Below are 129,767 nucleotides of genomic sequence, written 5' to 3' on the forward strand. Positions count from 1 at the left end.
TCCAAATAGGGTACAAAGTTATGGTTTATCAACGCCAAGAACATTGCTGGTGCATTGCACAGCCCAAAGAGCATTACTAGGAACTCAAAACTTCTATACCTAGTTTGACAGGTTGTCTTCTTGACATCTTCTTTTACTACCTTGATCTGGTAGTATCCTGACGTTAGGTTGATCCTCGAGAAGTATTTCACCTTTCCCAACTTATCGAATAAGTCCTCAATCCTTGGTAAAGGGTATTTGTTCTCTTCTTTGTATACTTGTTGAGTAACCGATAGTCTATGCAAATATGTATAGATCCATCTTTTTTTTTTTCACAAATAACACCGGTGCACCATATGGTGACTTGCTCAACTTAATATACCATCTTTCCACCAACTCCTCAAGTTGGCGTTTGAGCTCCTTGAGTTCTTTTTCGTTCAACCGATAGGGGGAACGAACCACCTCCTTAGCACCCTCAACAAGCTCAATCTTGTGTTTTATTGGTCATTCAGGGGGTAACTCCACCGGTAGCTCCTCCGGCATGGTATCTTGGAATTAATCCAACACTCATTGGATCACTAAAGACACTTCTTTTGTTCCCGTCTTTTTGTCACTCCTCACCGAGAGTAAGCACAAAAATGCTGCCTTGGTTTCTTTAGTGAGTTGTCCTCTCGTGGACACCAGGTTCAAGCAAGAGTCTTATGCCTTACATTGCCCTACCTTTAGATCCTGGGCCTCCACCCTGGATCGTTCTCTTCGGGCATTTGCTAGTACCACAAGGTTCCTACCTTGTCCATACAAGGCTACCACGAACCGATTGAACCAATCCATCCCAAAGAGTACATCAAATCCTACCATGTCCAACACGGTGAAATCCATATCTACTTTCCAAGTCCTGACTTCAACTCTTGCTTGTCAAAGTACCTCATCGGTACTTTGGGTACCTTGAACAAACTCTATAGTCCTTGGTTCACCCAGCCATTGCACCGTTAGTCCAGCTTGCCGGATTATGTCTATAACCACAAAATTATCTGAGCACCTATGTCAATAAAGATCTTAACAAAGCTACCTTCAAGCTTCCCTTGGAGAGCTAATAGATGTTGTGAATGACTCTCTACCAAAGTTGCTCATGTAATGAATAACTTTGAGCTAGGGACTAGATCACGTACCTCAATTTAGATTTCACCCAACTTAATAGCCATATTGGCTTTGGTCTTTTTTGGGTAGGGACATTCCCTCGAAAAGTGTCCCACTTCACCACATATTGTTATTTCCCACGCTACTAGTAGACTTGACCTTCTTATTCACGGGTTTGTCTATTTTTGCTTAACTCCCCCATATACTTGCTCGCTGGCCACTGGATCTACCTTTTTTGGAACCCAGAAGACTCATTCTTAGAGAAATTCTTCTTGAATTTCCCTTTGCTATATGTCCCCCTTAGTTTGGCCCCTTTGCTAAATGTGGACCCCAACCTCGTCGTGTTCCCCTTTTGTAAGTTATCATTAAAATGCACCTTGATAACTGCATCTAACACTTCTTTGTAGTTTGTCAGGTTCCAACGCATCACCTCACTATGAGCCCAGGTTTGCAAGCCTGATATGAAGGTATGGAATGCATCCATATCACCCATATCTATGACAAGTATCCTCTTTGCCATAAACCCATTCACATACTCTTGAATGATTCTGGTCTGCTTCAGCCTACTCAGCTCATCCCTTTGGTGCATAGTAGCATTCAGAGGAAAGTAAGTCATGCGGATCCTCGCCTTCATCATTTCCCAAGTGGCCATCGGTCCTTTTTTGGCCTTTGTTGTTCTCCACCAAGACTTCACATTATCTGCTAAGTATGGTTTTGCACATGGAACCTTCTCCGAGCTTGGTAATCACAACGCTCAAAAGTAGTCCTTCATATCGTAAAACCAATCCTCCACCACCTTATAATCATTCACTCTATTAAAGATTGGTGGGGGCTTTGGTTTGTACTTAGGAACTGCTTGAGGGACTGATTCCAATTTAGTCTGTTCAACCTTGTTTGGTTCCGCCTCAGTCCCTACCAAAGGGTCCTCACCTTCTACATTGCCAGCATCTGCAGTCTTTCACTTTTTCTTCTACTTCTCATCACGTTTTAGCTTGTGTATGAGAGTCTCCAGTAGGGCATTAGTTTGTGCCAATTGTCTTTTTAGAACATCCAATCAAGCCTTTGATGACTAAACCTCACCACCGGACTCTTGTTTGGAAGTTTCCTTACTAGAGTCCTCCTCATGCAAGGATTCCTCATCCATAGCCTGTTGTTCGACTGAAGGCTTTAGCTCTGGAGGAGGTTCCATCTCTGCCTTGGTTTGCTTATGCCTTGCTTTTGCCATCTCCCAGCAATCTGCCTCTATCCTTCCCTAGAACTAAGGAAAACACTCCGATACAAAATTATAAGCCATAAATTTTTCCTTTCCAATTTGCTAGTTTACCTTGTCTATCTAACCACCATGACCTTGGCTTTTGCTAAGTTCCCTCGCCAAGGTTCTTGCCTATTTTACTAGCTCCTACTTGGTTCTACTTAGTTTCAGCAACTCACTGCACGAGCAATAGAGTGTTAGCCATCCTGCCACGGATTCCCAAATCTCTCCCAATCCCCCTCCCCAGGTTAAACTGAACTTAAGGTTCGGCTACACTCCTCGTAAGCACAAGCAACCAAGCACATCAAGCTTCCAGGTTCCTAACACCCCTTGGTACAACAAAACTTAATCATGGGACCTTCTAAATCCCAAGCCTTGGGTGCAACATGTGCTTCGGGACATTGGGGGGAAACACCATGGCCTAACGGCCTGGTATGGGTACCTCTACTCCCCCACTCCCATCCCAAAAGGAAGGCCCAAGCCCCTAGGAAGGGCAAGGACCAATGAGCCACCCCCCCCTGGGAGACACACGCTTTGGGCTTTCACCCCTCGACCTATATTAGTACTCGGACTTGGTCTCAAACTCAATCTTGGACTCGACCTCGGACTTGGTCTCAGACTCGATCTTAGACATGACCTCGAACCCAATCTTGGACTCGACCTCGGACTCAACCTCAAACTCAGTCTCGAACCCGATCTCGGATCTCGGATCTCAGACTTGAACTCGGTCTTGGAGTCAACCTCGGACTCGATCCCGGACTTTGTCTCGAACTCGGTCTCAGAGTCGGTCTTGGACTTGATCTTAGACTCGGTCCCATCTGATGAACTCTTTATCATTTTGGTCATGCTTTCGGGGATCCTTTAGCTTACGACACCTCGTGGAGTTGGTTCCTTACAATGATCCATATAAGCATTTGGCTTAGCAAATTATTTAATGTGGTTGTAGTAAATAACTACAGTTAGGATCACAAGAATGAGGGAAACTTTTAGATGATAAAGGAGTCATAAGGTTATCATATAGTTAAGGTTGGTGCTCATGAATTTAAGATTAAAATTAATGACCGTGGGAGGTTGAATACGGATGAGGACACAAGTCCTCAAAATGGTAACCATGGCCACCTTTAATAAATGCTGAAACAACCCAAGGAGTTGGAGGTGTATTTAGAGGATGAGTCGGTATTCTCATCATATGGATAGATAGTCTTAATGGGCAAAGCTAGCCCACAAGGAACGAAAAATAATCAAATATCAAAATAACATTTGTTAAGATGGTCCTTGTGAGTAGGACATGAATACAAAAAGTTGTATTCTAGTTAACTAACACCTCAAAATAGTTATAAAGCTAGGATCTTACGGATTGTTAAATTAACAAAAGTTCAAAAACTTGGATAACTTAAGTGGAGTCAAAGAATGGTCATAAAGGACTAGTGGAAACATTTGGACTGAGGTGTGTTGCACTCTATAAAAGATGGGGAAGATTACAAAATCCAAGTACGAGAATAGTGGGTATTTCATTAATGGCTAAATGTGCCATACTAAAGTTGTGGGAAAAATGTTCTCAGAAGAAAGAAACTTTGGTACAGAGTTATGTGTGAATACTATAGTGTAGTGTTAATTGATAGTTGGCATAAGAAATGACTACTTTGGTCTTGGAAAAGACTTAAACATAAGTGGAAAGTGTTATAAGAGTAGGTTTGTAGAGCCAATTGTATGAAGACACCAAATGTGTCAAGTTCATGAGAACCTTTTGCCAAAAGAAGCCTAATGGAAATAAGAATGGCATATCCTAAGTAAAGCCATTTGTAGATGCATATACAGAGGTTGGGTTTAAGTGTCAACCCTTTAATGTTTGGGTTTGAGTCTCAACTCACTAGGGCATAATGATGGTTTGGAATATAAGGACACTCATTTTTTGGTGGTCATGGACTCTCAGTAAAGAGACTAGCTTGGGCACAACACCAAATGGGGGATGCCCCAAAGTTGTGATGCAAGGTTAAATTACTTAATATGAAAGCTCAGTATATCTAACTTGAACACTTTGGTGCAAGTGGCACCAAGGACGTGATAAATGAGATAGAAACACCCAATATTAGTTGCTATGGACTCTCGGTCAGAAGAGCTGGCTTGGGTGCACCGCTAAGTGTGGGGGATGCCCCTGGGGTCATGGTCAACAACTTAAAGGTCTAGAAAACTTAATACCTATTAACAAACCTATTAAAGTGTCAAAGTTAGATCACTATGTGATCTTATAGATAAGCAAGGATAAAATTCTTATGAGGTTAAGGAATAATATTTTTAGTTCGAAGTATTGGCTTGGTCAAGGTGACCAAGTGAGAAGGACATCTAAAGGAAATGAACTACGACAATACAATGGTATTGTGAGTTCAAAAAAATAGTCTTTAAAAAAGGACCCATGAATAGGTGGTAAAGTTGGGCCATAGATAAAGCCCAGAATTGAAAATATTGGGAAAACTTACTAAGGATAAACACCCTTTAAACTTGGCAAAGCAAAGCCTTTATTATAGAACCAAAATAATATTTTGAGGGTGGAAGTAAATCCTATATTGATTGGTGTAACGATCAAAGGATAGGAGCAAAAAACTAGTGGCCAAGAATGGGCCATGAAAATCATTGAAAGGAATCCAAATGGCAATGTTACACAAGGAACACTCATGTATTGAATGCTAATAGATTGTGGGAAAGGAAATATATTTCTAAGGTATTTCTAAGTATCCCAAAACCCTTAACCGATTGAAAAAAGAGGTGTTATAAGCCTTTTCCCTCTATATTTGAACCCTAACAAATTGTTTCTCAAATTGTTCTCCTTGGTTATTTACAATGATATTGTTAATTCTCTTTATTACTCTTTATTAGTCTCCACCCAAGTTAGTTGAGAAAATAATCATTATGTATGTACTTATGTTAGATAATTATAAGTAAGAATGTCTATATATTTCATACTCAACCCAATATAAAAACTCGTATGTTGGCTTGCACTTGTGTAAGCTCTTGTGTTTGGACTTCCCGGGAGGTCACCCAACCCAGTACTATTCAAACCCAAAGACGCTTAACTCCAACTATCCCAAAACCCTTAACCAATTGGAAAAGGGGGTGCACTCTTGTTCATGGGCCCTTTCCCTCTATATTTGAACCCCATGGATCGTCTCTCGAGCCGTTCCCTTTGGTTGCTTACAATCCACCACGCTTCCCTGCAAGTTCACGCCCTCGTGAACGGAAGTTGAGAGCCGCAACTCTCCTGAGAGCCTCGCTCTCTTGACACCCTACCCCTCGGGTCGAGCCCAGTGGGAGCAAACTGGACTAGCCAGATGTCAATCAATATGTGGTGTGATTCCCCTAGCCAACCAATAGAGTCGGACCCGAGACCTCTCTGATACCAAATGTAAGCTCCTGTGTTTGGACTTCCCGGGAGGTCACCCAGCCCAGTACTATTCAAACCCAAAGACGCTTAACTCCAACTATCCCAAAACCCTTAACCAATTGGAAAAGGGGGTGCACTCTTGTTCATAGGCCCTTTCCCTCTATATTTGAACCCCATGGATTGTCTCTCGAGCTGTTCCCTTTGGTTGCTTACAACTTGTTAGTGTTAAGAACCTTTATAATATTGAGCTTGGTCCTTCAATATTCACTAGGTGATAGCTTACCGTATTTGCCAAAACACTCTCGCTATCCCTCATGTATTAGATCTATTTAGTCCCATTGGTTATTATGGGAAGTGTCTAGGTTTGCTAATTAGCATATCTATGGAATATAGAGATTGTTTTGAATATAATAGTGTTATTCTCTTATCAAAATTCATAGTTTAATATCATTCTATATTTAGTAAGTTTTCGTGATTGTTCTAGAGACTAACTGCTAGGACCAAGTGAAAGCCTAAAGTGCGCATTCCTCTCAAGGGAGGGGCAAATTCCAAATGTATAATAGGGATAATAGGTAAGTCAGGAATGGCTGACCAACCTGAGGCATAGTCTAACTCCTTACTTAAGTGCCTATCTTTATTATGTGTTCGGCTTGGGTTTAAACCCAAGCTCTATACCATATTAGTTGGTGGAGTACCTATATTCTTACATTATACCATTAATATGCTAAAATAGTGCCAAACTCTATTTTATATGTTGCTTTTTGCATTAAGATTCTAGAAGCTCTATAACTATTCTAATGCTCCTTGGTTTTATAAGACACAAATCTTTAACCCCCAATGTGGAGCCAAAAGGGTGCCACGTGGTAATGGCCAAAATTGAAGTTCAATAAGTGTAATACATTTGGACTAAAAGCTTTGACTCAAAAAGTCAAGAGTGGGAGTGGAACTCTCAATGAAATACTCAAGGAACAAGTACAAAGCAATAATAAACAAGTCTCTAGAAAGGGACACAAAAGAGACCAACACATGATAAATATTAGGACCGAACCCAAATCCAAGATGGAGTTTGAGAAGGAGCTTGTGATAAAGTCTAAAAAAGAATCCAAGAAAAAGGCTAAAAAAGAGTCCAAGATGAAGTCTAAAATGGAGTCTGAAAAGAAGTCAAAGATGGAGTTTGAGATGGAGTTTAAGATGGAATCTAAAAAGGAGTCTGAGATGGAGTCTAAGATCAATCTAAGATGGAGTCCAAAATGGGAGTTTGAGGCTAGGACCAAGGCTGAGATTGAGACCGAGATTGAGACTGAGACTAGGTCCGACACCAAGTCCGAGTTCAAGTTTGAGTCCGAGTTTGAGTCTGAGTTCAAGTTTGAGTCCGAGTTTGAGTCTGAGTTCAAGTCTAAGAGTGAAAGCCTAAAACAATTGTCTCCCAAACCCTAAGAGGTTTAATAAGTCCCTATGGGATAATAAGAGTGGAATTAGTTTGGCCAAGAAAAGCTAATGTGACTAATGAAGGTTATACTCATATGATAAGTGATAATAAAGCTATTAAGGAGTCCAAGATTAGAGTGAATATATATTGATAAGTGAGGTAACTTAATGAAGTGTTCAAGAGGTAACTCTAGCTCCCCAAGAAGATCAAATAGTCAATGTTCCCAATCTAAGTGTGGGTGGCACTATCTACTTGGATACCATATATGCCTCCTCAGGGTTGGGGCACTATAATAGCAGAGGGTGGGGGAGTACCCATGAGGTTTATGTTAAGCTGCAATCTTTCAAAATATTGTTTTAAAGTCTTGGACCATAAAAAGAAAGAGGAGTGGTCCTTTGGCTTAATGACCAAGCATATGTTACATAGTGAGGAAGTCTCAAAGGTTAGTGGGGTTTAATGGATGGGCATTTAGGCCTTGGATCAATAGTGGTGTTGGCAACTGTAATGCATGTGATCATGGGATGAGATTTGGATATACTGTCACCGTGGATCCTTGGAACATTGGGAGATAAATGGGGATAAAATAGCCACTAAAGGCTCTCTCATCAAGCAATTGCCCCTTTTCCAGTTGGCTTAAGGGGAGAGAGATAAGGTGCGCTACAGTTGGTATCGGAGCAAATGGCACGGGTTCGATTCCCATTGATTAGTGGCTACTTAAAAGTATAATATACCCTTGAGCAAGGTATATTCCTACCCCTAAATTTGAAATCGTACGTATTGGGCATCCATGCGTACGTCCTTCCTCTTGTGTGGAGTATCTACGGACGAAGGTATCCACTATGGGACTGCGGTACGGGTGGATGACTAGTTGCCTCACATGGAATAGCTAGTCTACACTAGTCAATAGTCAATGAGGACATTGACATCTCTTAAGGGGGGGTGAGTGTAGCGCATGTGATCATGGGATGAGATTTGGATATACTGTCACCGTGGATCCACTCAGCGCATGTGATCATGGGATGAGATTTGGATATACTGCCACCGTGGATCCACTCAGCGCATGTGATCATGGGATGAGATTTGGATATACTGTCACCGTGGATCCTTGGAACCTTGGGAGATAAATGGGGATAAAATAGCCATTAAGGGCTCTCTCATCAAGCAATTGCCCCTTTTCCAGTTGGCTTAAGGGGAGAGAGATAAGGTACGCTACAACAAGCACTACCATGGACAAAAACAGACTTAGTAGGGACTAAATAATGGATATTGAAAAATTGTGTTCCCCATATTTTGGGGCATTCTAAGGATGTTAAAATGAGGTTATGGGATAACCACTTATAGATGAATGGCTCAATCTCAAAAAGATAGAACCGTGTTGCAAATGGTCTTGGATTATTAATGAATCAAGGGTAAATGGATATAACCTTAGTGTAACAGGTTAAGATGTCAATAGTTCCTTTGGATGTTAGAAGTGAGATTGGACATATGGAGCATTTATACTAAATGTGAAGCTAATATGGTCTTGAGATCACATATAGGGAAAAGCAAGTACCCCAATGCAAATAAAGACCTTTAGAGTTTATGAGTAAGATTCCTCCAAATGGTCATAGGTATGGTTAAGTGAGTAAAATAGAATGGAAAACTTAATCATTTATAAGTTATATGTTTAGGAATTTGACTTTATACCTTCATTCAGTGCCCAAAGCCTTGAACCTCGGGATCCACTCTATTGCCCTTGACGCACGTGTCTAAAGGTTTAGTTCCACTCTATGGTTATTCTATGGCAAATCACCATAGGGTATGGTGAAAACCATGTACATTACACTCATAACTTTTTCTTAGATTACATTGAAAGCAATGCAAACGTAAATTTAAGATTTAGTGAAGTTAAGTCTAAGAAAAGAGTTATTAAAGATGAAGGATCAAGCACATAAATCATCTTTTCTCCTCTAAGAAACACATAATTTATCTTCTTTCTTACAGAAAATGATTTATAATGAGATGTGATTGTATTACTTATATTTACATCATGCAATCAAAAGTCCCTATTTCAATGCATATAGGTTATGGCGATTTTACAAGTGGTATGTTCTAAGGTGGATAACCTAAAACTCTTAACTGATTAAAAAAAAAGGTGCATTCTTATTCATGGACTTTTTCCTTTTATATTTCCTTAGCATATATATTCACAGGTTAAGTTCTACTACATGGTTATGCTAGTAAAGTATTATAAGATATTTAGTGTCATAATAGTTTGATTTTCATCTTCTCTCATTTCAAGTTTCTTTTGAAATAATCTTGTTCTATTTTTTTCATTTTATCTTGCTTAGTATGTATCATAACATAATTCTAAATGCTCCTTAGTGGCACAAAGATAACTTAACCTATCTTTAAATTATATATTGACTATAGGAAATAGAAATACCATATTCAGAAATAGGATTCTTGATACCTAAAATAAATATCTTATATATATACATATATATAAAATAATTAAATAAAATGTTATTTTTATTTTGAAAGAGAAATATATATTAGATATTAGATACAATAAATAAAATATATTAATAATTAATTAATATTATATAAAATTTGAATACAAATACATACATATAAAGCTTATAGAAAGGATAAAAGTATTTGAGTCCCCAAACTTAAAGTCCTTAAGAAACTGAAGCAAAATATTATTAATTTATTTTATGCTTGAAGACTATTTATGGTATTTTTATTTTAAAGAAAATGTTAAAGTAAGAATTTCCAGTATGACTTTAATCTCTTTATTAAATAATATTCAGAAAGACATTTTATATACTGGTAAATTAGATTTTTAAAATTTTATTATTGACACAATATATAAATTGAAATATATTTTCATTAACTACTGCCTAGATAGAAAAAAGAGAACTCAAGAATTATGTTGTGGGTCTTTTTAATAATTCTTTGAAATATCAATTATACTTGTCAAATATCTATATCATCAAATGATAAAAATAATTTATATAATCTCAAAAATCAGACTACAGTTTATCATGATTTTCATATGAAATCATTCAATAAAACTAGAGATAATAAATTAGATGATTATGATTGGAAGCCTGATATGATTTCAGGTGTGAGAACATGTAATACATATGGAAATGCTATAGTATGGCGCTATAGCTATGATTTCAAAAGTAAAGATTTTGATCATACATTTTATCAAGAATGCCATTTTTATTTACATAACACTTATTTTATTGGTGTAACATTTAATGGCGAGGGATTATTTGAAACAACAGGTTGGTATGGATGGCAAAATTGGGCTTTTACAGGACATTGGGAGAGAAGAAACACACAAACTGTGAAATTTCTTGCTGGATATTAAAGAACATTTAACTCTAAATAAAAAATATATAATACTTAACAATAAAAGTTCTTAAATGAATATTTGAATAATATTATAAATTATTTATGTAAAATACCATTTTTATTTAAAAATGAATATGAATAAAAGAAAATTTAACTTTTACACACATTACTATTTCTACATAATTCTCTGTGGCAGCAAAAAATGTATTAAAAGACTAAAACACCCTTTTACCACTTCAAGAAGAAGCACTAGAAAAAGGTACCACTTCAGTACCACTAATTATCTTACAACAAGGCACCTTAGGGATTACAAATTTTCATATTACACCTAAAGGCTTGTATCCTCTACTTTACTTAGAAGCATTAGTAGAGTGGCCAAATGCCATCATCCCCAAGGTAAACCCACCCTCAGCTCAAGCTTCCTTCCTGTGTTTGTTCCTGTAGTATGTACCTCTTTCTCTCCATGTATATATAGTATATAACACTCTTCAAATTTATACCAGCGTCATCTCTCCTAGTAATCCAATAATATTATACTTATATTTATATGTATATGTATGTATGTATGTATATGTATGTATATATATGTATATGTATATGTATATGTATATGTATATGTATGTATATGTGTATGTATATATATATGTATGTATATATATATATATATGATTAAGAATTTTCTAAAAAATAAATTTCCTTCTTTATATAATTAGAGATTAAGTTTGCCTTTATTTTTTGATGATTTAACAATTACCAATTTATTTTTTATATTACTTAATCAGTACAAAATATCTTTACTTTTTCTTAAGGATTTGTGTTATGGTGCCATATAAGTTCATATGGTGATTAATATGGCTAAATTGTGTCAATAAGGGCTCTCCACTTTCCAATTTACTTAAGTGAAGACAGATAAAGTCCATTACATATATTAAGGAGAAAAATTCAACTTATTAGTAACAAAAATGTTTCTTTCACCAAACTCCAATTGGGCAGTAAAACAGCCTAGAGTGAGTTACAGCTCAAAGTTTTAGCTAGGAAAAGATATTAATAAGAAAACCTAATTATGAGCATCTACTTTGGTATATGGTATATTACTATGCCCTAATATCATAAAAACCTTAGCTTGAGAGATTTATCTAAACTCATGACATCAATTTTAAATTTGATTTTTGTGTGGCCAACACCCTGATAACATGGATGCTTGGAAGTATAGGGCATAAGAAGGCTCCATGCCAACAGTTTGAGAACAGAAATTTCTCTAAATTAAATGCTACTTCTCTTGTTTCTCTCCTCTTGGCATTGCTATGGATTCACAATCTAGTGATTTTTTTAATAGTGTAAAGTTTAACCAGATATACTACTCATTATTTTTACTAATCTTGCACTGCAACTTTGCATCTTTTTATTCTTCATTAGTTCAGCAAGCCTGTCGTAAGTTTTCTGGCCCTTTCTTGTGTTAAAGGCTTTTTAGGCAGCAACTTTGGAGAGCTTATGAACTAGCTTGATTTAATCAGACAAGCTGGCCAAGCCATGAGCAATAATTCAGGTTTTGTGAAATAGAGATATTGAATGCTTTATGATGCCTTGGCTTTGCAATTAATACAATAAGTTCTTGAACTAGACTACAAATATTAGTCCCTTAAACTTCCTTTTGATGTATAGGAGCATCTTACAAAATTGTTAATATTATTATTGTAAAACTGTTTTTTTAGTGTATATAAGACTAGTAATAAATCAGTAAATCAATCAAGCTACGGTGCTCAATAATTATTCTATTTGTATATGACTTCAATAGATATAAACAAACACTAGTGCTAAATGCAAGGGCAGTCAAAATTGCTTCACTAATAATAGATGACTTCAAAATCCAGTAGCAAAAGATCATCAAGCCCTTGAACCCACTATCACATCCAGTGATGAAAATGTAGCTGATCTTAGTTCTTACTTGACTTTCAAGACAAATGCAAACTTGACTTAGCCATTTTCCCAAGAGTTTTCCCTCAATGGTGACCATCATTCGTCACACCTCTATATCTATACGATACAACCTTTTTGTCAACGAAACCGTGTCTTTCATACAGTGCCTTTGTCGGTCTACAACCCAAAAGAGTAGATTAATATTATTTGATCAAATAGTAGATCAATCACTCTGAATGATTGTTTCGTGTATAACGAGTTGACTTCACTCTATGTATCGAAATCGCTGCCTGCATGTATACGTTGAGGCTACCGCCATACGCCATGTAGGTGCTGAAAGCAAGACTAGGACATAAAGCATTCGAACAGACAGCCTGATTGTCGTTGAATCCTGATATCAAGATTAAAGATGGATCTTCAAATGATCCGTAGATCTTTTGCTTTAAAATTGCTCTTCTCTCTCCATCAGACTATAGCCAGGCTATGGAGTTGCAAGAGACGCATAAAAACCATATAAAAAAGCATACATATTGAGGCAGATGTTGCGTCCTGCGTGCATGGACAAAAGACCATAGAGAAGTACTTTTGCGTTCCAATTCAAATACCGCAAATGTTGAAATCAAAACTTGACTGGTTCCGTCTTGACGAACACTCCATTGATTCGGTGCAAGCGCGTGGACCTGACCCAAAGGCTTGATCAACTGTGAGGATCTCACAATCACCGAGGACTTTGCGAGCAACATGGATGAACTTTTTTGTCTAATATGCCGTATGTGTAGTCGCCGTACGGGGACTAAGTTTCTTATGAAGAAACCGTAACATAGGTAATAAGGAGATTGACATAGAGCTAGAGGTTGCAGGCAGCTCATTGTTGAATCAATCAGGATCAAGCAATCCAATCAATCAACATTTCAGCAGGTTGCAGCATAGCACCACCACCCAAGGCGCAACCAGTTTTGCAGAAAAAACTCTATATTCCAGCAACTTACAAGCCAAAAGACAGGCATTGAATGCACAACCTCTAAAAGAAGTCCCTAGCCTTTAAATTCAATGCTCCCGGGAATATCCCCCACACGTTACGTAGGGCATATTCGTGACTTGAAGAGCCCTAAAAAATAAGTTTAAACAGAGCACGGGAAGTCGCGGGAAGCGGAAATTGATGACAAAAACCACCCATAACGCGAAGGATTGATTGATCACATCCCCTGGCTGCAGCGTTGCATTGTCGTTTCGATCGATCGATTGAATTGAATTGATTGTGAGGAGATGAAACGAAATGGAAATGAATTTCATCCGGCTGGCGAGCGCGAGACTGGCGATCGACACGTCGGGTCGGGTGTTAGTTTTTTTCTTTCTTTCTTGTCTCGGTCTTGATTAAGATGTTCATGGAAGCATGAAGAGAATCAACTCTGTGCTTGATCAGCACGCTAATCGGCAAGAACAAGTCACAGATTCTCCAAAGTTTTCGACAATCCGCAAACAAATAAAATACGGACAAAAGAAATGTACGTGAATGTATTGTATGGTGTCAAAGACTTGCTATGTACAGCCTACGTTGTTGTAGTTCTTCTGGCAATCAATCAACATCATCTGCGCTCTTGTCGCAAATTCGAAGTTTTCCTTCGCTTGATGCCTTGCTTGCGACTGTGAGCCGAATGATCCATCCACGAAGAAGCGAATCGAAACGATATCAGTCTCATATCATAAGATCGCGTGCTGGGCGGAGAGGAGAAATCACAGCCCAGAAGAACAGAGAAGAGGAGAGCCGAGAGAGCTGAGAGAAGAGATCACGATCATGATGAGAGGAATCAGAGATAAGGGATGGAAATTTTTCCCTCGCTCTCTCTCTTTCTCTCGATTAAATGCCTGTGCTGCTGTTGCAGCTGCCGTTCTCACGTCGCGATCAATCAACGAATGTGATATCAGAGATGGCTCCCCTTCGATTTCTTTCTTTCTTTCTTTCTTTTTTTTTTCTTTTTTGGCTCCTCTGGAGAGCACAAGAAGCTCAAAAACCCTGCCCTGCCCTGTTCCTGCCGCTCAGATTGTGTGTGGCTGCCTCTTCCCAAAACAGCTCCCTTTCTCACTTTGACCGATGTCTTCTTTCAAATTTGCGAAGCTCTGGATCAATCCCAGCCTTGATTGGCTGATTTGATTGACACTGGGATGGAGTGAATGATTCGATTGAGCCCCATTATCCTCAATTCCAGGCCGCCTTGAAGATCTCTCCAGAAAATTCCCCTGTTCTTCCACTACTCCCTCTCAGAAACCACCAAACCAAGAAACAAAAAAAGCGAAAATGGATGAATCAATCCCCTCCCAGCCTCGATCTGGACAATTCGCCTCACTCTATTCCCACATTCCTAGCCTTTCCCCAAGGATCAAGCAAAAAATCTGTGACTCTATCGCGCTTTTCATCTATTGTGGAGAGGATTTGGACCTGTGGGAACGAGCCTCTTGTTGGACGTGAAGGAGCTGTCCGAGGGAGGGCTACACTCCGCGCCTATGCTGCCCTGATCGCAATCCTCAGCTGGATGATTCGAATCGGGGCTCTGTGCCGGCGGCAGCGCCACTTCCAAGAGATCCATCCGATTTTGGTGGTGGTGGCTCTGGAGGAGATTGGAAGAAGATGGCAACAATCTTGGAGCTTCTCGCGCGTGGCTGCTGTGACTCGAGAGGAGAAGAACGAATAGAGTGACGAGGAGGAGGAGGAAGCTCCTCCTCCAGTGGAGCAGGACGAGGATCATACTGTTGTCGTTAATGGTCTTTTTTGTTGCGTTGCGGCGAGGGGATGCGATGCGATGCTCTGCTCCACGGCTGATCTGGGCTGTCGGCTGGCTGCTGAGATTTCCAAATCCAGATCTGTCGGCTGGGGCGATTCGCCCTCCGGCGACGTGGGCGCTGCTCGATTTGGAGAATTGGGGTGGAAATTCTCGAGCTCTGCGTCGAAAGAAGGTAGCCTAGAGATCTCGAGAGCCGCAATTGCAAAGAGAGAAAAGAAGAGGAAAGTATAGAGAATGGCTCCTAGGAGGAGGAGGAGGAGGAGGAGAGGAGAGCTCTATCTCTCTCTCTCTCTCTCTCGCTCTCTATCTCTCTCTTTCTCTCTCTCGACAAGAGAGAGATTGCTTACAAGCTCACCAAAGCAGCCATCGCTGTTGTGGGTGCGCAGTGGACCAAAGGATGCAATGCAAGTAAGCAAGAGCAGCACACGCAGCTAGCGCTGAGCATCACATCCAAAAGAGAAAACGCACTCCTGCCGCGACTGCTGCTACTGCTACTGCTGCTGCTGCTGTTTCCTCTGCCACTGCTGTTCCTCGGCGAGACCATGACCACCATTCCCAGAGATTATAAACAAAACAAGCCCACGCCCGCAGCTTCCACCCCTCCCCTCCCTCTCGACTTTTCCTTTTCAAAGTCAGACCGAAGGAGATCGATCGATCGAGCCGGATATGTACAAAAGCGCGAGAGGGAAAGAAGATTTGCTGGATGGACGACTCCAAGTTATATATCCCTGGACAAAACACGAATCGCTCGCTCGCTTTTGATTCCTGCGCTGGCTCGTTTTGTCTCCCTGCTGAAAATCTCTCCCCCCCTTTTCTTCCCTGGCTTTTCCTTGCAGAGCACTTCTCCCTCTCGCTACAAAGGTTTATATTTTAAAAACCCGTGATTATCAGCCACGAAAACCGCGATTCCGTACGAGCGCCCGCGTAGAGATTAAAAAGTATTGCCTTGTATGATCGTGGGTGGTTGACGGAACCCGTCTAGCAAACCGCAAACACTAAGCACGACCTCCATAAATGCAAAGACTTCCAAATACACGAATCGGTAAGAATTTCTCACGCTTACTCCATTTTAACATAATCTAACCAGACTTTTCTTCCACGACACTTACAACTGTTTCCACGATGGATATTCTTTGCGAGTAACTCAAGCCCGTGAGTAAACAATGCCAAGTTAGAAATACCACCCCATACCTGTGATTCTCTGTGAACATATAGTAATTAGCAGTCGTATGTATCTCATAGACGTACACGGGGCTAGAATAGAACCCTAATAATAATGCCTTAATGATCCACAGGAGAGCACAACAACAGTGACACCCACGCCGTAAGAGAATGTGCCAAAGTAAAAGTACATATCAGTTTACTTCACCCCCCTGGCATGGTCCCGTGAAAGCTCATAGAAAGTCGAACCTCCTAGAGTTTCTAGCCTGAAATCCTGTGAGGAAAATTCAGGAGAAATGGTTAAAAAAATGGCAATGAAAAATGGCTAGAGATACGAACCTGTACGTGAAATCTTCACGTAAATCACCCTTGAGTCGTCAAAGCCTGAGCAAAGCAATAAGAATAAGTGAGATGAGATGAGACGAGGCGAGAGCGAGCGAAAGACTCGCGATCGCTCGCTCGCCCGCTCGAAAAAGAGTTAGAAAACGAGTAAAAAACGAGTAAAATTTCGTCTGGAAAGATGCTGGTCTGGACGGCTGCAGCCTCTAGCCGGCATTAGGCAGCTGAGAGGGGTGATTGTTCTAAAAGGGAGCCTGATAGTTTAGAGCGGAGTACCTCATAGACGTATATGTTAATAATGGGACTGGCTCACTGGAGTGGACTGGAGCGCGTTAATAAGCTGGAGAGCCCCTGGAATGCGCAGAATTTAGGGGACACAAGTTGCTGCCATGTTTGTAGCCTCTCTAGAAACTAGGGACACCCTCGCAAAAGATACTACTATATGCTACACTCACCTCGCCTCACTCACAAAGGAAAAAGCTTAAAAAAAAGAGGGACGTTCACGTACCTCGCAGATGAGCAAGCACGTTGCACGTTGCCAAGAGTACGCCTCAAGTTATCGCGTGTGTGTGATGTTCTTTGCTTCGTTGTAGCGGTAGCGAAAAAGAGAGCTTTTTATGGCTGGCCCAGTTCTGCTTCCACCAGTTCCAAGCACCGGGATCTTGTCATCTGTAATGCGTCGACGTGAAGGGCGATCTCTGGATCATCCGGAGGGATTGCAGAGATGGCTGCACGCAATGGCTCCAGCCACTGAGACTTAGCCTTTACGAGCTCCGCTCTCGAGAGTATCCCCGTATAGTTTGTTCCTCCTGTTCCAAGGTCGAAACGAGTTAAAACTTTTGACATGATGGTTCTTCCGAGAGCTCTAGTCTAGTGCTCTACCTGATTTCTCTCTCAGCAATAGGAAGCGGTACAAGTTCAGGGCACCAACAACCTGCAGTATTAATTATTGTACATTAGTCAACAATCTGGATTCACGGGCCAGCTTACCGCATCCAAGTTCTGCGGCAAGTTTGGCGGGGCACCCTCCTTGGGACGGAGAACTATTTCCACGAGTTCTAGAACTCTCTCGCTTACGAATGGATTGAGCTCACGACCTTCAGATCGCCACGCACTGTCTACCTCATCCTTCGCAAAAGTCAGCAGCAGCGAAACCTGGAAGAGCGACGCGGGAGGCAATCAGAAAATCAAAAGAACAAAACAGTTGTTTTACCACTGCGGAATGACATCCATCGCCGACAAGAGAAACCAAGCACAGGAACCTAGCATCAGCACTTGTCCTCCTCAAAACCTGCACATTGACCATTTTAAGCATAAAAATACAAAAAGAGAGGCTTGCAAACAACTCACCTTCAGCAAAACGTCATAGGCTGAGTTTCTCAACGATGGGTAAGGAGAACGAATCACCACGTCGTGAAGAATCTGAAACAACAATCATAGAATCATCAACTTGGATTAAACAAGTGAACCTTCAAAAGAGAGCATATCTTCGTGGCTGTTGTCACATGATCGTCCTCCGTGAAGCATGCGTCCCCCTTGACAGCCAGTACCGACTGTATAAGTTTCAGGCCTTTCTCTGCAAGTTTCCATGAACCATTTCTCTCGAGCACAAAACCGAACAGCCATGTTGATACATCCAAAGCTTCCAGTGGGGTACAGAGCGGCTCAGTTTTGTCCTTTAATAAAAGTGACGCTGCACCTCTACTTGTTAGTTAAAACATACGCAAGCACGCACAAAGAATAAGCTAAAAAATAGATACAGACCTGCCAGTGCCGCCCCACAATCTGCTTCTGAATCGTATAAAAGATGAGCGTCTGCGTCAAGGAAAGATTCAAGTTACTATTATAGACATAATTGTTTTTCCTTTTATTACCTTCCTTGTGTTGCACAGCCGTGTATGATGAAATCACGCTTCTATCCAGCAACTTAGACACCGTAAGGCCGCAGGACTTCAAGATTTCAAGAAGCTGCGAGACTGAGTTTGAAGTGTCTGAAGTGTCAGCTGACACTACGGCCGTCTGAATGAGATGAAAAGTTAGAAAGAGCGAAAAGGAGCCTTGGACAAAAGTACCATAAGAACAAGCGCGAAGTAAGAAAGAATTCCGCGAAGCATTTCCTTCTGATTGTCTGCCTATGCATGAAAAGAAACACGTTAAGACGTTAAAGAGAATAAGTGTACACCACCTTTTCGACAGCAAACATTTCTTGCAAAACTTGGCATAGCTGCAGAAGCTTGTGAAGAATCTGGAGCCGCAGAACTTCATCGTCGTCAAGATACTGAGAGACAACAGCAACAGGTAAAAGAACATCGACAGTTTCCTTGGCAAACTCTGCTCGGCGCCTCTGAATCCGTGGAAGAACTAAAAGAAAACATTTAGCGAAATCTCTAAGAAATAAGTCGCAGCGTACCAGACGATAATCCCTCCAACAGGAGAAGGCAAAGGTCTAAAGCCTCAAGCTTGATGGAGATATGAAGAGCCTACAAGGTTACGTATGAAGATGCTGGATTCACAACAAAAAGGTAGATTACCTCCAGGAGAGTAGCGAGAATTTCTCGGGGAGAGCACGACTCCGCCAAGAGCACAATGAGATCCAGAGAAACCTCTCGACAAGCCTCTGAAACTCTAGCATAATTCACGATCGCACCAGGCAAATCCCATCCCACAGCCTCGAGAAGCATCTAACGCAAACGAGAAAAGTGACGAGTCCAAAATGATAGAAACGATCAATCACTTACTCGACCCTTCTCCGTGCTAGGATCGAGCATCGCCTTGACATCAAGCAACAGCCGCTGACACACGCCTTCCCACTCACCAGTGGACTCCTGCGCACCATCCAAAACCGCGGACTCAAGAACACGCTTGAAATCCCCGATCGCATCGCCTTCGCACTGCGACAATCGAGGAAAAGAAAAAGCAAAAAATCCAGTGATTTCAGCGCTACTCCATCGCCATCGCCGACAGCGACTCGTTCTTACCTGACAGCACCGATCGCCGGCCTCCCGGAGCCGCTCCACCAAAGCCATGGTTGCCGAAAACCCTATCCCTGGCCAAGCGTTTTAAACATCAAACCTGGGCGCGTTTCTCATTCCCTCCAGTATATAAAGGCCTCCCTTTATAGATTTCCCCATAGCCTCTAGAACTAGAACTAGAAAGAGCGCTTGGATCGATGGAACTCTCCCACATTGTCTTCTTTCTTTCCTTCTTCTTCGTGGGATCACTCCTCGCAGTGGAAATCACTGCTCGCGAGGAATCTCTCGTTCACTTGCCAGATAACTTCAACAGGGATCGAACGATCGAGTTCTACCAGCACATCATCCGCGCAAATGGATCAACCTCCACTCTCAGCGAGACTCCCATCGGTGGCGGCACTCCGGGACGATTTGGCTACGCGGTCGTGTTTGATCACAAGTTGACGCAAGGGAGTGACTACTTCTCCCAGGAAGTTGGGAGGGTCCGTGGAGCCGCCGTGGTTTCTTCGCTGGATGGATCCCAAGCTCACGAAACTTTCACGGTGAGCTTGGCCGGGAGGAATGGTGCTTTGAGCTGCGCTGGAAGTTTTGAGCTTCGTCAACCCGTGACAAGAGTTCCAATTGTGGGTGGAACTGGAGAGTTTTACCGTATGGAGGGAGTTTATACGTCTCAAGTTGTTCATACCAGCGGAGCCAATGTTATTGCTCGTGTCCAGCTGACAATCCGTCGCGACTAAGAAATAAAATTGATCTTCGAGCTTGGCATTCGCGTTTGCTTGATTGGTTTTTTTATGAAGTTCTTCGTGCCAGCCCAGGAAACCTTTCAAACAACCACGTAACAGCCCCTATTGCTTTCTGCGAGATCACGCTGATTGGTATACCATACTTCTGAGATATCATTCTTTACCAGAGCGACACTGTTGATTTTAAACGCTGGCTCCACAATATCCCTCCCATAGCTGCAAGGTTCTTCCGAAATTCACACACTGCTGTGTCAACACGGTGATATCACTTACACAATCTTGTAATCTCCAGAGACATCTTCACAGCGATAGAAGCTGCACCCCTTGCTAAACGGGAAAACATTCCCTCTCCAATCTGTTTAGAACAGCAAAACGTTCATACTTTCCTACATGCATCCCAAGATGAAATGGTTTGTATAGTCACCCAAATGCCAAGTTACTCCAACGCTCAGGTTGCCATCACTGATCTCGTCTATCACAAAACTCACCTCGGGACCAACGGAACTGGTAAATGTCTCGAACAATTCGATGATAGCCTGCTTGCTCACATTGAAAAGACAATTCATCAGACCATTTGGAAGGAAAAGTTCCAGGCAGAGCACCTTTCTACCAACGAATGGCTTGGAGAACACAAGATCTTCGTAGACACAGTCGCTAGCAATCAAATCACCGGCGATTTCTAGCTGCCTGTGATTGATCGCGCTGTAAAACTGTCTAACAGTGTCTTTGGCAGCGCCCAGCCGCCCGCAATGTAGAGAGCTCCTGCTATACCGTATCGATCTGGGAATGCAGCTGGACAGAGGAGCAATTGCCACGCCCCAATCCATGGATCCTCTTTTTTGCGACTTATCCTTAAAGATTTATATAAACGTTGCTCAGAGCATGGTTAATAAACTATTTACAGTCATAATCTACTTTATATCAACTGCACTTAGAAGTGTTCTATTTACTAATTGATATTGGTTTTCCACATGACATTGCCAATTTTTTATTATTATTAAATTGCCATTAATTCTTGCAAATCTATATATATATATATAAAAGACCACCACAATTCTATATAAAGTTTACATTTATATAGAAAAGCAAGCTTAATATTAAAAATAAAACTTATAAGTTTTACATTCTTTACTTATTGGAAAACCACAATAAGAAACAATGAATTCTAATCAGCTTTTGTTAGTTTTTATTTTTTTGTTAAAATGAACTTAAATTGAAATTAATGCCTTTCCAATTTTATAGATGATTTGCCAAAGTGAATTTAGGTATGTGAAATTTTATAATTATTTAGTATATAATTTTTTTTTTTGTTTAACACTTAGTGTGCAATAATGTATACTAGATTTGTTTCTTTATTGTTAAAATAATAAAATGAAAACTTATTAGACACAATAAAAATAATTTATTTCTATAATAATTTACTTCAATTGCATAAAACATCCTTAACATGGGGAGAAACACATGAATCCATTCATCTCATTCAAGTGCTTCAAAATCTTTTGTGTTTAAAAATTGTTATTTAAATCTATAATTTATAAAAAAAAAACTAAAGATTATCCTCAAACCTGTCAAAGAGTGTTGAATCAAGCATTCCATCCCCCAGTAATTTTCTAAAACTCACGTAATGAGATAATGAAGAAACTGCAATGCTAAAAAGCTAACACATTTGACTAAATAACTAGGCAAATTGTGATTTTACTTCACATATTCATGATAATTTGTTTCTTTTTACATCCTTTTAATGAAATTATCATTGTTAATTATTTTTTGGATTGTTCAGAAAGAAGAAGGAAATACCAAATTTTTTATGATCATTTCTTTATTACCTTGATAATATTAAAATATTAGCTATAGTGAAATAGTAATATTAAAATCAAGTTAAAGTAGTGATTTTGAAGTTACTATAAACTAAGTATATATATTCCAATCATTAATTATTAAATTTTATTTTTAGATCATTTAATAGATGATATGAAAACTTACCAAAAATATTTAATATATAAACATTCAAGTATTATGTATTTGGGATTGGTTATACAAATTAAAATCTAAACTATTTAAATTTATTATATAATATCTTTATATTATATTATGATATACCCTTCTAGTTATTCTATCACTCATGTATTTTTTTTAGTAAAACTCAAATTTAAATAAAGATCATATATATCATTTTCAATAAATTTAGCAATAGAAAATAGCTTTTTCTTTTAAAAATATATTTTAAATCACTAATTGTTTATAAATTTAGAACTTTATTTCATTTACTTGTACTTAATGAAATTAAAATAATTTTTAAAAATTATATAAGAACATCATCTTACTTAGGGAGGATGAGTATTCAATTTAATGAGAGCAGCTTGGACATAATGTTTTTATAACTTAATATTATAACAAATTTATATTTTATTATAATAATTATTATGTGATTGCACATGCTTGCATTATATATTTACACATGTGTGAAAGTTTTTTGTAGTTGTATACAAAAATTTAATGAGATACCGGAGTATCAAAACTTTAATAAGATATTAGTCTAATTATTAAATTTTTTGACATATAAACTTTCAAAATTAAATCAAATTGATGATTTTGAAACAGCAACAAAGTCATTTGAATAAGAAACTCCTTGATGAGAGCATTGCCTTCCCCAATAGCTACACAATGGACAATTCTAGTGGCATCAACTGGCTCAGTTCTCTTTCAGCTGCTTTGAATACTAATCGATATGTTATCACAAGTTAACTGCGTTTTAGACAATTACCCAGTTTTACTGCCGGCAGGGGTTCTTCTTGAGCAGAAAATAAAGATCACGCTGGCAAGATTTAGATATTCCAACTTTCTGGATGATGCCTGGAGTAGAATTTACGCATGGAAAAAGAGGAAAAGAACAAATGCAATATGCGGCATGGTTGGAGTCTCTCGCATTTCACGAAAACGACATCCCGCAAACCTTGACACACATTTTTAAGAGCGTCTCCCACTACCAAAGTGGAGAAGGGAATTTTTCCTAGACACCTCTAAACCATGCAGCACAAGAAGAGCCAAGAGAATCCACGTCTGTATAAACTCGTATTCATTCTATTCTTTTGACGTTTTAGATCTTGTTTACAAGTTTAGAACGACCACCTTTCCGGTGCCTCAATTCCACCACCTTTCATTGTTCCTATTCCTTTTGTGCGTGTGTTGTAAAGCTGCAAGGAAAAGTCGATGCAAGGACGAACGATTTCTCTCTAGCTTTGTTTCTTGCTTTTGTTCTTGAAGGGACCGCTTTGCCTAGCTAGGATCTCTAATGGAACCAAGAACAAAAAGAAATGTGAGAGAAAGAGAGAAGGAAATAAAAAAGTTTAGCATATAGTAATAGACCTATGGTGAAAGCACCACCAAATCTTGCGTGATTTTAATCAACCGATAAATATTTCTACCCCCCAAACAGTGAAACACTTGTGCCTTCCAAGCCACTCGCCAAAAAAGAAACAAGCAAAAAGGGAGAAAACAGAGGAATTTCGAGAATGGAGAATGCCTTTGCAGTGATGGCGATTCTTGCGTCAGTCTTCTGGAGCACAGCGGTCTCCAAGTTCTACATCGAATCGTGCTCGGGCGAGGACAAGTGTAAATCGCTGCTGGGCTATCGAATTGTTGCCGACACGAGGATCTCAAACGTGGTGGCCATGTTTGGAGTCACCACCGATGAAATCCTGGGATCAAACAACTACGAGGTCGCGATTCCAGAGCCCGACGACGTGATCATCCAGGCCCAGGAGCTCCTCCGGATCCCAGTCTCGTGCGCTTGCTCCAATGGCATCCGGCGCACCGATTCCATCGTCTACTCTGTCCGCCAGGAAGGCGAGACGCTCTTCTCGATCTCCAATGAAGTCTTCGGAGGGATGGTCACTCCCTTGCAAATCTTCCAGGCCAACAGCAACGATCCAGGCGGGGATTTGAGCGAGAGGGGGCTGAATTCCAGCACGGAGGTTGCAATTGGGAAGAGATTGCTGATCCCCTTCCCCTGCGCTTGCAACGCGGGGAATTTCAAGGGGATCCCTGCGATGTTCGTGTCTTACATGGTCCAGAGAGGGGAATCCACGTTTGAGATCGCGAGCTTGTTTGATTCCAGCGTTTCCAGCGTCGTGGAGCTCAATGGGATGCAAAAGGGATCATCCCTCGCGGCTGGAGACGTGCTCGAAGTTCCAATCCCAGGCAAGTTTTTTGAGAATTCAATGATCTCTCATCTTCCAAAAAAAAATGGAAAATCCAGCCTGTGAGTCATCCTTTGATTCGAGAGCTGTGGACTATGGATTGATGGTTCCAAACGGGACTTATACCATCACTGCCGATCGATGCGTCCAGTGTTCTTGCAACTATCCAAGGTAAACCCATGATGAGATCTTGGATCATGGAAAGATCATCTATGTTTTTCCAGGCTAGATTGCACTCCTGCTCCATCCAGCTCCGGATTTCCATGTCCAGCTCCTCGCTGCGCCGGGAGCAATCTCAAAATTGGTGAATTCACCACCAAAGCTTCGCTCCAAGGCTGTCAAGTTACGTCTTGCTCGTACAATGGTTTCCACGACTCGGTCATCTTCACTGGGTATATAAAGCGTTCCTCTTTAAACATAGATCTATAAACCTTGTAACTCTTCCATTTGCTCTTTCTTTCTCAGCTTGGAAAACACGAATCAATCAACATGTCCTGGTAAGTTTCATGGTTTCGAGATCGTTGATAATCGTTTTTTTTCTCTGGCAGTTTCATCACCACCTCCAACATACAGGCAGTACATGCCTGCCTCGACACCTGATTCATCGCCCATCATAGAACCGCAGAACATTATTTCGAACCAAGTCACGCCGATCAATGCTGGAACAGCTCAACAATCCTCTTCTTCGTTTTCCTCGTTTCATCACATCGAGAAGCGTTTGCTAGTACTCACATCTCTCACACTACTACTACTCTAGATCCAGGTGTATATGCATACTCTCCTTTAAGAAAAGAAGCGTCTTTGTGTATATATATATACTCAAAAGCTTCTTCTTTGGTAGAAAAGAAAGAAGAGCCTTTTTTTTTCTATAGTTTTGAATCTACTTTTGTATCTCACATTCGAGGACGTAGCTCTAGCAATAATGCAGGGTCATGGGACCTTGTGGCTGATTACAAATCCAACAAAAGGCGAGAACAACGCACTTGTTTGATCATAGTTTGCCGAGAAAGGCAAGCTTTTCCACGGTGTTCTTTTGCCAACTTTGCAGCTTTCAAGGCACGAAACAAGTTTTAGTCAAGACGCAAAGATTAGATCGGCCAATCCCACGAACGCTGCTGAGTTACTTGGATCGACCCCTTGCAAGAGCTGCGTGGCTGCTTGCCTTCCACAACTTGTATCAAAGTGGAGCCTCGACGCACCAAGGAGAGTTCCCAGCTCCGCGGCATTTGGAACGAACGAGAAACTCTCCACCATTTGCTGTGCTTGGTTGATCTTCCCTGCCCGGCCAAGTATGTCAATCACACAACAAAGCTGCTCTCTCGACGGCTCTATTCCAAAGTCATCTCGCATCGACACAAACAAGTTCCAGCCTTCCTGGAGGAGTCCGATGTGGCTACACGCCGAGAGAACTGTTCTAACACAGCCCTTCTCGGGCTCCACTCCTTCCAAAACCATGAGCTTGAAGAGCTTGATAGAATCTTGGATATGGCCAAACTGTGCAAAAGCAGCTATTATAGAGCTCCAGGCAATCTGGTCTCTCTCCTCCGGCATTGTGTAGAACAAGCTTCCTACCTCGCGCAGATGCCCGTTTTGGGCATATGACGAGAGCATAGAGCTCCATGCAACCACGTCCTTTTGAGGCATGCCAAAAAAGACTAACTTAGCTTCCTCAAAGAGATCGTTTCTAAAGTATGCTAGCATTAGAGCATTCCATGACAGAATGTTATGCTCTCTTGTTTTGACAAACACGTCCACTGCTTCTTCCAGATAGCCATGTCGGGCATAGAGATCCAGCATTGCGGTGGATGAGACTACGTTGTGCTCGGGCATCATATCAAACAAAGTCTTTGCTCGATCAAGGCTGTGGTGTGATCCTGTCATCAGGCTCGTGTATGAAGTCACGTCTCTCACTGGCATTTCTTCAAACAATCTCTCTGCCTCGTCGATATGCCCATTTCGGGCATAGGCTTGAAGAGCTGCGTTCCAAGTCACGAGGTCTCTCTCCGCCATCTCTTCAAATATCTCTTTTGCTTCTAACACTTTTCCAGCTTGACCATAGGCCGAAACCATCGTATTCCAAGTCACCACAGTTCTCCCACTCATCCTGTCAAACAAATCTCTAGCTTTTTCTACGTATCCATTGATTGTGTATGACGAGAGCATCGCATTCCACGAGAAAACGTTTGAATCTGGCAAAGCTCGAAAGATTCTTTCAGATTCGTCAATATGCCCAGATCGGGCATATGCAAGCATCATCGCGATTCCAGCTACAGAGTTTAGCTTCGGCATCCTTTTCAGAATATCGCTTCCTTCCATCAGAAATCCTTCCTGAGCATAAGCCGCAACCATTGCATTCCATGAAACTTCGGTGGGTTTTGATATTCTGTCAAAAACCCTCTTCGCTTTATAGACATGCCCAGCTTGGGCATATGCTGTGATCATGATGTTAAACGATGCAACGTTTGGATTTGGGATTTTTTCAAAAACACTCTCTGCTTGATCCAAATTCCCATTCCTTGCGCAATCCATTAAGGTTTTGTTCCACGAAACCACGCTGGGTTTTGAGACCTTTCGAGAGCTCTCCATCGTTTTACCCAATTGCCCGCCTTGGCAAAGTGAGCTCTCCGATTCCTTCCCGGGAAATTCCAAAATGCTCCCATTCCACTGCGTGGGCGATCCATCCGGTGCAAGGAATTCGCTGGGCTTGCGATAAAGCCCACCAGACGAAAGAGCTCTCTCCACCATCGCGGTCGTGGATCATCTTATCTTCTCCGGATTTCCCCTAAAAACAGAGCATGCCATGGCAACTCTGTTCCACTGCCGCATTCCCACTCCAAGATCGCGAATTCTCACGCGCAGGAGGCGCATTCTCTGTGAACTGGAAGAGCAACAGCAGCAGCAATCCCCAAAGAAGCAAGATCCAGGCACCAAAATCCAGCTCGATTCCTCCACAGACTGGATCGCTTCGTTGCTGACAAGAAGATTTGGACTGGGGGCAGGCCTGGGATACGTGGGCTTCCTCGCATTCGGTGTAATCTCCGAGCAGATCAAAACGAGAACGGAGGTTGCCCTCGAGGAGCAAGGCTCCAGGTCAGAAATCCTCGCTTAGATTCGTCCTTTCGCTTAGATCTTGCGAGATTCTTGCAGGGAAATCCAAGATGGAAAAGAGACCGTGCTTCCGAATGGAGTGAGATTCACAGACCTGGTAATCGGAGGAGGGGCTTCTCCCAGGCGCGGGGATTTGGTGGTCGTGGATCTTGTGGGGAGAGTGACAAGCACTGGAGAGAAATTCGTTGACACGATCGGGAACAAGAGGCCACTGGTGTTCGTGTATGGCGCGAAGCCATACTCTGGTGGGATGTGCGATGGATTGGAGTTTGCGCTGGCATCGATGAACGCCGGTGGCGAGAGGAGGGTGATCGTGCCTCCTGCGCTAGGGTTTGGCGAGCGAGGGGAAGATTTTGGAGCTCAAGGAAGAGTCGATCCAGACCAAGAGCTTGAATTCGTTGTCCAGCTTAGAAAGGTATCGATCTCGCCCACATAGATCCTCCCAGGAACTCTAGAGAATGGATGTTTCCATTCAACCGGAAGGGCGTCTTGCTTTCTAGTGGAAGGCTCATTCGCAGCGTGAATTTGCAAGCGAGCAACACATCTCTGGAGCAATCAATTCTTGCCCTGATCGCCCAAGAGCAGCAGCAAGCTCCTGATCCAGCAGAGTGCGCGCGATTGATCATCGCCTGCAAGAACGCCAAAGCCCACGAGCAAGGAAAATCCATCCATGGCTTCCTCGCACGGCACGGCCTCCTCCATCACAATCGTATCCTCGCGGAGCTCCTGCTCGAGATGTACATCCGCTGTGGCAACCTGGATGACGCCACCCAGATCTTCGATTCCATGCCGGAGAGAGATCTCAAGTCCTGGTCCAGGATGATCACCGCAAATGCCCAGAGTGGGAACTACACGCAGGCATTTGCGCTTTTCCAGAAACTCCACGTCCACGGTGTTCTTCCCAACCAGATCGCGCTGGTTGCCACTCTCAACTCCTGCCTCGCCGACCACCAGGTGAGATCCGTTCACGAGTGCGCTCGAGAGATCCACTGCGAGCACGAGAAGATCGTCGCGACTGCGCTGCTCAACGCCTATGGCAAATGCGGCGACCTGGAGAGCGCTGGAGCGATCTTCCGCGGGATGGAGGAGCGAGACTTGATCTCCTGGACCGCGCTGATCACCGGATACGCCCAGTTTGGCCACTCCCGTCAAGCTCTCGACCTCTACCGGGAGATGCTCATGGACGGAGTCTCGCCGAGCAGGATCACTTTCCTCTCGCTCTTGAGCGCTTGCACGAAGCTGGGAAGCTTGCGAGAGGCCAGCCTCGTCCACGATCACATCCGGCAGAGTGGCAACCAGCAGGGGCTCTCGATCCAGAACGGGGTCGTTTGTATGTATCACCGCTGTGGCAGTGTCGAGAATGCCAAGCTGGTGTTCGATGCGATGCCTCGGCGAGACGTTATCTCGTGGACGTCGATGATCGCGGCCTATGCCCAGAGTGGTAGCTGTGACGATGCGATCAGGCTGTACAGGAGAATGGAGCTGGAAGGGGAGAAGCCAAACAAGGTGACGTTCCTTGCGGCTATGGAAGCTTGTGCGAAGTCTTTGGCTCCGGAAGAAGAAGCCGAGGCTCTCCACAGGTGCGTGATCGAGAGCGGGCTGGAAACCGACGTTGTGGTGGCCACTGCACTCGTCAACATGTATGGAAAGTCTGCCAGAACGCTCGGAAGAGCTCAAGAGATCTTCGATGGAGTAGAGAAGCGGGACAACGTCGTGTGGAACGCACTGATCGCGGCCTACGCGCAGCACGGCTGCCGCGACCGTGCGCTGGATCTCCTGGAGCAAATGCAGCGCCAGAGTTTCTTTCCGGACAAGCCGGCCTTTGTGTCCGTCCTGAGCGCGCTCACTGGCTCGTCCTCGCTCGCGCTGGGACGATCCATCCACGCCGCCATCGCCGACAAAGGCTTCGAGTCGGACAGCATCGTCCGGAACGCGCTGATGAACATGTATGGCAAGTGTGGCTGCGCCGAGGACGCGCTCCGGCTGTTCGAGGCCTCGCCGAGGCTCCAAAACGTGATCTCCTGGAACACCGTGATCGCCGTGCACGCGCAGAACGGCGAGCACCAGCGATCCATGGTTCTCTTCCATCGAATGCAGCTCGCAGGAGTTCCAGCCGATCGAGCAACCTTGCTCACAGTTCTCTACGCATGCACGAATCCAGCAGCTCTTAGAACCGGGAGGATTGTCCGCGAGCTCGCCACCCAGCGCGGCTACCACCACGAAGTCAAGTTCCAGACCGCGCTCGTTCTCATGCACGCCAAGTGCGAAACTCTCGACGCCGCGGTGGAGGTGTTCGAGAGCATGCACCACCGAGACACCCCCTCCTGGAACGCCATGGTCGCAGCGTATGGCTACCACGGTAACTGCGACCTCGCGCGGAGAACCTTCGACGACACCCCTGACAAGAACCTCGCGTCCTGGAACTCGATCATCGCAGCGTGTTCTCTCAACGGCCGCTGGAAAGAAAGCTTCAAGCTCTTGCAGCAAATGCAAGTCGATGGCGCCGTCCCGGACACTGTCACGCTAGTCACAGTTCTCAGCGCCTGCGCTGCCGGAAGCGCCATCGCCAAAGGACGAGCCGTGCATAGATTCGCGGCCGAGAACGGGCTCATGTCCGACGTTGCGGTGGCGAATGGCGTCGTGGACTTCTACGGGAAGTGTGGATGCCTGCTCGAAGCTCGCGCGGTGCTGGACAAGATGGCCAAGCTCGACGAGGTAACATGGAACTCGCTGCTTGCCGGATATGCCCAGCACGGATATGGCGTGGAAACGCTCGAGGCCTTCACCGAGATGCAGCACCGGGGCTACTCCGCCAACCGAATCACGTTCATGAGCGTCTTGCATGCATGCAGTCACGTCGGGCTCGTGGCCGAGGGCTGCAAGTATTTCAGCAGCATGATCGGCGACTATGGCTTCCAGCCGATTGAGGAGCACTGCGGCTGCATGATTGATCTGCTGGGACGAGCTGGGCACTTGAGTGAAGCCAAGATGCTGCTTGCGAGAATGCCGTTTAAGCCCAACCTGATTGCCTGGATGTCCCTGCTTGGCTCTTGCAAGGTTCATGGGAATCTAGAGCTGGGAAGGGACGCAGCGCTCAAAGTTTTGGAGTTCGACCCCGAGAATGCTGCCGCTCATATGCTGCTGTCCGAAATCGTCACCTAGATAGCTCGGTTCCTTGGCTAAACAGCTCAAGTTTTTGAGATTCCTACAAATGCCATCTTGCACAAGAACAAGAATTCTATCATCAGCAAATGCCCAGAAGGAGGATTTTTCACAAGAACAGGTTTTTGAGATCCCACCGCAAATGCCCAGAAGGAGAACAGTTTGGGAATCTTACAGAAAAAACCGGTAAAGTTTTTTAGAAAACTTCCACAATTGCACTTTGTGGCTGCTGGGATTCGAGCCCAGGTCTCCACGGCCACAACGTGGAATTCTCACCACTAAACTACAGCCACATTCAATCACTAAGACATATATTTAACTTGATAATCCTAATTTATTTTTTAATAAAAAACTCACATTCAATCACTTATTACAGACATCTATTTAACTTCATAGTAATTTTATCAAAATGATGACATATTTAGGGTTCCAAGAAGAGAGGAAGAAGAGAATGCTGGGGAAGAGATGGGTGATGCTGGTAGCTGGGCTGTGGATCCAATTCACCGCTGGTTCCCCCTACGTCTTCGGCCTCTACTCCGAATCCCTCAAGCGCGCGCTCGGCTACACGCAAACCCAGCTCGACACCATCGCCTTCTTCAAGGGAATCGGCGCCAACGTTGGCATCCATGCCGGATTGCTCTACCTGCTTGTCCCGCCCTGGGCGATCCTGGCAATTGGATCGCTCCTCAACCTCGCCGGCTATCTCTCCATCTGGCTCGCCGCCGCTGGAAGGCTCGAGCGCGTGGATTTCTGGCAAGTCTGCGTGTTCATGCTCCTCGCCGCCAATGCGCAAACCTTTCTCAACACCGCGGTGGTGGTCACCTCGGTGGCGAATTTCCCGAGCAGCCGAGGCACAGTGGTCGGCCTCATGAAGGTAAAGATCGTTTCTTCCAAGAACTTTTGGAAACTTGACGAGATCTTTGTTTCCTCCAGGGTGGCCTGGGATTGAGTGGCGCGGTTCTTACACTGATGTTTAGAACACTCCGTACAAGAGATCAAGTCTCGTACACTCTCTTCGCGGCTCTAGTCCCATCTCTGGCCTCTCTCTTGCTCATGTTTCTCATCCGGCCACTTCCAGTAGCAATCGATCGATTCGAAACGACCAACTTACACAAGATCTCCGGGATCATCGTGGCTATCGCGTTTCTCCTCGTCCCAATCTCGATAGCTTCTCCAAACCAAGCGCTAGCGATGGACTTCTCAGCTCTCCTCATTCTCCTCCTTCTCGCATCGCCCCTCCTCGTTGCATTGCGAGCCGAGCTCACGGCCGAGGAAGACCAATCCACCCAAGAGCAAGCCAGGCTCTTGGAACCCGAGGATCCGCCAAGATCATCCCGCAAGCCTGGCTTGCAACTCGGCCAGGAATTCACGCTCGCCCAGGCGCTATCATCGCTGGAGTTTTGGCTGCTCTTCGTCTCGGCGTTCTGTGGCATGGGAACCGGGCTCACCACCATCGACAACGTCAACCAGCTCGGCCTCTCGCTCGGCCACTCCAAGCGCGACATCTCGATCGTTGTCTCGCTCATGAGCGTCTGGAACTTCCTGGGCCGGTTTCTAGCTGGAGTGATCTCGGACAAGTTCCTCCACTCGCAGGGCTTCCCACGGCCGGCTTTCATCGCCATCGCTCTGGGAGCACAGTCTCTGGGCCATCTCGTCGTCGCCATGGCTCTTCCGGGAGCTCTCTACGTTGGAACTCTGGCGATTCTTCTCGGCTATGGCGCGCACTGGTCGCTCATGCCCGCCACCGTCTCGGAGATCTTCGGGCTGGGACGATTTGGAGCGCTCTTCAACACGCTCACGGTGGCCAGCCCGCTGGGATCTTACGTCTTCTCGGTCCAAGTTGCGGGTTCTTTCTACGATAAGGAGGCCCGAGAGCAAGGATCTTCCAGCTGCTATGGTTCTCACTGCTTCATGGCCACCTTTCTCATTCTCGCTGGAGTTTGCGTCTTTGGGTGCCTGACCACGCTGGTGATGGTCGCGACGACGAGAGAGTTTTATAAAACCCGAGGCTTCGAGAACTCGAGAGAAAGAATATAGCTATATAAAAAGCATCATCGATCGATCAAGAGTCAGTTTTTGGACGAAAACTTAGCTCGACAATCGCGCTGCCACATCTAAAAGCTATGAAAAAATAGCAAATCAATCGTGACAGTTAATAACAGCAAACCGGAAAATAACTTACACAAGAGAGGGACTCGCCTCCTCCCTTCTCACTCCTCCATCGTCTCATCTGTTCGTCGTCGTTTGAGGATTACTCGCAGCTCCATTCGCTCGCCCTTCTTCGTCTCTACCGCCAACGCCGGCAGCCAGAGCCATAATATCCGGAGTGATCTCCCAGCTTCCACTCTTCCGTCCCCAGCTAGATCTTCTCGGGTGTAGTGCGCTGCTACCGGCCACTGCTGGAGCAGGAGCAGGAGGAGCTCGCGAGAATGTCCCGTTCTTGATATCCAGACCGATGTCACCACCATTGCTCACTCTTCCCGGATCATCGGACGAAACTTCGCCGCCGCTGTTGCTGGTTGGAAGAGCTACTCGCTCTGGCCATGCCGGCTTCACCCCTCCTTCCAAATCCGAGCCAGCAGACTTTAAAGACGTCGCCGTGGGAGTAACCGCCATTTGCTGTCTCACTCCTTGTCCCTGTCCTGAGCTTTCCTTCGTTACTTTACCCCGAAAGTGGTTCTTGGAGGGAGCAATCTTGGAAAAGAAGATCTCGCGGAAGTTGTCTACCACGCCTAGATTGTAAGGATTGACTTTATTGTCGTAGCGGTAGCGGAAGTTCTCGTAAGTCGTCTGCACGAGTCACAGCGCACAACCCGAGATCAAAGTACTGTACGAAGAAAAACTTTTAAGATCTTTTTCTTCTCTCTTTCATACCTGGTTTGTACCGATGAGGTAAAGGTGGAAGAGCGTGAGGCCCCCCACAAACCACAGGGCGACGAACGTGTAAGCCATGAGAGCAATGGACGCGGGCGACTTTCTCATGGCTTTCCACGCCGAGCTCTGGTGGTCGTCCATGACAAACTTGATCTCCAGCGCACACATCGCAAAAACATACACACACATCAGCGTGGCCGACGAGACGAACATGAAGAAGAATCTGTAGTTCCTCTGCGAAGAAAAAAGAAAAGAGGAACAAGTTAGCAAAGAACGAAAGAAGAGAAGAAGCTTACTTGTCCAATGCACTGGCCAACCCAGGGGCAGTGGTGATCAAAGCGCTCCACGCAATTGTTGCAGATGGAACAGTGAGAACACCGGGGAGGCCGATAGAGCATGCACGTATCACAATACTTTATTTTCACCGCAACCCCGTTAACTATGACATCTTTCGTCCTAGCGGGTCGACGGGGCGTCCAATCCTCCGCGTCTTCCTCTGGCTCTGGAGGGTGAGCGTTCCTGGGGATAATCCCCGGATCCCTTCCAGAGGTCAGGAGAAGCAACACCAAAATCTACAGCGGAACCACCAAACGTAAGTTCATCCAAGAAGGCCAAAAGAAGCCATCCATAGGGAGAAGAAAAAAAAACAAAGAACTCACATAGGCTGTGTAGACGACCATCACGACCATGATTGCGATCCCACCATTGTTGCTAAATCTATCGAGCAGGTCCCTGGCGACGAAGACGCAAAAGATCACCGCGGGGCCGATGAGGAGAAACAGCGTGACGAGCAGCGATCTCACATCTGGTCCAAAAATTAGGCGCCCGTGGAACAAGAATTTCTGGCAGCAAGCCAAGCCAAGAAAGAGGGCCCATCAGTACCTCAGATCGATCGAAGAGAAGGGAAAGAACGCGAAATTACTACATTGCTGCCTTGCCAGCTCTGATAAACGCGCTCCTCCATCACTGATCCCCCCAGATCCTTCTCATTCTTCGCAAAAGAGACCTAAATCCTGCGAGAATTCCAGCACAAACCCCGATCGCGCGAATTCGCCGAATTGCCGTGGAGAGATCCCGAGCCGGGAGGAGAGCTACCTAGTCTAGCAGCAGCAGCATCAGCAGCAGCAGCAGCCGCGAGAGGCATCGTCGGTGGTGGCGTCGTCATCCATGGCAGCGCTGCGCAATGGTCAAAACCCTAGAGGACGAGCGCTTGGCCATTTCCATGCCATTGCGACTACCTAGTGAGAAGCTGCCCATTTAGCTTGTGTGGTTTTTCTTTGAATGCGCCGCGTGCGGCGGCCCCCTTGCCGCATGCGGCAGAGCCGCGACGTCGTGGGCGATTCGAACGCCCCACCGGTTTTAACTTCACCCAGATTTTTCCACTCGATTGATTGCAAAGTCTTCACACCAAGAAGAACGCAAAGATCTTCCTTCTTCGCGATCGATCGAGCAAGCTTAGAGCAAGTGAGAATGGGTTGATCGAAACAATCTATATCTATTTGCATCAATCGAGCGAGCAGATTTGCAACACGAAGAGCAAAATTTACAGTACCAAGGTGACCGCTTTGCCTGTGATCTTTTCGATCATCTCTTCTCAGCTGGAGCTCTCCAATCTTCTCGAGAATCTACACACAGCACAGTGAGATCGATCGAAGAGAAAGAATTAAAAAAAATGGCTAGCGATCGAATCGAAATTTGGACTCACTCTTCGAAGCACCACATCGCGACTTGGGTGCTCTTGTAGCACACATACCACATCGCGATCAATACGACCAATCCTTAGAATCAGTCAAGGGAAAGAACAAAGAGAGGGATTTTTTTTTCGCGAGAACGAGACGATTGAAAGGATACTGACAAGGAGCCTCTCCCACCAATCCAGCATGTAAGGCACCATTGTAACGTCAAAAAGGAACAGCATTCGCTTGATCCATGCTCGAAAGCCAAGATTTCGCTTGGGTCGATTGCGCTGCTGAGAGAAATTGATCCATTGATTCAATGGACTGGGAGAGAGATCCACAGCATTGCAAGGTGGAGACCATACCACTCCAGAGTAGCGGTCTTCGTAGTGCTCCACGCCGCCATTTGCTGTAGTACGCGCTTCTCGTCGCCCTCCCGACATGCTCTCCGTATCAACCCTAACAGAATATTCTTTCCAGCTAAAAGGTATATCCTTTGACTTGTATATTCGCACAAGATTTCCCCTTCTTTTTCTATTGACTTGGTTCCGTGTGTTTCATTCGCCAGCACTTTCCCAACGTCTGCATGAGCTCGTCGGCCTGAATCGGTTTGGATATATACCTGCGATCAAATCAAAAGTATAGGAAGAGAATCACGAGGTAAGAAACGATGGCTGGGAAGCTAGTTTAGCCATCGCAAAAACCAAGAAAGAATCGCACACGATTGGAAAACATTGGAGAACCACCAGCAAGAACTAACAAACTCTAGATCCAAAGTAACTCCAGGGAAACAATGGAAGAACATACACACACGCGCGCGCACGAAAAACAAGAAAGAATTACGCGATTGGAAAAGATTGGAGAACCACCAGCAAGAACAAGCATAAGAAACTCTAGATCCAAAGTAACTCCAGGGATAAAATGGAAGAACACGCACTCACTCTCTCTCTCTCTCTCTCTCTCTCACACACACACACACACAAAGCGAAAACTTGGAGGAGAGAACTTACATATGCATGCCCGCTTCTAAGCACGCTTGCATCTCCTCCTTCAACGCCGCGGCAGTCACCGCAACGATGACAGGAGTCGGTCTTATGTTCTCCCGGATTCTCCTCGATGCTTCCAGCCCGTCCATCTCCGGCATGAAGCAATCCATGAGAATAACGTCGTAGCTGTGGACAGACCACCTCAGCTCAAGCTGGATTTGGCAGCAAAAACTTACACTTACACTTGACGCATCACGGAGTCCAGTGCTTCCCGTCCGTTTCCAACCACATCGGCTGTGTAGCCCAGTCTTAACAGCAGCTTGAGAATAACCTGTGGAGAAAAAAGTGTTTTCCTACCAAAAGACTCGAGAAAGGGAATGCAAACCTTTTGATTGACGATGTTGTCCTCGGCCACAAGGATGCGAAGTGGATACAGCTTTCCCAAGTCCGAGACATTGTTTGCGGGACTTAGCGACGAGGATTCCTTTTTCGGCTTTCTAGCCGAGGCAGCGCCAGGTAACTGATAGTATTCCTCTTTCTCTGCTTCACGCGGCTCCAGCACCAGGCTCATCAAGGCGTTGAGAAGATGGGATTCCTTTATCGGCTTTGAGACGTAAGCATCGAATTGCACAGGTTGTTTACCCTGGAAGCACAAGAATGAACGGGACAATGCATGTTGAAAAACAAGAAAATTACGCTATAGTAGTCACGCGTCCTTCGTCCAAAAGGTGTCAGAAGCAACGTCGGTACTGTCTGCAGCGTTGCATGACAGACTCCCAAGCACTCCATAACTTGAGGATCCTCTGCATCAAGCTGCAAAGTTATGAGCCATAAGTGTGCAAAGCACGAATGCAGAAAATTTAGAGTTCACCAGCGAGCAGTCGAAAATCACAACGTCAAACGCACGCGGTGATCTCTCAGTAAAGCGGGCCAGCCGGCCCGAGGAAATGCTAGCAGAGTCGACCATTTGCGTTAGAAGCATGAGGGCCTCATCGCTGGTGCTTGCACAAACAGGTCTCATATGCCAACTGCAAAGAAAGAAACAACAATTAACCAACACTCTGAAGAGAACTAAACAGTTCTATACCTCTTGAGCAGACGAGAGCACATTGTCTGTGTGCTGCTGCTGCTCCCAGCGACAATCAATACTCGCTTGTTCTTCAGTCCTGGAAGATCTCCATGGTCACTAGCCGGTTGGCTGTATCTCGGCATATCTTCAGCTAGAACTGTGAAGTGAAATGTTGAGCCTTCTTTGCGGTCGTTTGCTTCCCTGCACCGTCCTGTTAGTTGCTTTCCCAACGCCATGTAATACTTACCAAATGCGACCACCGTGGAGACCGCATAGGCGCGCACAAATTGCAAGACCGAGCCCAGTGCCACCATATCTTCGGGTAGTTGAAGTGTCTCCTTGTGTGAAAGCCTGCGCGCGCGCACACACACACATCAGTCCAATAGTCATATAAGAACGTCATACCTTCTTTAGTTCTTTAAATCGGTGGATGAAGAAACTTTACTTGAAAGAGCGAGCACTTTCGGTCATCGGGGATTCCTATACCGGAATCGGCCACAGAAAACTCAACTTCCCAGAGGCTCCGGTTGAACTTCTTAAACGGCAGTCTCCCAGGATCTTCTAATTGGCGTGCAGTGACATTCACTGATATGTATCCTTTCTCGGTGAATTTGACGGCGTTGCTAAGAAGATTTACCTGCAGATTAGAGTCAGATGCGAGTAAACCGCCGGCTGCGAGAGTCAACTGACCAAGATTTGGCGGATTCGAGCCGAGTCCCCGAGCAAAACGCTAGGAACAGAATCCGTTACGTTATAAGTCAGCTCGAGACCCTTCACGGCTGCTTGAGGAGCGACAAGATCAAATGATTCTTCAACACATTGCAGGATCTCTGTAGGTTGCAACTCAAGCTCCATCTTACCCGCTTCAATTTTGCTGTCACAACCAAGCTCAGCATGACGTGAACTTAGATCGGCTTCTTACCTGTAATCAAGGATATCATTGATAATCCCCAGCAATGCCTCTCCACTGCTCCGAATCGTAGAGGCATACTCGCGTTGCTCATCCGTTAAGTCCGTTTCAAGGATTAGAGCTCCCATGCCAATCACAGCATTCATAGGAGTACGAATTTCATGTGACATATGAGCCTGTAGACAAGTACCAGATATAAGTTGTGATGAAATACTTTATTACCAGGAACTTTCTATTCGCTTGAGCAGCTCTTTCAGCGCTGTCTCGTGCTTCCTTAAGTGCAGCAACCACCTGGTGCTGCTCAGTTATGTCCCATGCAATTCCAGACCATTCGGTTGATCCACTTATAGAATCAAACCTCGGAACTGCATGAACTCTAACCCATCTAGTGTTTCGGTCCATCAGCACACTGTGTAAAATCACTGGACTTAGAGTTGCTCAATCCAAAGTAAATAGCATACCGGTAGTCATGGTCTAAAGGAGCTTGGGTGCTGACTGCCAATTTCATTTCGGCTTCTAACCTTGGCCAATCATCCGGATGCACGTTCAAACCTGTGAAGAAAAAGCTCAAAGGTAGCTCAAGAAACAGAAGAGAGCTTACCGAACACTCTATTCAGATTTCCTCCATGATCACATGTTTCTGAAAAAGAAAGTGAAAGCAGAAGTTACAACTGCAAACTTAAGTCACAGATGCACCTTTCATTTCACAATTAAATAGATTCTTTGCGCCTTTGCTCATGTAAGGAAAACACTCTGTCCCTTCTTTGGCAACTCGGCAAAGGAAAACGCCACCTAAATGAAAGAAACAGTTTTTTATATGGTCCAAATCTTTCAAGCACACAGTACCTGGAATCACGTCCGTGAGTCTGCGTAAAAAAAAAGAGCGTGTTGTCATATGTACCAGAAATATTCTCAGAAATACCTCTGCAGTTCCTGCTGTGATCTTTGAAGCTCCACCTGAGCTAGCTTGTCCGCAGTTATATCACGACAAGCTGCAAACATGTCATTTGCCGTCCAATTAAGCCACTTGTAAGTCCCAGTCCCGTCTATGTACAAAGGAGAGGCTACCTGAGAGTTACAAATGTGTCACGAAAAAACAGAGAGTTCAATAGCATTCATACCATGCCATCCCTGCAACGATAGCGATTAACCAGATTGACGACTGCTTTCCCATCTTTAAGCTTTGAGAACGCATCGCTTGCAGTCGCCTTATCTTCCTCGTGCAGCCATTCAATCCAAGGAACAGCTTTAAATTCCTCCATGGTATATCTGTAAAAGAGTTGAATTGGATATGCCCAAAAAAAAAATACGAAACATACCCGAGGAAAGATGGTAAACTCGTACTAACATTGTCAAAGAACTGACCGTCACCACTCCATGTCACCAAGAACTCGTGTGGCAGTGTCCAGTACTTCCAGTAGTTATTCTCAATAGTCTTCCGCTCGTGTATATCAATCCTCCAGCCAACGAAACCGAGAAACTCCGCAGTAGTCAAAGAGGAAGAGAACCTTGGCTTGCCAATATCCAGAACCCATCTAAAATGGTCTTGGCCTACCTGAACCGAGAGAAGTAAGCAAAGATAAACGAGCTGGTTTCCCAAGTACCTGTAGGCGATATTCCATCTGGAATGGCACTTTCGAGCCTACAGCCCGAGCAATAACCTCCTTGGAGCGCAGTAAGTCGTCCGGATGAACACGCTGGGACCAGTCCTCACCATAAACAGTGTCCAGATCAATCTCAATGAGATTCAGCCACTTCATGCTGCTGCATGAAAGGTCCATGGAGACCACATCTTTGCCACACATCCACGCAGCGGCAGGAATAGTTCCATCGTCCGGCAGATCTTGTAGCCTTTCATACTCGAGCGAAGAAAGACTTGGAGTCCCGCAATCTGAGAGTGTAGTGTTTGATGTCGGGATGGATAGCGGCCTTGGCTTCCCAGAGGAAGTGCTTTGGTTGTAACATCCACTATCCTCCATAGCGTCCAGTTCCAATTCCCTCCTCCTTCGTAGCGTACCCACGGGACTGTTTTCCAGGCTTGAGATCGAGCTCGCCGGAGTGGACTTCTTCGATCCAACCAGCAACGGAGACAGGTTCTCCTTTTTGAAAGATCCGGACCCAGAGTTGGAGCTAGAGTTTGTCGATTGAGGAGATGGCTGCGGCGAATCATCGCTCTTGTGCTCCTTCACCACCTCTATGCTTTTCTGGTTCAAAGTCACCGCTCTCTTGCCTTCCTCAATGCTAATCGTCCTGATCAAGCAGCTATGCTTCGTTCTAACCTGTGAAGCTACGTGATGTCTAAAGCTCCCTCCTGTCCCCCAAAGAATCCCTGAAAGCTGCGAAAGGATCGCTCTAGGCTCTCCATTTCGCAAAACCCGCTCTAGCTTGCCGATCAGAGCCGTGACATCAAACCGCCCCACCAAAAACCCCACCAGCGCAGCTGTGGCGACCAGCGACGGCACGATCCAAGCTGGCCGCTCAGCATCCGAAAATCCCCGGCAGACTTGCAAGCAAGAGCGCAGGCATTCCTCCGGGAACTTCATCCTTCATGGAAAGTCTCCGAAATATCGTAGCTGCGGCCTCTCCCGATCCCCCGAATCAAACCGCGCGGCAGGATCGAGCTCCAGAAATCCGTGGCGCGTACCTGGGAATGCTGCCGATCGATTGGGCGCCGCGGCATTGCTCTCCCTCCTCTCGAGAGATCTTACCCTAGGAAAATAACGAAGGCCAAGAGACAATCTACCGTTACTACGTCATATCCGTACACTCTTCTAGTCCGTACATAAACTTTTTTCGAAATTTAAGGTTGAACCAAGTCAACGTTTCGTTGACCGGTCATACAAGCTCTTTCTAGATGTAAGCTACGTTGCCAATCTTTAAGAGCCTCTCGTGAGGGACTTCGAGGATGAGGCGGCTCTCGCGGAAGTTCTTGCGGAGGATCGCGTAGAGCGTGTTGATGAAGAACTTGGTCATGACGCTGGAATCCTTGCGCGCCACCACCTCGGTGTGGCCCAGCACGTAGACAACGCCGGCTCTCCTCGAGTTCCTCAGGAACTCGATCTCCTCCTCGTCCTCCTCTTGCGGCGACGAGATTATCTCCTGCTCCACCGCGGATCCACCACCGTTTAGATCTCCACCCACGACTGGGAAAACTTCGATCCTTGTGGTGCCATCACTCTGAGGACCATCGCTGCTCAAGTTCGTCGTCTCCTCGACTTCTTCTCGATGATTTGCTTCTGCTGCTGCTGGTGTTGATGATGGTGCTTCATCCAGCCGGATGAATCGTTCCAGGCTCTGGAACAGTGAGTTCTCAAACTCGTTGTCCCCCCTGTGATGATCCCGGTAGCCATACCTAGCAATGCACCTGTAAATTCGGAGCTCCTTGCTTCCAACTCGCTTGAAGAGGAAGCGCTCCTCTGAAACCACGCTGCTCACTGGGAGATTCTTGATCGTCACGAACACGAGCACCGAGTGGATCGCTGGAACGTTGCTCACGTAGTGCGAGAGCATGGCCGGGACTCCCTGTGAGAGGCGGGTGTAGATCAATCCCACTCCACGAACTCGCAGAATGCTGTTGTTTGTCACGAGACCCGTGATCCACTCCACCGACATCTTGTTCTCGAGCTCGTACTTGTTCCTCCTGGAGCTCCCGAAGAACCACGTGAACATGATACTCATGAAGATTGCCGCGAACAGCATCGGAAGCCAGCCACCTTCCGTGAACTTGACGAGCACCGACGAAAAGTATGTGAGCTCCAGCATCGCGTAGATCGCAAAGTAGGCCAGGATGAGCAGGATATTCGTCTTCCACACCAGGAGCATTATGATCGCGGTCAAGAACGTCGTCACCGACATCACCGAGACGACGCAGATGCCGTAGGCGTTCCCGATGGTGGTCGTATTCTTGAAGATGATGGTGATCACGACGCAGGCCAGCATGAGGAACCAGTTCATCTCGGGGATGTAGACTTGCCCGGGGAAACGCTTCGAGGTGTGGACAACCTTGACCCGCGGGAAGCAGCTCATCGCCTGCGACTGCTTGATGATCTGAAAAACCGCCGAGATCATGGCCTGGCTCGCGATGATCGCAGACAAGACCGCCACCACGAACATCGGCCAGTAGACCGCCGCTGGCACCGACTTGTAGAAAGCGTTGGCAACGTCTTCCGGATGCTTCATCAGGTAGGCTGCCTGCCCGCAGTAAGCCAGCAAGAGCGTCGGATAAACAAAAGGCACGAAGGCGATCTGGATGGAGCGCGCACTGAAGTGGCCAACGTCCGCAAACATGGCTTCCGTGCCGGTGATGCACAGCACCACCCCTCCCAGCGAGATAAAACCGTCCAGCTTGCGGAGGAGAAAGTAGTCGAGGATGAACTTCGGGTTGAAAGCTCTGAGCACGCTCAAGTCGTGAGCTCCGATGTTGTAGAGACCGATGACGCCGATAGCCACGAACCAGACGGTGAGAACCGGCGCGAACATGAAGCCAACTTTGTCCGTGCCAAACCTCTGGAGGTTGAAGAGCAGCACCAAGATCACGACCGAGATGGCCACGATGATGTTCTGTCCGAGAGAGCTCACCTGGACCTGGATCCCCTGAACAGCCGAGATCACTGAGATGGCCGGAGTAAGAGTACCATCGCCAATCACCATGCAAGTCCCCAGCAAAGTCACGAGCAGCAGGATCATATGCACTGCCTTGCGACCCTCCATGAAGTTCCGGATCCCTTCTCGAAACCTGCCAGTGATCCTGGGAACGACGTCGTAGCCGGAGAGAGCTCGATCATCTGGATGAGCCTTTCGACCGAAAACTCCCACGTTGATGCTTCGGCACAGCAAAGTATAGACCGCGAAGGTCCCGCCTTCGTTGTTGTCACTGGCCTGGAGCACCACTAGAACGTACTTGAGGAGAGGGCTGAGTGTGAGCGTGTAGATGATGAGCGATAGAACCCCCAAAACGTTCGCCTCGACGTGCTGTGGATCGATCCCATTCGGGAATGTGCTGCTAAACACGTAGAGAGGGCTCGTCCCTAGATCGCCATAGACGACCCCGATCGATTGAAAAGCTAGGCGCAGCAGCAGCGCCGTGGTCATAACCTTGACATTCGCGAGCCCGGAGACCTTGCTCGCGATGCGCTCCAAAGAATCATACCTGGACAGCGTCCTGTCTCCGGATCGCGATGGCGGCGCTTCATCGCCTGTTGGATTGCTTTCTTCCATCGGCTGTTCTTGGGAGAACCCTAAAACTCCTATTTATATGGCTCTGGGCAGAAAGGGTTTAAGGAAAAGGATTGCTATGGACCGTCGGATCAAGTAAGACAAACTATGCTATGGACCGTCGGACCGAGGGAGGGATCAAAGCATTTGAAAAAGGAATATCTTGCGCGACTTGGGGAGTCTAGGGTTCCACGAGAATGCACGCAGGGTTTTCTCTTCTTCTCTTCACCGATCTCATCGATCCATGAGAGAATCGCAAGCAAGGATGCGAATTGCGCTCGCGATTCTTCTCACAGCCGCAGCGATCGGCGGCAGGGTAGATTCGGTCACTCTGGATGTCTCTCCAAAGGTTCTTGACCGCTCTGGCGAGATTATCACGGTGGAATGGTCGGGTCTGGAGTCGCCGTCGCCATTGGACTGGATCGGGATCTACACGCCACCGGACAGTCTCGATGGTAATTTCATCGGGTATCTTCTCCTCTCTTCTTCCTCCGCGGCTTGGCGAGAGGGCAAAGGATCGCTCCAGCTCCCACTGGTAAACATGCGAGCGGCCTATCAGCTCCGGCTCTTTCGAGGGATTCCTCCATCCAAGAGCTCGCGATTCGACGAGGATGGAAATCCTCTTCCAAGCACAGATTCCCGACTGGCAGTGTCGGATGATGTCCAGTTCGCGAGCTTCAACGAGCCAACGCAGATCCATCTCTCTTTGACATCGAATTTCGGGGAAGTTCGTGTGATGTTTGTGACCAGAGACGCGCTAGAGTGTTTTATACTCTATGGAACAGAGCAGGACTCTCTCGATTTGACAGTGGCGACGAAGTCGATCACTTACCAGCAAGGTGATATGTGTGACGAGCCGGCAAACACTACTCTGGGGTGGAGAAATCCTGGATATATTCACGATGGTGTTCTTGGAAAGCTCAAGCCCAGCAAGCGATACTTTTACCAGGTATGTTCTTCAGAAGCTTTCAAGAACACCATCGTTGTTGATCGATCAATTTTTCCAGGTGGGAAGCAAGGAGGGAGGATGGAGCAAAACGTACAGCTTCGTCTCGTCCCCGGAAGAAGGTGACGAGACAAACGCTCTTCTTTTCGGAGATTTGGGAACCACAGTACCTTACAAAACGTTCCTTTGGACGCAAGCCCAGAGCGCTAGCACTCTCAAGTGGCTGGAGCGCGACTTAGACGAACTCGAGGACAAGCCAACGTTTATCTCTCACATTGGAGACATAAGCTACGCTCGAGGATACGCTTGGCTTTGGGACGAGTTCTTTCACCGCATCCAGCCAGTAGCAGCGAGAGCTCCCTACACCGTTTGCATCGGCAACCACGAGTACGACTGGCCTTTGCAACCCTGGAAGCCGGACTGGGCGCTGAGAGTCTATGGAACCGATGGAGGTGGCGAGTGCGGCGTCCCTTACAGTCTCAAGTTCCAGATGCCTGGGAATTCGACGCTCCTGACCGGGACCAAGGCACCAGCGACGAAGAACCTCTACTTCTCGCTCGACTTCGGCGTGGTACACTTCCTCTACTTCTCAACCGAGACGGACTTTCTCCCCGGAAGCAGACAGTACGAGTTCATCGTCCGGGATCTCGAGGCCGTAGACAGGAGCAAGGTGCCGTTCGTGGTGGTGCTCGGTCACAGGCCGATGTACACGAGCAACCACGAGGTCCGAGATGGTCCAGTGAGATCGAGAATGCTGGAGCACCTCGAGCCGGTGTTGGTGAAGAACCGAGTGGACGTTGCGCTCTGGGGACACGTCCACAAGTACGAGAGGACCTGTGCCGTGAAGAACTTCAGCTGCGCAGCCGCGGATGGATCAAGCTTTGCTCCGGTTCATGTGGTGATTGGGATGGGCGGACAGGACTGGCAGCCGCAGTGGGAGCCTCGCAGTGATCATCCAGAGTATCCAATCTTCCCGCAGCCCGAGTGGTCCGTGTTTAGAAGTGAGGAGTTTGGCTACGTGAGGCTCCACGCCACAAAAGAGCTCCTCCGGCTGTCTTACGTGGGGAATGGCGATGGTGAAGTCCACGACTACGTCGAGATTCCAGCTTCCTCCTCAATGCTACTGTCTTCGTCCCAGCAAAACGCGGTGAGGTCCATCGATCGCGCTGGGAGTGGTGCGAATTATTTCTTCACTGCGAGCTTGTGGTTTGCTGTGGGAGGCTTCTTCGCGGCGACGATTCTTCTGAGTGTGTGGAAGAAGCGCTCGGACTCCAAGGTGGAGTGGAAGCGTTTGGAGATGAGGCCTTTGGAAGTCTAGAAGTTAGATATATATATGTAATATTATTGAATTTCTTAATGTAAAATTATATATCGATAGATAGACATTTTTAAAGTGCCTTAAGCTTATTTATTTGGTGTATGGGGAATTAATCCCCTTCTCCTTCCTGCTGTTAAGTGTTTTGTGGTTCTTGTTCAGATTAAGCATTAGCTTTGATAACGTAGTCAACATAGGTCAAAAGGAAATTCAAAGATATATTAATTGGGGGAATAATTGACTTTGTCCTTGTTGAGGAGGTAGTTGCAAAGATAAACATTGAAATTATTAGAATCCTAATGCCGATCGTGGTGTCATAAAATTAAGAAAGTTTGAATTATTTATGATGTTGTTCATGAGTTATAAACCTTTATTAAAAATCAGTAAAAAATGCAAGAGGAGATGTAAGGAAGTCTTATTTGGAGTACCGCCATAGTGTGTTAACATAGTTATGCATGGTATATATCATAACATCTAGATCAATTCAAAATTTCAACTTTTGTGTAAAGTAATTTTAAATATAGAAGTTTTAATGGCTCATAAATAAATTTTAAATTTGCTTTTCATTTATGTTTTGCCCTTTAATGACATGAAGAATAAATTTTGACATTTTCAGCAATGGAAACTTGCCAAATCTCTAAATGAGCCACTAAATCACAGCAATTTGCAAAAGATGGACTACACTTGGAAGATCGTCCAGGAAGCCATGCGCTTGGCTCCCCCTGCAGCGGAAAAACCTCTGAAACAAATGAATTTACCATGGATGGATTCACAGTTCCAAAGGACTGGCAAAGTTTACTGATAGATTGTTTGCTTTCATGCTGTACAAGAGATGGAGAGTTTCTTCCAGGAACGGCATAGTTGGGTCATAGGATTTCTGTGAGAAAGCCCTCCAGATCCATATCCCGGCCAGTACTAAGCTCACCACCGCTATTACTCCCGGCATAGTTACCAATTAACGCGTTCGGGTGAAAAACGCGTTCGTAACACACGTCCGGGTTCGAGTCACGTTCAAAACTTTAATCCAGATCGATTAAATCGCCCATTGCTTTCAAACACCTACGTTCCATTTAGCGGGGGCCCTCGCGTTTGTTTCGGATACAAGGTCGCCAAGATGCAAGACCGCATTATTCTATACCACCGTGTCACAAGGTTTGGACGCTACTGGATCCAAACGAGGCCATGACCCACCCGCTCTCCCCGTCAATCGCATGGGCGTAAGACTCGGTTCAGTAAAAATCAGGTTTTGATCGTCATAGTTCGTAAGAGGAATAAACTCAAGAACAGTCAAGTAAGGTCAAATAAAGATTCGATGCTACAGTCAGGACGTGCAAGGCGGCATTGTCTTCTCTCGATCCTTCACAGGTAACCTCAATTTCAAGAACAAGGGCTAGAGAAAGAGAGAAAAGATGCTAGAGTTTCTAGTAGCAGTGGTGAGCTTAGTATTGGCCGGCCTATGGATATGGAGGGCTTTCTCGCAGAAATCCTATGATCCCCCGACGCCTCCGGGGAGTTTTGGGCTCCCATTCCTGGGAGAAACTCTCCATGTCTTGTACAGCATGAAAGCAAACAGTCTATCGGAATTCTTCGAGTCTCGCGAGCGAAGGTATGGTCCTGTTTTCAAGACACACCTGTTTGGCCACCCCACGGTAGTGGTAAGCCCTCCTCTTGGATTCAAGTTTTTGTTCTCCAACCATGGCAAGCTCGTGGAGAGCTCCTGGCCAGCGCCAATGAAGATGCTCATGGGTGACAAGAGCTTGTTCTTCATGGAGGGCCAGAGAGCCAAGAGCTTCCGTCACATACTTATGGCGTTCCTTGGCCCCGAGGCAATGCGAAGGTATGTCGCAAGGGCCAGCTCCATCGCCCAGGCACACATCGAGAAGTTTTGGTTGGATGGATCGGAAGTTCGAGCATATTTTCTTGTTAAGAAGGCCTTGTTCTCGGTGGTGTTTAACTTGTTCTTGAGCATACAAGACGACGAGGAGGAGAGAGAGCTCTTGGTTCCATTTGAGGAGTTTTTGCACGGGTTACTCGAGCTGCCCATCAACTTTCCCGGGACCAAGTTTCGGCAGGCAAAGCTTGCGACGCGCAAGATCTCTGGGAAGCTGGACAAGTTTATAAATAAGAGAAAGGTGGAGCTCCAGGAAGGGAAGGCGTCGGCTGAGCAAGATTTGCTCAGCGTTCTTTTGACAACGAGGGGAGAAGATGGAGAGCTCATGAGCGAGGAAGAGGTAAAGCAAAACATCCTCATGATGGTACTGGCCGGGCACGACACCACTGCTAGCACTCTGGCGGTCTCCATGAAATGCATCGCTGAGAATCCCTGGTGCTACGATCGACTTCGACAAGGTTTTTACCATCAACCTCTATGATCTAACTCTCAAAGTTTCATGACCAGAGCATCTTGCCATAGCTGCTGCGAAGGATTCGAGCGAGCCACTCCGTCTAGAAGATCTCCAAAAGATGAACTACACCTGGAAAGTTGTCCAGGAAGCCATGCGTCTGGTCCCTCCAGCGCTGGGAAACACGCGGATAGCGATCACACACATGACCATCGAGGGCTTCACAGTTCCAAAAGATTGGCGAGTAAGTTCCTTCACTCGATCATCTCAAGAAATTCTCTTATGATCACGTAAAATCCTTCTTTGATTGATGGCCAGTTCATGTGGAGCGTCTTCCAGAGCAACAGGAGGAGCGCGTTCTTCCCTGAGCCGGACAAGTTTGATCCGGAGCGATTCAACGGGAGCTCGGGCTTGATCCCATACACGTACGTTCCATTTGGTGGAGGCCCTCGCATTTGCCCCGGGAATGAGCTCGCAAAGATGCTCCTCCGCGTGTTCTTGCATCATCTACTCACCCAGTTGCAGTGGTCGCTCCTCGATCCAAACGAGCACATCCAAATGGCTCCACTCGCAGCTCCGGCCAACGGCCTCCACATCAAACTCTCAAAAAATCCAATATAATCCCTTGGATCTTGGAAACCATAAACTATATCACTCGATCTTGGAACCAGAGCATCACACTTTACCACCATTTATAATGTACGAAATGTATCTTTCTTATGGAAGCTTCAAGATCTTGGAGCTAAATCCAGCCACCTTACACATACGTGTACGCCTACGGTCATAAGGATACGAAATCTGACTGACGGCAGCCGCCACTTATTGCCGTCTCCTGTTTGTTTTTCACATTTGACTGGCGAAGAGCTCAAGATCTTCTCAAGAAAAGCTAGCTCTCTCTCTCTCTCTCTCTGTGACAGAGTAAATTATCCATAAAAATTCTGTCATGCCACAAATTGCATTTTAGAGTAAGCTTGTTTTACATTTTAATCAAGAAACAGCTGGTTATTTTTCAATATATTTTGATAATAAATATGCACATTTGATTATTACAAAGAAAATGACTTTATAAAAAGGATCACAAAGCATTAGATTAATTTGATTGGTGCCTACAAAATAACATGCATTTTCACGTAATGTCACTAACAAACAAGTAGTATGTTTTTAATAAATGGATAATTTCCTGTCAGACAGAAAAGGAATATAATAAAACTTTAAAATAGCACATAGTAGGTGGTAGTGAATATACCTAGAATGTGCTTGGATATTCTAGGATATTCTATTATTTAGATTAATCTTGTATTTAATTTATAAACAAGGTTATAAGTTATAAGCTTTCTTAAACACTTTCTAGTATATTCTTTTTTATTCTACCATCTAATGGTTGATATGGAACAAGATTAATTTTGTGTTTATAAATTATAAACATGTTTATAATTATAAAATTTTATTTTGGATTAATAAGTAAGAAGAATAAGCAAACCAAGTATTGCTACATGCAACCCATAGCAAATAAATTTTAATACAAAGAACAACAATTATTATTGAATAAACATATAATCAATATTGTTAATTGATCACATTACACGATCCATCATAGCAAAAAGTATAACTATAAATACAAGCACAACATTAGATAAAGCTAATTTTCAAATAATTTTTATTAATTGAATTTATCAGCATTCATACTTTTAAAAACCATGCTTTTTGTTCCACCGTTTCTTGTGCACTTTGCAGTTACAAACAGTTCCATCAATAGATGGGTTTCCAAAAAATCACGATATTGCAAAAATTATAATCATTCAAATTTGTTTGGATTGTCGGAACAAATTTAAAATAAAGCGCACATTATCCAACTTCAAGACATTTCATAGTTCCTAGGCTTGCAAGGAAATCACCACCGAGGCATGAAGATTCCAACGATTCCGGAACAAATGAAGATGGGGGTTCGAAGCATTTGGCTGTAGAAGGGAGTTAAAGAGTACAAGCCAAACATGGTGACTTACAGGATCTCGACGTTCATGACTCTCTTGATCGAAGCTCTTCGTCTAGCACTATGTTGCTCACAAATGAATCAAATCTCATTCCTGAACTTCAGGACGTAGTTTACTCCAAGCAGAACTCTCCAAAACTGTCACCTAGCAGCCTGCTTCAGGCTGTCTTCTGAGCCCGACCGGATCCACTTGCGGCTTCGTCATTCTTCTGGCCGTCTTCGGGTTTTCTAGCCCACGGAGGAGCTCTATCGGCTTCGTACCTGTAGTCGTAGAACAGTTCCTCACCGGCTGATATACGTTCCTTTGCAAATATGCCAACTCTGTGATCCCCAGCAACCATTATCACCTACACATTCATGTTGAGTTTCCAGCAGCTTTATGGAGAACACCTCACCTTTGCATAGCAGTTTGGATTTGGCGAGTGATTTGCAAATTTGAGCTTGTCACCCTTGCGGCAGGCATCCAGTACGTACTAGAGAAAGAACAGGTAGAAAAAGGAAACCATGTAAATTCAGATCAACCAAACCATACCTGATCATTCAAATTAAATAAGAAGGACGAGTTCTCGCGGTCGTAAATCTTGCCACGCTTGTCAGCTTCACGATGTGATATAAGCTCTCCCGTGTATTCTCCAAGGTAGTCATGCTTATTTACCGGCGTCTAGAAGACAAGGAAGCTAATAGCTACTTCTTTCTGTAAGAGCAACATACTATTACCTTTAAAAATGCACCCCAGCCAGCGACATCAGATCTTCCAAGTAAAACCTGCACAAGTTTGTTTAAGAAAAGCTAAAGGAATGTTTGAAAGAAGAGATTTTACCCGCTGTTGTTGCTTTAGAAGAAGTTTCATGTTTCGACATTCGTAGCTGTCACCCCGTGCCGGTGGTCCGCCTTGCGATCCATCCCCGCACCTGAAACAAAGGCACAAAAGAGGAAAATCACATCAGCACACGAGCTTTGCAATTGTACACCGTTGCATACCCAATCCAGCAATTTCTACAGACATCAGGATCACATTCCCGTCCAGCTGCAAAACACGGGCATTGCCGACTGGAACACTGGCTTTTAGCGCAATGGCAGCCCCTGAAGCGGTTTTTGCAGTTCTTGGAGCACCTGATAAGACAAAAACGTCGCTTTAAGCAAATGTAGCATAACACGTACCCGCAATATTTCTCGCAGCACGTCCCATTTCGATGGCAAGAACACTGCTTTCCGCACGACTCCGAGCAAGAGCAGGGTGTGTATTGTCTACAGCCATCCTTCCCATCCACGAGTCTTTTCCTGATAGCTGGATAGCCCACGGATTTCCATGTGTACTTTAGCCTACGTACACGTCCCCTCCTGCGTCCGTTGTACAACCTGGACCGCGAACGGTCAATCTCCTACAAAAGATGGTTTTAAGAGGAGTCAAAAAACTGTGGAGCCTTACCGTCGCATCCTCAATGACTGTGTTTCCATCCTGTTGGAGCTTTGTTTCTTCATTCAGCTTCCAGTTCACGGCTGCCTCAAGCTGCATGAATTCCCCAACCTCGGCACAGCTCTTCATTCCCCTTAGCAAATTCCTTGAAATAAGACAGCTGATAAAAATCACACAAAAGCTTTCAGTGAACTGATAAACAGGCAGGATTTTCCGTACCTGTCTCTACCAAAGATTTGCAGCCCTGTTTCGTAAAGGTCCTTCTCCAAAGTGTTCCAGTTACTGTCATATAGCGTAAGGTTCTTGGATATGCTCTGCATCACATCCTCTGATTCCTTGATTACAGGTGGCGGCCGCTTCACAGTGGTGATCTGGCTTCCTTTCCATTTTCTCTGAGCGTAAAGCTTCTTGCTAACCAGTTTTTTCAAGTACATGCTGGCCCCAGTATTCTCGCCGCGAGTCGCATTGCCACTGCCATCTCCCACCTCAGCATGCGATCCTTCCACATGGTGTTTCTTACGCGCCTCATTTGTGTCATCGTCTGTATGTCTCGTCGCTTTCCTCTTTAGTAGCAACCTTCTGAGAGCGGTCACACTTTTATCTTTGAAGCTCTTCTTAGGAGCCTCAGGAGGCTTGTCCACAGTTTTGGCGACTGGTTCCGTAGCGACGCCCTTGTCTTTGGAATCCGGAACTTGCCAGCTCTTCTCAATAGCAGGTGCTGTGCTTTCTACAGGAACGGGTTTGGACTCTACGCCTGAAGAAGTGGCATCGTGGTGGCTTGAAAGGCGTGGCTGCCAAGGCGGCGTAAGAACTATGATGAAATGGCGTCATAGGATATCATACCAAATGGAAACAGCAGGGACCGCATGGTACTGACGGCAGTTCCCCCGTCTTGTTAAGTGGAGTCTGCTTATCGAACTGCAAGCTTCCATTTCAATCAGTAGCTCATCAAGCACATGACCGGCAAGCTTACAGGAATTATCACCGGCTGCGAGCAACCATGAAGCCGACAGTCGAACACCTTTAATAATGCGGGAAGTTTAGTATGAGAATAGAAAGAGCGTCCCAGCTTACCAAACAACGTCGACAGAAAAGATTATCGAAGGAGTCCATTGCAGATAGAAGATCATGCTTTTCCTCGCTTTTGAGTTTGTCCCCGTCCTTCGCTAGTATTTCATACCGTGCCTGTAGCAGACGTTTGAGTTTGATTCATAATTCTGTAAAGAGCATAACATGAATATGCATATCCACGTTTCCTATCTGTTTTTCCTCTTAAAAAAATCAAGCAGCCCATCAGGCAAGGCCCGTACCTCTATCTCGCTCGGTTTTGCATCAAGACAGTCAGCTAGCGCCTTGAACACCATTTTACTCGATCCATGTTCTTGGACAGTGGCTCTACAGGCATTCAATAAGTAAAGAAAAAAAAAATTAGAATCAGTACTACGAACCTGATGAGAAAATCGTCACCTTTGCTAAAGTCACGTTTCTCTTCTTCCTCCTCGACTTGTTCTTCCTCACTGTCACTGCATATCAACGCTTCATTTTCAGCAGAGTCATAATAGATCCTTCTTCGACCAACGACGGATTGATCTTCGGCCATCCGCTGATTCCTGGAAAACAAAAGGTCAGTGAACTAGCACCCGCATCTTTGTTTCTCTACCTGTCCAAGAAGATCCAAGTTGTATATGGCGGCGTCTTTTGCACGGTTTGCAGCCTGACGGGCTTCACAATGCTCTTCCCACCGGAATTGTTGAAAAGAATAGGAGCCGAGGAGTCATCTTGCGAGCCACACTGCTGATCCGCGGCTGCTGGATCAGTCCCAAGCTTGTTGAGCGCCTTTTGGATCCGTGTGTTGAGCATATCGTTGTCGGCGTGATTCCTGTTATTCACAGCGCGGGAGCTGGACAGCGCCAGTAAGTGCGTACAAAATCCTTGCAATCTCTCCGAGTTTGCATCCATCCTTGCCTAGAAAATCCGCGAAGAAATCAGCTCTAGCGCTTGAGAAATCTCCAAAGAGGAGGAAAACAGTACCTTGACATAAGCTTGTCGCTCGAATGCCACTTGCTTCTTAAGCCGGGTGAACGTAGCCGACAATGCGGCCATGGAAACCTTGCCGGATGCCTCGCCTTCCTCCATAGACTGCATCGCATCGCCGATCACAAAGCTCCGCTCGAAATCGTTGCCCTCGATCGGCACAAACCTCGGATCTTAGCTGCCGCCTTCGCGCTCCACCATCGAAAACCCTCGCCCTAAAATCTGGGGTTTGGCGGGAATCGAAACGCAAAACTAGACCACACGTTCTTTCGTTTAGGTTTTTGTCGCCACTCAGCGCTGGCAGCTATGGTGTCGACGGGCAATCCAGAGAGGTAATCTCAAGCTCGCGCCATCGTTTCCAAGCAATCGATGGATCCTTCTCGTGTTTCTTTCCAGAATGTGGTGGTCCAAGGACACAATCGCGCTCGTCACCGGCGCGAACAAGGGTATTGGCTTGCAGTTGGCGCGCGAGCTCGCCAGGCGAGGATTGACGACGATACTCACGTCTAGAGACGAATCCAGCGGCAGGAAGGCTATCGAATCGCTGCTGGAAGAGGGCATCGATCGAGAAAGGCTCGTGTATCACCAGCTCGACATCACTAGCCCCGATTCGGTCGACGCGCTGGCGGATTGGGTCTCTCGCTCCTACGGTCGCATCGAAATTCTTGTGAGTAGAGAGCTAGAGCTCGAATTTCACTATTTCTCTAGCCGTCCAGCAGATAGTTCTTTGTTTTCTTCCTTGGTGTTCTTCCAGATTAACAATGCCGGCGTGAACTCAATTGGAGTGCCGGACTTGGAGCAAGCGAAGTACGTGGTGGAAACGAATTACTACGGCACGAAGAGAGTGATCGAGGCTATGGTCCCTCTTCTCAAACCTGGAGCTCGAATCGTTAACGTCAGCTCCAAAGTTGGTGATTTCTCAGTAAGTTCCTCGCGAATATCGATGAGAAACCTTGGAGATTCTTATGATTTTTCCACCGCAGTATCTAAAGAACGAATGGAATGCAAAGCTGGAAGATATCGCCACTCTCACGCCCAGCTCGATCGACGAGATGATCCAGGAGTTCTTCCGAGCAGTGGAAGCCAAAGAGATCAAAGCCCGCGGCTGGCCGTGCATGGGCGAGGAGATCCCGCTAGCGCCACCAGAGATACTCGCCGGCTACTCCCTCTCCAAGATCGCTCTCAACGCCTACGCGAGGATCATCGCGGAGAAGCTCGCGAGGGAGAAGGAGATCTTCTTCAACTCGATGTGTCCCGGCTCGACCAGCACGGCCATGTCGGGATTCAAGGGTCACTCGGTCGAGATTGGAGCCGACACCGCGGTGTGGATCGCTTTGCTTCCTCCGGGAACTCCGGAAGAACCACTTCCTCACGGGAGATTCTTCATGGATCGCAAGGACGTGGGATTCTCGCAAATGCCAGTCTTCTACGATGGCCAGTTCTACAAGACCTTGGGAGATCTCCCGAAAAGCAAATAAACTTTATTTTCAAACTGTCTCTACTGGCGCCAGGAGCTAGGGTTTGATCCAAGCGATGGTGGATCTGCTGAGGAGCCGCTGGCTGATGCTAGTGGCGGGCATTTGGATCCAGATCACGATGGGATCCACCTACGTCTTTGGATTGTACTCGGAGAGCCTCAAGCGCGAGCTGGGATTCGATCAATCGCAGCTCGACACGCTAGGGTTCTTCAAGGGGATCGGCGCCAATGTGGGGATTCACACAGGATTGCTGCTCTCGCTGGCGCTGCCGCCGTGGATTATCCTGGCGCTGGGGGCGGGCCAAGGTTTTCTGGGCTATTTCATGATCTGGCTCGCTGGAACGCACAGGATCCGGGGCGTCCAGCTCTGGCAGATGTGCGCCTTCATGCTCGTCGCTGCGAATTCGCAGACGTATTCCAACACCGCCGTGGTCGTGACATCTGTGACGAATTTCCCCACAAGTCGTGGCACTGTGATTGGCTTGATGAAAGTAAGTTCCATTTGATCAAAGCTCCATCAAAGCTACTCATAGTTCTAGTTCTAAATGCTTGCTCCAGGGATGCTTGGGATTGAGTGGAGCCATTCTAACTTTCTTCTATCGATCGCTATGCGGGGAAGATGGTGGCACCCAGATTCACTACACGCTCTTTGCGGCGGTAGTCCCGACAGTGGTATGTGTTTTGCTTATGCTTTTCATTAGACCAGTGGCACCGTCGACCATCACGCATGATCCACACGAGAACACGAACATCTCCAGGATCTCTGGGATCATCGTGGCACTCGCGTTTGGTCTCATTCCTCTCACGCTTCTCACTCCAGTGGGCCGAGTCGCGAGGATTTTGCTGTGCGTTCTACTGCTTCTAGCGCTCGCATCGCCACTACTGGTGGCATTCAAGGCAAGCAGGCTCACAAAGACGGTGGATTCCAAAGAACAGGGACAAGAGACCGTCGCGATACTCCTTGGAGAATCTAGCAGCGGCGCCAACTTTCAGGAAAAGCCCGAGAACGAGAAAAGAGGAACTTTAGTTCTTCGCAGCCAAGACTTTACACTCTCACAGGCTTTTGCATCGCTCGAGTTTTGGCTACTGGTCACAGCAATGGCCTGTGGGATGGGATCGGGAGCCACAGTGATCGACAACGTGAACCAGCTTGGATCCTCACTGGGCTACTCCACACATAACATAGCAGTGGTGGTGTCGCTGGTTAGCATCTGGAACTTCCTGGGCCGGTTTGGAGCTGGAGCACTCTCGGACTTCTTCCTCAGGGCGAGAGGTGTTCCAAGGCCGGCTTTCAACTCGATCACTCTGGGAGTCATGGCAGCCGGGCACCTTGTACTGGCGGCAGCGTTCCCGGGTGCTTTGTACGTGGGAACTCTCGTCGTTGGGCTGTGCTACGGCTCGCAGTGGTCGCTCATGCCAGCAACAGTGTCGGAGATCTTCGGCATGAAAGAGTTTGGGACGCTCTTCAACACCATCGCCGTGGCAAGCCCACTGGGAGCTTACATTCTCTCAGTGAGAGTGGCGGGCTACTTCTATGACAGGGAAGCGCAGAGGCAACAAAGCCTTATCCATGGTAGCTCGATCCATTCTCCGCCAAATTCTTGCCACGGTCCAGCATGTTTCAGGCTCACCTTTCTCGTGCTCGCTGGAGTCTGCCTCTTGGGCTGCGTTTGTACGTCACTGCTCGTATCAAGGACGAGGAAGTACTACAAAGAAGCTCACAAGACCCTCTACCATAGGAAAAGCTGGCAAAAGTAATAGTGCCATTTGATCAAGGTATAAAGGTATCATTTCTTTTCATATGGTATCAAACGACGCCTGTGTATGTGTATAGTAATACGCGACGACCACGTACGAGCCTGGATGATCCAAGATGTCCACCAAGGGGGAGACGGTGACGAAGTCGTCACCACAATCATCTGCGTCGTTGGAGGCGAGAGCTTCAGGCCGAAAGAGCCCGGCCGCGTCTGAAACGGTGCACGAGGCCGGAGGAACACGCGCGGCAGGCACCGAAAGGTACTCCTCCTCCACAACTTGTTGTCGCTGCTCTCGCCCTGTTTGCTCCAGCCCTGGGACAAGCGGCAGCGTCACCCGCAAGAGACTACTGTCAAGCCGGTAGCTTATCCTTTCCGCGTCCACTGCATCGGGGAGCACAAACTCTCGCGCAAACATCTTGGTGAAGGAGGATGCGACGCTCTTTCGCCTCGTGAGAGATCCCAACGATGGTCACGAGTCGACGGAATTGAGAGCCCGAGACCTCCACCTTGACATCGCTCACGCCCGGCATCTCCAAAAGGATGAGATACGAGTGCGGGAGGCAGCAGCTATGAAGCACTTGTGTGCGCTCATAGCGTGCTCGACCTCAACCGTGCCGTTGGAGGCGGTCCCGCAGCCGCGCGCCTGGCGGAGAGAGCAGTAATCAGGGCGGCATGCTTGCGCCGCGACAAGCACCAAGAATACCATCGCCACCCTTGCTGCCGCCACCACCATTCTTCGCCCTTGTAAACAACAAAGAGTCGATCGACGATCAAAAACATCAAGTTAAACTAGAAACAGATCCTCATTTGGCGGAGCTGAACTCGTTATAAGCATTGACTTGTTTTTTTTCCACTCTTTCGCTTGGCTCACTGCTATGATGATGCAAAGAAGGTTTAGATGAACCTTCCTTGACCGTCCTGGGTTGAAAATTTGCATGCACCTTGTTGTCTTCCTTACGTCCTTATCCAACACTCTTACCAATTATTTGAGAGTTTGAAAGCCACAATTTCTTACATTTCCTTTTAAGTTTGGAAGTGACACATTTTGAGATCATTTCCAATCCAGATAAACTAGATTTATTGTGCTCCTTTTTTGTGGAAGATAAAAAATCCCACATGCTTTTCCTTTGGCATGGCATTGCATCAGTTTTAACACCAAATTTACCCTTGCTACAGATAGGATTATTTAGCATTTACTCTTTTATGTAAGACCCATCAAATGCTGGGCAGTGCGTGGCATTCAGCTGCTGTCACTCAATGAGGTGTTTCTTCCCAACTTCAACCAAGGTAAGGCTTAGCATCCATTAAGTACTTACTAGGTCCAGGCAATATCACATGGAGCGCTATTGTGGACAAAGATGATCAGTTGTTTGTTTCGTTCTTGTGTCAAAAGCAAGAGGCCCATCCTGTGAAGTTCTTTTCAATTTCGCACATAGAGGTGGTAACCTGTTTGTAATTCTGGCGTCCCGCTACAATGAATCTTAGTAGCGAGTGGATTTTCCCAATCTGACTGTCAAGACTTAAGAGCAGTTCCCCAAGGTATTTTCTCCCAGCAGCAATCTAGAGTGATACTAGGCCCAGGAATCTGAGCGGTCCATAGGCAAGTCCAAGCCTGTCCCATTCAAGTCAGAGCATTTGAAGTGTAACCTAACTGTAACCTGGTTTGAGCTGCAGGAAGTGCTATGATCCTAAAATGCGAACGTGAATATCATCAATGAACTGCATCCACATCCACGTTCATACGATGTTTGGCCTTCTATTGGGGCGAATGTTTCTATGGGCGACCAAAGCAATGATGATAGATTTTTGTGTTTAATATTTTGAATACGAAGTTTAACAATGATTTATATTAAACAGGAGGGTTTGCAATGGTTGCTGAAGCATGGGATGATGACTATGTGAAAATGATAACATGGTTTATGTATCTCAAAGAGTTCAATTGTGTTCATCATGATATCTGTAATATAAAAGGAGATTAACAGATTTGCATGAAGACTTAGAAGCTCGAAGCAAGGGAGGGCAGGTAGCAACTTTGGATCTAGTGTGCCTTTGATTAAATTTGGATGCTTGAAGATAGAACAATTGTTTAAGAGAGAGCTCAAGGGAGATTTACTATGGCTTTCTAGGGGATGCCAACACTTGGTGAATGCAAATGCAAAACAAGTATATATGGGAGAAAGTCAAGAACAAGTTTTTGTGAGTTTACTTTACAATATGATGAGAAGAGGGAAGCTGGGTAGTTACAGTATTTTGATGTCTCAATTCACGGATTGGCCTGAAAAAATTGTAAATTATCAGTGGAGAGAAGAAAACCTACCTTAAAATCTAAGGCACATGAGAAAGGGATAAGAAGAAACCTTGTGTAAACAAAAGAAGGGTGGTAGTGATATATAACATATGTTTTGGTTGTGGTGATACAAATCACAAAGTGCATGATTGTCCTTTTGATGCAAAAAGTTGATACTGATTCTAAGAGTGTTTGGTTAATGGACATGTCAAACATGTAAAAAGTAGTTTGCTATTGCAAAGGTCTCACCCCTAGAATGGTTTATGTCCAATTGCAACATTTTTTCAGGCTCTATTCAATCTTTTAGTTCAAAGTAAAACCCTTTCCTTGTTTAGTTTGTGCTTGCTTCTTTTCTTTTTTTTGTCTTTTTTGCCATCTTTTGTTTTGTATTGGTAGGGTGCTTGGTCCTGAGTAACTGTTCACCTGATAAGCTGGAAAAAATTCTGGAGACGAGCTATCCACCATCTGCATGGACATTTTTGTGGCTGGGTCCAAGACTGTGTTCAATGTGTTCCTGTCCAAATGATGGTGATACCAATCGAGCTAACAACTTCTCTTGCCTTTGTTGATGGTAGTGAGAATAGTGGCCATTATCCTTGTGATGTCTTGCATGCAGGTTTCCAATGATGATGTCGATTTCTGCTGCACTGAAAATGCAAAGGTAGAGGAAGATGATCCCATCTCAATCAAGTACTTCTGCCCCTGAGTTTCCTCCAATATTGCAGCCTCCACCATCGTACTTCCTTGCGACGTACTTTCCGAGCCAGATCAGGATGCAACTGTAATTGCATCAACACCCTTATCCTTGCATTTTCAGATATACGTCTAGAACCGCTGGTTGAATTGCCTAAGAAACTCTTGGGGTTGTTGGCGGATGAGATCAAGGTCCTCTGCTATCACATGATCTTTGCTCTCTAGTATCTCAAAAGAGTGAGGAAAAGCTTTGTGAAAGGACTGCCTGGTGAGTTGCCACAAGAGAGCCTAACCAGAAAGTGACAAACAGAAATATGCCATCTGTGAGTCCTTAGGAATCGCCATCGCTGCTAGAAAGGATTTTACACTTTCCACATGCACCAAGTCTCCTCTGAATGTTGGGAGGATTGCTACTATGTGCGCATCAAGAGCATTCCGTTGTCTTGGGGCCGGCATCGCTCTTGTCTTTCGTTTCCTTGCAAGCGGCAAAGAGCAAATTTCTTGAAACTGTCTGTTAGAGATATGGTCGGTTTTGGAGCGAGTTGACGCCAGTACAGGAAATCACGCCCTCCCCCTCAGCGTCCCAGGGCAGTTCATGAAGTCCTGTACGCATGCAAGTGCATGCAAGCTCTGATCTATCTTTCAGCCTGGGCAATACTAGTCTCTCTCTCTCTCCTTTTATTCCCGTACGGTCTTACTCCGTACGTCCTTTATCACAACTCTATCTGCATCGTAGAAACTCACAACTGTAAATACCTCAAACCTAGAGAGTGGCTTGAATGGATTGCAATTTAATTGTGCTTTTCTGCCTCTTCTGCTCAACTCCATTTTGTTCCTCTTTCCTACACTCTAGTGGAAGAGAAAGACTTTCATCACCCTTAAAAAGTTTCATGACCAATCCTCCTTTTTAGCACGCAAATTTGAGAAGCGAAGTCAAAAGCTTGCCACCGCTCTTGCTCAGATGTTTGCGAGGTGTGAGTGATCACTGCCCAGTGCCGATGCTGTCTTTTGGAAAATCCCTCCGCTCCACAAGGACGTCCGCTTTCTCGTCGACCTCAGCGCTGTCAAGTGTCCGATCTCTGGAACAAGTTTCGATCCGATTCTTGTGACCATTATCTTGGCTTCTTCCAAGTGACTCTGTCTAGAAGATCGACTGGTGCAGGTTGCTTGGAGCTCTGCTCATTCAATGGAAGATAACGATGGCTCCCTGCCATTCTTCAAGTCCAAGGCGATCTGGACAAGCGATCAAACTTCGGGAGGCCTCAAAACAGCCCAAGAGCGTCGTGGAGTTTTCAGTCCGCCCTGTGAACGTCGAGGCATGTCGAGTTTCTTGCCTTCTATGTCCATACTTCCAGCGCCAGAGCTCGAAATCTTCCTTACAAGCCGAAACATCGCCGATCCATCATACCTCGACACCCTTATAATCGTTGATAAGCGAGAAGAAAAAGTTTTTGTTACCTGTATGAACAGTAGCAGTAGCCTTCTTTATGTCACCAAATCCTTGGCTGAATATTCCTCTTTGTCTTCCAATGACGTTTCATTATCTTGACAAAGGTTTTGGCGACGTCAAGTTTGACAGTCTTCCTGCTACAGTTCAGAGTAGAGTAATGGAACGCGGATTCTAGAAATGATAGGCACTCACCTCTTCCTTCTTCCTCATCCATTCTCACTCTTTCCCATGGCAAGAGCTTTGATGTTTGTCGCCTTACAGTGGATGTTCCTGGATTCGCTTCTGGCAGCGTCTACAGCGGAGATCTCGGCTATCAGAGACATTGCCTCCGCCCTAGGAGTGCCGGCCACGGTCTGGAACACGAGCACGGATCCCTGCAGTGGAAGATGGAGGGGAATCAGCTGCTGCAACGCACAACGACTGAACTCTACCTGCTGTTCCTCCATCTACAATCCGTTTCCGCCTGTAAGCACCCCTTGTCCAGACTCCTCCTCCGCAAACTCGTCCACCATCGTCGGAGTGTCTCTCGACTCCAATTTCATCATGCGAGTGTTGAGTGGTTCTCTCCCCGATTCCGTCTGTAATTTGACGTCATTGGTTACTCTGGATCTCAACAACAACAACTTACAAGGCCCGATTCCTCGCTGCATCGGAATCCGGCTGACACGGCTCAAGAGGCTCGGGATGGCTGGAGGTGCAGGGAACCTCGGAACCATTCCGGAGGAGCTCGGGAGCTTGAGCAGCTTGGAGCAGCTTTATCTGGATAACACCAACTTGACAGGGCCAATCCCAAGCTCTTTCGGAGGTATGACAAGCCTCCAGCAGCTGGATATTAGATACAATAGATTATCAGGAAGGATTCCATTGGAGCTGGGAAGGTTGACTAACCTCGTGGAGCTGGGAATTCAAGTGAACAGCTTGGAAGGTGGCATCGAGGCCGTGGCCAGCTTGACACGCCTCGAGATTTTGACAGCCTTTAACAACCATTTTTCCGGGAACTTGAGCCTGTCCATCTTCCGGAACCTGTCCAGCCTCAGGGTGTTGAATCTCAAGTTAAACAACTTCACGGGTGGCATACCTGAGCTCGATGAAAGATTTGTCAATCTAACTCATCTCGACTTGAGCTTCAACCAGCTCTCCCGCGGCATTCCAGGCTCCCTGGTTAGACTCCCTTCTCTCACACATCTCTTCCTCGGCCACAACAATCTTTCGGGAGCCATTCCTTCTTCACCTCCGCCGGCTCTCCAGGTTCTGGATGTCTCCCACAATTCTCTCAGTGGCTCCTTGCCGAATCTACCACAGCAGCTGCAAGTCGACTTCTCCTTCAATTCCCTGAACTCGGTCTCTTCTTCAGCTGGTGGAAACGGGCAAGGATACTTCAACTGCATCGCTCCCGGACTATCATGCAACCGGTCACTGCCTGGAAGATCCACTTCATTCGCGGTTCGCGTAGGTAGCTCCCAGAACTTGACGAACAGGGACGGTACTCTCTTTCGCAGTGACGGTTTTGCACGAAACTCCACAGGTCTCCACTACTTGGAAGCTGACAGAAACTGGGCGCTGGAACTCTCGAGTGAATTCAGCAGCACGGTGACAGTCCCAGCAACGATCAGTGGAGTACCTCCCGAGGACGATCCCTCTCTTTATCAAACCATGAGGTGGTCATCTTCCTATCTTGCCTACCATGGTGGCAACCTGGCTCCTGGAACTTACAGCGTCTCACTGTACTTTTGCGAGACTGTCTTCACCAACGCGAGCTATCGAGCCATGGACGTCGTGGTTCAAGGTGAAGTGATCGCTAGGCAGCTCGACGTTGTGAGAGAAGTTGGACCCCGGACAGCGTACAAGATCACCAGGAACGCCACGGTCACTGATGGAAGCTTGTCCATCGAGTTCATCTTCACCGGGCCCGACCGCTACATCAATCCAAACATCTTCCGACTCGCGCCACAATCTGGAGCAATGGTGTCTGCTATCTCGGTAAGATCCTTCGATCACGTAGACTCTCTGGGCAGTAATTCCTCGAGAACCTGGAAGGTAGCAGTAGCAGCGTCAGTCTCCGCAGCAGCTGCTGCCATCGCAGTTATCATCATCGTCGCCATCTTCTTTTGCAAGAGATCCAGGAAGAACTTTCGGGCAAAGAGTTTTTCTATCTACAGTGACACCGTTGGGATCAAAGTCTACAGCTACAAGGAACTCTACGAGGCAACCGATGGATTCAATCCAACGAAGAAGCTCGGGCAAGGAGGATTCGGCAGCGTCTACGTGGGGAACTTGCAAGACCAAACTCTCGTGGCAGTCAAGCAACTCCTCCATCAAACCCAGCAAGGCCGGGAGGCTTTCCGGAAAGAAATCCGGATTCTAAGCAGCGTCCAGCACAGGAATCTCGTGGCAGTGAGAGGATACTGCCTCGAGGCCGAGCATCCAATGCTGGTATGCGACTACATGCGCAATGGAAGCCTAGACCAGTTCCTACACGGGAGCAGGGGATTTCTCACCTGGAATCAGCGCCGGAAGATCGCGATCGACACCGCATTTGGCCTGGCGTACCTCCACGATGAATCCAAGCACCGGATCATCCACTGCGACCTCAAACCGCCAAACATCCTCCTGGACGACGATATGATGCCGCGCATCGCGGATTTCGGCATGGCGAGGCTGTACGAGGAGGGGAAATCGCACGTCACGGCCACAAAAATGGGAGGGACGATCGGCTACCTCGCCCCAGGTAAGAAGAAAGAACTGATTTGTAGGATTCTTGAGCTAGGGTTTATTGATAATTCTTCTCTCGCAGAGTACGCGATGCACTACCAGCTCTCCGACAAGGCGGATGTCTACAGCTATGGCGTGGTGCTGCTGGAGATTATCAGCGGCCGGCGGGCGATCGATAGCGCGGCGCCTCGCGAGGAGGTGGTTTTGGTGGATTTTGCGCAGAGCTTGGCGTCGATCTCGACGCTGGAGCTTGTGACGCTGCTGGATAAGAAGCTGGAGGGGGAGGGAGGGGAGATTAGCGTGGCAGAGGTTGTAGATATGGCTAGGGTCGCTGTGCTGTGCACGCTCGAGAATCCATCGCTGCGGCCGAGAATGCGGGCCGTGTGGCTCATGCTCAAGGGCACGATGGAGATTCCAGACATTCCCGCGATGCTGGACACCAGGTATAATGCCGTCAGGGCGCTCATGAGTGCTTACGAGCGATCGCAAGCAACGAGTGATTGCGCTGAGGCTGTTCTTCTCAGCCCGCGATAGAAGTGGTATGGATCAAACAGGAGTTCTCACTTACCTTGTTCAGTCTTGAGAAGCGATTTGATTGATAGTTTTTGACACAATGAAACCAGAAGTTTCGCAAGCTACTGGATGTGAACGATCAGAAGAAGTTTCCAAGCATGACAAGCTATCAACGCTGCCGAAAAGTTGCAGAAGGTATGAACTAGTTCTACTTAGTGTAGTTGGGACCATCGATTTACTCGACTCTCTTTCAGGAGTTTCCGTGCAACGACGCTGTGGGACTCCGCCGCAACAGAAGGACATATAGAAAATGGATAAGTTGTCTCAAAGGGACCTGAAAAGGCACTCTTTTTGAGCACAGCAGCCGAATAGAAGTCAATCCCGGCGAGCTCTTCCATTTTCTACTGGTATTCGGAACAGGAACCAGCCAGCAACCTGTGCGCTGTATCAGCCAACCAGGATAAGCAGTGTTTGATTTGCGAGTCAAGAAATACAGGTGAGTGCTTGGAGTTCTACTCAATCACGTTAATTGATTCGTCTTTCAGGTGGAAATCCGAGTAAGCGAGCAACGAACGTCACAGGGGCCTTTGCTGACGTACCGCAAAAATTAACAGTAGCAGCAGAGATGAGCGTAAAAAGGAGGATCAACTTAGCAGAAGAAGATGGATGTAATCAGCGATGTGGGGAAGCGTATCATGGACGATTGTGTCCATTTGGTTTCTTCGAATCACAGACGCGGCAAGTGTTTTGGAGACTACAAGCTTGATTGCAGCAGCTTCAGTGCTGGGCATTGCTCCAGGGACATGGAACTTCTCCACGGATCCGTGTGTAGGGGGATGGACAGGTGTAGGCTGCTGCAGGAACAACTCACGGGCTCTGTGCTGCGCATTCCCGCAAATCTATCCAGCGACACCACCGCTGACACCGTGCGAGCGGACAGCAGACGCTCAAGTCTCGGCTTTGATCCTCCGGTCTGATCTCTTCGGCAACCAGCTCCTCAACGGAACACTTCCGGAAGCTCTGTGCAACCTTACGTCTCTGAGGATTCTGGACCTGGGCTTCCAACGTCTGCGTGGACAAGTTCCAGGATGCATTGGCAGCAGATTGAGCAGCCTGCAAATCCTCCGTATGGGTGAGAACAGATTCAGTGGCAGCATTCCCGAAGAGCTAGGCGAATTGAGAAGTCTTCAGCAGCTTTTTTTGGATACAACAAATATCTCGGGTCCCATTCCTGCGTCTCTGGGAAGGCTGAGCAACCTCACCAGTCTCAACCTCTGGAACAATGCGCTTGAAGGTGATCTTCCCGAGGAGATCGGCCAGCTGAGTAACTTAGTCGCGCTCTCGCTTCAGGGAAACAGGCTTACTGGACGTATTCCTGACAGCTATGGCAACCTTGCCAACTTGCGAACCTTGAGGCTTTTCAACAATGAGCTCTCTGGAGGTATCAGCTCGTCGGTCTTCCAAGGCATGACTTCTCTCACGTATGTGAGCTTGAGACACAACAGGTTCAGCGGTCCTATCCCGGATTTTGGCGTCGGGTTCAGCTTGAGCACGGTCGACTTGGGATTCAATGAATTCTCGGGGCCACTGCCGGGTTCTCTTGGAGGTCTTTCTTCCTTGACAAGCTTGTTCATCGATCACAACAGGCTCAATGGCAGTATTCCGGACAGCTTTGGTTCTTTACCTGCGTTGGCTCAACTGGATATCTCACACAACATGCTCACCGGGTCCTTACAGTCTCTAGGAGGGAACACTCAGCTCACACAGTTAGATGTTTCCTTCAACTTTTTCAACATCTCTAGCGCTCCAGCATCCGTCCCGCAGCAGCCAAACCTCAACGCTTACTTCAACTGCGTCCCTTCCGGTTCTTCTGGCACTTGCTCCAGCTCGCCTCCCGGTGGAAGGCCTTTCTTCGCTGTCAATGCCGGTGGCAATGCTTTAAGCAGCACTACAGGCAGCAGGGTCCAGGTAGCATTCGATTCGGACGCAAATTCAAACAATCAGAGCGTGGGATTTTTCTATGGATCAGGACCAGGTTTATGGGCTTTAGAAGTTTCGGGCAGTGAAGGTGGTCCACTTGCGTTCGAAGGCTTCATCAATGTGACCGGTGCTGGGGGTACGGAGGAGGGGCTCTACCGAAGCATGCGTTGGTCTTCCTCTTACATCGCATATCACGGTTATTCTCTAAGACCAGGGAACTATACAGTGATGCTCTACTTTGCCGAGCTTGTGTTCACGGAGCCGGGATACAGGATCTTCGACGTTGTCCTCCAAGGAAGAGTTGTGTGGGAGAACCTGGACATTGCTAGAGAAGCTGGAGCTCGAGCAGCGTACGTGATGAGTCGTAACATCACCATTAACAACAGTGGCAGCGTTTCGGTCGAGCTGGTTTACAAGGGTCGAGACAGATTCTCATTAAATCTCGGTCCCTGGGCAGTGAGAAACCCCGGCCCGATTGTCTCGGCAATCTCAGTCGTTTCAGTCGACTACAGGGGCGAGGGAGGGAACTCGGCATCTTTGAGCTCGGGCCAGATAGCCGGAACAGCACTTGGAAGTGGAGCAGCCTTGCTCATTCTCGTAGCGTTGCTAGTGTATATATGCAAAGGCAAGCGTGCTGGGGTAGCAGCTTCGACTACAACGAATGGTCCTACAAACCAGCAAGCCTCTCTCCTGGATGCTGGGGGCATTTTCACATACCAAAAGCTCCATGACGCTACAGGAGGCTTCAGTGATAAGCTCGGAGAAGGAGGATTTGGAGCTGTGTACAAGGGGACACTCCCAAACGGGACTGTTATCGCTGTGAAACAGCTCGTCAAGCACTCTCAACAGGTTGAGGAGGATTTCAAGCGAGAAATTTCCATCATCAGCAAAGTCCGCCACCGGAACTTGCTGGCAGTGATTGGCTACTCTCTTGAGTCGGACGTCCCGATGCTCGTCTGCGAGTTTATTCCCAATGGGAGCTTGGATAAGTGGCTATTTCGTCTGCGTGAGAGTGCTTTGAGCTGGGAGGCTAGAAGAGCGATCGCGATCGGAGTTTCTTGTGGGCTTGCCTACTTGCATGACGAGTCCAACCTGAGGATCATACACTGCGATGTGAAGCCCGCCAACATCCTTCTCGACGAGGATTTCAATCCCCGGCTCGCAGACTTTGGACTGGCAAGGCTGTACGACGAGAGGGAGTCTCATGTCACAGCGACGAGATTGAAAGGCACGGCAGGCTATCTAGCACCAGGTAAGCTTGAGTTTCTCTTCTCTTTGGATTGTACTTGATTTTTTTCTTTTCATGTTCTCGTAGAATACGCCATGCAACTCCAGCTCTCGGACAAAGTTGACGTATACAGCTTTGGGGTGGTGTTGCTGGAGCTCTTGAGCGGGAGGCGCGCTGTGGAGCTCTCGGCTCCCTCGGAACAGATCGTTCTTGTGGACTGGGCTCACAAGGAGGCCGAGATCCCAGCGAACTTGCTGGACATCGTGGACAGGAAGCTCCAGGGGGGCTTTGTGGAGCAGGAGGCCAGGGACATGGCCAGCATCGCCATCCTTTGCACGCAACGCTCGCCGGCGCTGCGTCCAAAGATGCAGGCAGTGTGGCTCATGCTCACGGGCGCGGTCAAGGTTCCAGAGTTCTTGGAGAACTTGACGGCAGTCATCCCTTCTTCTTCCGGAGGATCGACGAGCCAGACCTTGAGTTCTGGGAACTTGTCGGAGACGTCAATCGCGGCATTTAGATCTTTGCGAGTCTTTGGGAGGGTTGCGAGTCCGGAGAGCTTTTCTTCCTCGAAGGCCGTGACACAGTAGAGGCTACAAGCTAAGGGTTTAGCCCTCGATAGAAGTCCATGGATCAAGCAGGAAGTGTTATTTCTCACGCCAGTTTCCATGAGAAGCGATTGATTGGATGGTACAATACTCGCTATCAGCTTGCGATCAGAAGAAGGTTCCAAGCATGGGCAAGCACAAGCTATCAACTCGTCTCTCCTTGCCGAAAATACGGTGTCAATGCAAAAGGTATGAACTCTTGGCGTAGTTATTCCTGGGGACCATATCTGGTGGACTTTGCAGGAGCTCGCTATGGACTCCGCCGACAGAAGTTGCTCGTCTCGGGATTTCGAAAGGGACAAGGATATCAATGAAAAGTTTCACACGTTTTGAGCTCAGCAGCCGAGAACGTAGAAGTCAAGTCCGTCAGCCAGCGAGAGCTCTTGCAATTTCTACTGGCACTGAGGAAAGGGACCGGCCAACAACGTATAGGATAAGCAGCTCTTGTGGGGTCTGATTTGCGAGTCAAGAAACACACAGGTCAGTGAGTCCTATTCTATCACGTTAATTGATTGTGTTTTCCAGTGTAATTCGAGGACGCCAGCGAAGACCGTCACGCTGGCCCTTGCTGATGTGTATGGAAGACAATGGCAGCGGACAAAAGTACCGTGTAAAGATTGAAGCAGAGATAAGCGCAAGATCGGGATCAACTTAGTAGCAGAAGAGATGTTCTGCCAAGAGCGATGTGGAGAAGCGTATCATGGCTTTCGACGATTCTGCCCATCTGGTTTCTTCGCATCACGGACGGGGCAAGTGTTTTGGAGACTACAAGCTTGATTGCAGCAGCTTCAGTGCTGGGCATTGCTCCAGGGACATGGAACTTCTCCACGGATCCGTGTGTAGGGGGATGGACAGGCGTAGGCTGCTGCAGGAACAACTCAGACGCTCTATGCTGCGCATTCCCGCAAATCTATCCGCCGACACCACCGCTGACACCGTGCGAGCGGACAGCAGACGCTCAAGTCTCGGCTTTGATCCTCCGGTCTGATCTCTTTGGCAACCAGCTGCTCAATGGCACTCTTCCGGAAGCTCTGTGCAACCTTACGTCTCTGAGGATTTTGGACCTGGGCTTGCAGCGTCTGAGTGGTCAAATTCCAGGATGCATTGGCAGCAGATTGAGCGGCCTGCAAATCCTCAGGATTGGCGACAACAGATTCAACGGGAGCATTCCCGAAGAGCTAGGCGAATTGAGAAGTCTCCAGCAGCTTTTTTTGGATACCACAAACATCTCGGGTCCCATTCCTGCGTCTCTGGGAAGGCTGAGCAACCTCACGAATCTCAACCTCCGGAGCAATGCGCTCGAGGGTGATCTTCCCGAAGAGATAGGCCAGCTGAGTAACTTAGTCGAGCTCTCGCTTCAGGTAAACAGGCTTACTGGAAGTATTCCTGATAGCTATGGCGACCTTACCAACTTGCAAACCTTCAGGCTTTTCAACAATGAGCTCTCTGGAGGTGTCAGCTCGTCAGTCTTGCAAGGCATGACTTCTCTCACGGATTTGAACTTGAGGCACAACAGGTTTAGCGGTCCTGTCCCGGACTTTGGCCTCGACTCGAGGTTGAGCACGGTCGACTTGGGATTCAATGAATTCTCGGGGCCATTGCCGGGTTCTCTTGGAGGTCTTTCTTCCTTGACAAGCTTGTTCATCGGTCACAACAGGCTCAATGGCAGCATTCCGGACAACTTTGGTTCTTTTCCTGCGTTGGCTCAACTGGATATCTCACACAACATGCTCGCCGGGTCCTTACAGTCTCTAGGAGGGAACACTCAGCTCACACAGTTGGATGTTTCCTTCAATTTTTTCAACATCTCTAGCGCTCCAACACCCGTTCCGCAGCAGCCAAATCTCGGCTCGAACGCTTACTTCAACTGCGTCCCTTCTGGTTCGTCTGGGACTTGCTCCAGCTCGCCTCCTGGTGAAAGGCTTTTCTTCGCTGTCAATGCTGGTGGCAATGGTTTAAGCAGCACTACAGGCAGCACGGTCCAGGTAGCATTCGATTCGGACGCAAATCCAAACAATCAGAGCGTGGGATTTTTCTATGGATCGGGACCAGGTTTATGGGCTTTAGAGGTTTCCGGAAGTGAAGGTGGTACACTTCCGTTCCAAGGCTTCATCAATATGACCGGTGCTGGGAATACAGAGCAGGAGCTCTACCGAAGCATGCGTTGGTCTTCCTCGTACATCGCATATCACGGGTATTCTCTAAGACCAGGGAACTATACAGTGATGCTCTACTTTGCCGAGCTCGTGTTCACGGAGCCGGGATACAGGATCTTCGACGTTGTCCTCCAAGGAAGAGTTGTGTTGGAGAACCTGGACATTGCGAGAGAAGCTGGAGCTCGAGCAGCGTACGTGATGAGTCGTAACATCACCATCAACAACAGTGGCAGTGTTTCGGTCGAGCTGGTTTACAGGGGTCGGGACAGGTACTTGGATATTGGTCCATGGACGTTGAGAAACTCCGGCCCGATTGTCTCGGCAATCTCAGTCGTTTCGGTCGACTACAGGGGCGAGGTAGGAAACTCAACGTCTTTGAGCTCGGGCCAGATAGCGGGTATAGCACTTGGAAGTGGAGTAGCCTTACTCGTCCTCATAGGGTTCCTTGTGTATATATCCCGTAGAGGCAAAGGCAAGCGGGCTGGCAGAGCAGCTTCGACTACATCAAGGCGTTCTACAGACCAGCAAGCCTCTTTCCTGGATGCTGGCATTTTTACGTACCAGGAGCTCCATGATGCTACTCAAGGTTTCAGTGACAAGCTCGGGGAAGGAGGATTTGGAGCTGTGTACAAGGGGACACTCCCAAGCGGGACTGTTATCGCTGTGAAACAGCTGGTCAAGCACACTCAACAGATTGAGGATGATTTCAAGCGAGAGATTTCCATCATCAGCAAAGTCCGCCACCGGAACTTGCTGGCAGTGATTGGCTACTCTCTTGAGTCGGACGTCCCGATGCTCGTCTGCGAGTTTATTCCCAATGGGAGCTTGGATAAGTGGCTGTTTCGTCGGCGTGAGAATGCTCTGAGCTGGGAGGCTAGAAGAGCGGTCGCGATTGGAGTTGCTTGTGGGCTTGCCTACTTGCACGACGAGTCCAAGCCGAGTATCATACACTTGGACGTGAAGCCCGGCAACATCCTTCTCGACGAGGATTTCAATCCCCGGCTCGCAGACTTTGGGCTAGCAAGGCTGTACGACGAGAAGGAGTCTCATGTTACGGCGACGAGATTGAAAGGCACGGCCGGATATCTAGCACCAGGTAAGCTTGAGTTTCTCTTCTCTTTGGATTGTGCTTGATATTTCTGTTTTGATCTTCTCGTAGAATACGCCATGCACCTCCAGCTCTCGGACAAAGTTGACGTATACAGCTTTGGGGTGGTGTTGCTGGAGCTCTTGAGCGGGAGGCGTGCAGTGGAGCTCTCGGCTCCCTCGGAACAGATCGTTCTTGTGGACTGGGCTCACAAGGAGGCCGAGATCCCAGATAACTTGCTGGACATCGTGGACAGGAAGCTACATGGGGACTTTGTGGCGGAGGAAGCCAGGGACATGGCCAGCATCGCCATCCTTTGCACGCAACGCTCGGCGGCGCTGCGTCCAAAGATGCAGGCTGTGTGGCTCATGCTCACGGGAGCGGTCAAGGTTCCAGAGTTCTTGGAGAACTTGTCGGCGGTCCTTCCTTCTTCTTCCGGAGGATCGACGAGCCAGAGCGTGAGCTCTGGGAACTTGGCGGAGTCCTCAATCAGCGCGGCATTTCGATCTTTGCGAGTTTTTGGGAGGGTTGTGAGCCCGGACAATTTTTCTTCCTCGAAGGCCGTGACACAGTAGAGGTTACAAGCTAAAGCTCCGTGCGTAAGCTCTTTCCTTTTTTTTTCTTGGCTCTTTTTCGGTCTCTCATTTCTCGATTCCTCCAGCGATCACGGACAGCAGATTGTTGCCGAAAGGATCACTGAGATGAGTCGTCAAGTTCTCCACGGGACCCTCGCCAGTCGCGTAAGCTTGGATGAAAAATCCCAGCATTGCAAACATTGCCAATCTCCCGTTTTTAATCTCCTTTACTTTGAGTAGAGCGAAGTTGTCTGGGTCCTTTGCGAGGCCCAAAGGATCGAATGGACCTCCCGGGTGGAGCCTGTCCAATCCCTGCCAGGTTCTCCCAAGTTGTTTCAAAAACTTTCTAAAGAACTTTGGTTTCTTACCAGGTTGTTTATCGATCTGTAGTACTCAGCTCCTCCAACAAGGATCACCTCGGCAAGGACAGCCAGGACGAGGTTGATTGGAATGTTTGCTCCGAAGTAATTCAGCGTGCCACCGTCGAGAAGCAGTGCTCCAGTCTAGAGGATAAAAGCAAAGATCTAAAAGCTCTCGAGAAAGTTTGCTAGAACAAACCTTGAACCACACTGCCTCGGGGCCACACTGTGCTCCAAACTTGTTGAAAGCCTCGGGAATAACAAATCCAGCAGCGCCGAGCATCGCCCATCGAGCGTGGATGAGTTCGTAGGCTTGATATCTAGAAGAACAAAGATCAATCGAAAAGAAGGAACGATTTGCATGGATGTTTCTTACTTGTCGAAGTCCGCTGGCTTCTTGCTCAGTCCAAATGGATCAAAGCCATAGCTGCGAGAAGAAAGAGCTACGTTTGGATCTCAAGCCTTTCATGGAACGCAAAGAAGAACTTACTCTCCAGGAACTTCTCCTGTCAAGTACTCTGGCACGTCCGATCGATCGAGAATTCCCTCGGGGAGATAGATCCTTCTCGACTCCCCTGGAAAATCCAATGCCAAAGATTTAAATCTCCCAAGAATTGCGATGGACTTGGGCAATGGAGAGAAGAGATTTCCAGCAATGTAGATGTTAGGGCTCTTGGAAGGAACTCACCATACCACTTCGCGAGCTCATCGTTGGCTGGAGCTGGCGCTTTGGCCTTGGGCTTGGCGGCCTTCTTCTTCTTTAGCAGTGCCTGGACTGTGGATGATCTACTGCTCCTTCCGGCGACTGGCAAGGCGCCCGCTACCACTGCTCGTCCCAGAATCTCGGGCCTCGCCAAAGCCGCCATTGCCAGCTCAAGAAATCAAAGCTTTGTTTCTCCCCTCTACTACGTCTCTCTCCACAACCCGCGATCTCCACACTCGTATCCCCAATCCGACGGCCCAGATGCGCCGCATCCAACGGCTGGTAGATTTTGAGTTTGTGTGGCGGGAATAATTCGTGGAGATTGCAGGCTATCCAAAACCAGCCAATGGGAGACCAGCACTAGATTATTGGATGAATCAGTTTTTTCTAACACAAATTCAAGGATAGCAAATTTTTCGATCGATCGTTTTTTCTTCCATTTCACTGTCAAGCTTTTCGAACCGATCGATGTTTAGAGCCTGCAAAGCTCCAAAATATCATGGAGAAGACAAAATAGGAGCTACTCAAAATTGTGAGCTTCCGCCAAAACTTTCGTGCTGAATTCGACGCTTACGCTAGGAAGATAAACTCTCGCTGACGGAGAGGTGGAAGTGCTTGCCTCGAATCACATCGTATTCCTGCCCGTCGAATCGGACTTGGAGCTGCAGTAACCAGTGACTGATAAGTTCGCATGGTTTCGACAAAGTATGGAAATCTATTACCTTGCTTTTATTGGCTTGAAGCTCTGCCTTGAGACGAGTCATGTCCCTGGACAACAGCACAGCTTTTACGTTCTCGACGAGCTCAGGATTGTCTGGAAAGAAAAGAAATGAGAAGCCGTATAAGAGTGCATCAGTTACCGGAACAAAGTCTCATCAGAGCGGTGTCATCGAATGCCAATCTTGTAGTGCAAATGACAAGCTTGAAATCGACATCAGATACACCAGAAAATTCTTCCTCGGCTATGACAACCTGCTTAGAACTCGTTAGCTTATGTTCAAGTAATCACCACAAGAATTTGCTTACTGGTTTCGACGGCAGTTGCTCGAAGAATAGCAGAGGAAAGCCCAGTGACTCCTGAATGTAGGAGGCCTGCAATACCGATTTGTTCCCGCAATTGACTTCAAGAATGTGGTAAGAATGAAGCAACAAACCTGAGATTTAACCACTCCACTTAGTGCCGAATCGGCTGCCATCTTGATAAAAACTTCCACCGCATCAGTCGGCTCCAGTTTTGCTTTCTTTCGCAATTTTTGGATGCGGTTCACGACCTTGCGAAAACATACATTTAAGATATAGAATTTTATGAAAGCGTGCAATTATTATACCTCTCGAGCAATTCCCTCCTCGTTGAGGGTATCATCACCACGGAGATCCAGAATGACGACAACATCGCCTGCAGTAAAAGGAAGATCAGAGACAAGCACCAGCCTACTGGAATACGTACCATCTCCACCAGCATCGATATCCTCCTTAGCAATACCATCAGGAAATTTGAAGTCCCTGACTATCTGCACCGCAGAAACGATAGTCCTAGTAGGCAACAATGCTTCAGATCAACTTTACCTTCAAATCTCCAGTCACAAGAGTCTGACCGGCCAATACAGCTTCTCCGCGCTTTTCAAATTCGAGAATGTCATCCTGGCTCAAATGTTTTACTGCCGCCGTGATTTCGCCCATGGCTTTTCCAACCCTTTTGCCAAGAGCACTACAAGAGCGTACACGGCTTCAAGCATCCAGTTCAAACGAATCAACAACAAACCTGAAATTTGGAATTGCTCGCAAGCACGCATACTTGAAAGGATCATCGCAAGGCTCAAGCTCCTTCACGTTCATTTCCTCGCGAACGTACTGCAAGATAAGTTTTAGCATCTAGCACAGAAAGAAATACACCACGTACTTCACCCAGCTTCTCTGTCAAGTCCTCAAGGAACTCCCCATCCGGATGCACAATGATCATTTTCCTGGATTCCGGTGTCAGGCGTACAATGTTAAAGTGGTAGATTACCTGAGAGGGGCCTTCAGAGGTAGCTTGTGTTTCTCGCGTATATTGCGAGCAAGCTCAATAACTGTCATCATACGGGATACACTTTGTTCAATGCGCTCATCAGTCTAAAGGATAAGCATAAGCATCATCCAAGTTAAAGTACCACAGATCTGACCTCGCCTTGAACTTGCGGAAAATCACAGTAGTGAATGCTCTCGCTGGAAACTTCAAGAACTCTTTTCAGATTTTGGTACAAGACTTCAGTAAAAAAAGGAGTAAATGGAGCCATAACTCTGCATGTTGTCAAAAGAACCTGGACAGCTCGAGGTCATTGACCCGATACAACTTAGAGAAAAGAGCACTTACACTGTACAGCGTTGACAATGCGACACGACAGTCATGGTCTCCAGTACGTCCTTTCAACCTCTTGCGATTAAAACGAACGTAAATGTTTGTAAGATTATCAATAAACTTGAGCAGATAAGGAACCACCTGTTTACAAATAAGAAAATATTAAGTTAACTCCATATATAAAAAATTTACTTACGGTGTATAGTCGATAGGCTCCCATCTCCTCCCTGACGAATTTCACAAGACTTTGAGTAGAAGAATTTATCCACCGATCCAGCACATTTGTCGATCCATCCAGTTTACTTTCATCAAGTGGAATAAAAGCATCAAAACCCTCCACTTGCAGTCTTAAGGCGTTTTGAACAAGGAAACGATATGCGTTGTACCAAGGAAGGAAAACATCTCTCACCTGAAAAATACACGTTTGTTCTTGATGATAGAATCGAAACGATTATCTTACCACAGCATGCACCCCCTCCTTTCGGAATTTAAGAGGCTCTGCACGAACTACCGGCGAGTTTATGAGATACAATCGAAGAGCATCCTGAAACATTACGACTGATAAACCCACACGTACGTTGAAGTAACACTTACTGCTCCATAGTCGTGTACAACGTCCATGGGAGGTGGATAGTTTTTCAACTTTTTACTCATCTTCTTTCCGTCTTCAGCAAGAACAAGGCCATTGCAAATTAGATTTCTGAAGGCAGGCTTGTCAAACAAAGCAGTCGACAAGACCATTAAGGTGTAAAACCTGCAAAAAGAAGCAATAATAAGAGATCGGAAGCATATTGTGTATCGACTTGTACCATCCACGAGTTTGATCAAGGCCTTCAGCGACGAAATGACCAGGAAAGTTCTTATCGAAAAGCTCGCGATTTTCGAAAGGATAATGAATATAAGCGTAAGGCATTGAGCCACTTTCAAACCAGCAGTCAAAAACCTATAAAAGAAGAAAGAAAATAAAACATTACACAACAGATGGAACTACTCACATCGTCAACTCGGTGCAAAACACCACGGCCAGTTTTAGAAGGAATCGTTATTTCATCAATAAAATGCCGATGAATATCAGTTGCCTGCTTTGAGAAAAATAAAGCAGAGTAAAAGAAAGATGAAACAGGTATACCTTATGACCGGATAGTTCCTCCAATTCCTTTCTGGAACCTACCACCACCAATTCCTCGCCATCGCTGCTAGCCCAAATTGGTAAAGGTGTTCCCCAGAACCTACTCCTGCTGACCGCCCAATCTCTAGCATTCTCAAGCCAATTATGAAAACGTTTTTCCTGAAAAGCCAAGGTCAGTAAAAGTTATAAAATCCTAAGGAACTTCTTACTTTCACAAAATCTGGAACCCAGTACGTTTCAGCAGTATTTTGCAGCAATCGGTCTCTGAGCTCCTCGACCTTCACAAACCTGGAAAATAAAACTCCTTACTTCCGCCACAAATCTATATACGAACTTTACCAGCTTGGAACAGCTTTGTAAATCAGCGGTGTCTCTGATCGCCAGCAAAAAGGATAAGAGTGCCTTATACTTCCCGAATTTACGAGCCTTCCCATCGCCTACTCAGCATTAGCAGCATTAGCAGCATTAGAAATTTACAGTGAAAGCACAAGGCAAACATTTTTACCTTGATCATGGCAATGATGTCCTTGTCAGCAGATTTTACATGACATCCACTAAAATGCGTCACTTTGTCGGTGAAGTTGCCATTCAAATCGACGGGATCTGGCAAGTCGCCCCCCTGAAAACGTAAGAACGTGAGTATAAAACCAGGATCTAAATCGAAGTCGCAGACCTTAGCTATAATACCAGCCTCCATGCAGACACGGTAATCGTCCTCTCCAAAAGCGGGAGCACAGTGCACGACGCCTGTGCCACTGCTTGCAGTTACGTAGTCATCTGCAACCACACGGAATGCAGTATCTGACAGCTCCAAAAAATAGTTAAACAAAGGTTTGTATCTGCATGAAGATTGTGTTCAAGAAACGAGTAAAACTGGGAGAAAAAAAAAAGGCATACCGTTTTCCAACTAACGCTGATCCTGGGAATTTGCTCAGAATCTCATAATCGCTTTGACTTTCTTTCTTGCTACCCTTATCCGCTTTAACTTTCACGGTGGGCAGAGAAGAAAGCAGTGGCTCGGCCACTATATAGACAGCCGAGGTTGATTTGCTTCTCACCTGAAAAAAGCAAGACAAAGAGAATCTAGAACAAGTCAATAACATATAGTCTGGGCTTACTTTGACGTAGTTTAAGCTTGCATTCACGCAAAGTGCGATGTTACTGGGAAGCGTCCAGGGAGTCGTCGTCCAGGCAACCAAAGCGGCATTCTCGCTATCATCCAGGAGAGGGAACGCCACCATGATCGCTGGATCGTCAACTTCCTGCCGTGCACCACTAAGTTAGTGACGATCTTAGAAACTTCACTTGACGAACCTTATAGTTTTGGTTTGCTTCAAAGTTTGATAGCGGCGTCGTGCACGCTGTGCTGTATGGCATCACCTACAAAAGAAATCTTAACAACAGACCAAAGAAAGAGAAATAGTTCTCACCTTGAAGCCACGATAAACAAGGCCTTTCTCAAACAATTGCTTGAACACCCACCAGACTGACTCCATAAACTCCGGATCCATCGTCTTATAGTCCTTCTCGAAATCAATCCATCGTCCCATTCTCACCACCGTCTTCTCCCATTCCCTGCTATATCTCATCACGATGCTCCGGCACTGCTCGTTATACTCGGCAATTCCCATCCCCTGGATCACATCCTCCCTCCGCTTGATCCCAAGCAAACCATCCACTTCGTGCTCCACAGGCAAACCGTGGCAATCCCATCCAAACCTCCTCGTGACGTGAAATCCCACCGCGCTCTGGTACCTGGTAACGATGTCCTTGATCGTCCCGGCGAGGATGTGGCCGTAATGCGGCAATCCCGTCGCGAAAGGAGGCCCATCGTAGAACACATACTCCGGCCGCCCCTCGCTGCGCTTGAGCTGCGTCTGGAACGCATCGAGCTTGCTCCACAGCTGCAAAATCTCCTCCTCCTTCTTGGGAAACGAGAAATCCTTGCCCTCCGGCACAGACTCCATCGCGCCGCGCGACGGTGACGACGCAGCCGAGCTAAGAACCCTAATTAAAACCCTAGAAATTCCTCGCGCTTTCTTGGGGGGATTGTAGCGCCCTGTGTAGTGGTAGATTGATGGCGCTGGGATGTGGAGGACGATCATAGCTAGCGATCTTTGGCAAGGCTACCTCTTCTTCTTCCTCCAGCCAGCGTTGCTAGCACTCTCTAGCCCACATTGATAGATAAAAATCCCTGCATCTTTTTCATTCATCCATTTATCGATCTAAAGTTTTCACTCACTAGCTCCTTCTTCCCTGATTGAGAGATAGACACGTCCAGCTCTAGCTCTCTCCAGAGATCATAGGTTTTCCTTATAGAATGGCCATAGGAGCGGGCACAAATCACACCTCTGCTCCTCTATCGATCGAAAGTTTTGGTTTTTCCGATCGATCGATCGATCGATCCAGGGGCTCTAGAATCTAGAACTGGCCGCCGCTAAAGGTCTGTCCAAACTGCCAGTAGTCTGGAGCGACATCGTAGGCCGTGATCTTGCTTCCATCGCTGGTGGTGACCTCGAAGGACAAGCTCTGGCCAGTGAGATCCCCGCCATCTTGCCAGTTTTGGCCCCAGTTCCTCGTCATCGGCCGCCACCCGGTCTTGGATCCCTTGATCGACACCGCGCTCACGTCCCCGGTGCCGCCAACGTTCTCGATGAGCACCAGATTGAAGTAGACGTGACCATTGATCGTGAATCGAAGGCCTCCATCGCGCTTGCAGCTCACTCTGGAAGAAATCGAGAGAAGTCAGTGACAAATTCGAGAGAGATCTGGCAAGAACCATGGAGAGGATGGATTGACTACCTCCGGTATTGGATTGGGACGTGACCATTGAGAGTCACGGCGATGAGAGCGAACGCCGGCTGCGCGAGATCAAAGTGTTGCTTGGGAGAATCACACCATCCTCCATTGCTTCCTTGCGGGCACAGATTCGTGGCAGTGACAACAATGGAAGGATTCCCGGCGAGGCAGCCAGAGTCGCCCCAAGAACACTTCACTTCGAAGCAAGCTCCGCAAACGTGACCATCGTTAAACAGTGGAGCGCTCAAAGCAGTGGTGAGAACTCCATAGCCAGCGCTCAGCTGGTTTCCATAGCCACACGCGCCATCTATCACGGAAGAAAAAAACGAGAGATCAAAATCATTGGAACTTACTGTTGAGACTTCACGTAAGAACTTACTATTTGTTCCTGATGCATCACTTCCTCCATAGTAAGTTGCGTGAGCTCCATCGGTCCATCCTTCATCGCCACGGATTTGGCGAGCTCCAAGGAAGAAAATGGAGAGAAGAAGGCCAGTGACCCGGGAAAAAATTTCCATGATCGCTGATCACTAGATTTGAAACAAATAAAACGGAAGAAGTGTTCTTCTCTTGGAGCTTCTCCAACCTGGTATCAGTTATTTATACTCGCGAACAAGATCGCAACTTCCTTGGCCTCAAAGTTACGGACCATATTTCGAGAAAAAGAAGAAAAATCAAATGAGCCGCAGTTTGACACAAGCCGTTTGGAACATGCCGGGTTCTGAGCTGAAAACTGACGACTTTTCGTCAGATTCCCAGATTTTCAGATTATTTATTTAGTTATTTCGAGAAAAAACGAATAGCTACAGTATTTGACAAGACAAAGCGCCAAAATAAAATTGAAAAAAAGAATTTCCTGAGCAACTTTTAGCGGAGTTCGGGATGAATGCTACTGTGTTGCTGCTGGGAAGCACAAAACGTCCGTGAAGCACTTCCACTGCAGCAACCTTTTCAGACTGAGGAACAGGAGAGAGAAAAGTTGGTACACTTGAAACCATCCCCTCAACCGACGTGAAAGCATGCCTGCGAGGCAGAGCTTGCTCCTGCTCCCTGACACAGTCTTTGTCGCATCCAACATCCAACGAGACGAGGGAACAACTATTTGCCACTTTCAACAGGTCCTCTTAACTAACGGGGGTTGAAACTTTGTCACTTTGAAAAGTTCTGTGGGGTTTGTCACGGAATCGCATGTGGAAGGGTGGGGTCCTTGGTTTTTCCTTTCTTCATTGGTAAACATCGCCATGGCTTTTTAAGCGAGTGGATTTTGCGGTGATTCTTGTTGTCTAGCATGTGGTCAAGGGTCAGCGACCCCATTTACTAGTCAACCCGAGGCACAATCATTTGACTAGAAGTACTGACCACCATTGCACCTTAGCAATCACAGAAGAGCATTCTTTCCAGGCAGAAGGAAGTTTGGCTTATATATAGTTGAAATTAACCTCATTTGTAATCAAGGTTTAATTTACTTGTACAAGAAGATCTCAAGTACACTCTTGCTAAACAAGCAAGAATAAAATGCCATTGTCAAAGTTGATGGATGAATTAGAGAATGAGTTAGAGCAACTCCAATATATGAGCAGACCATAACATGATTATAGGGTGAGAAGCTGGATGGTGTCTTTTATAAGGTGGTCATCACCCTTTGCAACAACCAGCTATAGATCCATTCTTAAATTTTCAAATCTGCCAAAAAGCAGAACTTAATACTCATTAACTCTAGCTCTATCAGTGAAAAGCTGGATGGCATATTTTATAGGGTGATAATCAACCTTCATGACAGTCAACTCTAGATCCATTCCAAAAGCCTCTCCCAAATTTTAAAATATGAAATAGTCATTCACTTCAACTCCAAATATTGAGGACCCTTATAGAGATTTCATGAAAAATTGATTTAAGCGTGTAAACTTTAGGTTAGCTTTAAATCATTAACTCTGTGGTGCGGAAAATCACAGTAGTGAATGCTCTTGCTGGAAACTTCAAGAAATTTTGGTATAAGACTTCAGTAAAAAAAAGAGTAAATGGAGCCATAACACTGCATGTTGTCAAAAGAACCTGGACAGCTCGAAGTCATTGATCCGATACAACTTAGAGAAAAGAGCACTTACACTGTACAGCGTTGACAATGCGACACGACAGTCTTGGTCTCCAGTACGTCCTGTCAACCTCTTGCGATTGAAACGAACGTAAATGTTTGTAAAATTATCAATAAACTTGAGCAGATAAGGAACCACCTGTTTTATTAGGTGAACTCCATATATACAAAACTTTACTTCCGGTGTATAGTCCCCTGATAAATTGACAAGACTTTGAGTAGAAGAATAATTCACCGATCCAGCGCGTTGTACCACGGAAGGAAAACATCTATCACCTGAAAAATACATGTTTGTTCTTGATGATAGAAATGAAACGATTACATTACCACAGCATGCACCCCTCCTTTCGGAATTTAAGAGGCTTTGCACGAACTATCAAGAAACATTATGACTGATAAACGCTCATGTATGTTGAAGTAACACTTACTGCTCCATAGTCGTGTACAACGTCTATGGGAGGTGGATAGTTTTTCAACTTTTTACTCATCTTCTTTCCATCTTCAGCAAGAACAAGACCATTGCAAATTAGATATTTGAAGGCAAGCTTGTCAAACAAAGCAGTCAACAAGACCATTAGCAAAAAGAATAATAAGTGATCAGAAGCATATTGTGTAGCGCCTTGTACCATCCACGAGTTTGATCAAGGCCTTCAGCAACAAAAGGAAAGTTTTATCGAAAAGATTGCGATTTTCAAAAGGATAATGAATATAAGCGTGAGCCACTTTCAAACCAACAGTCAAAAACCTATAAAAGAAGAAAGAATAAACATTACACAACAGATGGAACAATGTCAACTTAGTGCAAAACACCGCCAGTTTTAGAAGGAATAGTTATATCATCAATAAAATGCCAATAAATATCAGTTGAGAAAAATAAAGAAAGATGAAACAGACATACCTTATGACTGTTCCTCCAATTCCTTTCTGGAACCTACCACCACCAATTCCTCACCATCACTGCTAGCCCAAATTGGTAAAGGTGTGTCATTAGATTTTCCAAGAAAGACGCATCGCTGGAGAAGCTGGGGATGCTAAGCTGAGATTGCTCTATGGTGTTCTCCAGAACCTACTCCTACTGACCCCCCAATCTCTAGCATTGTCAAGCCAATTATGAAAATGTTTTTCCTGAAAAGCCAAGGTCAGTAAAAGTTATATAATCCTAAGGAACTTACTTTCACAAAATCTGGAACCCAGTACGTTTCAGCAGTATTTTGCAGCAATCAGTCTCGGATTCACAAACCTGGAAAATAAAACTCTTTACTTACGCCAGAAATCTATATACAAACTTTACCAGCTTGGAAGAGCTTTGTAAATCAGTGGTGTCTCTGATTGCCAGCAAAAAGGATAAGAGTTTTTGTCGCATCCAACATCCAACAAGACGAGATCACAATCAGAGAAACTATTTGCCACTTTCAACATGGTCCTCTTAACCAACGGGGGTTGAAACTTTGTCACTTTGAAAGTTCTGTGGGGTTTGTCATGGAATCGGAATCTCATGTGGTAGGGTGGGGTCCTTGCTTGTTCCATTCCTTCAGTGGTAAAACATCACCATGGCTTTTTAAGTAGGTGGATTTTGCGGTGATTTTTGTTGTCTAGAAAATTACAGTTCTCAAATATTCACCTCTCTTTTTATGAAAGAAGATGGAATACTGGTGTCACCGATCCCATTTACTAGTCAACCCTAGGGATGCACAATCCTTTGAGTTGAAGTACTGACCACCATTGCACTTTAAGAAGGGAGTTTCACTTTTATTAGTCAATCTAACAGTTCAAGGATTAATGGTTTAGTCCTATCTTTTTTGGTGCATTCTACACTTATAACAGTTCCATTAACTGATGGCTTTCCACAAGAATACGGGTAACTGTCATTTTTAGCAGCCACAAGATTGCCATTAGTGTTTTTATTTTTAATTTACCCAGCTTCAAATGTATCATCATTCTGAGTATTCATCCTAAGATTTTTTTCACATTCCCAATCCACCACAATCTTAGATAAAAGAGAACATTAGTTGTAAAAGTATAAGTATCACACTGATTCCACATTAATCATTTGTAGAGCCAAAACAATTATTGAAAGTATCATAATTAAACTCTCCATTCCTTACTATAGCATTTAGCTATTGTGTTTGTAAAATTTTTAGTCATTTTTATGTCCAATATTTATTTATTTATAGACAGATAGTTGAAGATTCTCATTTATTATATTCTAAATTGAATTGAAAGCTTGAAAATAGTTTTGGAAAAATTTAAAAGTTAGTTACCTGTTGGAATCGGAGTTTTCATCAATCTAAAACCAATACTTTAATTAGAAAATTTTAAAAAACAATCTGGTCATATTTACTTCTTTCTTAAATTTAACCAATTATAAACTCTGTTTTAAATATATTAAAGTCTTACTTAGTTGACATTGATGTTGACTATAAATTATAAAAAATGATTTATACAAACTTTATATTAAATAACTATAATATAAAATAACACAAGGTATAACATATTATAACATCTATAATTTATATAATTAATAGTTATTTTATATAAATAAATGAACTATGTATACTTGAAGAATATTTTAAATTAAAAATATTGGTAGTGATCTTTACTTTGGAAAATTTTTGATCATTTTTAGAACTTTCACTTACTATCTAGCAAATATCTTTCTTAAGTGGGCATAAAGAATTATTTTACTTTGCAACAATTATGGTTTGCCATATTTTAAATTTAATGGTGTAAGGTTTAGTAAGATGCTATATGTGATATTAACAGAGTGGTGTAAGGTTCAATAAAAAGCCATTTATGATATTAACAGAGTGGGATTCCAGAGCTATCAGATTGAATACAATCCAACTTCTATATATAATTTAAGGTTTTGGGCTGATATTATTATTCTATATGGCAGTGAGGGGTAGCTCTTATTGTCTTTTGAGGAGTGCTTGAATTTATGTTTTATGTTTAAATCTAACTTTTGCATCATTTAAATTTCTCTTGTCTTCACAGTTTGTTTTTTTTTTTTTGTTTTTTTATTCATCTTTATGGTAGAGTAATGTATTGCATCCTCCTCTTTCTCTAACTCTAAAATAGTAATTGATTTAGTTACTTAATAATATGTGGTTACAATTGAATAATCAGACTCAATTGATTATTACATTCACTATGTATGTGAAGTTTGTCTTGTTCTTACTGCCAATTCTCACACTTTTAAATGGTTTATGATAAAGACAATATATCCATAATTATCAATATATCCAAATATGCACTTTAAGATATTTGGGAGAAAGTTCCAATCTATATAAATGGTTGCATTCAAACTATTATACCACTATAACCAATCTAACTACACAATATCTCTAGGAATCCCAAGAAAAAAAATTTAACCCTTATTTAGTCTTCTTTTTTAAAGCTTCTTGCTTCCTGTGAAGTTAAATATGTTAGTAGATCAAATTAAATATGTGTGATTTTGAGGTTTCTTTCCATTTCCTTATATCTTTTTTATTCATTTCACTTTTATTCCATTTCATCCATTTACTTTTACTTTTATACGCATAGTTCTTTATCATTTTAATTTCTTTATTACTATTATAAATTCTTTGATTTGGACTTCCATAAAGGTTATCCAATTCAATACTATTCAAATTTAAGGACACACTTTTGTTCTTGAGCCCTTTTTCTTTATATTTGAACTTTTATAGACTGTCTCTCAAATTGTTCTCTTTAGTTGTTTATAATTATTATTTTTTTCCTCTTTTATTCATTTGATAATTTAAAGTTAATATAAATTTTACATACTTAAATCAATAAATTTATGCTCTATGCATTCTCTTATAAAATCTCTATAAGAGTGGGGTGGCTCCTCAATGTTCCCTAAGCAGCAAAAAAGGATCAAATTATGACAGCAAATAGTTATTCATTACGCTTTTGTGACTGCTAATTAATTTTAATTCTGGAGTTGAAACTGTTCATGAGAAATAAATAAAATTTTGCATTGAATTATAAAAATTTAATAAAAACTGTTTAATACTGTAAGTTGTTATTAATTTATTAATCTGGATGGTACGAAAGTTCACACCGAAATAAGAAAGAAATGTTGGGTTGGCCATACGAGCACTACTGCGTAAGGGGCAAGTGGTCAAGGGTCAGAGAACCCATTTCCTAAGGTTGCACAAGCAAGATTAAAAACGATGAACGGCTCGGATTTAATTTGAATTACAGCCAGGCATTCATATGGTGAGTTAACCAGAAAATGCTCTCGTAAGCACAAGCTTGCACCAAGTATAATGTGCATTGAAACCAGTTGCAAAATTGTTTGCTATCTGTGAACAGCGACTAGCGATTGTGTACAAGCATGCGTCAGATCGGTGACACCAACTGCTTGGCAATCTCTTGATCCGTGGTTATCTGTGAAACGTTCTCGCAAAGTCATGGTTTCCTGCCAAAGACATGTTAGTAGCCACTTGTTACCATGAACTTCCGGGTATGAATCAGTTGCTGGGACTATGATCAACGCGAAGAGATGGATTAGGTCAGTTGGACTTCCTCCGATGGCTATCGTCCATCGCCTCATTCTCAATTCCCAGCTATATACTCGGCAATTCCCATCCCTGGATCCGTTTGATCCCAAGTATACCATCCACTTCGTGCTCCACAGGCAAACCGTGGCAATCCCCACAGCGCTCTGGTACCTGGTAACGATGTGGCCGTAATGCGGCAATCCAGTCGCCAAGGGAGCTTGAATTGCATCGAGCTTGCTCCACAGGAAAATCCGCGCGCGACAATGACGAGCTAAGCACCCTCATTAGAACCCTAGAAATTTGTGGGCGTTTGGGTATGGCGTCGGGTTTTGGGATCCGTGGTTTTCGTGGGCGTTGCTACGATCTCTTCATGGATTTTCGAGAGTGTATGACGCATTGCACGATCCCGCAAGACTGCACGGAGCTCCGCGAGGATTACTACGAGTGCCTGCACCACGCCAAGGAGGTCCGTGCCCCTGCTCTAGATTTCTAGGGCTCTTGCTATTGAATTGTTCTTCCAGCTCAAGCGGTGGTACCGGATTGACAAGGAGCGGCAGCGCCAGGAGAAAGAAGCAGCGGCCAAGGGAGCAGGCGGCAAGGAAGAGGAGGAGCACAAATCGTGAAGAACAATAAACCCGTGTAAGATTGATCCACCGGACGATCTTCTAGCAAGAACAAAATTTCGAGCTATTGCTTGATCTTCATTCGTGCTTGGCGACCTTGTGCACAGACTTGCCCTGGAGCGAGAACTTCTTGGTGGAAGCGAGGTAATTCTCCAGCAGTGGCTTGAGCACGGTAGCGTCGGCTTCCATCCCCGCCGCCTTGACCACATCGATTGCCGCGGGGATCACTGCCTTCTCCAGCTTCCTCCTCTTCACGCTCCCATCCGAGCTCTTCTTGATCTCCCGAGAGATGAGCTTCCGCCACCTCACAACCTTCGAGAAATCCATGGAAATCTTGCCCTCTTCTTTCACTGGCTCCTTGGGTTCTTGTTTGATCGCGCCCTTCTCCCTGGAAGAATTCTCATTCTCTTTGCCCTCCCTCTCGCGCTTCTTCTTCCTCGCTGGCATCTCTGCCGGATCTTTCGAGAGTTCTTGCTGGATCGGGCGCTCCTCCTCTGGATCCTTGGACTCTTGCTCGATTACGGCTGGGGCGGCGGGTGGGTTCCTGGCGGCGATGGCGGCCCTGGCCTTGGATCCATGGCGCTTGCTCTGGCCATGGACGAGCAACACTTCCCTACCTGTGGCCTTGATGTGACACAAGCTACACGACCATGGCGGCCGGGTTGACAGCCCCATGTTGACAATCTCCTCCGCCACTGCTCCGCCATCCCTGTTCTTCCCATTCTTCTTCGCCGCCGCCGCCACGCCCTTGGGACCGTATTTTTCTACCTCACTCACGCATTGTGTGTGCTGCTGGACCGATTGGCGATCGAATTTTGCCCCGCAGTCAATGCAAGAGAATCCGGAGGCGCGGCAGCGTCGAAAGTGATTGGGGAGGCTGGGCTTCTTGAGATTGTCGTCGCAATCGTCACACTGGAACCACACCATGCTCCCACACAACAAGAAAAGCCCTAAACCCGTGAACCCTAAAACCTGCGTAAGGATTTATTAAAATAAAAAATACTTAAACACAATTTATTTATTTTATTTTACTTTTAAAATTTATAATCCACAATGCACTTATTGATGGACATTTTGCATTCAAAATCTTGTGCTTCCATAGTTCTGAATTTGAAGCTAAATGGATTAAATATTTGCTATCATAGTTTGGTTTAAATCATTGTTCATAGTTTTATCATTTTTGGTGCATTCTACATTTACAACAGTTCCATCAACAGATGGTTTTCTTAAGAAGCAGCCCTTTTTAACCCCTATAAAATTTCTATCATCATTTGCAATCATTTAGTGTTTGTGTAGTTGCCTCAAACTTATCATCCCACTAAGTATTCATTCTAATATTTATGCATATTCCAAGTCCACCACAATCCTAGATAAAAGAAAACATTAGTTATAAAAGTATAAGTAAAATATAAAAGCCTATTTCTTCCACATTGTAAATATTGCTATTAAGCTCTCCATTCCTACTATAGCATCAAGTTATTGTGCTTGCAATATTTAGAATCATTTTAATGTCTTTCGAAGTATGTCCAGTTTTTTATATTTCTTTATACCTACTAAAAAATTTCTTTTTCTATAAATAAAGATTCTCTAAATTTGACAAGCATGTATGGTTGAGTTTTTAAATCAAATTAAAAGCTTGAACTAGTTTTGTAAGAATTTGAAAGCGCTAGACTTTAGGTAATTGTTACATGGAGTTTTGTTCAAATCTAAAACTATTACTTTACTTGGGAATTTTTAAAAGGCTTGAATTTTTGGTGTAATGAAAACATTGATATTGCATTTAACTTCTTATTATTTTTTCTAATTATAAATTTTATATGTGAAATCATATTAAAGCATGTTAAAACCTAAACAATAAAAGTTATTGCTACCACTAGATTGCTCTTATAATTTATAAGTCTTAAAGATAAACCAATTTGTAAAAAAATCAGGTAAAATTAAATAAAATGAATATCAATCTTAATCTAAAAGGATGCTATATGTATAGATTTTTTTGTTTTAGATAATTTAGATCATTCTTAGATATCACTTAATTACATACCCAGAAAATTATCATTACCATCAATTATTATTTCTTAGTTAATTATATAAATTTTTATCACACACACACACAGATATATATATATATATATATATATATATATATATATATATATATATATATATATATATATATGTAGTAGTAGTAGTAGTAGTGGACATTTGTGGAATAGTGCATTTGTGAGACATCCAGATTTCAGTGGAAGGCATAGTCAATTATCTAGTGGTGGACCATTTGGATCTTGGTACTACAACTCTTAAAGACCCATCATCTTTGAACATCTGTGGCAACAATTATATATGGATGGCAAAGCTAAAATCATAGATACAAGTAACAAAGTTACAATCCTGAATGTGATTGATGTTGGTCAAAGCTTGAGTGAAGTGGTGGCTATGGCTCAATTGTATCCTGGTGCTCTATGAGCTCAAGAGCCACTTTTTCTATTAGAAAACTCATGTGGATATCAATAGAGTCATATGGAATCTTTGAATTAGAAAGAATTGGATTTGGCATCTTTAGTTGTATGAGGAGGAATTGTAGAGCATTCTTTTGTGTCCCTTCATTATGAGCTATTGTAAGAAAGTCACTTTCCAAAGGTACCATAAAAAAATTATATTCTCCTTTAAGTTAGACATTTTAAGGATCTTGAAAATTTCATCTAGATCATTTACCTCCTTCCTAAACATGGTGATGCACAATGGATATAGGAAAAGTTGAGGGGCAAGATTGTCCAATCTGTGTGAATAAAAATGATTATGTTGCATTGCAAAGGGTAAAACTCCTTTGTTATGTCAGTACGTGATAAGCAAGTGCTAGATCATTGTGAATAGGAGCTTAATTTTGCTATTTTAACCTGAGCCACATCCTAAGTTCTTGGGCTTTGGGCATTGAAAGCTGTCACTTTGCTAACTCCTTATTTAATCTACAATTGGTCATTCTTGGAGTCTAAAAAGCAAGACACCACATCTAGCCATGACCCCCACAAAATGACTGACTTCTCCTATGTAGAGGCTCCTAAAGCAATGTAATCAACAATGAAGAAGTCCACTGTTGACTCGTGCCTATGAATAAGAATATGGACATCTCAACAAATTCTAGTAGAAGCAACTATATAATCTGTAAAGGTTCTTAGCAAGACCTTGGAATAATCTTGAAGCTAAAGGCCTATTTGTTAAGCTAGTGTGGAGGAGAGAATATTTATGACTGAGCCTAAGTCTAAAAGTGCCTCTAGATCAACACCTGCAATTGTCACTAGGGAAGCAAGAAGCATGGCACCTCCACTATCTTGAAGACAAGCATCTGGCCACATGTCTTCCTCCAAGTTCTCCAGCAGCCCCTTAGTATCTACTTGTGGTTCCTCCACTGTTTCCTCCTGCAATTGTTGTCTCACTATTGAAAGACTCATAGTTCTCACTCCAGCTGAAGCACAATGACTCTTTGTGGCACCTCGGAGTGGGGTTGAAATGGAAACCTAGGAAGAGCCCATTCAATATGGCTGTCACCTTTTTCAGACTAGACAACTTGCTCAATGTGCCTTAGGCAGCCAGATTGCTAAATGGTGACGCAAAAGAAATAGAAGGTACGGTAAAACAAACATTCTAAAATGGCTCCTTAACCAATATCTGTTACATCAATTTTTTTGTCAAGTGTGTCAGATTAGAGGATGATAGATGAAGCCGTCAATGAATGGGAGGTACAGATGAACTTAGTGAAGTGAAAATGGACATATGGAGCAACGTGTCTAAGGGCTAAAGTCTGCTTGTGACCGAGACCAAGATGTTTGTTTCTTTGTTTATACTAAACATAATCCTTTGGGAAAGCCAAAGCACATGAGCAAATAAGTGGTGTGATGGAAAGCCACTGACGAATCCAAGAGGAGCTCAAGTGGCCATCAAGGAGCTGCAATGCTCTGTTCTCCATGGAGTGCTCATTGCGGATGTGTTCAAGCTCGAGGATAGCTCACTACGTTCAGCAGCAACGAGGTTCTTCTAGCAATCAAGCACAAGAAACAGATGGCCACAACAATTAGCATCAGAACAAGGAAGCTCAAGCTGTACTCCTTGTCTTGATGTTGTCGGAGTTTTTGCTAGTGGAAGCATTTGGACTCTACAGCTGTGCCCAAACAGGATCTGGAGGGCAAACCATGGCAGTTGTGAGGGTTTTAGGAGGAAGCTCATCAAATTGGTGGAGCCTTGTACAGCCAGTGAGCTTATGCACTCTATTACAAACCCTAAATTTGCTTTCTATATGATTGTTATTTCTAAATGATGCTTTAACCTTTTCATGATCTATAAACTCTGCAAACCCTGAATTTGCTTACGTTCGATCAACGTCTGCCACATTCAAGCTAGGATGTCTAAACCCATACATCTCCAACACCTGGTTGTCTCCAAAATTAAAAGCCCTCTCCATTTGCCTGCGGCAATCTTGTGGCGAGTAATTTGCCCATCCCTCACAAAACTCACACCCAGCAAAATGCGTCACAAATGGCCACCGATCGTCGCCCAGCCCAGGCTCAAATCTTCGCATCTTGTCTTCCAACTCCCTCACCAGAGGCACCCAAAACCCACTCAATGCGTACGAGTGCTCGAGAAAAATCTTCGCGCCCCATCTCTCCCTCTGGGCGTTCATCAGCCACAGCAGCGCGCCCTGGTCGTCGGATTCCAGATCTGGACGGCCAAAGAGCGTCACGTGGAGGATCTTCCCAATTCCGACACTGCCGGGACCGTCGGATCCCATCTGTGCCAGAATGTCCAGCAGATCGAGCGACCACTGGCAATTCCGGATCAGAAAGATGCCCATGTTGAGGCCCGTCCAGCTGCGGTTGCCGTACACGAGGTGATCCCAGCCGTTCATCACCAGGTTGTAGCCCTCGTACTTCCGGATCGGAATCCGGAAAGTCATGTCCGTGAAGAGCGCATCGCCGTCCATCCACAGGATCCACTCGAATTCCGGATGGGAAAGCATCACCGCCCTCAAGAGCGGGATTTTGATCCAGAATCCCGGCAGGGAACGCTCGAGCTTTGCAACGTTGTAGAACATGTCTATGCCGTGGAGCCGGCAGTAGTCCATCTTGTTCTTGGCGGACTTGAGCATGATGTGATCGCCCAAAGGATTCTCACACGGCTTTGGATGCGAGCTCGTCACCAACATCATCCTCTTCTCACACTGCTTGATCTTCCTCCTCCGTGAGCTCCTCCGCGAGTCCCAGTCGCTGATCTTCGGACCCAAGCTCATTGTCCTGTTCATCAGCGCTTCCATCCTCGGCTTGGACTGCTCGATCGGATCCAGCGAGCCTGGATCGAAGCTAAAGATCTCTGGCTGTTGCTGCTGCTGCTGCTCGGCGGAGAGAGGCCTCCTGGTAGCACGAACTTGAGAAGAACTCGCTGCTACTACCGGACTGCTGCTATACAGCGCTCGGATCGTCCCAAGGATGAACAAGAGGACTAGAGCCATCCCGGTTATCCAAGAAACATGACCATCGAGAGCACGCTTACTTGTTATCGCTGCTAGAGAGCTTCTCATCGTCCTCGACATTGCTTCTTAGTCTCGCTCGAACTTGTGTGTGCGTGCACGAATAAATCTTTTAAACGGCTGGAGCGTTGAGTAAATCGCTTCAGCTCAAATCGCGCTGGCCACGAGAATTAAAATGGAGGTGGACAATTTGTCCTGCTCCAGGCATAGAAATCTTCCTACAGCAATCACATGGATTAAACTGGCCTAGGAGAAAATCGATCGAGAATGAGAGCATCACCTATGTGAATTACCTATGGTTTCTGGAAAACAAAAGCGGAATGCGTTACAAATATTGGATCCTGCTTCATACATAAAAACTAAAACCATTAAAGTAAGGGGCCCAATTACTGGCTCGGGGTCTTATTAGAGGTCAGTTATGTATCAATTAGAGTTCCCACATTTTTACAAAATGGCCTGCTCTTTTTCCATTTCCAGTTGTATGTCTAGGGCTCTCCTTAGTGATTGTCTATTATTATTGATGTTTATTCTAGAAAATCTTCAAATCTAGAGTTAAGAGAATTTATTCCATTGCTTCAATTGCATTCTTGATTTTCATCGATAACTTAAGAGTAGAGTGGATGGACAAGAGCTATTGAAAGAGGCTATACATCAGAGTGCTTTCCAGCATAGGAAAAAAACTTGCAAAGTTTGGTCTTCTAAGATTAGCTTTTTGATCAAAGGTTTTTAGGTGAGTTTTCACAGAAAAGCTTAAAGAGGTTGCTTTATGGAGCTTACTTGAACTTACAAAAGAGGAGCATATCCAAGCAGGAAATTGAAAAGAAACTTGCACAACACTTCATGTGATGGTCAGCAATGTACCGCAACCTGCTAGCATACCAGAGGGCTTCAGAATTCAAAGAGCAGTTTAGAGAGCACTCATTACATTTCCATACTGGATGGTCATTGTTGGAAGAGATATAAAAGAATTCTCTGTAAAAGAAACAGTTTTATTTACAACTATACATGCAGCCAGAAGGGTTGTCCAGAGCAACAGTACAAGTCACTAGACAGTCTGCTCGTCTCAAAGCCAAGATCCAAGAGGTAGAGTTGAAGATTCTATAATGGTTCTTATTTTTATTTGACAATGTATAACAAAGCCCTACCACAAAGTACCAATGGTGCCAAGCAAGGAGTAAAGAGAAAGGCTGCCACTCAATGTACCTATAATGCCAAGGTATTATCAAAGTTACAATTAAAGGCAATTAAACTTACACTTCTTTTACTTATAGCATGTATGCATGGCTCCTAGTTGCAACGATCAAGAGGTTCCCAACAATGAGGATCAATTTGAACATGAAGAACAAGAGCAGCCTGAAACTGAGAGTAGACCAAGTCCTGAAGCAAAAGTGAGTAAATTCTAGAAAGGGTACAGATGTACGAACATGGACCAACACACAGCTTATAAACAGTGGTCAGCTATCAGAGAGAAAGGCTGCTATAAACTTTGGGATACCTCTTTCTACACTAAATGCTTGGGTGGCTGAGAAGAGGAAGGGTATGAGACCTAGTCCATCAACAATGCTCTCTACATCTGAAGAAGAGACACTCATTGTTGTGTTGAAAGTTCGAGCAAAAGTTGGCTACCCTATAATGCAAAGTGAGCTCAAAGATGCAACAGCAAGCATTGTATCAGCAAAAGATATCACCTAGAATCCTGGTTGTAAATGGTGCAGACTGTTCATGAGGAGGCATTCAGACATAAAATTTAAAATTGCTCAGGCTTTGGAATTACAACAAGCTAAGAATCTATGTCAACCTGTTGTCAATGTTTCTACAATCAACTTGAAGCTATGTACCTTGTGAACAAGTAGAAAGCCAGCAACATTTGAAATGCCAATGAAATTGGTGTTCATGCTAGTCAAAATGGATATGCCAAAGTCTTGGCAACAAGTGGAATGCAAAGCTGCTATCGTGTTATTCCAAGTAATATGTTTTTTCTGCTTTAGTGTAGTTACAATTTTAATTGCATTCAAGGTTATTTTTTCTAGAATTTTCTACCATCTATATTTAGGGAACACACAATAATTATGATTTATTAGTTGGTGGAGGAAAGCTAACATTGCAGGTTATAGAAGAAGCATTTACCTTGTAAAATAAATAGATAGGTGTGAAATGTTAAATCTGGAATAACACAACCCCAACTGCATTCATATCCTTTGGCTCTCAAGCTTTGCATTGCCTCTTTCCATTCTTCTTTAGCTTCTTCTATGACAAAAGTGAAAACTTAATAGAAAAAGTCATGACCTTTATGTTTTAACTCTCAATTAACTACTTCCTATCTATTCCTTACATTTATCTAAATAAATGAAAGCTAGAGGTAAACATCTTAACAAAATAGCAAACTCATTCAGCTATAGGATGAGATTATTTATATTTAAAAGGGTGTGACTAATCTAGGATTATCCAACATTCATACCCTAAACTTTTTTTTTCCACCTGTAGGAGATGTTTGTTTGGTCTTGGACTAGTTATACCAAATAAATATTGAAAAGTTTGTTTGCTCAACAAGTGTGTTTTTTACTATACTTTTTTAGTCTTGGCATTGTTTTCTTTTCTGTAATCTAGACATAAAACTCCTTTTTGTAATAATAAAGCTTGAGACAACAAGAAAATAAGTGGTATTCCTAGATGGACGAGTAAAAGTCATTACAGTAAATTCTTTACTCTTTCTTCACTCTTTTTTTCTTTCTTTTTTGTTAGATATGCACACTAGGTGGTCATTATTTTTTGTTGTAAGTATAATCTACCATGTAGTGTGCATATCTAACAAAAAAGACAGTAAATTCTTTTAAAGAAAATTTCTAAGAAAAAGAAAGTACTAAAGTAAGTAAATTTTTTTTTTCTTTTTTGTTAAATATGCACACTAGGTAGAATACTCATTATAACAAAGAGTATTATAATATACTAGAGTTGTCAGCTGAAGCATGCTATATCTAATACTGTAGCACACCTTATCTACCTCCATTTTCGCATATACTAAAGTTGTCGGCTGTAGCATTTCCATCTCCGCACTAAATCTACCAATCTTTCCATTGTGTAGACTAGCTTGTCCTCATTGACTATTGACTAACAACTAGTCATCCACCCGTACTACAATCCCACGGTAGATGCTTTCGTCCGTAGATACTCCACACAAAAGAAAAGACATACGCATGGATGTCCAATACTTTTCGTCTGTAGATACTCCACACAAAAGAAAAGACATACGCATAGATGCCCAATACGCCACACAAAAGAAAAGACATATGCATGGATGCCCAATACCTTTCGTCCGTAGATACTCCACACAAAAGAAAAGACATATGCATGGATGCCTAATACATACGATTTCAAATTTAGGGGTAGAAACATACCCCTAAATACTATTGACTAACAATTAGTCATCCACCCGTACTACAGTCCCACGGTAGATGCTTTCGTCCGTAAATACTCCACACAAAAGAAAAGACATACGCATGGATGTCCAATACTTTTCGTCCGTAGATACTCCACACAAAAGAAAAGACATACGCATAGATGCCCAATACGCCACACAAAAGAAAAGACATATGCATGGATGCCCAATACCTTTCGTCCGTAGATACTCCACACAAAAGAAAAAACATACGCATGGATGCCCAATACATACGATTTCAAATTTAGGGGTAGAAACATACCTTACTCAAGGGTATATTATGTTTTAAATAGCCACTAATCAATGGGAATTGAACCCGTGCCATTTGCTCCAATATTAAATGTAACGCACCTTATCTCTCTCCCGTTAAGCCAACTGGAAAAAGGGCAATTGCTTGATGAGAGAGCTCTTAGTGGCTATTTTATCCCCATTTATTCCCCAAGGTTCCAAGGATCCACGGTGACAGTATATCTAAATCTCATCCCATGATCACAAATACCCATATTTGTAAAAAACTTTCCTTTTGCTAAGTTCTTTTCACATAATATCTTTTCATATATAGAATATAATTGTGTAACATAAAAAAAAGTGAGATTATTGATTTAAGAAAAAAAAGATTGTTTTATTAATATAATATACTACTAAAAACACTTAAGAACATAATACAAAAATTGTAATAAAGTAAAAATACTAGAAATCACAGTTGGTGAAAGGTAATATTTTAAAATTTAATTATGACAATTTTCTAAATAGAAAATATTAAGATCTAAAAAATAAAATGAAAGTATTTCATGTCGCATTGTATCCATATCAATAGATATTTTATAATATTACATTATTCTAATAGATTAAGGTTTCTATATTTAAACTTTTAAAATTTAATATTTAAACATGATAAAGTTTAATAATTTCACCATTATTGATGTTTTGCTAGTGTATAAATCACAAAACTACACCAAACATGCGATCCCACCCAAGAGAAAATGGCCGGATCCTCATTGCGTCTAAATGATCCAAGTGCCAGCTCCAAATATAAACCAGAAAGAAAATTCCTCCTCACATAGGTTACTCGCAATGGCCAAACACATCGTTGCGCTCCCATTCCCAGGCGAAGGCCATGTCTCTCCCATGATGCATCTCTCCATCTTTCTCGCCCAGCAAGGCTTCTCGATCACCTTGGCAGCCATGACAATCGGCCCATTCGATTGTTACAGCTTCATCAAGAACAAAGGAACTTGGCCGCCTCCAGGCACCACCAACATCAGCGTCAAGGAGCTCACCTCCACAGTCCCATTCCCTGCCGAGGCAATATCAGAGAACCGAGCGGACATGACGCAAATCTTGCGGTACGCTCAAACTTACCTGGCCTTGATGGAGGAGCTCGTCCGAGCCATCCCGGACGAGGTGTGCTGCATCATCTCGGACTATCTCTTCGACTGGTGTCCAAAGCTGGCCGCGAAGCTGGGAGTTCTCGGGGTCGTGCTCATTCCAGCATCCGCCACTGTCACTTGGTGTGAGCTTAGTATCGCTCGCCTTGCTGCTGCTGGAATGGTGCCATCGCAACCAGGTAAGCTCCAAGAGAACGAGCTAGCCTTTCTTTTCTTGCCTGTTCTTTGCTTATAGGCGAGCTAGCCGACGATGACGCCGCAGTGATCCTCACAGATCCTGAAATACGAAGGTCGGAGATACCGTGGCATTTTTGCAACGACAAAGCTTACCAGGATCACATCGCCAAGTTTAACAGCCAAGCTCTCAAGGCTGCCGATCTCGCCATCGTGAACACCTGCATGGAGCTCGAGGGCCAGATCGTGAGTGCCATATCGCAGCAAATGGATGACAAGTTCTTACCAGTCGGTCCTCTCTTTCTTCTCAACGACGAGCCACACACTGTCGGATTTGGCGTCTGCGATACCGATTGTCTCAAATGGCTCGACGAGCAGCCGCCATCTTCCGTGCTCTACATCTCTTTCGGGAGCTTTGCGGTCATGACTGGCGACCAGATGGAAGAAATCGTGCGAGGGCTGGAAGCCAGCAGCAAGAAATTCCTGTGGGTGATCCGACCCGAGCAGCCAGAAATCTCCAAGGTCCGATTTCCAAGCACGGATCAAGGAATGGTAGTCTCGTGGTCGCCCCAGACGAAAGTACTCTCCCATCCATCGGTTGGAGCTTTTCTTTCTCACTGCGGCTGGAATTCTACCGTGGAGGCCGTCGCCAGCGGCAAACCCGTCCTCTGCTGGCCGCTGCTGTTCGAGCAGAACACGAATTCCATCTCGCTGGTGAGAAAGTGGAAGGTAGGCATAAGATTTGCGAAAGGAAGGGATGGAATGGTGAGCCGTGACGAAGTGGAGAGGATCATCCGCCTGGCAATGGACGGCGAGCAGGGACGGCAGATCCGAGAGCGCGCCGAGGAGCTGGGTGAGAAGATCCGATCGAAGAATGTACCTGGCAGCGGCCTGGAGAGATTTGTCACCGCCCTCTCTGTCTGAGCTCCTGCCCTACAATAAAATTATTCTTGCCCTTCATTGGGCAACAATAACTTAAAATTACTATCCTTTTTTGGGCTTGCAAGAAAACGTTTCAATCTTTTCGAAAATTTAAATTATAAATAATTTGCTAATAAAAATTTATAATTTTAAGCATGTTTGTATTTTATAAACACAAAACTAATCTTATTGCATAGATGGTAGAATAAAAAAGAATATACTAAAAGTGTTTTTAAAAGTTTATAAATTATTAACACGTTTATATATTATAAATGCATGATTAATTTAAATGAATAGCAACCGTTAGATGGTAGAAATCCTAGAATATCCAAACATATTTTAAGTATATCCATTACCATCTTAGTCCTTTTATAGGTTTTCTTAAACAAACCAAAAACCTTTGTAACTTTTTAAATTTTGCAAAAAGTCCCTATATGAGTGTATGGAATATGGAAAGGGAATACAAAAAATATATATATCAATTAACCCAAAAACCCAAGAGTGAGTAATTTAGATTAAAACCAATCTAACATTTACTAAAATCCCACTATGCAAATATTAATATATGGCATTGTAGCCATATACTTGGACCTCATATCATCCCCTCCTCTTGGAATAATAGAAGACCATTAAGGTTCTTTCATAAATGGGCTAAGATTTAGAAGAACATTAGGAGAAGGCATCAATGGATTTGTATGTGGTAGTAGTTGTTTTTAATCCCTTTGTACGAAGCAGTTCAATCATTACATATGCACAATTTCTGGAGGATCGGCCTATTGGACATCATGCTAAACTTCATAAATTTGTGGTCCAACTTGCCATAATTCTTTCTATTGGATAAGGAGCCCCTTATATAAACCATGTATCATAAAATAGGGAAAATGAACTAACACTAAATCATCCATTTTTTACTCTATAGGTGGACAATAATGAGAGTTGTAATGCCATTGTTGTCCCACTTGTACGTGCCTAGATGTTTGGCAGTCTTTATTCAAACAAGTGGAAAAATACTCGTCAAATACTAATCCCACAACTTAGTATTGGCAGGTCATGGTAATCGTGAAGGTAAACCCAACTCCATTGGTAGTGGATTATGACCATACGGGAGTTTATAGGGTGAAGCATAGTTCAATTTACTTCTATTAAAATACTAAATATAAATTCATGAATTTAGACTTTATGGGAAGTTATATATAATGCCTTGAGGTATGGATTTGGAAATGGCTTTCCTCACACTCAATCTCTCCCTAAGACCATTGTCTCAAATAAACCTTCCAACCTGATTTGAGAAATTATTCCATATATTTAAAAACCCTTAACTAATTAAAAAATGGGGTACAATAAAGCCCCAATGGATGTTTTTTGAAGTCGTTTATTTGATTAGTTACACATGACTTTTCCTTTATAACTTTATAATTTCCTTTCCAAGCCATATAATAGAATATAGAGGCACAATATACTTATAATATATTTCAACCATCATATTTTTTAGAGCCACATCTATATCATCCCTTACTCACCACTTGAAATGATTGATAATTTAATTCATCATCACCTCATTGCTTCCCATGAAGTCTCTATAAACAACCCTAGTCTTTCTGTTGAATTGTCTCTAATCAGGTCATAATTAACTCAAAATGCCTAGAAATAACTACATATTTCATTATTAGCATAAGATATTAAAGGGCTAAGGAAAAGTAAGTATCCATGACTAAATGAATTTTGTTGAATCATCACTAGATGGAGGGCAAGCTATGATTAAACGTCTAGTCATGATTAAACAAGATTCATTTAGTCATAGATACCTATTCTTTCTTAGTTAAAATTGAATATTGTTTTGAAATGCGCTTAAACTTTTTGTTTGGCAATTTCCAAATTTTGAGTATATTTGTAAATATGCCAAGTTTAAGGGAATTTTATATAAATTTCTCTAAAACTTATCATAGAATTCTAAAGGTGAATTAAACTAATATTGACTAAAAATTTGAAATAGATATTTTAATTATAGAAGTTGTGAGGTCCAAGTGTACACTACGATAGTGGGATTTTGAAAATTGTTATATTGACTTCAATTTAGACCACTCACTCTTATATATAACTAGGGTTTTTGGGCTAATCAAATACACACATTTTTATGCACTCACATTGGTAGAGATGAGGGGTAGCTTTGATTTTTTTTAAGGAATGTTTAGATTTAACCTTTGTATCATCTAGATCTTTTTTGTTCTTGTAGTTTTTTCATTTATTCTCTTTTGCTTTTGATTCTTTTCAATCATCTTCATAGCAAAGTAGTATACTTCTTTTTTGTAGCAATTTTCTCCTCCTTTGACTCTAAAGTAGGAATTGGTGTAGTTATTTAATACTATATAGCTACAGCTAAATAATTAGTCAAAGTTGACAATGACGTTCAAGGTGCATAGTGCCACTCTTTTTGCTCTTAGTGTCAATCCTCACATCCAACTGAATTCTTCTATGGGAATCTTGGGGATGATATGTACTATTGATTCAATCATTTTAAAGTGATTGCTATGTATCATTCTTGGGATGATGCTTGGCATTAGTGCAAGTGTTCTATATTTCTCCAAGGGATAACATTGCAATAGTATAATGGTTTAAGTGCAACCACTTATACAAATTGGAGCATTTTCTCAAACATCTTCAAGGGTGCATTTGGACATATTGACAACTGTAATGATGCATTCTAGCAAATACATCATCTTTATCAAGGGCAATTTAAATTAAATATGCAAATTTGGTATATGCAATTCTAGAGCTTTTTGCTTCATATAAAGCCAAATATATAAAAACAAATCAAGTTGGTGTAAGGAACCGACTCCCCGAGATGTTGTAGGCTAAAGGATCCCCGAAAGCATGACCAAAATGACAAAGAGTTCATCGGATGGGACCGAGTCGAAGATTGAGTCCAAGATCAACTCAGAGACCGAGTTCGAGATAGAGTCCAGGATCGAGCCAAGGCCGAATCGGAGACCAAGTTCGAGACCGAGTTCGAGACAGAGTCCGAGATCCAAATCGGGTTCGAGACCGAGTTCGAGGTCGAGTCCGAAGTCGAGTCCGAGATCGGGTCCGAGATCGAGTCCGAGATCGAGTCCAAGACCGAGTCCGAAGTCGAGTCCAAGATCGAGTCTGAGATCGATTCTGAGACTAAGTCCAAATACTAATACAGCTCAAGGGGTGAAAGCCCAAAGTGTGTGTCTCCCAGGGGGGAGGGGGGCTGCAGGGGGTTCCAAAAGTATAGCATGGATAGTGAGGTCCAGGACCTAGTCTTGAAGGAACTCTCCAATGGTGCTTCCAAACTGACTTGAGGTTGAGACTGGGGCCGAGGGGCCTTGGGTGGGAGTGAGCATGGGCTTGGGTGGTGCCGGAGGAACCACCCAGGGAAGTGCTCAAGAACAGCTCCCACTCCCGAAAGGGAAACCGACTGCAATGCTCCCGGCTCACGTGGAGTGGTGCCCCACTTGAGTACCTTGTGGCTCATTGGTCCTCGCCCTTCCTAGGGGCTTGGGCCTTCCCTTCGGGATGGAAGTGGGGGGGTAGAGGTACCCATACCGGGCCGTTAGGCTACGGTGTTTCACCCCGACGTCCCGAAGCAAGTGCTGCACCCAAGGCTTGGGATTTAGGGGGTCTTATGATCAAGTCTTGTGGTACCAAGGGGTGTTAGGAATCTGGAGGCTTGGTGTGCTTGGCTGCTTGTGCCTATGGGGAGTGTAGCTGAACCTTAAGTCCAATCTAACCTGGGGAGGAGGATTGGGAGAGATTTGGGAATCCGTAGATGGATGGCTAATACTTTGTTGCTTGTGCAGTGAGTAGCTGAAACCAAGTAGGACCAAGTAGGAGCTGGTACCATAGGCGAGAACCTTGGCGAGGGAACTTAGCACAAGCCAAGGCAGAGTTGGCCGGATAGTCGAGGTAAGCTGGCAAATTGGAAAGGAAAAATTTGTGGCTTACAGTTGGGAATGTTATGGGTATCACTTTACAAGATCTTATAGGACTTGTGCATGCATTTGCTTCAACCACCCTTAACAATGCTCTTCAATTGATATATTATTATAAAACATTAGTTCCCTAGTTATATGTGTTTCAAGTCTTCTTTTTGTAGGAAATGCTCCTATTTAGGTCAAGGTTTTAGTGTGAACAATACTTTATTGGTGGTACTACAGTAGAAAGTCTTGATATAAAGATTATTTTGAGAAATGACAAGTTGTGCAAGTAGCAAAAGATTTTTGTCAATGATTTCCATCCTTCTTTCAAGATTACTATTAAGGAGTTCATTCGACACCAATTCATTTAGTATTTAATTTCTAAGCTCGTTTTTATAACAAGACATCTATTGTTATTTTTAAGAGTTTATCTTTTATTACACGGCCAATTGCCACATGCTATTATCCATAGTTGCATTATGTGGCAAAGCTAATATTCACTCTTTTCTGGCAATGGTCATACATATATATATGTGCAATGGGATAAGGCAGATGTAGTTATACATATGGATGATCTCAACCTTGAGGTTCAACTATTATAAGTGGTGTTAAGTCAAGATTTTGACATTATCATTGATTGCAATGCAATCATGCCAAATGTGATTTTATAACTTCTCCCTTTTATCTCGTACTCCCTTAAAATTACATTAAGGATATTTTGAAAGTTTATAACCCATACTAGCCGAAGGTGTCTATAATCAAACATTCACACTTGATAAGATAAATATTCCTTGTTTTCTTTTCCTGTTTTCAATTATTTATATTCTTCTTATGGTGACAAAGTTTTCTTTTACTAGTTTTAAGTGTCTTACACCAATTGTTCATAGATTCTTGGGAGGCATTATGAAAAAGCTTGATTAGAAGGAATTTGTTTCACAATTATGGAGTTTATATATCTTCCATTCTTTTCATTTTTATTCCACTTTGTCTTTTTATTTTTACCTTTATTTCTATCACTTTTGTCTCTCTATTACTTTTTGCTCTTCTCTTCCCTTTCTAAATCTTTCTAACAGTCTTTATGTTATATAGTTGATATGCTCAAGAAAGAGAATGTTAATCTCTTCAACTTTAACCTGTTATTTAGAGCCTAAATTACAATGTGTTATCTTATTCCAATTAAAAATGCTCATCCAATCAAGGTTTTTATTTGGTATTAATCACCAAATGAGATTAAGATCTTACGTGTAAATGGCAAGGGTGTTATCTAAATGTTTTGGAATCCTTAAACATATAAACGACATTTTATCACAAAGCCTAATGAGAGTATTTGATTTTGTATTGATTATCATCCATTAAACAATATAACTATCCCAAATGTGTACCCTTTTCCTCATACTATTAATTTTTTTGATCATTAATTTACCAAGTTAGATTTTATTTCTAAGTATTAGCAAATATTGATATTTGAGGAGGATGTTCCAAAAATTTCTTTTCATACACCATTTGGTTCTTGATGATGCCATTTAGTTTGAATAATTCTTAAGTGACTTTCTAATAGATGGTGTTTATGATATATTAAAGGTGATTACCAACTTTAGTAATTGTTTTGATTAACTTTGATGAGACTTGAGTGGAGTATATCCATGATATTGACACAGTGTTGGATTAGTTGTGAGAAGTTTGTTTGAAACTAAAGTAGTCAAAGTGCATGTTTTAAGCCAAAGATAGAACTTATCTTGGGTATTACATCTCTTATAAAGGTTTGCAAGTTAATCTTAACAAACTTATGGTTATTCTAAAATTATCTACTCTAAAGTATGTGAACGATGTGCAACATTTCCTTGGTAAGGCAAAATATCTTGGTCATTTTATTGATTATCTTTTTAATCATATTATACCATTACAAATATTGATAATCATTAATATCATCTTTTATTTGGTCTGAGAATTTCAAATGGGCATTTAAGAATCTCAAAAGGGTGTTGACAACTCCTCCAATATTAGCATATCCTAACTACACTTAACATTTTACCTTATGTATGAATTCTTATAATATTGGTGTCAAATGTATATTAATATAAGAGAGCAAAAGTGTGTTTAATCAACATCATTTCATTGCATGAACTACTATACAATAGAGGAGTATCTTGCAACATTTTTGGTTTCAAAAAGCTTTATAAGGACAAGCTTATTTACTATAAGTACGAAAGATTATATCTTCTATCCAAGAACTTACAGTAGTTTATTCAAGAACATCATAATGTTCCAACATCTAATAGTAGGATATGGGGGTAAACAAAAGACTCTTGCTTAGTTGAAAAAGGGATCTTTCAATGTAACAAATTATATCCTTCTTGCCCTACTTACCAAAAAATGTAAAAGAAGAATTGAGAAACATGTTATGAAGTTGTAATGCATTCTAGTACTAGTATGGCTATTTTAGAGTATGACACTTGACTTCATCATTTATTTGTTGAAGTCTAAGGGTTATGATATTTTGATGGTGGTTTTGAATCAGTTGTTAAAGATTGCACACTTTATTCCAACTATGGAAATAGTGAATGCAAAATAAGTGGCAAAATTCTTTTTTTATGAAGTAGTGTGGGTTCATGGTTTTTCTAAAGAAATGATCTTAGATAAGGATTTGAGATTTACAAAAAAGTTTTAGGGCACACTATTCTAGTTATTTAGTACCAAGTTTAAATTTAGTACAACTTGTCATCCTCAAACAAATTGGTAGACTAAACACATGAATGCTCAAGTTGACAATTATTTATGGTACTATGTTATGGCAGACCAACATGCCTGGGTTGAGCATTTGGATAAAATGCTCGTGAAGCCTTAATAGATTGTTGTTTTGAAATCAATATTTAAAGTGTTAGTTCCAACCATTAAGACTTAACTAGAGTAATTGTGCCAAAGTTGCTCTAGGGCAACTAAAGCAGTGAGAAAGGCTCAAGATAGATGATCATGGGATGTAACATATCAGATGCAAATATAACTTCAGGTATCAAAAGATACTTGTTGGTCAATTCTTTAGATAGTCTTTCCTTATTGCTATGACAACAAGAGGTGGATCCCTTTATTACCCCTTCTTGTGCTAGTCGAGTTAATTAGGCATTTCAAGTGTATTTAGACTAGACAAGCATAATGATAGAATTTTCATGTGTTATTATCTAAATATACTTAGTCCAGTAAGGAGTTTTCATCTTATTGTATCTTGCACTAGTTAGTGACAAGAACCCTCGTATGTTAAGTCTAATCCTTCAATAACGCTATATGATAGCTTACCGTGTCTACCAAACACCCTTGATATCATGCCCTATATGTTTATAATAAATGTTTAGATTTGTCTAAGAGGCATATTTACAAAATGTAAAGAGTATACTAAACACCATAGTGTTGTTCCTTGTATCCTAATTCTACCATTCCATATCTAGTAAGTTTTCAAATTTGTATCAAATATTAACTCTTAGGACTAAGCATGCATTGGGGATATAGGAGGCTCCAAATGTATAATAGGGATAGTGGTTGGAAGCATGGCTGACTATATAAGATATTAATTTGGCTCCCATTAGGTTGTGTTGCTATTTGGTTTATACCCAATTTAGGTTTAAGCCCAAGTTCCATGTTACTCTAATCAGTGTGGTACCAACCTCCTTACCTTAAGCCACTGATATCCTAAAATTGTGCCAAACATTGTTTGATATTTGTTTGCATGTAGAAGTTACATTTAGGGAGTTGATGCTTATAGGGGAAGTTGAGTGCATACTGGACTCTCATTTTGTAGTGTAACAGATTTGGAGTTTGACTCTAAGTTTAGATGCACTAAAAAATTTTAACTTAAGGAACTGATCAAAAGAAGTAGAGAATTGTGCAAAGGAGTTAATTTAGAAGGGAGAGGAATCAAGAAGAGTTTAATGGTGTAAGTAAAATATAAAGTCTCTAAGTGAGGGTATAGATAACACTCTTCTCTAACATTTCCTTCATAACATCTTGATCTTGTTTGATGACTAATGTTAAACATGAATTTCGATCAGATAAATATCCCTAGCTAGCATATGATAATATATTGCAATGTTGGCTCTAAAAGGTAGGACAAAGTCAAAGAGATGAGCATATTTCTTGAGCTAATCAATTGCTATAACACAAAGACTATATAAGAACTCTAGAGAAGGAATAGAAGACTAGAAAGGAAATATAATAGGTAGTAATAAAGAGATAAAAATGATAAATCCAAAGGTTGAAGTATAGGGATAAAGTGGAATAACAATGAAAGAAATGGAAGAGACACGAGGAACTATAAAAAGAGGGGGAGAAGCCTCAAAATAATATATGCTTAGTTTGATTTACTTAGACATATTCAACTCTTTATAGGGGCTTTGGAAGCAAACACTAAATTGCATAATAAGCTTGAATGGCCTCTAGTGAAGACAATGCTAAAAAGCATTGCCATAGTTATCAATATGTCTAAATGTGTGATTGAAGATGTTGGGAAAAAGCTTCAATGTATACAATATAAGATACAAATCCCTAAGTCCCAACCGAAAGTGTGCTATATAGTAGTGACTGAAATGAAAGTCTAACAAGCATAACACAGTTGGACTAAAAGCTTCAACTCAGAAAGTCAAGAGTGAGAGTAGAACTTTTTAAAAAGTGCTCAAAGAACAAGTATAAAAAAATTGATAAGTGAGTCTCTAAAAAGGGACACAAAAAGGACCAATACATGGCAAGTGTCATGATATGTGAAAGTGTCAGGATTGAGTTCGAGACTGGGTCCGAGATCAAGTTCAAGACCAAATCTAAGATCGAGTCTGAGATCAAGTCTTATATTAAGTTTGAGATCAAGTCTAACACTAAATCCAAGATTGAATTCGAGACCAAGTTTGAGATCAAGTCTAAGACCAAGTCTGAGATTAGGTACAAGACCGAATCCAAGATTGAGTTTAAAACTGAGTCCAAGATTGATTTCAAGACCATGTGCGAGACTGGGTCCCAAATCGAGTTCGAGACCAAGTCCAAGACTGAGTCTAAGAGATTAAGTCTGAGATTGAGTATGAGATCGGGTCCAAGATGGGGTTTGAAATCGGGTTTGAGATGGAGTATGAGATGTGGTCTAAGATAGAGGCCGAGAATGGGTTTGAGATGGAGTTTGAGTTTGAGACTGAAATTGAGATTAAGATCAAGGCGAGTCCAATTTTGAGTTTGAGTTCAAAGATGAAAGCCCAAAGGCAATCATCTCTCCCAAACCCTAATAGGTTTGGTAAGTCCTTGTAATGAAATCAATTTGGCAAGGAAAGACCTGTGTGACTCAAGAAGGTTACACTTATGTGGTGGGTGATGATATAATTACTGAGGAGTCCAAGATTAGAGTGAACATAGATGGACAAATGTGGTGATTTGGTGAAGTGTTCAAGAGCCAACTCTAGTTCCTTCAGGAGATCGAATGGACAATGCTCTCAATCCACGTGTGTTATATGGTTAGGGCAGCTTAGTGGTAGAAGATGGGAGGAGTACCCACAAGGTTTATATTGGGTTGTAATCTTTCAAAATATTATCCCAAAGTCCTAAATCATAAAAAGGAAGAGTGGTCCCCTTGCTTAGAGACTAAGGGTATAGTTATGTGGTGAAAAACTCCCGAATATCAATAGGATTTAGTCGTTAGGCCTTCAGACCTTGACCTAGTGGTAGTGTTAGTGAGCATTATTATGGATGGAGAGGGACTAGAATGGACCGAATGAGGGATATTAGGGGATGATGTTCCCTATATCTTGGGGTATCCTAGGGATGTTAAAGGTGTGGTCATGGGATGACCATATATAACAAGATGGCCTAATTTTGGAAAGATGAGACTGTGGTATTAGTTGTTGCGAATGTAACTATGGGTATCGAAAGTTCCTTATCGGCAAATCCTTTTAAATATCCTTTTCTTACTATTATGACAGTAAAAGGTATTGCTAGAACATTTTTCAATCCCTCTTATTCAAGTGTTAATAAATTTGACTTAGCATGTATACTGGACTGAACAAGCATAAAGAAGGAATTCTTAAGTGTTTATTTAGCCAAGCATACTTGGTCTAGTTTGTTAGTTTTCTTTTGTTTTGTCTTGCACTGGCTTGACAAAAACCCTTGTGGTATTGAGCTTTGTCCTTCAATATTTGCTAGATTATCACTTACTATGTCTATCAAACACTTGTGAGACACAAAATCCCTAGGCCCCAAAGTGGAGCTGGAAAGGGTGCCACGTGGTAGTGGCCGAAGTGAAAGCCAAACGAGTGTAACACGTTTGGACTAAAAGCTCTAACTTAGAAGGTCGAGAGCGGGAGTGGAACTCCCAACAAAGTGCTCAAGGAGCGAGCACGAAGCGAGCAATAAGCAAGGCTCCAAAAAGGGACCCAAAAAGGACCAACACATGACATGTGGAAGTGTCCGAGATGGAGTCCGAGACAGACCCTAGTTGGAGTCCGATATGGACCCAAAGTGGAGTCCGATATGGAGTCTGAAGTGGAGTCCGATATGGAGTCCGAGATGGACCTGAAGTGGAGTCCGAGGTGTACCGAGACGGAGTCCGAGATGGACCCGAGATGGAGTCCGAGATGGAGTCCAAGATGGAGTCCGAGGTGGACCAAGACGGAGTTCGAGATGGACCCGAGATGGAGTCCGAGATGGAGTCCGAGGTGGACCGAGACGGAGTCCGAGATGGACCCAAGATGGAGTCCGAGATGGAGTCCGAGATGGACCCGAGATGGAGTCCGAGATGGAGTACGAGGTGGACCGAGACGGAGTCCGAGATAGACCGAGACGAAGTCCGAGATGGAGTCCGAGATGGAGTCCGAGATGGACCGAGACGGAGCCCGAGATGGAGTCCGAGATGGAGTCCGAGATGGAGTCCGAGATGGACTGAGACGGAGCCCGAGATGGAGTCCGAGATGGAGTCCGAGAAGGACCCGAGATGGAGTCCGAGGTCGAGACCGAGACCGGGACCGAGACCGGGACTGAGACCGAGACTAAGACCGAGACCGAGACTGGGACCGAGACCGGGACCGAGACCGAGACCGAGGCCAAGGCTGAGACCGAGCCCGAGCCCGAGTCCGAGTCCGAGTCCGAGTCCGAGTTCGAGTCTGAGAGGGTGAAAGCCCAAAGCGTTCATCTCCCAGACCCTGGGGGGTTTGGTGAGCTCCAAAAGTATAGTAAGGGGGAGGACTGCAGTGGAGCCAGTTTGGCCAGGAAAGGCCAATTGGGCCCAGGAAGGCCAGACCCAGTGTTGGGTGATGAACTGACCACTAGGAAGTCCAAGACTAGAGTGAACACGGACCGACAAGCGGGGTAGATTGGTGAAGTGTTCAAGAGCCGGTTCTAGTTCCCCCGGGAGATCGACTGGCCGATGCTCCCAGTCCAAGTGTGGGTGGCACTACCTACTTGGATACTAGGCGTGGCTCAATGGAACCTCGCTCTAAGCCTATGGCTAGAGCACGCAAGGGCGAAAGGCCAGGAAAGTACCTAGGTGGCTCGCGTAAGGCCACGGTGTTACGAAATGTCGTCCCAAAGGCCCAGACTGTGGAAAGGAAGAGGAGCAGTCCTCTGGGGTGTGACCAAGGACACAGTCATGTGGTGATGAAGTCCCAGAAGACCGTGGGACTTAGTGGTCGGGCCTGTGGGCCTCGATCCAATGGCAGTGTTGGCAAACACGGCCAAAGGCAAAAAGGGATTTAGTGGGGATTGACAGAGGGATATTGGGGAAGGCTATTCCCTTTGTCGGTGGGCATCCTAAGGATGCTAAGGAGTGGATCTGGGGTGACCACTCATGGATGGTTGGCCCAGTCTTGGAGAGACAAGACTGTGTTGCAAGTGGTATTGGACTACCAGTGCAGCAAAGGTGATTGGGCATGGCCTTAGCGTAACAGGCTGCTATGTCGGTGGTACCTTTGAGTGTCGGTGATGGGATCGGACACATGGAGCACTTGGACCAGGTGCAAGGGTTGAGTGGCATGGATGCCATTCTTGGGGCTAGCAAGTCCCAAGTCCTGAATTGGACTTATGGAGGTTGTGAATGAGACTCCTCCAAATGGTCGGAGGTGTGGTTAAGTGACTAAAGTAGAATGGAAAAATTAGTCGCTTACAACTTGGTATCAGAGCTGTTCCTTAGTCCGACTTTTATTGGTGCTCAAGTATATCACCATTGATGTTGGCATCGGAAGGTCCTAGGAGTGGGCTTATCCTTGAGGAGTAGCATGTCGAGAGGACATGGCTCTCCACTCAAGTTCATGCGTGAACTTCGGCACAATGTGGTGGATAGAAAAGGGCCAATAATGGAATGACTTTGTGGATCTTGGGAACAGTATAAGGTTTCCTCAGAGAGCTAAGGATGTGATCCAAATGAGTGTTTGACGCAACAAACGGGCTAACGTAGTTGTGATAAACAACTATAGTTGGGATCACGGGAAAGATAAAGACTCCAAAGCAATAAAGGAGTCACAAGATTATCCTCATATAGTTGAGGTTGGTGCTCATGAATGTGAGACCAGAAGTAATGACTGTGGGAGGTCAAATACGGAAGAGGGCTCAAGTCCTTGAAATGGTAGCCGAGGCTACCTTTAATAAATGCTGGAACAACCCAAGGAGTTGGGGGGTGTACTTAGAGATGAGTTGGTATTCTCATCACATGAACAAGTAGTCCTAAGGGGCAAAGGTTGCCCCAGAGAACAAAATCAAGTGTCAGAGTAACATTTGTAAAAATAGTCCTTGTGAGTGAGGACATGAATGCAAGAAGTGTATTCCAGTGAGCTAGTGCCCGACAAGTAGGACCTTACGGGTCTGTGGATGAACCAAGTCCAAAACTGTTGGATGACTCAAGTAGAGTCAAGGAATGGTCCTAAAGGACTGATGGAAGCATTTAGACTGAAGTGTGTGGTGCCCCACGAAGGATGGGGGGGATCATAGGATCCAAGGATGAGAACAGAGGGTATCTCATCGATGGCAAAATATGCCATGCTAAAGTCGTGGGAAGGGTGTTCCCAAAAAGAAAACAACTTTGAAACAAAGTTGTGCGTGACCTTTATGGTGCAGTGCTAATGGATGGTTGGCATGAGAAAGAGTGGTATTGGTCTTGGCAAAGACTTAGACACAAAGAAGAAGTGTCATAGAGGTAGGCTCGTGGAGCTAATGGTGTGGAGACACCAAATGTGCCAAGGTGTGATACCTTGAGGCTATGTTGGTGGGTTCATGAGAACCCCTTGCCAAAGGAATCCCAATGGAAATGGGAATGGCATAGCCTAAGTTGCAAAGCATGCAGTTGGAGTGTGGTGACTCAGATAATGATGGAGGTGTGGAAGCACCAGCAATGAGTTGTAGGACTTGACAACTATGAGGCAACTAAGCAAGAGGTGCAAAATAATTGGTTAAACGGGTAGAAGGTAGCTACCCAAGCCTTCTTAATGGCATAAGGAAATTGGATATACTCTTAGGGGGGATAAGTTGCTTATGTTGCGATATAGTAAGTCAATGTCATGAAAGGAAATACTCATTGTCAAGGAAGCCATCATTGGGACACCTGAACACTGTAGAACACCAGGAGGTGGTGTTTGATGTCGTGAGGGCAATAGATAAGGCCCAAGGGACTAAGTCCCTAGCGAATGATGGATAGAAGGTGCTATCCAAATGTCCAAGGTGGCGGAGACAGGAGAAGACTGTCTACTCGAATTGGACAAAGCCAAAAATGGAATTTTGGCAAGGCTAGCGATGGGCATGTAAAGGCCCATAAGCAACAACGTAATCTCGGTGTATGGGATTATAGGGTGAGCATACCTGGATTGAGGAACCACTCCCTAGGCTATCGGGTAGGTTCATCCCTAAGAATACTTGCTAAGGTATGATAGAAAGTGCAAAGCTATCCTCCTGGTCTGGAGGAGAATGACTGAAGGAAATGTGTGAAGCTGAAAGCAAGAAGTATGGGGGTAGAACCAAACCATAGGAATCGAAGGGCATAACCAAGGTTGGTTATGCCAGCTGGGAGTGGAGAATCAAGTGGGGGCTCGAGGGTGTTGCCGCTAGCAACTATGATGCCATGGAGAGTCTAAAATATGGAATTGTCCATGTTAGACTATATGGTAATTGGAAAGCTTGCAAAAAGGGAGGCCTTAGCAAGCTAAAGGACAGTTCCTTCAAGGTTCCCAAAGATGATTCTAGGTAGCTTGGTACCTAGAAAGGCCAAGCGTAAATGGTTCAAAGAACGCGCAAAATCAGAGTGGCGCAGCAGAAGCGTGGTCTTGAAGCTTGCCATGAGGCAAGGCTATCAAGGTTAGGGAAGTAGTTCCCGAGTGTTCAAAGAGAGGGCTTTGAATGAAAGTCAATGATCAAGGGCTTTCACGCTTGTGCAGGAACCATGTTACAGTGGTCGGAGGACTTGCCAAAGCGAGATTGGCAAGTCAGGGGAACAAATACCCTAGTTGAAAGTGATAACTTCAAAAAGGGTGGGCCATGGGGCCAAGCATGGAGGAGTCCATGCATGATCACAGACTTGTCAAGTGAGAGGACTTGGTAGTGTGGAGGAACTAGGTTCCTAAGCTGTGATCTATAGCGCGTTTTGAGTATAAGTTGGTGCACCGGCGTGGGGAGTCACGCCAGGCATCCTGGGTGATGCCGTCCGTAGATGCATATACGGAGGTTGGGTTTGAGTCCCGACCCTCTAGTGCTTGGGTTCGAGTCCCAACTCACTAGGGCGTGGTGATGGTTTGGAATATGAGGACACTCATTTTTCGGTGGTCATGGACTCTCAGTGTGGAGACTGGTTTGGGCACACCGCCAAGCGAGGGATGCCTCGGAGTCGTGATGCACGGTTAGATTGCTTAGTATGGCTCAGCATATCTAACTTGAACACTTTGGTGCCAGTGGCACCAAGGACATGGTGAATGAGATGAGTCTCAGTTGCTATGGACCCTTGGCCGGAAGGGCTAGCTTGGGCGCACCGCCAAGTGTGGGGGATGCCCCTGGGGTCGTAGTTAACAAGTTAAAGGTCTGGAAGACCTAGTACCTATTGGCAAACCTGTTAAGGTGCCGAAGTGAAATCACTAGGTGATCTTGTGGCTAAATAAGGACAAAGTCCTTGTTTGGGCTAAGGAATAAGGTTCCTAGTTCAAAGTGTTGATTTGAACTATTGATGATGGTGTAGTTTGGTCAAGGTGACCAAGTGGGAAAAGCCTTTTAGGGAAATGAGCTATGTCATTGCGATGGCATAGTGTGTCCAATGAAAGTAGTCTCTAAAGAGACCCATGGGAGGGTCACAAAGTTGGGCCGTGGATAGAGCCCACAGCAGAAGATGCTAAAGAGACTTACTAGGGGTGAACACCCTAGTTTTGGCAAAGCAGAGCCTTTGCTATGGAATCAAAAGAATACCTCAAGGAGGGAGGCAGAGATTCGGTGTTGTTTGGTGCAACAATCAACGGATAGGAGCAAAAGATGAGTGGCCAAGATAGGGCCGTGGAATCCCTTGGAAGGAATCCAAGTGACAAAGTTAGGCGAGAAACAATAATGTGTTGGACGCTAACAAATTGCGAGAAAGGAAGTGTGTTTCCAAGGATGGATTCCGAATTGCTCCGATTTGGCGAAAGTGGAAGCTCCAAGGGAGGGAGCGGTAAGGTAGCCAAATGATGGGGCCGTGGACAGCCCTAGCACAAAATATGATAAATGGAACTTAGTGCCCAAGGTGGCACGAAATAGAAGAGAGGATGATGGTGCCCTCAAGTAAAGAACTTCCTAGGATGGGAAGTGGAGTTGCACAATATGTGCAAAGCAAGGTGTTGGAGACACCTAGGAAAATTGACTTCAAGAAGTCAAAAGTAAACATTCCAAAGTGCAAAGGTTATATCGATGAAAATTGAGACTACTCAAGATGGAGTAGTGGGATTGAGATAGAGATGGTGTCTCTAACAAGTTTAGCGAGAACTAAACCAATAAACGGAAAGAACCACCACAAGTGGTCCAATTAGTCTCTAAGTTGGAGAGACTATCCTCCTTAGAGGATGGACAAGGCATGGTGAGCCTTCGGGGTCAAACCATAGACAAATATTGGCCGGGTGTCAAGGATGGGAATGGTAATATCTGCGGGTGTTACTTTATAAAAGGGTTTACCATTCAATGAGGACATCGAACTTCATCTATGGGTGGTGGAGTTGTGAGACACAAAATCCCTAGGCCCCAAAGTGGAGCTGGAAAGGGTGCCACGTGGTAGTGGCCGAAGTGAAAGCCAAACGAGTGTAACATGTTTGGATTAAAAGCTCTGACTTAGAAGGTCGAGAGTGGGAGTGGAACTCCCAACAAAGTGCTCAAGGAGTGAGTACGAAGCGAGCAATAAGCAAGGCTCCAAAAAGGGACCCAAAAAGGACCAACACATGACACGTGGAAGTGTCCGAGATGGAGTCCGAGACGGACCCTAGTTGGAGTCCAATATGGACCCAAAGTGGAGTCCGATATAGAGTCCGAAGTGGAGTCCGAGATGGAGTCTGATATGGAGTCCGAGATGGACCCGAAGTGGAGTCCGAGGTGTACCGAGACGGAGTCTGAGATGGACCCGAGATGGAGTCCGAGATGGAGTCCGAGGTGGACCAAGATGGAGTCCGAGATGGAGTTCGAGATGGACCCGAGATGGAGTCCGAGATGGACCTGAGATGGAGTCCGAGATGGAGTACGAGGTGGACCGAGACGGAGTCCGAGATGGACTCGAGATGGAGTCCGAGATGGACCTGAGATGGAGTCCGAGATGGAGTACGAGGTGGACCGAGACGGAGTCCGAGATGGACCCAAGATGGAGTCCGAGATGGACCGAGACGGAGTCCGAGATGGAGTCCGAGATGGACCGAGACGGAGCCCGAGATGGAGTCCGAGATGGAGTCTGAGAAGGACCCGAGATGGAGTCCGAGGTCGAGACCGAGACCGGGACCGAGACCGGGACCGAGACCGAGACCGAGATCGAGACCGGGACCGAGACTGGGACCGAGACCGAGACCGAGCCCAAGGCTGAGACCGAGCCCGAGCCCGAGTCCGAGTCCGAGTCCGAGTCCGAGTCCGAGTTCGAGTCTCAGAGTGTGAAAGACCAAAGCGTTCGTCTCCCAGACCCTGGGGGGTTTGGTGAGCTCCAAAAGTATAGTAAGGGGGAGGACTGCAGTGGAGCCAGTTTGGCCAGGAAAGGCCAGTTGGGCCCAGGAAGGCCAGACCCAGTGTTGGGTGATGAACTGACCACTGGGAAGTCCAAGACTAGAGTGAACACGGACCGACAAGCGGGGTAGATTGGTGAAGTGTTCAAGAGCCGGTTCTAGTTCCCCCGGGAGATCGACTGGCCGATGCTCCCAGTCCAAGTGTGGGTGGCACTACCTACTTGGATACCAGGCGTGGCTCAATGGAACCTCGCTCTAAGCCCATGGCTAGAGCACCCAAGGGCGGAAGGCGGGGAAAGTACCTAGGTGGCTCGCGTAAGGCCACAGTGTTCCGAAATGTCGTCCCAAAGGCCCAGACTGTGGAAAGGAAGAGGAGCAGTCCTCTGGGGTGTGACCAAGGACACAGTCGTGTGGTGATGAAGTCCCAGAGGACCGTGGGACTTAGTGGTCGAGCCTGTGGACCTCGATCCAATGGCAGTGTTGGCAAACACGGTCAAAGGCAAAAAGGGATTTAGTGGGGACTGACAGAGGGATATTGGGGAAGGCTATTCCCTTTGTCGGTGGGCATCCTAAGGATGCTAAGGAGTGGATCTGGGGTGACCACTCATGGATGGTTGGCCCAGTCTTGGAGAGACAAGACTGTGTTGCAAGTGGTATTAGACTACCAGTGCAGCAAAAGTGATTGGGCATGGCCTTAGCGTAACAGGCTGCTATGTCGATGGTACCTTTGAGTGTCGGTGATGGGATCGGACACATGGAGCACTTGGACCAGGTGCAAGGGTTGAGTGGCATGGATGCCATTCTTGGGGCTAGCAAGTCCCAAGTCCTGAATTGGACTTATGGAGGTTGTGAATGAGACTCCTCCAAATGGTCGGAGGTGTGGTTAAGTGACTAAAGTAGAATGGAAAAATTAGTCACTTACAACACTCTCGCTATCATACCCATTGTGTTGGTCTTGTTTTGGTCCTAATAACTATTTATGGAAAATATCTAGATTTGTTAATTTGGCATATTTATGGAATGTAGAGATTGTTCTAAACACGATAGTGTTATTCCCATGTCCAAATTTGTAATCTAGCACCATTCTATATTTAGTAAATTTTCACACTTGACCCAAAGACTAACTCTTGATACTAAGGGTAATTAAGAGTGAAAGCCCAAAGCATGCATTTCTCAAGGGGCAAGGGGCTATGGGGGGGTTTTAAATGTATAGTAGGGATAATAGGTAGGTTAAGTATGGTTAAAGTATAGTCTAGCTCCTATTTGTATACCTATCCTTGTTTTACATTCGGCTTGAGTCTCAACCCAAGTTCCACACCATGGTAGCTAATGGAATACCCATATCCTTGTATTAGGCCACCAGTATGCTAAAATAGCACCAAACTTTATTTGCCTCTATTTTGTGTGTTGGTTTTGACATTGGGATGTTAGAAGCTTTAAGACTATTCTAATGTCATTTTGTGCTTTTATCCCTTCACTCCTTGGGCTGTATGTTCAAAAGTCACTCCATGCTCCAGTTCCTTCACTCTTTAGTTGCAAGTTTGGGAGTTTGGCTCCATTCCTTCATTTAGTAGTTCAAGGTCTTGAAATTTGGGTTTTGCTCCACTGTTTTTGGACACATAGCATGTGGCATGTGACACATGGCATATAGAGAGTTTAAGGTTCCACTCCATGGTTATCCTATGATAAACCACTATAGGATAAATGGTTAAAACCACGTGCTCTAAATTTGGTATCAGAGAAAAAGTCTCAATGAGTACTATTCAATGAGATTGGGCAACTAGTCTCGTTGTATATGTAAAGATGACAATAATAATCCAAGTGGATATATGTTTGAGTATTATAACTTTGCATTCATTTCTTAGGTATGGATTTACCTTTTGTACTATATTGTGTGAGTTTGTGCTTGGGCTCATAAGATAGATGTGAGATGCTCCATTTGCATGAGTTTATGCTTGGGCTTGTGAATGAGGCACATTAGCAAATCAAGGTTACACTTTAAGTTAGCAAGATTAACATTAGTTTATCAATGGTTATCATGAGTGGTTTTATATACCATGGGTAGAAGTAAACCTCCCTTAAGTTTGCTATGAGTGGCAAATAGGTTGATTTGTAGCTATTTAGCATAAGACTAGTGGATCCTTCCTAAACATGATTATGAGTGGATCAATCAAGACTGTAGAGATTAATCTATTGGTTCAAGTAGTCATTGTCATACTCTTTCATAAATATTTTTTGGATTGGACTAAAAGCACAAGTTTGAGGTTTAGTGAAGATGAGACTAAAAAGAGAGCTATTAGGGATGAAAGATTAAACATGTAAATCATTTTTTTTTCTTAGAGAAATGATTCACAATGAAGTGTTAACTTATTGCTCATGTTCACATCATGCAATCAAAAGTCTTTACCTTGATGCATATTAGTTATGATGGTCTTACAAATGGTGAATCATGGGATGGATTGGTGAAGCATTAAACCATTTTGCTTAAGCTTGATATTGAAAGACCTTAGTTATAATACTCAATTCTTTTTTAGAGAATTTTGCTATTATTCCTTGAGTCACTTAGTGTAGGATATAAATCTTTATTGGTGGGGTATGTCATTTATATTGCATTTTGTCGAATAAAGGTTGCATTGATACTCATGTAAACCTTTGAAGTAATTACATAGGCAATGCTCATAATGTTGCTTGATTGATGATCAAGTCAATGTGATACTTATATTATATCCATATGATAGTGAATAATGTGTTTACAAAGTTGTTTGGTCAAAACAATTATCAACCCTAAAGTGGTTGATGGAAAAGCTAGTTTATTTACAAATAATAACATTAAAATAGCTTTAACTCAGTTCTCAATGGTGGTCCATTATACTAAGCTTAAGTTGGTACCTTGTTTTCTTGAGAGTTTGCCTATTGAGGTGTTGGAAAACATTATAACATTTATTTGCTATAACTTGTTGATAAACCATTAGCACTTAAAGTAGATTATTGAATAGAGAAGATGTAAAGTTGAGGCATTAATATTTTTAGCACTTGTGTTAGTGGTAGTGGCATTGTTATGTCAAGTGATGAGGTATTTTCCTTAAAACTTACTTTTTTATGTCATTTTTCTTGTTAGTATTTTGGTTTCATATTTAATCTTGAAAGTGATTAAAGAAGAGTGTTAATGCGATATGGATATCTAAAGATATAGTCTTCGTGATCAAGTTTTTGATATATATTTTCATTTTGTGGATGTTAGTGTTGGATGTTAGAAATATAGATATAATGTTCAATGCTTAAACATGTTGTTAGGTCATGAGAATTTATGTTAAGGTGAATCTATGTGAAGTTGTAAGTAGGAAGAAGTTGGTTGAGTCTTGAAATTTGTATTCCTAGATTGAGAGTCATTCTTTCTCTAGGATGGTCACAAATTTTCTTAAGTTTTTCTAATGGCTAATTTGTTAATCATTTTATTTGTCTCAAGTACTAACTAAAGTATCTTCAACTTTAGTTAGCTTGGTTGTTAAAGAGTTTTGAGTGGTGATTTACTCTTACTTTTTTTTAGCTTTGTTATAGTGTTGGTAGCATTAAAGTGATGTTTTACCATTGATATTGTTAATGTTGAGACTTGAGTGAAATGAGATGTCTCTCCATATAACTGATATTAAGTTTCATTAATCTCAATATAAATAGTGTTAATAATTTAGTTGTAGCTTTATATTGTTAGCATTGGTGCATTTGCTAGTTAACAACTATGTTGATGTTCAAATGAGCTAAGTGGCAAGTTTAAGTTAGTTATATTTTAGACAAGATTGTTTAGTAGGGGTTGAGCTTTCGCTTTTCGCTTTTCCTTAAAATGTGATTTGGCCATGGACTGTACTAACTTTATGAGAGAAAGAGTTAGTGACTGATATTGAAGTTATTGAATCTTTATTGGATTTGAGTAAGAATTATATCGATCATCAATAAATCTTTTTGTATTTGTTATGAAATGAGTTATATCTTGCTATAGATGGATTCATAAAAGATTGTTTAATGATCATTTGTTGAGCATAATTTTATTGTGCTTGGTTATTGGATTAATGTAGATATGCTCTTCATTAATTTTGCCATTATAAAGTTTAGCTTTTGGATATGTTGAGGAGGATATTGTGGCTTATACCATGATTTCTTGTTTAGTATTAAAATTAGTTCATGTGAGACTTATGATCATTGTTAAGTGAGACTTGGCTATAAGCTTCTTCAAGCATTTTATTCTTTAAGTTTTATGCTTATTATTCCATTTGTTAGGAGTTGTTGGGGAAAATATTTTAGCTTATTAGCTTCAATATTGGAATTAATATTTGCATTTAACAATCATTGGTGATGGTTGATTGTCATTTAAAATAGTTGATTATCCTTATCAAAGGTTTTTCTTGATTATTATTGATTAAAATGATTTACCGTTCTTCGGGATGATGAATTCTTTCTTCAATGACGATTATACATCTTTTTATTGATGGGATGAATTATGTTATTTTATGATGGTTAGTTGCTCTCTTTTATAGCTTTTTGCTTTTCGCATTGCCACATATTCTTTATGGTTTACTTTAGTTCAGTTTCTTGGGTTTAAGATATCAATAGGGTGTTGCTGACACTTTCTTGAGCAATTCTAATTCCTTGGTATTGTTGATTAGAATTTATTCAGATTGGCTAATTCGATGGTTAACATGAATTGCTTTGCAATATTCATTTTATTTTGTTGACATTTTACTTATCTATCAATGATATTTTATGTTCTTTTAGTTCTTTTTTGTAAGATGTTTGGCATACTATCTGCATTCTTTGATAGTTAAGTTTTATCATTGAGTATTGTTGATGGAAAAATTGCTATTAAATTTTGTTGAACGATGAATCCTATATTTTCCAATTATGATGATCTTGGTGGTTCCTATGCTCTAATTCTGGTTTATTAGACCATAACTTCCTTGGAATACTTTTGTGTTCTAATCTAAGATTCATTCATTGATAATTTGGTCTCTTAAATATCATTATCTCTAACTTTAATATTGTTCATCTCTTGATCTTTAAGTTTGGGCCAATATAAATAGATTGGTTTTGACACTTCGTGTGTATGGTGAAATCTTTAGTCATGGGGTAGTTACTATCGATTGGTCACATCAACTATCTCTCTCTTAATGTTCCTTATTTTTTTCAAAGGGCAAACAACTCTAATTACCTATTTACAATAGTCTATCTAAACCATATCAATAAATTTGGTTTATTTACTCATAAGGGTTGGGACTTCTAGCTTCTTTCTCTATGTCATCTAATATCATCTTTTGTAAGTTAGGTGACATTCAAAGTAGCAAGAATGACTAACTCCATTAATCATTTCTTTGTTGGCGATTGCTAAAAGGTGTATAAGTTGTAATGCATTTGTGTTAGATAGAGAAGTTACCCTAACTCATTTAAGTTGATGCATTTCTTACAATGTGTGAAAACTATAAACTTTTTTTGGAGTTCTTCCTTGGCAGTATGATTAGAGTATGCATCGACAAAAACATTGATCTTCCCTAAGAGGGGGAGAGTGTTGTAAATGTGAAAGTTATCTGTCGGTGAGTCTTTCGGATATTTTTTCTTTACTACCACGATGGCAAAAGGTTGGTATTTCTGAACCCTATATCCCTTTTTTCCAAGCAAATATTGAGGGACCAAGATCAATATTGCATAGGTTCTTGTCAAGCCAATATAGGACAAAGCAAAAGAGAACTAAAAAATCAGGCCAAATATACTTAGCTAAATAGACATTTAGGAATTCCTTTCTTATGCTCATCCAGCCAAGTACATATGCTAAATCAAGTTTACTAACAGATAATTTACCATGTCTGCCAAACACTCCCGCTATTATGCCCCTTGTATTGGTTTCATTACAATCTCTATAGTTATTTATGGAAAGTGTCTAGATTTACTAGATTCAAACATTGTATTTATATGAAAAGAGGAATAATTTCAAATTTGAAATTCCCAATAGTTTTAAATTTAAAATTTGCAAAACTTATAATTCAATAATCAAGGAAACAAAGATATTGCTTAAGGGTAAGGACCATTCCATGCCTTAGACTTTCCATGGCACCACAGTTGCTAGTAACAACAAGTACACTTTAGCCATATTATCTTACGTAATAAAAGACTCATCAGGCTCCTTTGGTGCAACAATAAGAATACCTCTCACAAAAATCTTTATTGTTCACATTTGGCATTCCAAGCCTCTATATCTCTCTCAACATTTGCCTCACCCAAGTTGATAAGAATATATATAAATGCAATATGCTTGGATGAAAATAGGGAAGTACTTTAGATGTACCTTTTATTTTTGGTCCAGGCATTGAAATCTTTGTGTGAGTAGGCCAAAAGCTTGCTTAATGACAATCCTTGCTATGTGATAGTGATCATTAAATGTTTTTTCACCCACCCAAATGTTTGCACTTACAAAAAACGATAAACATAAGATCTATGAACCAAAACTTAGAAGTTTATTGAGATGAGGAATCATCAAATATAGCTAAAACTTGTACCCCTTGTCCCACATCACTCACTCATTGAAAGCCTAGGTAACTAGGCTTTGCAGTAGTTGGCCATTTACAATCTTTGCCCTCAATCTTTAATTCCTCTAAACTCGCATGTCATGGAGTTCTTACATCAAAATGCAATTCAAAATGATAACCAAAAACCAAGTTTACTTGGTTAGCTAGTGTAGATGCTAAGAACCTCTTCCTCACATTGTAGATAGCTTGCACTATGATGTTGAAGTTTTGCTTCCTATCAAAGTAGTCCACACTATCGTTAGGTAAGGGTTGCACAATCTCAAAGTGTGTGCACTAGATGGCGCCTAAAACATTCAAGGGCTTGGTGTGTGTGATCCTCTAGAACTTAGTAGTGACCTCTGGGATCTCAACTGAATTTCCCAGGAACATGATCGTGTGACTAAGTATCCCAATTATAGCAATAGTTGTATTCATAACTATCTCATATTCCCCAATGGCAAATTTGGAAGATAGCTCGTTATAGTAACTTGCAAAGTGTTAACCCCAGCCAAAAATCTACAAGAATAAATCTCCTCCACCATGTTTTCTTCTTCACAATCCTTGCATACAAAACCTGGCAGAGGAACTTGAAAGTTGGCTTCCTCATCTACATTTTCTTTTTCCACTAAGCCAAGTTGTAATAGTGCAATATGAATTCATCCCATTAGGTTGAACACCTAAGCTTTATCTACCAAATGCCCACTTTGCAATTGAAAGCTACACCTAGCTCAATCACTAAAAGAAGAGCTTGACCTATAATATATTAAATTTTGTTCTCCACTCTAGGTGGTTCAATCTCCTCTATATTAGGTTGGAGGATCTCTATTTCCTCAAGCTAAATCATATCCATCTCCTTAGGCTAGAGTTCCTTTGGATCCTTTGGCTGGAATACCTAAAAAATGAGAAAATTTGTTAAAAATGTGGAAAAAAAAAGAAAAAGATATACATGGAGTCCAAAAGCCTAAAGCTAGCCAACACATACTCCTTGCTTAATAGGCCTTTCTCCCTTTCAATTTCCAAAAGTTGCTAATGGAAGCTAATGAGTTGCTCAATTCTCTGTCTCATCAACAAATTTCCCTTGTATAAGAGATTGATCATGAACTAATCACTCTTCCATTTTTTTTCTCGCCAATTCTTTCATAAACCCCTTCACCACCACAAGAATCATCATCCTTGCCAATGTTGCAACTCTCAGCAACAATAGGTATAGCAACAATTTTGAAGTTAGTTGTAGCATACATGGCTTTAATTATTTCAAGGCCTTGGGCCATTAAATGAATGGATAGAGCCAAACTCCCAAATATATAATTAAGGAGCGAAAAAACTGGAGCATGGAATGACTCTTGAGCATACATAGAGTAAAGGAAAAAAGAAAAACAATTTTAAAACATTCAACATGGAATGAAATTTGATATTAGATATAAGTTAGATGTAGAATAAGGATAGATATACAAGTGGGAGTTAAACTATGCCTCAGATTGGTTGGCCATCCTAACTTACTCACTATCCTTATTATACATTTGGAACCAGACATAGTAAGCTATCACGTAACAATATTGAGGGTCTAGAATTTAATACTATCACTAGCTAATGCAAGACATAATGAGATGAGAATATCTTACTAGACTTAGCTAATAACATGAAGGAATTCCATTTTTATGCTCGTCTAGTCTAAGTACACTCAAAATGCCTAATTAATTCCACCAATACAAGAAGGACTAATGAAGGTTTAATAATATTAATCCTCTACTATCATGGCAGTAAGGAAAAAATATCAAAAAGGACTCACCAATATTTAACTTTCAATACCGGCAATTATATTAGAGATATAGCATCATTATCCATAACATATAGAGGGTTTGTTGCAGCCTAAGGATATTCATGGCATTGTAAAGATCTTGCTCTATGAAGGACAACTTAAGCCACTACATTTCTCCTTGGAGAAGGTGAAGAAGTTAGCACTCCCACTCTTCTTTTGGTAATCATTTATATTCTTATAGGCATTAGAGATGTTTAGCCAATGCTGCCAATTTCCATCTCAATCCTTGAAACCATGATCTACCACCTTACCCCCATTTATGTTCCACCACTCTGCAACCATAACCTCTTTGTTATGGCCTATCAACTCTAGTTGCTCCATGGAAACTTAGCCATTGAGTTCCATAAGGAGCATAGTCTTCTTTTGTAACTAGTTCTTTCCCTAGCTGAATTTAACTTGTCTTTACTCATTTTCCTTGTTTATCTAGATCAAGTCATCCTCTTGATTGTTTTGTAAATTAATTAGAATGCAAATCTAGAGAAAAAGATTGAAGAAAGCTTATTAAGGTCTTAGGCTCCACTATTGTAGACATTGATGCTATAAGCACCATGACATTGGCTTGAGAGGATGCTATACAACTCCCATAAGCTTCATTGGTCAATCCTATACTACTACCAGATCTCATGCCATTGGCTTGAGAGGATGTTATGCAATTCCCATAAGCTTCATTGGTCAATCTTATACTACTATCAAATCTCATATGTCCTGCCATACTGCCCTAAAGAATATGCCAATAGAATTTTAGCTATGACAATGTTTTAAAAGTTAAAGATGGGAAGGGGCACCTTTAGCTTTTGAATTTGATATCCTAAATTTCAGTTAAGTATTACCTCAAAATAGTACTAAGTGTGAATCAGCATTATTCTAGTGAAAATAACTTAAATTTAAGTTAAGACATTTGTCCTAACTTTAGGACTAAGTACAAAGTAAAAAAAGTCCAGGATAAAGAGCATGTATGAATTGGCTCAATCTCGTCTAGAATATAGCTAACCTAACTTATCACTTAGTTTGTTTGAGCACTAACATAGTTGCTAACTAACTAAATGAATGAATGTTAATAACACAAAGGTATGACTAAATTATCAATACCATTATTATCAAAACTAGTGAAATAAATACATACATAGATATACATACATAGATATATATATACATACATACATACATATATATATATATACATATATGTATATATATCAATCTGATTTAATCATGGCTAGAAAGAGTTAATTTATGAGCTAGATATGATTCAATCAACAATTTAAGGATAATAGTGAAAATTTTAAATTGATTTTGATCCATTTAGAGAGGAAATGATACACATTTTGATGTAAAGAGAAGGTTGTTCATAGAAATTCTATGCTTCTCTTATTGATAATGACTTATCTTGCTCAATCAAGATATTTATGAATGAGTATTTATGTGGTAGGACAAAACATTTAGGAAATAACAAAGTATTGATGAATTGGACAATTATTTTAAAGAACAAGTGATTTAAAGAACAAGTGAGCGATGAACAAAATATACATGATAGCTGAAATGCATTATAAGCATCCTGTTTTTATATCCTATTACAAAATTTGAAGAGGAAATGAGGAAATGCTACAATGGAAATTTATAAAAATTATGATGTAACTTATGTGAAGTTACTTGTGTATGGAAATTTGCTTGGTTCAATTAATCTAGATAAAGGCTGATGAAAAGTTTGATTTCAAAAGGTTATTTCTTTTATATGGTGTTTTCTTTATTAATTTTATGCATTATAGATTTTTTATCTGCTCGAACAGCAGTGGCCAACAGAGGACGGGCGACGGCCTCCACGGTAGAATTCCAGCCGCAGTGAGAAAGAAAAGCTCCAACCGCTACTTTCCTCTGAGGCGACCACGGGACGACCATTCCTTGATCCGTGCTTGGGAATCGGACCTTGGAGATCTCTGGCTGCTCGAGTCGGATCACCCACAGGAATTTCTTGCTGCTGGCTTCCAGTCCTCGCACGATTTCTTCCATCTGGTCGCCAGTCATGGCCGCAAAGCTCCCGAAAGAGATGTCGAGCTCGTCGAGCCATTTGAGACAATCGGTATCGCATACGCCAAATCTGACAGTGTGTGGCTCGTCGTTGAGAGGACCGACTGGTAGGTGTTCACGATGGCGAGATCGGCAGCCATGAGAGCTTGGCTGTTGATCCTGGTAAGCTTTGTCGTTGCGCCAGGGTATCTCCGACCTTTGCACTTCAGGATCTGAGAGGATCACATCGTCAGCTAGCTCGCCCATAAGCAAAGAACAGGCAAGAAAAGAAAGGCTAGCTCGTTCTCTTGGAGCTTACCTGGTTGCGATGGCACCATTCCAGCAGCAGCAAGGCGAGCGATACTAAGCTCACACCAAGTGACAGTGGCGGATGCTGGAATGAGTTACCCCGAGAACTCCCAGCTTCGCAGCCAGCTTTGGACACCAGTCGAAGAGATAGTCCGAGATGATGCAGCACACCTCGTCCGGGATGGCTCGGACGAGCTCCTCCATCAAGGCCAGGTAAGTTTGAGCGTACCGCAAGCTTTGCGTCATGTCCGCTCGGTTCTCTGATGTTGCCTCGGCAGGGAATGGGTCTGTGGAGGTGAGCTCCTTGACGCTGATGTTCGTGGTGCCTGGAGGCGGCCAAGTTCCTTTGTTCTTGATGAAGCTGTAACAATCGAATGGGCCGATTGTCATGGCTGCCAAGGTGATCGAGAAGCCTTGCTGGGCGAGAAAGATGGAGAGATGCATCATGGGAGAGACATGGCCTTCGAGCGCAACGATGTGTTTGGCCATTGCGAGTAAACTATTTCTTTCTGGTTTATATTTAGAGCTGGCACTTGGATCATTTAGACGCAATGAGGATCCGGCCATTTTCTCTTGGATGGGATCGCATGTTTTTGTGATTTATACACTAGCAAAGCATCAACAATGGTAAAATTAATAAACTTTATCATAAATATGTTTTAGCATAACATTAAAATCTATAGCTGACAAAGCAGAAGAGAAGATCTTCCCGCCTCATCTCTCCCTGTCAGCAGCGAGCCCTGGTTGTCGGATTCCACCTGCTTGATCTTCCTCCATCTTCGGACCCTGACTCCTGACTGCTCGATTGGATCCAGCGAGCCTGGCTCGAAGTTAAAGATCTCTGGTCGGCGGAGAGAGGCCTCCAACTACTACCGGACTGCTGCTATACAGCGCTCGGATCGTCCCAAGGATGAACTTGAGATCCCGGTTATCCAAGAAACATGACCATCAAGAGCACGCTTACTTGTGATCGCTGCTAGAGAGCTTGTCATCGTCCACGACATTGTTTTTCTTCCTCTTACTGTGCGTGCTCGAATAACTCTTTTAAACGGGTGGAGCGCTGGTTATATCGCTTCAGCTGAAAACGCGCTGGCCAGAAGAATTAAAATGGTGATGGACAATTTGTCCTGCTCCAGATCTTCTTACAGCGATTAAACTGGCCTAGGAGAAAAATCGAAAGAGAAGAGCGTATCACCTATGTGAAGTATCTATGGTTTCTGGAAAACAAAAAACCACCAAGGGCGGATTGCGTACAAATATTGGATCCTGCTCCATACATAGAAACTAAAACCATTAAGGATCTAATAGCATACCAAAAATTCTCACAAGGTGCGTCCAGCTACAAGCGTTGGGAGTTTGGCAGCAAGGTGGAGAACTTAAACACAAAGGGAAGGCTTTCTATCTCCTCACGGGCATGGCTCGGCCACCAGGGACTGGCTGCGGCACGCCTCGACCAGCAGCTCTTGCCTGCTAAAACACACTTCGTTAGAAACTAAACGATAGAACAAAAGAGAGAACAAGAAGGAAAACAAAAGAGAGAAGTCGAAAAACATTACCTTTGCCCGCATGGATACCGCTCGTCCTCTTCCAACTCCAATTCCAGCAGAGCCCTTCCCCTACAGAAAGGAATGTTAAAGAAAGAAAATTAATCTAGCACCTGGAAAGAAAAAAGAAGAAGAGAGGATCATCGTACCTTGATCTTAGCTTCCAATCGTTTGAACATCGGAGCGTTTTTCAACATGTCAGGAATGATCATGAACCTGAAAGAAAAGAAAGAAAAAATCACAACTTTGTTCCAATCTCTAAACATTTTACTTTCGCAATACCTGACTTTGCTGCCGCGAACGAAGACATGCTCGAGCTGCGAAACCTTCCCATCCTAGAGAACGAGGAAAACACGAGAAACCAAAGTAAGCACGAGAAACCGAGAGAGAAACTAGGAATTGGGGCAAACCTTGGCAGTGTAAGTGATATTCTCGAGCTGGCAGTTCCAGTTATCCTCGCACTCGATCAGCGTACCCCTGTAGAGCTCGCCGCTCTTGAGCTCCACCGTGACGACGTGACCTTCCGCCTCGTGGAGGAGCTTCACTGGAATCCCCAAGCTCTTGCTCATGGCGCCCAAAGAAGCAAGAAACCCTAGAAATCTGCCCTAGGGCTTTAGCTCTTGCCAAAAGAAATAATATTCCCGCTTTAGGCGACTAAGTTACAGGGCCCCGACCGTTGGATTGTTTGAACCGCGTTGTTCTTGAGGATCCGACGGCCAGGGTTGGCTAGGTCTTTCTCGAACGCGGGGATAGTGTTTGTGGTGCTGGGGACGAGATCGATCGATCGATCGTGTCGCGGGAGGTGGAGATTGCGAATGCGAGTTTAGGTCTCGTACCTGGGAGCGCGAGGAGGCTGTGCGCCGCGGTATGTAGGTTTTGGATCAGCTGTGGGGAGGAAATCATGCGTTGCTTGACGGAAGCGTTTCTATCTAGCGATTCTCGGCCGCCGGTCAGTGGCAGCGGGCTAAGGTTGGAGTTTGTGTCGGTGAATTTGGGGCTAAGAGGTGTTTGTTTGCTCTTTGGCAGCGAAGATGAGCGATTCAGCTATGGCTACTCGAGCCTTTGCGGGAAGAGGATGTCCATGGAAGATTTCTACGATGCTAGAATTTCCAAGATAGATGATACTGTGGTGGGTTTGTTTGGAGTTTTCGACGGTGAGGCTTTCCTAGTTTCTCTTCTACCAGGATTCATCGAGAATTGCCTTGGTTCTTGCAGGACACGGTGGTTCTGAGGCTGCCGAGTATGTGAAGAAAAACCTCTTTGACAACCTCACAAGACATCCTCACTTTGTGAGCAACACGAAGCTTGCTATTGGTCAGTGGATCTTCGTGCAAACGCTTGATTGGTTGATTGAACAGTCTTCTTCTTTGTTTTTTTCCTTCTTTCCAGAGGAGGCCTATAGAAAAACCGATGCGGACTACTTGCACAATGGCCCCGATCAGTGTGGCTCCACGGCTTCCACAGCGATCTTGGTTGGAGATCGCTTGCTTGTGGCCAACCTGGGCGATTCACGAGCGGTGCTGTGCAAGGCTGGTGAAGGTACGTTTTATGGTTTTTATTATTTGGTGTGATGGTTTTCACGTGTGCTACTCTTTCCAGCCGTTCCCTTATCCAACGATCACAAGCCGGATCGATCGGACGAGCGCCAAAGAATAGAAAACGCTGGAGGATATGTCTTGTATTTGGGTATGCACGCAAACGTACTCTTTGGCTCGGATTGACGATGTCTTGTGCGTTTGTCTAGGAACCTGGAGAGTTGGAGGCGTGCTGGCCGTGTCTAGAGCCTTTGGAGACAGCTCGTTGAAGAAATTCGTCCTCGCGGATCCAGAGATCCAGGTTTGCTGCTAGTTTTTTGCGACGGTCTTTCGTAGCTCACCACGGGACACTGACAGGAAGAGAGGATAACGGAAGACGTCGAGTTTTTACTCCTCGCGAGCGATGGTTTGTGGGATGTTTTGACAAACCAGGTAAGCTTCGTGATTTGATCTCAAAGGCAGTGAATTCACTTGTTCTTGGCAGGACGCTGTGTCGATGGTCCAATCCATACTGGATCCGGAGGAAGCAGCCAAGAGATTAACGAGCGAGGCGTATGGCAAAGGAAGCGCTGACAACATAACTTGCGTCGTTGTGAGGTTCCTCCACAAGAACTCGAAGTGTGAATAGAGGGTATTGTTATAATTCTTGCTAACCGGTGTTTAACGTGTTAATAAGCATAAAATATTATAATGTGAAAGAAAGAACTTTGATCGATCTAAATGAAGTACCGCGACAATGGCT

General features: G+C 44.1%; 30 protein-coding genes, 1 non-coding gene and 1 pseudogene across 45 annotated transcripts; 15 read left to right on the plus strand and 17 right to left on the minus strand.

Moving 5' to 3' along the window:
• Positions 1-13,930: 13,930 nt before the first annotated feature.
• On the minus strand, positions 13,931-15,774 carry LOC112349819 (annotated as a pseudogene).
• A 702-nt stretch (positions 15,775-16,476) lies between these two features.
• Positions 16,477-19,764, minus strand: LOC9649606 (aberrant root formation protein 4). 5 transcript variants are annotated; one of them, XM_024685109.1, is made up of 17 exons: positions 19,700-19,764; positions 19,460-19,612; positions 19,253-19,402; positions 19,132-19,201; positions 18,907-19,082; positions 18,794-18,853; positions 18,596-18,740; positions 18,486-18,536; positions 18,191-18,414; positions 18,072-18,143; positions 17,935-18,012; positions 17,712-17,876; positions 17,604-17,655; positions 17,230-17,530; positions 16,998-17,072; positions 16,722-16,766; positions 16,477-16,656 (listed from the first exon to the last, which is right to left on the minus strand). In XM_024685109.1, the coding sequence occupies exons 1-14, from the start codon at positions 19,745-19,747 to the stop codon at positions 17,337-17,339; spliced, it is 1,638 nt and encodes a 545-aa protein (XP_024540877.1). In that variant the 5' UTR covers positions 19,748-19,764; the 3' UTR covers positions 16,477-16,656; positions 16,722-16,766; positions 16,998-17,072; positions 17,230-17,336. The 5 variants fall into 5 exon arrangements, with proteins under 5 accessions (XP_024540877.1, XP_024540878.1, XP_024540880.1 ...); XM_024685110.1 differs by having other exon boundaries at positions 16,722-16,945; XM_024685112.1 differs by lacking the exon at positions 16,998-17,072.
• A 126-nt stretch (positions 19,765-19,890) lies between these two features.
• LOC9647059 (dirigent protein 2) lies at positions 19,891-20,430 on the plus strand. The gene has a single exon (XM_002979871.1). The coding sequence runs from the start codon at positions 19,891-19,893 to the stop codon at positions 20,428-20,430; it is 540 nt and encodes a 179-aa protein (XP_002979917.1).
• On the minus strand, positions 20,369-21,269 carry LOC9649607. The gene is made up of 5 exons (XM_002980020.2): positions 21,039-21,269; positions 20,861-20,972; positions 20,710-20,791; positions 20,601-20,652; positions 20,369-20,548 (listed from the first exon to the last, which is right to left on the minus strand). Exons 1-5 carry the CDS (start codon positions 21,261-21,263, stop codon positions 20,483-20,485), a joined length of 537 nt encoding a protein of 178 aa, XP_002980066.2. The 5' UTR covers positions 21,264-21,269; the 3' UTR covers positions 20,369-20,482.
• Positions 21,270-23,858: 2,589 nt separating this feature from the next.
• LOC9647060 (lysM domain-containing GPI-anchored protein 2) lies at positions 23,859-25,501 on the plus strand. The gene is made up of 5 exons (XM_024685116.1): positions 23,859-24,636; positions 24,695-24,806; positions 24,860-25,027; positions 25,101-25,132; positions 25,184-25,501. The coding sequence occupies exons 1-5, from the start codon at positions 23,949-23,951 to the stop codon at positions 25,390-25,392; spliced, it is 1,209 nt and encodes a 402-aa protein (XP_024540884.1). The 5' UTR covers positions 23,859-23,948; the 3' UTR covers positions 25,393-25,501.
• Positions 25,502-25,709: 208 nt separating this feature from the next.
• LOC9649608 (pentatricopeptide repeat-containing protein At4g02750) lies at positions 25,710-27,380 on the minus strand. Its single transcript, XM_002980021.2, has one exon. It carries the CDS (start codon positions 27,378-27,380, stop codon positions 25,710-25,712), a length of 1,671 nt encoding a protein of 556 aa, XP_002980067.2.
• A 45-nt stretch (positions 27,381-27,425) lies between these two features.
• Positions 27,426-28,248, plus strand: LOC9647061 (peptidyl-prolyl cis-trans isomerase FKBP17-2, chloroplastic). Its single transcript, XM_002979873.2, has 2 exons — positions 27,426-27,725; positions 27,783-28,248. The coding sequence occupies exons 1-2, from the start codon at positions 27,436-27,438 to the stop codon at positions 28,177-28,179; spliced, it is 687 nt and encodes a 228-aa protein (XP_002979919.2). The 5' UTR covers positions 27,426-27,435; the 3' UTR covers positions 28,180-28,248.
• Positions 28,189-31,244, plus strand: LOC9649609 (pentatricopeptide repeat-containing protein At3g53360, mitochondrial). Its single transcript, XM_024685107.1, has one exon. The coding sequence runs from the start codon at positions 28,206-28,208 to the stop codon at positions 30,903-30,905; it is 2,700 nt and encodes an 899-aa protein (XP_024540875.1). The 5' UTR covers positions 28,189-28,205; the 3' UTR covers positions 30,906-31,244.
• On the minus strand, positions 31,127-31,198 carry TRNAH-GUG. Its single transcript has one exon. It is a non-coding gene; the product is annotated as a tRNA-His (tRNA).
• Positions 31,245-31,357: 113 nt separating the features above from the next.
• Positions 31,358-32,954, plus strand: LOC9649610 (protein NUCLEAR FUSION DEFECTIVE 4). Its single transcript, XM_002979875.2, has 2 exons — positions 31,358-31,779; positions 31,839-32,954. Exons 1-2 carry the CDS (start codon positions 31,378-31,380, stop codon positions 32,940-32,942), a joined length of 1,506 nt encoding a protein of 501 aa, XP_002979921.2. The 5' UTR covers positions 31,358-31,377; the 3' UTR covers positions 32,943-32,954.
• LOC9649611 (probable protein S-acyltransferase 7) lies at positions 32,931-35,031 on the minus strand. 2 transcript variants are annotated; one of them, XM_024685115.1, is made up of 6 exons: positions 34,705-35,031; positions 34,439-34,621; positions 34,076-34,351; positions 33,780-34,013; positions 33,088-33,695; positions 32,931-33,026 (listed from the first exon to the last, which is right to left on the minus strand). In XM_024685115.1, the coding sequence occupies exons 1-5, from the start codon at positions 34,741-34,743 to the stop codon at positions 33,132-33,134; spliced, it is 1,296 nt and encodes a 431-aa protein (XP_024540883.1). In that variant the 5' UTR covers positions 34,744-35,031; the 3' UTR covers positions 32,931-33,026; positions 33,088-33,131. The 2 variants fall into 2 exon arrangements, with proteins under 2 accessions (XP_024540883.1, XP_002980068.1); XM_002980022.2 differs by lacking the exon at positions 32,931-33,026 and having other exon boundaries at positions 33,030-33,695.
• A 215-nt stretch (positions 35,032-35,246) lies between these two features.
• Positions 35,247-35,966, minus strand: LOC112349896. Of its 2 annotated transcripts, none has more exons than XM_024685118.1 (4): positions 35,821-35,966; positions 35,631-35,745; positions 35,485-35,557; positions 35,247-35,404 (listed from the first exon to the last, which is right to left on the minus strand). In XM_024685118.1, exons 1-4 carry the CDS (start codon positions 35,896-35,898, stop codon positions 35,374-35,376), a joined length of 297 nt encoding a protein of 98 aa, XP_024540886.1. In that variant the 5' UTR covers positions 35,899-35,966; the 3' UTR covers positions 35,247-35,373. The 2 variants fall into 2 exon arrangements, with proteins under 2 accessions (XP_024540886.1, XP_024540885.1); XM_024685117.1 differs by having other exon boundaries at positions 35,631-35,748; positions 35,821-35,941.
• Positions 35,929-41,113, minus strand: LOC9647062 (peroxide stress-activated histidine kinase mak2). Its single transcript, XM_002980023.2, has 20 exons — positions 40,025-41,113; positions 39,740-39,975; positions 39,542-39,689; positions 39,343-39,488; positions 39,267-39,286; positions 39,117-39,212; positions 39,022-39,060; positions 38,882-38,972; positions 38,643-38,829; positions 38,433-38,596; positions 38,201-38,384; positions 37,956-38,147; positions 37,758-37,861; positions 37,529-37,711; positions 37,313-37,469; positions 37,138-37,254; positions 36,827-37,084; positions 36,684-36,772; positions 36,466-36,627; positions 35,929-36,077 (listed from the first exon to the last, which is right to left on the minus strand). Exons 1-20 carry the CDS (start codon positions 40,961-40,963, stop codon positions 35,990-35,992), a joined length of 3,600 nt encoding a protein of 1,199 aa, XP_002980069.2. The 5' UTR covers positions 40,964-41,113; the 3' UTR covers positions 35,929-35,989.
• LOC9647063 (probable potassium transporter 11) lies at positions 40,967-43,637 on the minus strand. The gene is made up of 2 exons (XM_024684933.1): positions 41,305-43,637; positions 40,967-41,129 (listed from the first exon to the last, which is right to left on the minus strand). The coding sequence occupies exons 1-2, from the start codon at positions 43,635-43,637 to the stop codon at positions 40,967-40,969; spliced, it is 2,496 nt and encodes an 831-aa protein (XP_024540701.1).
• Positions 43,638-43,824: 187 nt separating this feature from the next.
• Positions 43,825-45,940, plus strand: LOC9647064 (probable inactive purple acid phosphatase 2). Its single transcript, XM_002979876.2, has 2 exons — positions 43,825-44,583; positions 44,642-45,940. The coding sequence occupies exons 1-2, from the start codon at positions 43,879-43,881 to the stop codon at positions 45,896-45,898; spliced, it is 1,962 nt and encodes a 653-aa protein (XP_002979922.2). The 5' UTR covers positions 43,825-43,878; the 3' UTR covers positions 45,899-45,940.
• Positions 45,941-47,283: 1,343 nt separating this feature from the next.
• LOC9649612 (cytochrome P450 716B2) lies at positions 47,284-48,962 on the plus strand. Of its 2 annotated transcripts, none has more exons than XM_002979877.2 (3): positions 47,284-48,244; positions 48,294-48,481; positions 48,556-48,962. In XM_002979877.2, the coding sequence occupies exons 1-3, from the start codon at positions 47,305-47,307 to the stop codon at positions 48,856-48,858; spliced, it is 1,431 nt and encodes a 476-aa protein (XP_002979923.1). In that variant the 5' UTR covers positions 47,284-47,304; the 3' UTR covers positions 48,859-48,962. The 2 variants fall into 2 exon arrangements, with proteins under 2 accessions (XP_002979923.1, XP_024540882.1); XM_024685114.1 differs by having other exon boundaries at positions 48,309-48,481.
• Positions 48,963-50,231: 1,269 nt separating this feature from the next.
• On the minus strand, positions 50,232-53,894 carry LOC9649613 (histone-lysine N-methyltransferase EZ3). Its single transcript, XM_024685139.1, has 16 exons — positions 53,676-53,894; positions 53,305-53,609; positions 53,093-53,254; positions 52,955-53,039; positions 52,719-52,829; positions 52,618-52,665; positions 52,488-52,562; positions 51,864-52,435; positions 51,657-51,804; positions 51,389-51,609; positions 51,209-51,340; positions 51,048-51,138; positions 50,945-50,992; positions 50,760-50,888; positions 50,623-50,700; positions 50,232-50,574 (listed from the first exon to the last, which is right to left on the minus strand). The coding sequence occupies exons 1-16, from the start codon at positions 53,787-53,789 to the stop codon at positions 50,386-50,388; spliced, it is 2,508 nt and encodes an 835-aa protein (XP_024540907.1). The 5' UTR covers positions 53,790-53,894; the 3' UTR covers positions 50,232-50,385.
• Positions 53,895-53,924: 30 nt separating this feature from the next.
• On the plus strand, positions 53,925-55,175 carry LOC9647065 (short-chain dehydrogenase/reductase 2b). 2 transcript variants are annotated; one of them, XM_002979878.2, is made up of 4 exons: positions 53,929-54,010; positions 54,075-54,345; positions 54,433-54,600; positions 54,662-55,175. In XM_002979878.2, the coding sequence occupies exons 1-4, from the start codon at positions 53,985-53,987 to the stop codon at positions 55,154-55,156; spliced, it is 960 nt and encodes a 319-aa protein (XP_002979924.2). In that variant the 5' UTR covers positions 53,929-53,984; the 3' UTR covers positions 55,157-55,175. The 2 variants fall into 2 exon arrangements, with proteins under 2 accessions (XP_024540911.1, XP_002979924.2); XM_024685143.1 differs by having other exon boundaries at positions 53,925-54,010; positions 54,075-54,600.
• A 28-nt stretch (positions 55,176-55,203) lies between these two features.
• On the plus strand, positions 55,204-57,765 carry LOC9649614 (protein NUCLEAR FUSION DEFECTIVE 4). Of its 2 annotated transcripts, XM_002979879.2 has the most exons (3): positions 55,204-55,646; positions 55,714-56,931; positions 56,990-57,765. In XM_002979879.2, the coding sequence occupies exons 1-2, from the start codon at positions 55,212-55,214 to the stop codon at positions 56,911-56,913; spliced, it is 1,635 nt and encodes a 544-aa protein (XP_002979925.1). In that variant the 5' UTR covers positions 55,204-55,211; the 3' UTR covers positions 56,914-56,931; positions 56,990-57,765. The 2 variants fall into 2 exon arrangements, with proteins under 2 accessions (XP_002979925.1, XP_024540909.1); XM_024685141.1 differs by lacking the exon at positions 56,990-57,765 and having other exon boundaries at positions 55,714-56,955.
• A 3,774-nt stretch (positions 57,766-61,539) lies between these two features.
• LOC112349901 (probable LRR receptor-like serine/threonine-protein kinase At1g56130) lies at positions 61,540-64,630 on the plus strand. Its single transcript, XM_024685147.1, has 2 exons — positions 61,540-64,070; positions 64,137-64,630. Exons 1-2 carry the CDS (start codon positions 61,571-61,573, stop codon positions 64,586-64,588), a joined length of 2,952 nt encoding a protein of 983 aa, XP_024540915.1. The 5' UTR covers positions 61,540-61,570; the 3' UTR covers positions 64,589-64,630.
• A 290-nt stretch (positions 64,631-64,920) lies between these two features.
• Positions 64,921-68,468, plus strand: LOC9649615 (probable LRR receptor-like serine/threonine-protein kinase At1g56130). Its single transcript, XM_024685138.1, has 3 exons — positions 64,921-65,063; positions 65,113-67,799; positions 67,863-68,468. Exons 2-3 carry the CDS (start codon positions 65,246-65,248, stop codon positions 68,360-68,362), a joined length of 3,054 nt encoding a protein of 1,017 aa, XP_024540906.1. The 5' UTR covers positions 64,921-65,063; positions 65,113-65,245; the 3' UTR covers positions 68,363-68,468.
• On the plus strand, positions 68,384-72,358 carry LOC9649617 (probable LRR receptor-like serine/threonine-protein kinase At1g56140). The gene is made up of 4 exons (XM_002979882.2): positions 68,384-68,569; positions 68,624-68,860; positions 68,906-71,632; positions 71,696-72,358. The coding sequence occupies exons 3-4, from the start codon at positions 69,064-69,066 to the stop codon at positions 72,196-72,198; spliced, it is 3,072 nt and encodes a 1,023-aa protein (XP_002979928.2). The 5' UTR covers positions 68,384-68,569; positions 68,624-68,860; positions 68,906-69,063; the 3' UTR covers positions 72,199-72,358.
• LOC9649618 (chlorophyll a-b binding protein CP26, chloroplastic) lies at positions 72,140-73,483 on the minus strand. The gene is made up of 6 exons (XM_002980026.2): positions 73,246-73,483; positions 73,048-73,132; positions 72,934-72,984; positions 72,757-72,877; positions 72,567-72,701; positions 72,140-72,510 (listed from the first exon to the last, which is right to left on the minus strand). Exons 1-6 carry the CDS (start codon positions 73,421-73,423, stop codon positions 72,265-72,267), a joined length of 816 nt encoding a protein of 271 aa, XP_002980072.1. The 5' UTR covers positions 73,424-73,483; the 3' UTR covers positions 72,140-72,264.
• A 107-nt stretch (positions 73,484-73,590) lies between these two features.
• On the minus strand, positions 73,591-78,787 carry LOC9647066 (isoleucine--tRNA ligase, cytoplasmic). Of its 2 annotated transcripts, none has more exons than XM_024685137.1 (27): positions 78,158-78,787; positions 78,042-78,107; positions 77,846-77,989; positions 77,625-77,785; positions 77,401-77,566; positions 77,233-77,346; positions 77,067-77,164; positions 76,937-77,015; positions 76,728-76,886; positions 76,594-76,677; positions 76,408-76,541; positions 76,193-76,352; positions 76,059-76,142; positions 75,795-76,007; positions 75,614-75,739; positions 75,423-75,560; positions 75,269-75,372; positions 75,161-75,224; positions 75,023-75,111; positions 74,827-74,968; positions 74,708-74,771; positions 74,589-74,656; positions 74,415-74,531; positions 74,287-74,352; positions 74,121-74,235; positions 73,983-74,074; positions 73,591-73,922 (listed from the first exon to the last, which is right to left on the minus strand). In XM_024685137.1, exons 1-27 carry the CDS (start codon positions 78,692-78,694, stop codon positions 73,836-73,838), a joined length of 3,471 nt encoding a protein of 1,156 aa, XP_024540905.1. In that variant the 5' UTR covers positions 78,695-78,787; the 3' UTR covers positions 73,591-73,835. The 2 variants fall into 2 exon arrangements, with proteins under 2 accessions (XP_024540905.1, XP_002980073.1); XM_002980027.2 differs by having other exon boundaries at positions 74,121-74,232; positions 78,158-78,781.
• A 232-nt stretch (positions 78,788-79,019) lies between these two features.
• Positions 79,020-80,310, minus strand: LOC9647067 (expansin-A11). 2 transcript variants are annotated; one of them, XM_002980028.2, is made up of 3 exons: positions 79,906-80,307; positions 79,530-79,833; positions 79,020-79,452 (listed from the first exon to the last, which is right to left on the minus strand). In XM_002980028.2, exons 1-3 carry the CDS (start codon positions 80,042-80,044, stop codon positions 79,149-79,151), a joined length of 747 nt encoding a protein of 248 aa, XP_002980074.1. In that variant the 5' UTR covers positions 80,045-80,307; the 3' UTR covers positions 79,020-79,148. The 2 variants fall into 2 exon arrangements, with proteins under 2 accessions (XP_002980074.1, XP_024540913.1); XM_024685145.1 differs by having other exon boundaries at positions 79,530-80,310.
• A 5,486-nt stretch (positions 80,311-85,796) lies between these two features.
• Positions 85,797-86,823, plus strand: LOC112349900 (NADH dehydrogenase [ubiquinone] iron-sulfur protein 5-B-like). Its single transcript, XM_024685146.1, has 2 exons — positions 85,797-86,589; positions 86,645-86,823. Exons 1-2 carry the CDS (start codon positions 86,440-86,442, stop codon positions 86,744-86,746), a joined length of 252 nt encoding a protein of 83 aa, XP_024540914.1. The 5' UTR covers positions 85,797-86,439; the 3' UTR covers positions 86,747-86,823.
• Positions 86,744-87,710, minus strand: LOC9647069 (uncharacterized protein C16C10.8). The gene has a single exon (XM_002980030.2). The coding sequence runs from the start codon at positions 87,671-87,673 to the stop codon at positions 86,825-86,827; it is 849 nt and encodes a 282-aa protein (XP_002980076.1). The 5' UTR covers positions 87,674-87,710; the 3' UTR covers positions 86,744-86,824.
• Positions 87,711-91,085: 3,375 nt separating this feature from the next.
• LOC9647070 (probable xyloglucan 6-xylosyltransferase 1) lies at positions 91,086-92,243 on the minus strand. Its single transcript, XM_002980031.2, has one exon. The coding sequence runs from the start codon at positions 92,241-92,243 to the stop codon at positions 91,104-91,106; it is 1,140 nt and encodes a 379-aa protein (XP_002980077.2). The 3' UTR covers positions 91,086-91,103.
• Positions 92,244-96,574: 4,331 nt separating this feature from the next.
• LOC9647071 (UDP-glycosyltransferase 85A7) lies at positions 96,575-98,244 on the plus strand. 2 transcript variants are annotated; one of them, XM_002979883.2, is made up of 2 exons: positions 96,575-97,264; positions 97,321-98,244. In XM_002979883.2, exons 1-2 carry the CDS (start codon positions 96,706-96,708, stop codon positions 98,181-98,183), a joined length of 1,422 nt encoding a protein of 473 aa, XP_002979929.2. In that variant the 5' UTR covers positions 96,575-96,705; the 3' UTR covers positions 98,184-98,244. The 2 variants fall into 2 exon arrangements, with proteins under 2 accessions (XP_002979929.2, XP_024540910.1); XM_024685142.1 differs by having other exon boundaries at positions 97,360-98,244.
• A 27,117-nt stretch (positions 98,245-125,361) lies between these two features.
• On the minus strand, positions 125,362-125,904 carry LOC9649619 (indole-3-acetate beta-glucosyltransferase). Its single transcript, XM_024684934.1, has one exon. The coding sequence runs from the start codon at positions 125,902-125,904 to the stop codon at positions 125,362-125,364; it is 543 nt and encodes a 180-aa protein (XP_024540702.1).
• A 1,109-nt stretch (positions 125,905-127,013) lies between these two features.
• Positions 127,014-128,129, minus strand: LOC9647072 (small nuclear ribonucleoprotein SmD3b). Of its 2 annotated transcripts, XR_002993552.1 has the most exons (6): positions 127,901-128,129; positions 127,773-127,825; positions 127,640-127,706; positions 127,503-127,562; positions 127,273-127,413; positions 127,014-127,212 (listed from the first exon to the last, which is right to left on the minus strand). XR_002993552.1 is itself a non-coding variant. In XM_002980033.2 (5 exons), exons 1-5 carry the CDS (start codon positions 128,057-128,059, stop codon positions 127,345-127,347), a joined length of 408 nt encoding a protein of 135 aa, XP_002980079.2. In that variant the 5' UTR covers positions 128,060-128,129; the 3' UTR covers positions 127,014-127,344. The 2 variants fall into 2 exon arrangements, 1 of the variants encoding a protein (XP_002980079.2); XM_002980033.2 differs by having other exon boundaries at positions 127,014-127,413.
• Positions 128,130-128,201: 72 nt separating this feature from the next.
• Positions 128,202-129,740, plus strand: LOC9647073 (probable protein phosphatase 2C 45). Of its 2 annotated transcripts, XM_002979884.2 has the most exons (8): positions 128,207-128,459; positions 128,517-128,644; positions 128,706-128,804; positions 128,880-129,029; positions 129,090-129,176; positions 129,235-129,326; positions 129,383-129,457; positions 129,510-129,740. In XM_002979884.2, exons 1-8 carry the CDS (start codon positions 128,392-128,394, stop codon positions 129,651-129,653), a joined length of 843 nt encoding a protein of 280 aa, XP_002979930.1. In that variant the 5' UTR covers positions 128,207-128,391; the 3' UTR covers positions 129,654-129,740. The 2 variants fall into 2 exon arrangements, with proteins under 2 accessions (XP_024540912.1, XP_002979930.1); XM_024685144.1 differs by having other exon boundaries at positions 128,202-128,459; positions 128,706-129,029.
• Positions 129,741-129,767: the final 27 nt, after the last annotated feature.

This window comes from Selaginella moellendorffii, unplaced genomic scaffold, assembly GCF_000143415.4.
Source record: "Selaginella moellendorffii unplaced genomic scaffold, v1.0 SELMOscaffold_43, whole genome shotgun sequence".
In the NCBI taxonomy this organism is placed as follows: Eukaryota; Viridiplantae; Streptophyta; class Lycopodiopsida; order Selaginellales; family Selaginellaceae; genus Selaginella; species Selaginella moellendorffii.

Coding starts and splice junctions, on each gene's coding strand:
- LOC9649606 (XM_024685112.1), bottom strand. CDS start 19,747: ATGGCTTTGGTGGAGCGGCTCCGGGAGGCCGGCGATCGGTGCTGTCAG. Junction 19,083..19,131: donor GTTGGAGGGATTATCGTCTG/GTACGCTGCGAC, acceptor GTTTTCTTTTAG/TTCTTCCACGGATTCAGAGG. Junction 18,854..18,906: donor AAATGTTTGCTGTCGAAAAG/GTGGTGTACACT, acceptor TTTCATGCATAG/GCAGACAATCAGAAGGAAAT.
- LOC9647059 (XM_002979871.1), top strand. CDS start 19,891: ATGGAACTCTCCCACATTGTCTTCTTTCTTTCCTTCTTCTTCGTGGGA.
- LOC9649607 (XM_002980020.2), bottom strand. CDS start 21,263: ATGGATTGGGGCGTGGCAATTGCTCCTCTGTCCAGCTGCATTCCCAGA. Junction 20,973..21,038: donor AGCCATTCGTTGGTAGAAAG/GTGCTCTGCCTG, acceptor GTGAGCAAGCAG/GCTATCATCGAATTGTTCGA. Junction 20,549..20,600: donor AAATCAACAGTGTCGCTCTG/GTAAAGAATGAT, acceptor GTGATCTCGCAG/AAAGCAATAGGGGCTGTTAC.
- LOC9647060 (XM_024685116.1), top strand. CDS start 23,949: ATGGAGAATGCCTTTGCAGTGATGGCGATTCTTGCGTCAGTCTTCTGG. Junction 24,637..24,694: donor GCTCGAAGTTCCAATCCCAG/GCAAGTTTTTTG, acceptor TGGAAAATCCAG/CCTGTGAGTCATCCTTTGAT. Junction 25,028..25,100: donor GACTCGGTCATCTTCACTGG/GTATATAAAGCG, acceptor TTTCTTTCTCAG/CTTGGAAAACACGAATCAAT.
- LOC9649608 (XM_002980021.2), bottom strand. CDS start 27,380: ATGGTGGAGAGAGCTCTTTCGTCTGGTGGGCTTTATCGCAAGCCCAGC.
- LOC9647061 (XM_002979873.2), top strand. CDS start 27,436: ATGGCAACTCTGTTCCACTGCCGCATTCCCACTCCAAGATCGCGAATT. Junction 27,726..27,782: donor CTCGAGGAGCAAGGCTCCAG/GTCAGAAATCCT, acceptor AGATTCTTGCAG/GGAAATCCAAGATGGAAAAG.
- LOC9649609 (XM_024685107.1), top strand. CDS start 28,206: ATGTTTCCATTCAACCGGAAGGGCGTCTTGCTTTCTAGTGGAAGGCTC.
- LOC9649610 (XM_002979875.2), top strand. CDS start 31,378: ATGCTGGTAGCTGGGCTGTGGATCCAATTCACCGCTGGTTCCCCCTAC. Junction 31,780..31,838: donor CAGTGGTCGGCCTCATGAAG/GTAAAGATCGTT, acceptor TGTTTCCTCCAG/GGTGGCCTGGGATTGAGTGG.
- LOC9649611 (XM_024685115.1), bottom strand. CDS start 34,743: ATGGAGGAGCGCGTTTATCAGAGCTGGCAAGGCAGCAAT. Junction 34,352..34,438: donor TGGTCGTCTACACAGCCTAT/GTGAGTTCTTTG, acceptor GTTCCGCTGTAG/ATTTTGGTGTTGCTTCTCCT. Junction 34,014..34,075: donor TTGGCCAGTGCATTGGACAA/GTAAGCTTCTTC, acceptor TTTTCTTCGCAG/AGGAACTACAGATTCTTCTT.
- LOC112349896 (XM_024685117.1), bottom strand. CDS start 35,898: ATGTCGGGAGGGCGACGAGAAGCGCGTACTACAGCAAATGGCGGCGTG. Junction 35,749..35,820: donor AAGACCGCTACTCTGGAGTG/GTATGGTCTCCA, acceptor AATTTCTCTCAG/CAGCGCAATCGACCCAAGCG. Junction 35,558..35,630: donor GTGGGAGAGGCTCCTTGTCA/GTATCCTTTCAA, acceptor ACTGATTCTAAG/GATTGGTCGTATTGATCGCG.
- LOC9647062 (XM_002980023.2), bottom strand. CDS start 40,963: ATGAAGTTCCCGGAGGAATGCCTGCGCTCTTGCTTGCAAGTCTGCCGG. Junction 39,213..39,266: donor ACTCACGGACGTGATTCCAG/GTACTGTGTGCT, acceptor TCTTTCATTTAG/GTGGCGTTTTCCTTTGCCGA. Junction 39,061..39,116: donor ATTTAATTGTGAAATGAAAG/GTGCATCTGTGA, acceptor TTTCTTTTTCAG/AAACATGTGATCATGGAGGA.
- LOC9647063 (XM_024684933.1), bottom strand. CDS start 43,637: ATGGAAGAAAGCAATCCAACAGGCGATGAAGCGCCGCCATCGCGATCC. Junction 41,130..41,304: donor CTCGAAGTCCCTCACGAGAG/GCTCTTAAAGAT, acceptor TTATTTTCCTAG/GGTAAGATCTCTCGAGAGGA.
- LOC9647064 (XM_002979876.2), top strand. CDS start 43,879: ATGAGAGAATCGCAAGCAAGGATGCGAATTGCGCTCGCGATTCTTCTC. Junction 44,584..44,641: donor GCAAGCGATACTTTTACCAG/GTATGTTCTTCA, acceptor CAATTTTTCCAG/GTGGGAAGCAAGGAGGGAGG.
- LOC9649612 (XM_002979877.2), top strand. CDS start 47,305: ATGCTAGAGTTTCTAGTAGCAGTGGTGAGCTTAGTATTGGCCGGCCTA. Junction 48,245..48,293: donor CTACGATCGACTTCGACAAG/GTTTTTACCATC, acceptor TTTCATGACCAG/AGCATCTTGCCATAGCTGCT. Junction 48,482..48,555: donor CAGTTCCAAAAGATTGGCGA/GTAAGTTCCTTC, acceptor ATTGATGGCCAG/TTCATGTGGAGCGTCTTCCA.
- LOC9649613 (XM_024685139.1), bottom strand. CDS start 53,789: ATGCAGTCTATGGAGGAAGGCGAGGCATCCGGCAAGGTTTCCATGGCC. Junction 52,563..52,617: donor CGCAGCCGGTGATAATTCCT/GTAAGCTTGCCG, acceptor GGAAGCTTGCAG/TTCGATAAGCAGACTCCACT. Junction 51,610..51,656: donor CAGTCATTGAGGATGCGACG/GTAAGGCTCCAC, acceptor CATCTTTTGTAG/GAGATTGACCGTTCGCGGTC.
- LOC9647065 (XM_024685143.1), top strand. CDS start 53,985: ATGGTGTCGACGGGCAATCCAGAGAG. Junction 54,011..54,074: donor TCGACGGGCAATCCAGAGAG/GTAATCTCAAGC, acceptor GTTTCTTTCCAG/AATGTGGTGGTCCAAGGACA. Junction 54,601..54,661: donor CCAAAGTTGGTGATTTCTCA/GTAAGTTCCTCG, acceptor TTTCCACCGCAG/TATCTAAAGAACGAATGGAA.
- LOC9649614 (XM_002979879.2), top strand. CDS start 55,212: ATGGTGGATCTGCTGAGGAGCCGCTGGCTGATGCTAGTGGCGGGCATT. Junction 55,647..55,713: donor CTGTGATTGGCTTGATGAAA/GTAAGTTCCATT, acceptor TGCTTGCTCCAG/GGATGCTTGGGATTGAGTGG.
- LOC112349901 (XM_024685147.1), top strand. CDS start 61,571: ATGGCAAGAGCTTTGATGTTTGTCGCCTTACAGTGGATGTTCCTGGAT. Junction 64,071..64,136: donor GATCGGCTACCTCGCCCCAG/GTAAGAAGAAAG, acceptor CTTCTCTCGCAG/AGTACGCGATGCACTACCAG.
- LOC9649615 (XM_024685138.1), top strand. CDS start 65,246: ATGTGGGGAAGCGTATCATGGACGATTGTGTCCATTTGGTTTCTTCGA. Junction 67,800..67,862: donor GGCAGGCTATCTAGCACCAG/GTAAGCTTGAGT, acceptor ATGTTCTCGTAG/AATACGCCATGCAACTCCAG.
- LOC9649617 (XM_002979882.2), top strand. CDS start 69,064: ATGTGGAGAAGCGTATCATGGCTTTCGACGATTCTGCCCATCTGGTTT. Junction 71,633..71,695: donor GGCCGGATATCTAGCACCAG/GTAAGCTTGAGT, acceptor ATCTTCTCGTAG/AATACGCCATGCACCTCCAG.
- LOC9649618 (XM_002980026.2), bottom strand. CDS start 73,423: ATGGCGGCTTTGGCGAGGCCCGAGATTCTGGGACGAGCAGTGGTAGCG. Junction 72,878..72,933: donor AAGCCAGCGGACTTCGACAA/GTAAGAAACATC, acceptor TTGTTCTTCTAG/ATATCAAGCCTACGAACTCA. Junction 72,702..72,756: donor CCGAGGCAGTGTGGTTCAAG/GTTTGTTCTAGC, acceptor TTTATCCTCTAG/ACTGGAGCACTGCTTCTCGA.
- LOC9647066 (XM_024685137.1), bottom strand. CDS start 78,694: ATGGAGTCTGTGCCGGAGGGCAAGGATTTCTCGTTTCCCAAGAAGGAG. Junction 74,657..74,707: donor TATCGATGCTGGTGGAGATG/GTACGTATTCCA, acceptor CTTTTACTGCAG/GCGATGTTGTCGTCATTCTG. Junction 74,532..74,588: donor AGGAGGGAATTGCTCGAGAG/GTATAATAATTG, acceptor TGTTTTCGCAAG/GTCGTGAACCGCATCCAAAA.
- LOC9647067 (XM_024685145.1), bottom strand. CDS start 80,044: ATGGAAATTTTTTCCCGGGTCACTGGCCTTCTTCTCTCCATTTTCTTC. Junction 79,453..79,529: donor GTCCCAATCCAATACCGGAG/GTAGTCAATCCA, acceptor GATTTCTTCCAG/AGTGAGCTGCAAGCGCGATG.
- LOC112349900 (XM_024685146.1), top strand. CDS start 86,440: ATGGCGTCGGGTTTTGGGATCCGTGGTTTTCGTGGGCGTTGCTACGAT. Junction 86,590..86,644: donor GCCTGCACCACGCCAAGGAG/GTCCGTGCCCCT, acceptor TTGTTCTTCCAG/CTCAAGCGGTGGTACCGGAT.
- LOC9647069 (XM_002980030.2), bottom strand. CDS start 87,673: ATGGTGTGGTTCCAGTGTGACGATTGCGACGACAATCTCAAGAAGCCC.
- LOC9647070 (XM_002980031.2), bottom strand. CDS start 92,243: ATGGCTCTAGTCCTCTTGTTCATCCTTGGGACGATCCGAGCGCTGTAT.
- LOC9647071 (XM_002979883.2), top strand. CDS start 96,706: ATGATCCAAGTGCCAGCTCCAAATATAAACCAGAAAGAAAATTCCTCC. Junction 97,265..97,320: donor AATGGTGCCATCGCAACCAG/GTAAGCTCCAAG, acceptor CTTTGCTTATAG/GCGAGCTAGCCGACGATGAC.
- LOC9649619 (XM_024684934.1), bottom strand. CDS start 125,904: ATGGGCGAGCTAGCTGACGATGTGATCCTCTCAGATCCTGAAGTGCAA.
- LOC9647072 (XM_002980033.2), bottom strand. CDS start 128,059: ATGAGCAAGAGCTTGGGGATTCCAGTGAAGCTCCTCCACGAGGCGGAA. Junction 127,826..127,900: donor ATATCACTTACACTGCCAAG/GTTTGCCCCAAT, acceptor CTCGTTCTCTAG/GATGGGAAGGTTTCGCAGCT. Junction 127,707..127,772: donor GTTCGCGGCAGCAAAGTCAG/GTATTGCGAAAG, acceptor CTTTTCTTTCAG/GTTCATGATCATTCCTGACA.
- LOC9647073 (XM_024685144.1), top strand. CDS start 128,392: ATGCGTTGCTTGACGGAAGCGTTTCTATCTAGCGATTCTCGGCCGCCG. Junction 128,645..128,705: donor TTTGTTTGGAGTTTTCGACG/GTGAGGCTTTCC, acceptor TGGTTCTTGCAG/GACACGGTGGTTCTGAGGCT. Junction 129,458..129,509: donor GGGATGTTTTGACAAACCAG/GTAAGCTTCGTG, acceptor TGTTCTTGGCAG/GACGCTGTGTCGATGGTCCA.